At 45.8% G+C, this 138192-nt stretch overlaps 1 protein-coding gene across 2 annotated transcripts; it reads right to left on the reverse strand.

Annotated features, from left to right (window-relative positions):
- Positions 1–11381: 11381 nt before the first annotated feature.
- LOC141258818 (cytochrome P450 2C23-like) lies at positions 11382–94801 on the reverse strand. 2 transcript variants are annotated; one of them, XM_073673974.1, is made up of 10 exons: positions 94671–94801; positions 80723–80918; positions 70689–70851; positions 64134–64283; positions 59064–59224; positions 55924–56100; positions 14534–14675; positions 13923–14107; positions 12920–13061; positions 11382–11721 (listed from the first exon to the last, which is right to left on the reverse strand). In XM_073673974.1, the coding sequence occupies exons 2-10, from the start codon at positions 80894–80896 to the stop codon at positions 11543–11545; spliced, it is 1473 nt and encodes a 490-aa protein (XP_073530075.1). In that variant the 5' UTR covers positions 80897–80918; positions 94671–94801; the 3' UTR covers positions 11382–11542. The 2 variants fall into 2 exon arrangements, with proteins under 2 accessions (XP_073530075.1, XP_073530076.1); XM_073673975.1 differs by lacking the exon at positions 80723–80918 and having other exon boundaries at positions 94671–94777.
- Between the last annotated feature and the right edge of the window lie 43391 nt (positions 94802–138192).

The following is a 138192-nucleotide window of genomic DNA, read 5'->3' on the forward strand; positions in this document are numbered from 1 at the left end:
CGGGGAGACTGTTTGTTCCAGATCAGTTGCGACAAAAGGTGATCGAGGCACACCATAACTCAGTTTTTGCAGGACACCGGGGGAGTAGAGCAACTGTGGATCTCCTCTCGCGTCGGTTTTGGTGGCCTAACTTACATAAGGAGGTGGTAACTTTTGTCGCGTCCTGTGGGGTTTGTGCGCGCTCTAAGACCTCACATACCCGTCCGTCTGGGGCCCTCTTACCTTTGAAGATCCCGGAGCGTCCTTGGACTCATCTGTCTATGGACTTTATTACGGACCTCCCTCCGTCTTCGGGTAAAACGGTCATACTCGTTGTAGTGGACAGGTTCAGCAAGATGGCACATTTTATCGCTCTTCCGGCTCTCCCTAATGCTAAAACTCTTGCGCAGGTGTTCATTGGGGAGATTGTGAGGCTTCACGGGGTACCCTCCGAGGTGGTGTCTGATCGGGGGTCTCAGTTTGTGTCCAAGTTCTGGAAGGCGTTTTGTGCACGGCGGGGGATGCATTTGTCGTTCTCATCGGCTTTTCATCCTCAGACCAATGGTCAGACGGAACGTATGAACCAGAGCTTGGAGACATATCTCCGGTGTTTTGTGTCAGAGAACCAGGAGGACTGGGCTTCTTTCTTACCTCTGGCAGAGTTTGCTCTTTATAATAGGCGGAGCGAGTCCACTGGTAAGTCCCCGTTTTTTGGGGCATATGGTTTTCACCCCCAGTTTTGTACTTTCAGTAGGGGGGGCTCTTCGGGGGTTCCTGAGGAGGAACGATTATCCTCATCACTTGCTTCAGTATGGAGAGGGGTGCTGAAGAATCTGAATACTATGGGGAACCGATACAAACGTATGGCTGATAGGAGGAGAGTGTCTGGTCCGGACCTAAGTGTGAACGATCGGGTATGGTTGTCTACCAGGAATATAAAACTTAAGGTTCCCTCCTGGAAACTGGGTCCCAGGTTCATCGGGCCGTACAGAATCAGTTCTATTATTAATCCGGTGGCATTCCGTCTTGACCTCCCCCCTACGTTTAAAATTCACAACGTGTTCCACAGATCGTTGCTTAAGAGGTATGTGGCGCCGGTGGTACCGTCACCTTTACCTCCCCCTCCAGTGGTGGTCAATGGTAACTTGGAGTTCCAGGTATCGAGGGTCATCGATTCACGCTTTAATCGCCGGTCCCTTCAGTACCTGGTTCATTGGAAAGGGTATGGTCCTGAGGAGAGGATGTGGGTTCCTGCGTCGGATATTAACGCAGACCGATTAGTTCAGGCCTTCCACACGACTCACCCGGATAAACCTGGCCCTGAGGGTTCGGAGGCCCCTCGTAGAAGGGGGGGTACTGTCACGGGTGTGTCGCCACGAAGATCATCACGATTACACAGCCTGACTTCTCGCAGCTAACTTTTTGGTGCTTTGTGTTTTTCGGCAGTGAGGGAGTTAATATTCTCTCTCCCTGTGCTAGACGAGGTCCAGCCTCGCCCAGCTGCAATCAATGCTGCTGTAGTGAGACTCCTTCAAATGCCTGCTGGTCTGTTAGGGAAGTGTCGGTGAAAGCATTTCATGCAGACTAACAGAACGGATCGTGGTATTTGGAGTTTCAGAGATAAGTGTATTCGGAGAGTTTTTTCCCTTCCTCGCTTTATCATTTATCTCCTTTCCCGTTGGTGTTCCCTCTGTTGTAGTTGTGTAGTTTTTGTATGCAAGGTGGTTTTGGTTTTTCCCTTGTACTGTCTCGTTCGTCTAAGTACTGTGTGTGGGCATATTATTACTTGTCCCCTTTTGTTGTGATCGGGGTCCTTCTCAGGACTAGATTACTTAGGTGCAGGGATCCTCAGGAGGTAGGGGTTACGCTGGCGGCCTGGACCTCTGTACCTTTAACAGTACCTCCAGGTAGAGGGATTAGTCAGGGCCCCAGCTTAGGGTCAGCTTAGGCCCCCTACCTCCAGTATACAGAGACAGCGTGACAAGTAGAAGTTACCCAGCTCCTCGCTTCTTCTCGGCCTGCAACCTGCAACAGTGACCCCATTCCTTCACATCTCCTGCAGTCCCTCTCACCGGTGTTCACCACTCACCTGACTAAAATATTTAACCTCTCTCTTTCTTCAGTTATCTTTCCCTCCTCATTTAAACATGCCATCATAACCCCTTTACTTAAAAAGCCATCCCTGGACCAGAACTGCACTGCTAACTACAGACCTGTTTCTAATTTTCATTTCATCTCTAATCTCCTGGAACGCGTGGTTCACTCCCGTCTAATCTGCTATCTCTCAGATAACTCTCTCCTCGACCCTCTACAATCTGGTTTCCGCTCCTTACACTCCACTGAAACTGCCCTCACTAAAGTCTGTAATGATCTACTAACAGCCAAATACAAAGGTCACTGCTCCCTGCTGATTCTTCTGGATCTCTCTGCCGCATTTGACACTGTGGATCACCAGCTCCTCCTCACTATGCTCCGCTCTATAGGCCTCAAGGACAACGTTCTCTCCTGGTTCACCTCCTACCTCTCTGACCGCTCCTTCACTGTATCTTTTGCTGGCTCCTCTTCCTCTCCTCATCCTCTTACTATCGGGGTTCCTCAGTGCTCAGTCCTAGGCCCCCTCCTCTTCTCTCTATACACTGCCCCTATTGGACAAACAATCAGCAGATTTGGGTTCCAGTATCATCTCTATGCTGACGACACCCAATTATACACTTCTTCCCCTGACATCACCCCTACCCTAATACAAAATACCAAGGATTGTTTGTCTGCTGTGTCTAACATCATATCCTCCCTCTATCTTAAACTAAATCTCTCCAAAACTGAACTTCTTGTGTTTTCCCCTCTACTAACCTAACTCTACCTAACATCGAAATTACCTTGGAGGGTTCAACCATGACTCCCAAGCAGCACGCCCACTGCCTTGGGGTCATATTCGACACTAACCTTTCCTTTACTCCCTATATCCGATCACTCACTCGCTCTTGTCACCTGCACCTTAAAAACATCTCCAGAATCCGATCTTTTCTCACTTTTGAAACTGCTAATACTCTTACTGTCGCTCTTATTCACTCTCATCTGGACTACTGCAACTCTCTTATGATCGTTCTCCCTCTTACCAAAATTTCCCCTCTCCAATCCATCCTGAATGCTGCAGCCAGGGTCGTATTTCTGTCCAGCCGCTTCACCGATGCCTCCACCTTGTGCCAGTCATTACACTGGTTATCCATTCGCTACAGGGTCCAATATAAACTCATTGCTCTCACCCACAAAGCTCTCCACAGTTCTGCACCACCTTATATCTCCTCTCTCATCTCAGTCTATCGTCCTACACGTGCCCTCCATTCCACAAATGACCTAAGAAAAACATCCCCCATAATCCGTACCTCGCACCTCCGTCTCCAAGACTTCTCTCGTGCTGCACCAGTTCTCTGGAATGCTCTACCCCAGACGATCCGATTGATGCCTAGCCCCAATGTCTTCAAGTGCACTTTAAAAACCCATTTCTTTAAACAAGCCTACCACCTCAAATACCCAGTAAACTAACTTTCCCCTGTTCCCTCCTAAATATTATTCAGAATCTGCTCCCTACTGTTCATCTGTCTCTACACCCTCCATGCACACGATAACTGCACTCCGTAATTGAGTATTGCACTTGAACATACAGGCTGATGACCGGATCATACAGCTTTATATGATAATCCCGACTTATTACAATTGCCAGACCTGAAATAACAATTGTGTCCCCCCATTTCCTTGTAGAATGTAAGCTTGCAAGCAGGGACCTCACTCCTGATGTAACTGTTTAAACTGTCTCACTTTGTACTGAATTTATTGTTTGTACATGTCCCCGCTTAATTGTAAAGTGCTGCGGAATATGTTGGCGCTATATAAATAAAAATTATTATTATTGTAGTGAGTGAGCAAGAGCTGCTGGGTCATGGGACAGGAGGTTGCATTTCCCTTATAACTAGGGCTAATATACTAGCCCCAGTTACCAAGGGAAAATGGTCCGGTCCAAGGGTAAATGGTCCGGACATGAACAGGTTAAAAAAGGTAGAAAAAATGATTAACAACTTGAATAAAAAGCAGCCAATATACAACATACTACAAATTCTAATTCAACAACCAACTCTTTAGAGCACCTGAAATGACAAAACAACCAGGAGATTACCTCTTATCATATGTTTAGGAATCTCTGACAAACATGGAAAATATTACTTTTTCATCAAACACTGAAAAAACATTCAGGAAGAATATTTATTCACTACTCTCATCAACCCCAAAATATAGCCATAATCTAAGGTATTAAGACATTTAGAGCTAGCAATAAAAATCTGGAAAATCCGCAAACAGAACCAACACTGCAACAATAGTTTCCACATGTACATTTGGAATTAAAACTATGGACTTATAACCAAGGATGTTATGTCATTCCAAAAAACCTTCTTGATCAACAGTCTAGACTTCATTTTAAGAAAAAACTTTTGTGCATACAACAGGGAAATAACCCATCTGCGGGTACCGCAATGGGTACTAATATTGCCACAATGAATGCAAACCTTGTAATGGGTGACTTTAGTGATGTATAGATCTTATGCCACAAAAGTCCAACATACTGTAGTTTTAACAGAAGATACACATGTAGTCCAGTGATTAGCACTTTTGCTAAGTGGTGCTGGTGTCCTGGGTTCAATCCCACCAAGGACAACATCTGCAAGGAATTTGCACACTATCCCTGTGCACTTTGTGAGTACACTGATTTCCTTCCATACTCCAAAGACATACACATAGGAAATTTAGATTGTCAGCCCTAATGAGGACAGGGGTGACGATGATGATTAAAGCACTATGGAAAAATAATGGTGTTATATAAGCGAGTAGAATAATAATAATGACTAACCATGAACAAAAATTCACAAAAGCATTTCAAAAATTTGTTGATACCATCAGCTATTTAATACTACTTTAAAATAATTTAAAAAAGCTGCACGAAAAATAAAATATCCCATATAGCAAGAGTCCATTAATAAAACTTGATTTATGCTGGAGAACCATTTCTACTTTTTTAAACTTTTTTTATTTTTTTTAAACAATATGTTTATTGTGTTTATTACTATTGGTCACAATTACAATACTATTTAAAACGTATAACATCTAGTGATGAGCGAGTATGTTTTGTTAACCCTTTTGCCGAGTATACTCTGGCGAGCACCGAGTAGTTACAGCTGCTCGGTGATATGGTTTAACCCCTTAACAACATCTGACGTACTAATACGCGTCTGTGCCCTGGGACTTAAGACCCAGACCCGTATTAGTACGTCATCGCGATCGCGCGCGCACACAGGCTGTGCAGGCGTGATCGCCGCCGGGTGTCAGCTGATTGTCACAGCTGACACCCGGTACTATGTGCAGGGAGTGGTCCTGCACCGCTCTCAGCACATTAATACCTGCGATGCTGCGATCGAAGTCGATCGAAATCGATCGCGGCATTGCGGGGGCAAGGGGAGGTGATCGGCGATACTCACCTCCTCTTCCGGCTTCCAGCGCAGTCTGCAAAGGCTTCCCGGGTGTTGCCATGACGACCCGATGTCGTCCTGACAACATCCGGGTCACCAGAGAGCAGGAAGATTGCTTGGACATGCGCAGTGCATCTCCAAGCAATCTTCACACTGTGCACTTCTGACAGCCTTCATGGCATAGGGATGGTGCTCCATTCCTGTGCCATGCAGGCGATCAGAAAAAAAAAAGTGAAAGTCCCAGAGTGGGACAAAGTAATAAAGAGTATAAACTGTCTGAAAGTGAAAAAAAAAAAAAAATGTGCAAAAATATTATAAAAAAATAAAAAAAATAATACACCAAAAATAAAAATATAATGTACCCATCAATAAATATTATTATAAAAAAAATAAAAAAAAAACAATAAAAGTACACATATTTGGTATCGCCGCGTCCGGAACAACCTGACCTATAAAACTGTCCCACTAGTTAACCCCTTCAGTGAACACGGTAAAAAAAAAAAAAAAAAACGAAACAAAAAACAATGCTTTATCACCATACCGCCAAACAAAAAGTGGAATAACACGCGATCAAAAAGACACATATAAATAAAAATGATACGGCTGAAAACGACATCTCGTCCTTCAAAAAACAAGCTGCCACACAGCTCCATCAGCTGAAAAATAAAAAAGTTATAGCTCTCAGAATAAAGCGATGCTAAAAAATATTTTTTTCTATAAAATAGCTTTTATTGTGTATAAGCGCCAAAACATAGAAAAATGATACAAATGTGGTACCGCTGTAAACGTACTGACCCGAAGAATAAAGCTACCTCATCAATTTTACCACACGCGGAACAGAATAAAAAAAAAAAAAATTCCTGAATTGTTGGTTTTTGTTTATTCTGCCTCCCAAAAATCGGAATAGAAAGCGATCAAAAAATGTCACGTGCCTGAAAATGGCACCAATAACAACGTCAAGTCATCCCGCAAAAAACGAGCCTTCACATGACTGTCAGCCAAAATCTGGAAAAATTATAGCTCTCAAAATATGGCGATGCAAAAACTAGATTTTGCAAAAAATGCGTCTTTTAGTGTGTGACAACTGTCAGTCATAAAAACCCCATATGATTCTGGCATTGCTGTAATCACACCGACCCGAAGAATAAAGTCGTCTAATCACTTATACCGCACAAGGAACGGCGTCAAAAATAAACTCTTGGGTTAGGATTGGGCTACGGTTAGGGCTGGGTTTGGGGCTAGGGTTGTGCTGGGGCTAGGGTTGTGCTGGGGCTAGGGTTGTGCTGGGGCTAGGGTTGTGCTAGGGTTAGGGTTGTGCTAGGGTTAGGGTTGTGCTAGGGTTAGGGCTGTGGTTGGGATTTTTTTCAAAAGTAAGAAAAAAAGATGACGATATGGCGACTAGTGTTGAGAGCAAGTGCTCGCTACTTGAGTTTGCATCGGGTGCTCTGGTATGCATTTAGTATCGTGGGTATTTGAGTGACATGCTCGAGTCTCTGCCCCATATGCTTCGCGGCCAAAAAACTTTACGGGGATTGCCTGCCATGCACGAGCGATCCCCGCATGTTTTTTTTTGGGTGTCTAATAACCGTGAAACATGCGGAGCAGGGACTCGAGCATGTCACTCAAGCACACGCTGTACATGGTGCATACCTGAGTACCCGATGCAAACTCAAGTAGCGAGCACTTGCGCTCAAGAATAATGACAACTTATTCAATATGATGACCTAATGTAAACAAATTCTGTGCCGTACCTCTGGGTTCAAAATGTTCACTATACACCTTAATAAAATCCTTGAGGGGTATAGTTTCCAAAATGGGGACACTTGTGGGGGAGCTCCACTGTTTAGGCACATCACGGGCTCTCCAAACGCGACATGGTGTCCACTAACAAATTGAATGGAAAATCGGCTCAAATTGTTAGCGAACACCACATTGCGTTTGGAGAGCCCCTCTGTGCCCAAACTTTGGAGCTCCCTCACAAGTGACCCCATTTTGGAAACTAGACCCCCCAAGGCACCTTTCTAGATGCATAGTGAGCACTTGGAACCCCCAGGTGCTTCACAAATTGATTCGTAAAAATGAAAAAGTGAAAAAAAAAAACACTTTTTCATTTTTACGAATCAATTTGTGAAGCACCTAGGGGTTCCAAGTGCTCACTATGAATCTAGATAGGTGCCTTGGGGGGTCTAGTTTCCAAAATGGGGTCACTTGTGGGGGAGCTCCAATGTTTGGGCACACAGGGACTCTCCAAATGCAACATGATATTCGTTAACAAATTGTCGGCTCAAATTGTTAGCGGATATCATGTTGCATTTGGAGAGTCCCTGTGTGCCCAAACATTGGAGCTCCCCCACAAGTGACCCCATTTTGGAAACTAGACCCCAAAAGGCACCTATCTAGATGCATAGTGAGCACTTGGAACCCCTAGGTGCTTCACAAATTGATTCGTAAAAATGAAAAAGTGTTTTTTTTTTTCACTTTTTCATTTTTACGAATCAATTTGTGAAGCACCTGGGGGTTCCAAGTGCTCACTATGCATCTAGAAAGGTGCCTTGGGGGGTCTAGTATCCAAAATGGGGTCACTTGTGGGGGAGCTCCAAAGTTTGGGCACAGAGGGGCTCTCCAAACGCAATGTGGTGTCCGCTAACAATTTGAGCCGATTTTCCATTCAATTTGTTAGCTTATACCATGTTGCATTTAGAGAGTCCCTGTGTGCCCAAACATTGGAGCTCCCCCACAAGTGACCCCATTTTGGAAACTAGACCCCCCAAGGCACCTATCTAGATGCATAGTGAGCACTTGGAACCCCTAGGTGCTTCACAAATTGATTCGTAAAAGTGAAAAAGTGTTTTTTTTTTCACTTTTTCATTTTTACGAATCAATTTCTGAAGCACCTGGGGGTTCCAAGTGCTCACTATGCATCTAGAAAGGTGCCTTGGGGGGTCTAGTTTCCAAAATGGGGTCACTTGTGGGGGAGCTCCAAAGTTTGGGCACAGAGGGGCTCTCCAAACGCAATGTGGTGTCCGCTAACAATTCGAGCCGATTTTCCATTCAATTTGTTAGCGGATACCATGTTGTATTTAGAGAGTCCCTGTGTGCCCAAACATTGGAGCTCCCCCCAAGTGACCACATTTTGGAAACTAGACCCCCCAAGGCACCTATCTAGATGCATAGTGAGCACTTGGAACCCCTAGGTGCTTCACAAATTGATTCGTAAAAATGAAAAAGTTTTTTTTTTTCACTTTTTCATTTTTACGAATCAATTTGTGAAGCACCTGGGGGTTCCAAGTGCTCAGTATTCATCTATAAAGGTGCCTTGGGGGGTCTAGTTTCCAAAATGGGGTCATTTGTGGGGGAGCTCTAAAGTTTGGGCACACAGGGGCTCTCCAAACACAACATGGCGTCCGCTAATTATTCAAGCAAATTTTACAATCAAAAAGTCAAATGGCGCTCCTTCCTTTCCGATCCCTGCCGTGCGCCCAAACAGTGTTTCTTCCCCAAATATTGGGTATCTGCGTGCCCAGGGGAAATTGCACAACAAATTTTGGGGTCCATTTTTTCTTGTTACCCCTGTGAAAATAAAAAAAATTGGGTCCAAAGTAACATTTTTGTGAAAAAAGTTAAATGTTCATTTTTTTCTTCCACATTCAAAAAATTCCTGTGAAGCACCTGAAGGGTTAATAAAGTTCTTGAATGTGGTTTTGAGCACCTTGAGGGGTGCAGTTTTTAGAATGGTGTCACTTTTGGGTATTTTCTGTCATAAAGACCTCTCAAAGTGACTTCAAATGTGATGTGGTCCCTAAAAAAATGGTTTTGTAAATTTTGATGGAAAAATGAGAAATCGCTGGTCAATTTTTAACCCTTATAGCTCCCTAACAAAAAAAATGTTGTTTCCAAAATTGTGCTGATGTAAAGTAGACATGTGGGAAATGTTATTTATTAACTCTTTTGTGTGACATATCGCTCTGATTTCAGGGCTTAAAAATTCAAATTTTGAAAATTGCAAAATTTTCAAAATTTTCGCCAAATTTCCGTTTTTTCCACAAATAAACGCAAGTGATATTGAAGAAATTTTTCCACAATCATGAAGTACAATATGTCACGAAAAAACAGTCTCAGAATCAGGGGGATCCGTTGAAGCGTTCCAGAGTAATTACCTCATAAAGTGACAGTGGTCAGAATTGTAAAAATTGGCCCGGTCATTAACGTGCAAACCACCCGCGGGGCTTAAGGGGTTAATCACTCCCCTGTGCATGATTTGCAACTGTTTGACAGTTTTATTACATGTGAGGAATGTCTATTTCTTACACATTCCTCACATGTAATAAAGCTTCCAAACAGTTGCAAATCATGCACACGGGAGCGATTCAACCATATCACCGAGCAGCTGTAACTACTCGGTGCTCGCCTGAGCATACTCGTCGAAAGGGTTAACAAAACATACTCGCTCATCACTAATAACATCTAATATGGATACAACTGTTTCTTTGCAGGGCTGGGGTCTTGGGTTCAAATCCCACCAAGGACAACATCTGCAAGGATTTATATGCTCTCCCCGTGTTTGTGTGGATTTCCTTTCACACACGAAAGACATACTGATAAGGAGTTTAGATTGTAAAGTGATGTGGAAATTAATGGTGCTATATAAGTAAGTAAAATAAACAAATAACATAGGGTTCAACAGTGACACCAAATGGCCATAAAAATTTCTATATCCAACCACTGAAGCCTAATAAAAACACAGGGGACATCTAGTGGCAGCCGCATTAGTACTGCAATCTCAGAATAACCCAAAAAGTTCTGAAGTGAAATCTAATATGCAAATTGCCTCTTCAGAGAAAAAGAGGGCTTGAACTCTATAGCGCCACCTATTGGAAGCAGCAATCCTACAAGTCACAATTGACCCTTTAACGAGTCGTGCAATATGACTTAGATTAAAAGCCAAATGAGAATCTCAATTTGAAGTGAAATGTAGTGACTACAGAAGTAGTCATCGCTAATGGAGTAGATTAAAAACAATCCTGCTGAGGACCTCTAGTGGCAGCGACATTAGAACTGCACCTGAAAATACCCTATTAAATTGCATTTTTGACGTCTTTTAACTCATTGAGTCTTTGACCTGCTGTATCCCTTCTCTTCTTCTTTAAAGTTGAAATCCAACATACCCAGGTGCATTTTAGCTGATGGTTCAAAGTCGGAAACACGTCAATTTTACCACTTTTTACACGATACATTTTATTGGATTTTCATATTTTCCTTTTTGTAGCTAATACATAAGCTAACAAGGAAAGGAATGAAGCTCTACTTATTTTGGTAATACAAGTTGCAAGCATCTGATAGAACCTAACTTTTCTACTATTGAAATTCATCTGTAAAGTTCAAGGAGCAAAAAGATGTCCATAATACATTGCGCTGGGATGCACCCCATGCCTTCAAGTAGAGATGAGGGAAAGTTAACTTTGGTTACTATTAGTAAACAGCTGTCGATGAGTTGGAAGAGGATGAAGAGTTGAGTTGGTGCGGTGGTACCCAGCTATTTTTTCATGTAGAACTTTGTGATACTCATTGCCGTAGCCTTAACCCCTTTCAAAACCAGACAATTTTGGACTTTTTGGAGAATTTAGATTTTTTTTGTTTATTTCATTGTTGCATTGCAAGAACCATAACTTTTTGAAGGCATTTTTTTCCCGTAGCACCAATTTAGGGTACAGATACCTTATTATTAACTAACTTTTATTACCTCTTTATGGGAAGGAATAAGAAAAATTCTGACATTGTATTTTTTTCATTTCTCTTTTACAACGGCGTAAATAAAGCTATATGGCTCGATACAATTGTGACATCTTAACATTAATTTATTTACCACTATAAAATGAAAAGGCAACATTTGACATATTTTTTTATTAATTGTAAAATCTTAAAGTTTCATAAATTAATATTGCACAATATGTACAGTATTATGACATAATTCTCTAGGTGTATTAAAATAAGTAAAAAAGAATATGCTCTTTAAAGAAATACAACCCTGATATGGCTTTAGATCTGTCTTATCTGCGAGGAATCGCACATATTTTATGGGGTATAGGAGCGTTAGTGAACCCCGCGGCTGGATTGAGGTTGAGCTCAGCACCTGGCGGGGCCTGAAATGTGAAGTTCTGCAATAAGGTTGTGAAGAACAGGAAAAGCTCCGTTTTTGCCAAGTTCTCTCCGGCACAACTTCTTTTACCTGGATACAATAGAAAAAGACAATATAATAGCCATCCACAAAGTACAAGTAACAGAGACTTGGCATATGGGGTAGTAGGATTGTGGTAACTAGAGACTCATTTATGTGGGCCAATAGTCATCTGATCATTGACTTATCTAAACATATCACCGATCTGTTCATTCTTCAGCTAATTGGACTGTTTAAGGTATTAAAAGAAATAGGTCAGTAGGTTTTTGCTATGTAATCTGAGAGCAGCATGATGTAGGGACTGACAACAAAATCAGTGTATTATCAGCAGGAGATTATCATTACAGGACTTGAAGTCTCCTGCCTCCTAGTCCTTCTGCTCTGTGTAACTCTGCCCCCATCACTAATTAGCTGCTTTCCGTCAAGCAGAAAATTGGCCATCAGTGGTGTGGGTTGGGTTATAGAGGGCTCAGCATTCTAAGCATTGCTAGACGTGCAGCAGGGAAAACAATGATGCATGAAAATGACAGCATGCAGAACAGTAAGTTACATATTGCAGGTATCAGGGCCTCTGCCCCTTCATCATGCTGTGCTCAGATTACATAAAAAAAAATCTGATGATGAGAGTTTATATTGGTCAGTGTAAAAAAAAAGCATTAAACGAGCACCAATCAAAATTCACTATTGGAATAAATCTGCCCATGTAAATACAACTTAATCAGGTCAAAAATTCCTTATGTCACTTAATAAAGAAAATGTATTGCAGTATTTATAAATGTTATGAAAATAAATACTAAAAAATGGCAAAAGGTAGGTAGGTCCTGTTAATTCTCACTGTAGGGAAAATGCAGTATTAAAGTAAATAGCAACAAATTCTGCTGCAACACCATCGATATAACACACGGATGACTCCAGTATACCCAAGTTGGAGCCGTCTTACAGGGGAACTCATCATTATGTCTCATAGACGGGGGGCCCTAAGATAAATTTCAAGAGACCACCTCTTAATAATTACCAGAGATATTGTACAAACTTCCATTTTTTTTCAAGGGAACATATTAATTTTCCACAAATTCTGGTAACGTGCATGTATATCCTGACACTGGAAGTCCCATTACAGTACAATAATACTATAGTAAGAATGGATACTTTAGCTAATAGTTAACATATAGTAACATTTCATGTATTAAATTAACAAGACATTTTCTTCTCCATTGGTTAAACAGAAATGGTTGTCCATCCGTCTTACCTAGTGAAAATGGTATAAAGGCTTCATTCTTCTTAAAATTGCCTTCTGAATCAAGAAAGTGTTCTGGATAAAACTTTTCTGGCTTATCAAAGCAAGATCCATCTTTAAGCACAGAGTGCAGCAATGGGATAACAACTGTGCCCTAGTATAAAAATACAATGTAAGTGCCAATATAATTAAATTTATAACAATAAAATGGCAATAAAATATGTCTCTCACATAAGTGCATTACATTAGTGGTTCATTTATTTCAATAGGATCCATGTAATGATTTATTTTGCCTATTGTGACATTACACAACAATTGAACACTGGGTGCTAGGTTGTCTAATCAATTACAGCTGATTACTATGGTTTCAGTTGCTTTTTCATAGCCAATGGCTTTGAAGAGAAACAATGATAGCTATGAAATCTTCATCATATTATAAAGCCCAAACTGGATCGTAGCTCCCTGAACTGTCTTATTTGTACGCATTAAAAATGATATTATATTTTAGAATAATAATGTTTATTGCATATTTCTCAGTATGAACCTTCATTCCTTGCTGGTCTGGTGATGGACACATAGATAGATGGCTGCATTTTAGCAAGACTTGTATCTGTATTTCCATCATTAGACTGGGACAGATTGCTACTTATATCTTTTTTCATGTATTTTATCATTCAGTGACTTCAAGCAGAATCAGAAGACCCTAATACAAAACTGATCCAAAAAGCATATTGGACAATACAGTGCATAGCATTTGCTTGCTGATTCCTTTTAACAGAAAAAAAATCTTGATGTTTTAAAAATTAAGCGAATAATAGGCAAAATTAAACATTCTGCATTTTATGCCACGATTTAAAAAATCTTACAAAATTTAAAGCTTTCAGTAATTTAAAAAAAATCTGATCACGTCATCAAATTGTCAATAATAGAGGTCTTTGCACCAAAAATGTCCAGCCCACCTATTATTAAATACAAAAGGGCATGTTATATGAGAAAACATTGTATTTCAAATCACCTTTGGAATAAAATAACCTCTGAAGGTCATGTCTCTAATTGTTGAATGTGGAAGGTTTACAGGTACAATATCACCAAATCTTTGAATTTCATGAATCACAGCATCCGTATATGGCATTTGTTTCCTATGTTCTGTTTTCGGTTGAGCAGATCCGATTACATTTTTAATCTCATCTTGAACTTTTTCTGTTGAGTAAAAAAAAGATGTGTCATTTTAAATGAGAACAATTTAACTATAGTCTTTGTACAATTAAATAAGACATTACGACCATTATGAATGCATACTTCATTAAAAAATAGTTGTTTTGATGAATTCAGGAATTCAGATATTTCATATCATTTGCGTTATTATGGGGTAGCTGTATAGCCCATTATGGTACCACAAATTATATTTATATAGTTAGAATACTTAATTACTTACATAATACTAAAGTTTAGACTAATAGTACAAATATAAAAAAATCTATAACTTTATTCCATATTGCATATAATTGGCCTATCAGATAAGACAATCACATTTTCTCTAATTTTGTATATCACACTGCATTTCCTTATTAAGTTTGGGTAGTCTTAAATCATTTCATTTATAATGATGTGACATGAATCCCTTACTTTGGATTTCAGGATATTTCATCATTAATAGTAATCCCCATCGCAGAGTGGTTGAAGTCGTCTCCATACCAGCAGAAAACAGGTCTACCACCAGAGTTGACAGATTTTGGTCATGATAATATAACTTAGATTCTGGTTTTCCCTTAATTTTATTAAAAAATAAATGCTAGTGGTTAGTAAAATGTTATATAGACAATGACATAAAATTGCAGATAATTATTATAATTATGAGAAAAACTGAAGCATTACTCATATACTTTCTAGAAAAACAGTTAGCCAACATCTGCAATGTCTATTTCTCATTTAAACAATCGTTTCTACTCCCCCACCTTAGCTATTGACCAAAGCTCTATCATTATCCTAATGACAGCAGACTATGCAGTGGCTTGCGAAAGTATTCACCCCCTTTGGCTTTTTACATATCTTGTTATATTGAAACCTGTGTTTAAATATTTTTGTTATCCAATTTGTGCGATGCATCAGCAGTAAATAATCTATGTTGGTGAATTGAAATGAGAAAAATATAGGCATAAATTTAATTTATGGGATCAAATAGCTAAAAATTGGCATGTTCATATGTATTCACCCCTTTTGTGATGAAGCCCCTAAAAATTTATCATTCAAGTAATTACCTTCATAAGTCCCATGCTTAGTGAAAGGAAGTCCACCTGTATGAAATCTAAGTGTCACATGGTCTCTTAATATATACACACCCTTTCAGAAAGGTCACAGAGGCTGCAACACCATTAAGAAAGAGGTACCATTAACCTAACAACACTGTGAAGACCAAGGAGATCTCCAAACAAGTCAGGGATAAAGTTCTTGAGAATTACAAGTCAGGGTTGGGTTATAAAAAAATATCCCAATATTTGATGATCACCCGGAGCACCATCAAATCCATTATCAAATCGAAAGAGCATGGCACCACAACAAACCTGCCAAGAAAGGGCAAACCTCTAAAACTTTCAGCCCGGCAAGAAGGGCATTGATCTGAAAGGCAGTACAAAGACCAAAGGTAACCCTGAAGGAGCTATAGAGTTCCCAAGCTGAGACTAATGTATCTGTTCATACGACCACAATAAGCCTTTATTGAAGATTGGAAGAAAAAAGTGTTTATTTACACAATAATAATTGTAACGGGTCTGGGAGGCGGAACCTCTGAGCTACTATACAAGGGGGCGGCCCTTGTAAGGGAGCGGGTGGCAGTCTCTGGATGAACGGACAGGGAGATACGGCAAGTGATCAGGGCAGTCTCTGGGTAAAGGGTAGGTACGACCTGTGATGGCAGAGCCTCCGGGTAGGCTAGCAGGCAGATGGTAGATGTGTGCTCCCAGGTGAGCAAGCGAGAGTCTCTGGAATAGCAGGTGGTCACGGAACGTGACGGCGGAACCTCCGGGCTGGCAAGCAGGCAGGTAACGGAGAAGCGCTCCCAGGTGAGCGGACAAGAGTCTGAAGTAGCAGATGGTCACAGCACGTGACAACGGAGCCTCCGGGCAGGCAAGCAGGCAGGTAACGGAGAAGCGCTCCCAGGTGAGCGGGCAAGAGTCTGGAATAGCTGGTGGTCACAGCACGTGACGGCGGAGCCTCCAGGTAGGCAAGCAGGCAGGTAACGGAGAAGCGCTCCCAGGTGAGCGGGCAAGAGTCTGGAATAGCTGGTGGTCACAGCACGTGACAACGGAGCCTCCGGGCTGGCAAGCAGGCAGGTAACGGAGAAGCGCTCCCAGGTGAGCGGGCAAGCTGGTCCATAGACAGACTGACCGGAGTTGTAAGGCAGACCGTCGGACCTCAGGAAAGCAGGCAGGTAGCTGATGTGTGCTCCCAGGTGAGCGGACAGGCTGGTCCTTTAGACAGACTGACAGGAGTAGTAAGGCAGACCGTCGGACCTCAGACTGGCAGACAGGTAACAAGTATTCAGGCAGGAATCAGGCAGGTAACTGGCAGGAAACTGGCAGGTAACTGGCAGCGGGACCTGAGGGCTGAAGCACAGGTGAGACACAGGTGCAAACAACATTGCTCGGGCACCTCCATTTTGGAGGAGGTGCCTTATATATGATGAAGTCCTCCGGCCATTGGCCGGGGACTCCTTAGGACGGCGCGCGCGGCCCCTTTAAGAGGAGGGGAGCGCGCGCGCGCGCGCCCTAAGCACAGGGGCCGGGAAGGAGCGCGCGCTGAGAGCAGAGCGGGAGGAGGACGCCGGGAAGGAGCGCGCGCTGACAGCAGAGCGGGGAGAGGACGCCGGGCACGGAGCAGAGCGGTGAGGGGAGCAGCGTCCCTGCCTAGCAGAGGGCAGGGACGCCAGCGCTACAGTACCCCCCCCTTTAGGCCCCCCCTTTTTTAGGCCAGACAGAAATTTAGCTAGGATGAGAGGGGCATGGATGTTCTCCCGGGGCTCCCACGTTCTCTCCTCAGGACCAAACCCCTTCCAATCTACCAGAAAAAAGGTCTTTCCTCTTACCCTTTTGGTGGCAAGAATGTTCTCTACCTCAAACTCGTCCTCAGCAGAAACCGGAGCAGGAGGCGTACCTGTAGACTTGGAAAAAGAGTTAAGTACCACAGGTTTGAGGAGAGATACATGGAAGGAGTTAGGGATCCGTAAGTTGGCCGGGAGTTTCAATTTATAGGCCACCGGGTTGATCTGACTGATGACCTCCAGTGGGCCGATGAACCGAGGCCCTAACTTATAGGAAGGGATCTTGAGCCGGACATATTTGGACGAGAGCCAGACTTTATCCCCAGGACGGAATTGAGGAGGGTCCAGACGTTTTTTGTCAGCGTGTCTTTTCATACGCTCGGAAGACTGAAGGAGTGCGGATCGGGTACTCTCCCAAATGGAGGAAAATTTGCTAACGAGAGATTCCGCAGCCGGGTTGTCCACCGAGGTGGAGACAGGAAAGGGAATCCGAGGATGCTGACCAAAGACTACAAAAAATGGGGATTTGGAGGAGGATTCGCTCTCGTGATTATTGTAAGAGAACTCGGCCCATGGTAGGAGATCCACCCAGTCAGAATGGTGGGCATTAACGAAGTGCCGGAGGTAACTGGTCAGGTTCTGATTGATCCGCTCCACTTGACCATTGGACTGTGGGTGGTAAGCGGAAGAGAAGTCCAGGGTGACGTCTAGTAGTTTACAAGTGGCTCTCCAGAAGCGTGACGTGAACTGTACCCCACGATCCGACACGATGTGGAGGGGCAGGCCATGAAGACGGAAGATGTGACGAATAAAGTCTCTAGCTAGCTCGGGTGCAGACGGGAGGCCTGGCAGGGGAACGAAATGAGCCATCTTGGAGAAGCGGTCAGCGACCACCCAAATGACCGTACAACCGGCAGAGAGTGGGAGGTCAGTTATGAAGTCCATTGCAATATGCTGCCAGGGGGCAGCAGGTACTGGGAGCGGAAGGAGGCGACCGGCTGGCAGATGTCTCGGAACCTTGTTGCGGGCGCTGGACACACAGGCAGAAACAAAGTCTATTACATCCTTGTGCAGGGTAGGCCACCAGTAGTGCCGGGAAATAAGCTGGAGGGTCTTCTTCTGACCAGCGTGGCCAGCCAGTTTAGACGAGTGACCCCAGTGAAGGATCTTCTCCCGATCAGGTACTGATACGAACGTCTTTCCGGGAGGGAGACGATTTAGACTCACGGGAGCCACCTGCATTACTCTGGCGGGATCGATGATGTGTTTCGGATCTTCCTCGAGATCAGATACCAGAAAGGATCGAGACAAGGCGTCCGCCTTGACGTTTTTGTCAGCCGGGCGAAAATGAAGGACAAAATCAAAACGAGCAAAAAACAAGGACCACCGGGCTTGGCGTGGGTTAAGTCTCTGGGCATGCTGGAGGTAAGCCAAGTTCTTGTGGTCAGTGTAAATTATTACCGGGTGAAGAGCCCCCTCAAGCAGGTAACGCCACTCCTCCAATGCCAGTTTGATGGCCAATAACTCTCGATCTCCTATGGAATAATTGCGCTCTGAGGAGGAGAAGAGTTTAGAGAAGAAGCCGCAAGTTACCATCCTCCCAGAAGAAGATTTTTGAGTAAGTACCGCTCCAGCTCCAGAGGAGGAGGCGTCCACTTCCAGGAAGAACTGCTTGTTGCCGTCCGGGCGATGCAGCACCGGGGCGGAAGAGAAGGCCTGTTTTAAGGAAAGAAAGGCTTCTTCTGCTTCGGGCGGCCACTCTTTGGGATTAGTACCCTTACGGGTGAGCGCGGAAATTGGGGCAGTCCGGGAAGAGAAATGTGGTATGAAGAGGCGGTAGTAGTTGGCGAAGCCCAGGAACCGCTGAATGGCCTTCAGCCCCTCCGGTCGAGGCCATTTCTCGATGGCAGACAGTTTCTCTGGATCCATTCGTAGGCCGGTCTGAGAAATAATGTAGCCCAAAAACGGAAGCGAGGTCTGCTCAAAGAGGCACTTCTCGTATTTAGCGAAGAGGTGATTCTGCCTGAGCCTGAGCAGGACCTGACGAACGTCCCTCCGGTGAGTCTGGAGATCCGGAGAGAAGACCAAGATGTCGTCCAGGTACACCACTACGCAGGAGTAGAGAAGGTCCCGGAAGATGTCATTGACCAACTCTTGAAAGACGGCAGGAGCGTTACAGAGACCAAAGGGCATTACCAGGTATTCATAGTGGCCGTCCCGGGTGTTGAATGCCGTCTTCCATTCATCCCCTTGACGGATACGAACCAGGTTGTACGCCCCACGGAGGTCTAGTTTGGTGAAGATTCTAGCCCCCCTCAGACGATCAAATAATTCTGGAATGAGCGGAAGGGGATACTTATTCTTCACCGTGATCTGGTTTAGGCCTCTATAGTCTATACAGGGACGGAGAGAGCCGTCCTTATTTTTGACGAAAAAGAAGCCTGCTCCCGCCGGGGAGGTAGATTTCCGGATGAATCCCCTGGCCAGATTCTCCTCAATATATTCGGACATCGACCGGGTCTCAGCAGCGGATAAAGGATAAATACGCCCACGGGGAGGAGTAGTACCGGGTAACAGGTCGATGGGACAGTCGTATGGTCTATGAGGGGGTAATGTCTCTGCCTCCTTTTTATTAAAGACATCAGCATAAGACCAATAAGGAATTGGAAGTCCAGGTAGATTAGCTGGGGTAGGAGAGGAACGGACGGGATGGACGGGAACCAGGCAGGTCTTATGACAGTCTTGTCCCCAGCGAAGGACTTCTCCGGTTTGCCAGTCAAGCACGGGTGCATGTTTCTGGAGCCAAGGCAGACCTAGCAAGAGGGCGTGAGAGAGTCCAGGCAGAACATGAAAGGAGATACTCTCAGAATGCAGCATTCCCACCTGCAGAGTAATGGATTCGGTGATGAGTTGGATGGGGCGTGGTAAGAGACCCCCATCCACGGCAGCCACAGACAAGGGTACAGCCAGAGGTTTGGTGGGGATGTGGTATTTCTCTACCAGGGACTGTGAAATAAGATTCCCGGCTGCTCCAGAGTCCAGTTGGGCTAGTTCGAAATAACGGTTCTCCCCGTAGACGATTGAAACTGACAACAGCAGGGATGGAGAGGATTTATTCTTGTCTAGGTGGACCTCTCTGAGCGAACCTAGACACAGGCGTTTCCCGACCTCTCCGGGCAGGCACGGATCCGGTGCTCCTTACTGCCACAGTAGAAGCAGGTCCCCTCGGCACGGCGTAAGTCCTGATGGGTCTTGATCATCTTGGTCTGGTCGACCTGCATAGGCTCAGGAGGGTGTACCTGGTTAGAGACAGAAGGAGTGACGGGTTTCTGAAAAGTAGGAGCTAGACGTGGTAACCTCCTCTCACGGGTGACCTCTCTGGCACGCTCCTGGAACCGTAGGTCAATCCGGGTGGCAAGAGTTATTAAGTCATCGAGAGTGGTAGGAATGTCCCGACCGGCAAGTTCATCTTTAATACGGCCGGACAGACCCTCCCAGAAGACGGAAACCAGAGCGTCGTTATCCCAGGCCAACTCCGAGGCAAGGGTACGGAACCGTATGGCATATTGGCCCACGGTGAGACTCCCCTGACGGAGGCGTAGCAACGATGATGCAGATGAGGTCTTCCGTCCGGGTTCGTCGAAGACTTTCCGGAAAGCCGTGAGAAAAGCAGGCAAGTTGGACACCAGGGGGTCTCCTCTCTCCCATAGAGGATTTAGCCAGGCCAGGGCCTCCCCGGTGAGATGGGACATGATGAAGGCAATTTTGGCCCGGTCGGAGTTAAACTGGTAGGACAAAAGTTCGAAATGCAGGGTGCACTGATTTAAGAAGCCCCGAGCCTGGACGGAGTCGCCTCCGAAGCGAGGAGGTGCAGAAAGCCGGGGTCCGGGGTAGGATACCATGGTATTAGTGGGCAGCGGAGCTGCCGGATTGCAAGATATGGCACTGGCGGAGGTTGTTGGTGGATCAGACAGAGTGTTCAGGCGAGTATTAACATTCCGCAGGTGACCCAGGATGGACTCCTGTTGGGACCTCTGACGGGACAGTTCAAGACAGAGGTCCGAGAGCGAGGGAGCTTGGGTGCCACCGGGTTCCATGGCCCGAGCAAACTGTAACGGGTCTGGGAGGCGGAACCTCTGAGCTACTATACAAGGGGGCGGCCCTTGTAAGGGAGCGGGTGGCAGTCTCTGGATGAACGGACAGGGAGATACGGCAAGTGATCAGGGCAGTCTCTGGGTAAAGGGTAGGTACGACCTGTGATGGCAGAGCCTCCGGGTAGGCTAGCAGGCAGATGGTAGATGTGTGCTCCCAGGTGAGCAAGCGAGAGTCTCTGGAATAGCAGGTGGTCACGGCACGTGACGGCGGAACCTCCGGGCTGGCAAGCAGGCAGGTAACGGAGAAGCGCTCCCAGGTGAGCGGGCAAGAGTCTGGAATAGCTGGTGGTCACAGCACGTGACAACGGAGCCTCCGGGCTGGCAAGCAGGCAGGTAACGGAGAAGCGCTCCCAGGTGAGCGGGCAAGCTGGTCCATAGACAGACTGACCGGAGTTGTAAGGCAGACCGTCGGACCTCAGGAAAGCAGGCAGGTAGCTGATGTGTGCTCCCAGGTGAGCGGGCAGGCTGGTCCTTTAGACAGACTGACAGGAGTAGTAAGGCAGACCGTCGGACCTCAGACTGGCAGACAGGTAACAAGTATTCAGGCAGGAATCAGGCAGGTAACTGGCAGGAAACTGGCAGGTAACTGGCAGCGGGACCTGAGGGCTGAAGCACAGGTGAGACACAGGTGCAAACAACATTGCTCGGGCACCTCCATTTTGGAGGAGGTGCCTTATATATGATGAAGTCCTCCGGCCATTGGCCGGGGACTCCTTAGGACGGCGCGCGCGGCCCCTTTAAGAGGAGGGGAGCGCGCGCGCGCGCGCCCTAAGCACAGGGGCCGGGAAGGAGCGCGCGCTGAGAGCAGAGCGGGAGGAGGACGCCGGGAAGGAGCGCGCGCTGACAGCAGAGCGGGGAGAGGACGCCGGGCACGTAGCAGAGCGGTGAGGGGAGCAGCGTCCCTGCCTAGCAGAGGGCAGGGACGCCAGCGCTACAGTACCCCCCCCTTTAGGCCCCCCCTTTTTTAGGCCAGACAGAAATTTAGCTAGGATGAGAGGGGCATGGATGTTCTCCCGGGGCTCCCACGTTCTCTCCTCAGGACCAAACCCCTTCCAATCTACCAGAAAAAAGGTCTTTCCTCTTACCCTTTTGGTGGCAAGAATGTTCTCTACCTCAAACTCGTCCTCAGCAGAAACCGGAGCAGGAGGCGTACCTGTAGACTTGGAAAAAGAGTTAAGTACCACAGGTTTGAGGAGAGATACATGGAAGGAGTTAGGGATCCGTAAGTTGGCCGGGAGTTTCAATTTATAGGCCACCGGGTTGATCTGACTGATGACCTCCAGTGGGCCGATGAACCGAGGCCCTAACTTATAGGAAGGGATCTTGAGCCGGACATATTTGGACGAGAGCCAGACTTTATCCCCAGGACGGAATTGAGGAGGGTCCAGACGTTTTTTGTCAGCGTGTCTTTTCATACGCTCGGAAGACTGAAGGAGTGCGGATCGGGTACTCTCCCAAATGGAGGAAAATTTGCTAACGAGAGATTCCGCAGCCGGGTTGTCCACCGAGGTGGAGACAGGAAAAGGAATCCGAGGATGCTGACCAAAGACTACAAAAAACGGGGATTTGGAGGAGGATTCGCTCTCGTGATTATTGTAAGAGAACTCGGCCCATGGTAGGAGATCCACCCAGTCAGAATGGTGGGCATTAACGAAGTGCCGGAGGTAACTGGTCAGGTTCTGATTGATCCGCTCCACTTGACCATTGGACTGTGGGTGGTAAGCGGAAGAGAAGTCCAGGGTGACGTCTAGTAGTTTACAAGTGGCTCTCCAGAAGTGTGAGGTGAACTGTACCCCACGATCCGACACGATGTGGAGGGGCAGGCCATGAAGACGGAAGATGTGACGAATAAAGTCTCTAGCTAGCTCGGGTGCAGACGGGAGGCCTGGCAGGGGAACGAAATGAGCCATCTTGGAGAAGCGGTCAGCGACCACCCAAATGACCGTACAACCGGCAGAGAGTGGGAGGTCAGTTATGAAGTCCATTGCAATATGCTGCCAGGGTGCAGCAGGTACTGGGAGCGGAAGGAGGCGACCGGCTGGCAGATGTCTCGGAACCTTGTTGCGGGCGCAGGACACACAGGCAGAAACAAAGTCTATTACATCCTTGTGCAGGGTAGGCCACCAGTAGTGCCGGGAAATAAGCTGAAGGGTCTTCTTCTGACCAGCGTGGCCAGCCAGTTTAGACGAGTGACCCCAGTGAAGGATCTTCTCCCGATCAGGTACTGATACGAACGTCTTTCCGGGAGGGAGACGATTTAGACTCACGGGAGCCACCTGCATTACTCTGGCGGGATCGATGATGTGTTTCGGATCTTCCTCGAGATCAGATACCAGAAAGGATCGAGACAAGGCGTCCGCCTTGACGTTTTTGTCAGCCGGGCGAAAATGAAGGACAAAATCAAAACGAGCAAAAAACAAGGACCACCGGGCTTGGCGTGGGTTAAGTCTCTGGGCATGCTGGAGGTAAGCCAAGTTCTTGTGGTCAGTGTAAATTATTACCGGGTGAAGAGCCCCCTCAAGCAGGTAACGCCACTCCTCCAATGCCAGTTTGATGGCCAATAACTCTCGATCTCCTATGGAATAATTGCGCTCTGAGGAGGAGAAGAGTTTAGAGAAGAAGCCGCAAGTTACCATCCTCCCGGAAGAAGATTTTTGAGTAAGTACCGCTCCAGCTCCAGAGGAGGAGGCGTCCACTTCCAGGAAGAACTGCTTGTTGCCGTCCGGGCGATGCAGCACCGGGGCGGAAGAGAAGGCCTGTTTTAAGGAAAGAAAGGCTTCTTCTGCTTCGGGCGGCCACTCTTTGGGATTAGTACCCTTACGGGTGAGCGCGGAAATTGGGGCAGTCCGGGAAGAGAAATGTGGTATGAAGAGGCGGTAGTAGTTGGCGAAGCCCAGGAACCGCTGAATGGCCTTCAGCCCCTCCGGTCGAGGCCATTTCTCGATGGCAGACAGTTTCTCTGGATCCATTCGTAGGCCGGTCTGAGAAATAATGTAGCCCAAAAACGGAAGCGAGGTCTGCTCAAAGAGGCACTTCTCGTATTTAGCGAAGAGGTGATTCTGCCTGAGCCTGAGCAGGACCTGACGAACGTCCCTCCGGTGAGTCTGGAGATCCGGAGAGAAGACCAAGATGTCGTCCAGGTACACCACTACGCAGGAGTAGAGAAGGTCCCGGAAGATGTCATTGACCAACTCTTGAAAGACGGCAGGAGCGTTACAGAGACCAAAGGGCATTACCAGGTATTCATAGTGGCCGTCCCGGGTGTTGAATGCCGTCTTCCATTCATCCCCTTGACGGATACGAACCAGGTTGTACGCCCCACGGAGGTCTAGTTTGGTGAAGATTCTAGCCCCCCTCAGACGATCAAATAATTCTGGAATGAGCGGAAGGGGATACTTATTCTTCACCGTGATCTGGTTTAGGCCTCTATAGTCTATACAGGGACGGAGAGAGCCGTCCTTCTTTTTGACGAAAAAGAAGCCTGCTCCCGCCGGGGAGGTAGATTTCCGGATGAATCCCCTGGCCAGATTCTCCTCAATATATTCGGACATCGACCGGGTCTCAGCAGCGGATAAAGGATAAATACGCCCACGGGGAGGAGTAGTACCGGGTAACAGGTCGATGGGACAGTCGTATGGTCTATGAGGGGGTAATGTCTCTGCCTCCTTTTTATTAAAGACATCAGCATAAGACCAATAAGGAATTGGAAGTCCAGGTAGATTAGCTGGGGTAGGAGAGGGACGGACGGGATGGACGGGAACCAGGCAGGTCTTATGACAGTCTTGTCCCCAGCGAAGGACTTCTCCGGTTTGCCAGTCAAGCACGGGTGCATGTTTCTGGAGCCAAGGCAGACCTAGCAAGAGGGCGTGAGAGAGTCCAGGCAGAACATGAAAGGAGATACTCTCAGAATGCAGCATTCCCACCTGCAGAGTAATGGATTCGGTGATGAGTTGGATGGGGCGTGGTAAGAGACCCCCATCCACGGCAGCCACAGACAAGGGTACAGCCAGAGGTTTGGTGGGGATGCGGTATTTCTCTACCAGGGACTGTGAAATAAGATTCCCGGCTGCTCCAGAGTCCAGTTGGGCTAGTTCGAAATAACGGTTCTCCCCGTAGACGATTGAAACTGACAACAGCAGGGATGGAGAGGATTTATTCTTGTCTAGGTGGACCTCTCTGAGCGAACCTAGACACAGGCGTTTCCCGACCTCTCCGGGCAGGCACGGATCCGGTGCTCCTTACTGCCACAGTAGAAGCAGGTCCCCTCGGCACGGCGTAAGTCCTGATGGGTCTTGACCATCTTGGTCTGGTCGACCTGCATAGGCTCAGGAGGGTGTACCTGGTTAGAGACAGAAGGAGTGACGGGTTTCTGAAAAGTAGGAGCTAGACGTGGTAACCTCCTCTCACGGGTGACCTCTCTGGCACGCTCCTGGAACCGTAGGTCAATCCGGGTGGCAAGAGTTATTAAGTCATCGAGAGTGGTAGGAATGTCCCGACCGGCAAGTTCATCTTTAATACGGCCGGACAGACCCTCCCAGAAGACGGAAACCAGAGCGTCGTTATCCCAGGCCAACTCCGAGGCAAGGGTACGGAACCGTATGGCATATTGGCCCACGGTGAGACTCCCCTGACGGAGGCGTAGCAACGATGATGCAGATGAGGTCTTCCGTCCGGGTTCGTCGAAGACTTTCCGGAAAGCCGTGAGAAAAGCAGGCAAGTTGGACACCAGGGGGTCTCCTCTCTCCCATAGAGGATTTAGCCAGGCCAGGGCCTCCCCGGTGAGATGGGACATGATGAAGGCAATTTTGGCCCGGTCGGAGTTAAACTGGTAGGACAAAAGTTCGAAATGCAGGGTGCACTGATTTAAGAAGCCCCGAGCCTGGACGGAGTCGCCTCCGAAGCGAGGAGGTGCAGAAAGCCGGGGTCCGGGGTAGGATACCATGGTATTAGTGGGCAGCGGAGCTGCCGGATTGCAAGATATGGCACTGGCGGAGGTTGTTGGTGGATCAGACAGAGTGTTCAGGCGAGTATTAACATTCCGCAGGTGACCCAGGATGGACTCCTGTTGGGACCTCTGACGGGACAATTCAAGACAGAGGTCCGAGAGCGAGGGAGCTTGGGTGCCACCGGGTTCCATGGCCCGAGCAAACTGTAACGGGTCTGGGAGGCGGAACCTCTGAGCTACTATACAAGGGGGCGGCCCTTGTAAGGGAGCGGGTGGCAGTCTCTGGATGAACGGACAGGGAGATACGGCAAGTGATCAGGGCAGTCTCTGGGTAAAGGGTAGGTACGACCTGTGATGGCAGAGCCTCCGGGTAGGCTAGCAGGCAGATGGTAGATGTGTGCTCCCAGGTGAGCAAGCGAGAGTCTCTGGAATAGCAGGTGGTCACGGCACGTGACGGCGGAACCTCCGGGCTGGCAAGCAGGCAGGTAACGGAGAAGCGCTCCCAGGTGAGCGGACAAGAGTCTGAAGTAGCTGATGGTCACAGCACGTGACAACGGAGCCTCCGGGCAGGCAAGCAGGCAGGTAACGGAGAAGCGCTCCCAGGTGAGCGGGCAAGAGTCTGGAATAGCTGGTGGTCACAGCACGTGACGGCGGAGCCTCCAGGTAGGCAAGCAGGCAGGTAACGGAGAAGCGCTCCCAGGTGAGCGGGCAAGCTGGTCCATAGACAGACTGACCGGAGTTGTAAGGCAGACCGTCGGACCTCAGGAAAGCAGGCAGGTAGCTGATGTGTGCTCCCAGGTGAGCGGGCAGGCTGGTCCTTTAGACAGACTGACAGGAGTAGTAAGGCAGACCGTCGGACGTCAGACTGGCAGACAGGTAACAAGTATTCAGGCAGGAATCAGGCAGGTAACTGGCAGGAAACTGGCAGGTAACTGGCAGCGGGACCTGAGGGCTGAAGCACAGGTGAGACACAGGTGCAAACAACATTGCTCGGGCACCTCCATTTTGGAGGAGGTGCCTTATATATGATGAAGTCCTCCGGCCATTGGCCGGGGACTCCTTAGGACGGCGCGCGCGGCCCCTTTAAGAGGAGGGGAGCGCGCGCGCGCGCGCCCTAAGCACAGGGGCCGGGAAGGAGCGCGAGCTGAGAGCAGAGCGGGAGGAGGACGCCGGGAAGGAGCGCGCGCTGACAGCAGAGCGGGGAGAGGACGCCGGGCACGGAGCAGAGCGGTGAGGGGAGCAGCGTCCCTGCCTAGCAGAGGGCAGGGACGCCAGCACTACAATAATGGAAGGCTTATACTGAGTTTGCCAAAAGACACTCCCAAAATTTATGGAGATAGCTGTTGTGGTCAGATGAGACCAAAATTGAATTTTTTAGCCACCAAGGTAAATGCTATACCTTTAACATAGGGGTCTGCTGCATCCTGCTAGTGCATTGATAATTTTATCTGGGGTTGGTAAGGCTGTATTTTTTCTGTGCAGTATTTTTCCTAGTATCACCCTGTCTTCCACATGGTCCAGTCTCACTAGTCAAGAATCTGGACCACATAATTATCACCCTGATCCTCCTTCCTCCCACCATGGCACGTTTCAGGAGAGAAGTGATCCAACACTCGCACACTCCAAGGAGGCATTTACATTTCCACTTATTGATTCTGGCCTCTTGCCCTGAATATTTTAAGAGGAATATGAGGAGATGATGTACGTATAGTGATGCCCAAATATTTGATCAGCCATGTTCAGAATAAGTTGACGGTGGGGAACGGAAATTAGTGTCTCAAGAGGTAGATGATGTTGCCAACGAGTGATGTTGCTAAAACAACAAGTCAGGAGGATCAAAGCAAAGGATGAGGTGGTGGATGATGAAGTCACTGACCTGACCTGGGAAGATGCTATGCAGTGCCCAGGCCAAGGTTTAGGTGTTCCCCAGTCTGGCACTTCTTTAATCAAAGTGCAAACGATAAAAAAATGGTCATTGCAAACTGTGCAATACCAAGATCAGAAGAGGACTTGTTACGGATCCGGGTGGTGGAACCTCTGTGCTGCGGTGCAAGGAGGGACGAGAGGGGGTGACTAAGTATCTACTCGGCCTGACCAGGGTCGCACGGCGGCTCAATTGACTGCATGAACCAGGGAGGGACCGAGCAGAGGGACCAGGTGCCACTCTGGGACCGACTTTGTATGAGAGCAGGTGACTCCCACGAGACTGAAGGCAGGAACTGACCGGTACAGCGGAATAGCATGGCAGGTAGGCTGATGGGTGGTCCAGGTAGTCAGGCTGGCTGATTCAGCTGATAGCCAGACAGGTGCTCCGGGTAGGCAAGCTGGTGGGCACAACAGATAACATGCACGTGCTTCCAGGTAAGCAGGCAGGTGGGCATGGCAGGTAAAGGCAGGCAATCGGGCACAGCAGGTAACAGGCAGGTGCTTCCCGGCAAGCAGAGTCCATAAACAGACTGGCGGACTGGACTGAAGGCAGACTGTCGGCTGGAAAGTAGTCAGACTGGCGGACTGGACTGAAGATCAGACTGGCGGACAAGACTGACTTACAGAGGACCTGAGGGCTGAAGCAAAGTAAATATCACAAAGCAACAACCTTGCATGGGCACCTCCATATTGGAGGAGGTGCTTTAAATAGGGAGAGTCCTCCGGCCATTGGCCGGAGACTTTTTCGGATGGCGCACGTGGCCCCTTTAAGAGGAAGGGAGTGGCGCGCCCTAAACACACTGCCTGGGAAGCTGCATGCATCAGCAGCAGCAGCAGGGAGGCCGGAAGACACCAGAGCAGGAGCGCGGCGGTAAGGGAGATGGCGTCTCTGCCTAGCAGAGGGCAGAGACGCCGATGCTACAGTGCCACCCCTTTACTCCCCCTCTTATTTAGGCCTGCAAGAAATTCTTTAAGAAGAAGGGGGGCATGGATGTTCTCCCTGGGATCCCAAGACCTCTCCTCTGGGCCAAACCCCTTCCAATCCACCAGAAAAAAGGTTTTTCCTCTTACCCTTTTGGTGGCTAAAATGTTCTCTACCTCATAAACGTCCTCAGCGGAGATCGGAGCTGGGGTGGTACCTGAATTGTCAGAAAAAGAATTAAGAACAAATGGTTTGAGGAGAGATACATGGAAGGAGTTGGGAATCCGTAAGGTGGCCGGGAGTCTTAGCTTGTAAGCCACGGGATTGATTTGCTTGAGAACCTCAAACGGACCGATGTACCGTGGACCCAACTTATATGATGGTATTTTGAGCCAAACATGTTTGGAGGAGAACCAGACCCTGTCTCCCGGACGGAATTGAGGTTGATCCAGACGTCTCTTATTGGCATGTTTCTTCATCCGGTCAGAGGACAGAAGAAGTGTGGATCTAGTGTTCTCCCAAATGGTACAAAATTCGCTGACGAGAGACTCTGTGGCAGGATTGTCCACAGAAGCGGAGACGGGAAATGGAATCCGGGGGTGTTGGCCATAGACCACAAAGAACGGGGATTTGGAAGAAGACTCATACTCATGGTTGTTATAGGAGAACTCCGTCCAGGGCAGGAGCTCAACCTAATCATTATGGTGAGCATTGACGAAATGCCGGAGAAAGCTGGTGAGGACCTGGTTGATACGTTCCACTTTACCATTGGACTGGGGATGATAAGCAGAAGAGAAGTCCAGGGTGACATCCAGCAGCTTACACTCTCCAGAAGCGAGAAGTGAACTGAACCCCGTGATCAGACAAAATGTGGAGGGGAAGGCAGTGGAGACGAAAGATGTACTGGATGAAGTCCTTAGCCAGCTCAGATATGGACGGGAGACCAGGCAGAGGGATGAAGTGAGCCATTTTAGAAAAGCGGTCAGCGACCACCCAAATGACAGCACAACTGGCAGAAACAGGGAGATCTGAAATAAAGTCCATAGCTATGTGTTGCCACGGGGTGGAAGGTACAGGTAAGGGCAGGAGATGACCAGCGGGAAGATGCCTGGGAACTTTGTTACGGGCACAGGAGGAACAAGCCGTAACGAGATCCGCAACATCCTTGCATAGAGAGGGCCACCAGTAATGCCGGGCGATGAGCAGGGAGGTCTTCCTCTGGCCAGAATGGCCGGCTAATTTGGACGGATGACCCCTGAGAAGAACCTTCTTACGATCTGGAACAGCTACAAAAGTCTTACCAGGTGGAAGACGAGACAGGTCTAACGGGTCCACAGTCATTATTCTGGAGGGGTCGATGATATGCAGAGGCTCCTCCTCTTGATCAGAGGACAGGAATGAGTGGAACAGAGCGTCGGCTTTAACGTTCTTGTCTGCATGGCGGTAATATAGAGTAAAGCAGAATCGGGCAAAGAACAGAGACCACCGGGCCTGACGTGGATTGAGTCTCTGGGCGTTTTGTAAATAGACCAGGTTTTTGTGGTCTGTGTAGATGACTACCGGGTGCAGAGCACATTCCAGCAGGTAGCGCCACTCCTCCAGTGTCAATTTGATGGCCAGCAACTCATGACCTCCTATGGAGTACTTGCACTCGGATGAGAAGAGCTTGGAGAAGAAGCCGCAGGTTACCATTCTTCCGGATGGAGATTTCTGGGTGAACACCACTCCAGCTCCGGAGGAGGAAGCATCAACCTCCAGGAAGAACTGCTTGTTACAATCCAGATGGTGCAGCACAGGGGCAGAGGAGAAGGCTTGTTTTAGGGAGACGAAGGCCTCCTCTGCTTCGGGAGTCCACTCCTTGGGATTCGCTCCCATACAGGTGAGCGTGGAGTTGAGAGCGGTCCTGGAAGAGAAAAGAGGGATGAAGAGGCGGTAATAATTTGCGAAGCCCAGGAATCACTGAATCGCCTTCAACCCCTCAGGTCGGGGCCATTTTAAGACAGCAGAAACCTTCTCAGGATCCATCCAAAGACCAGTCTCATAGATAATATATCTCAGGAACGGAAGGGAAGTCTGTTCGAAAAGTCATTTCTCAAATTTTGCATAGAGACGATTCTGCCGGAGCCTAAGCAGAACATGACAAACATTCCTCCAGTGTGTGGGCAGATCCGGAGAGAAGACCAGGATATCATCCAGTTACACCATTATGCAAGAATACAAGAGATCTCGGAAGATGTCATTAACTAGCTCCTGGAAGATGGCTGGAGCATTACAGAGACCGTGGCATCATGCGGTATTCATAGTGACCATCTCGAGTGTTAAATGCCATCTTCCATTCATCTCCCTGGCGGATCCGGACCAAATTGTACGCCCCACGAAGATCGAGCTTGGTGAACATCTTCGCGCCATTTAGGTGGTCCAACAGCTCCGAGATAAGAGGCAGGGGGTACTTATTCTTGATGGTGATCAGGTTTAGGCCCCTGTAGTTGATACACGGCCGTAGTGGCCGTCTTTCTTTTCAACGAAGAATAATCCTGCTCCTGCCGGGGAAGTAGATTTCTGAATGAATCCCCTAGCAAGATTCTCCTCAATGTACTCAGACATGGCCCGGGTCACAGGTAGCGACAAGGGGTAGATTCGCCCACGGGGAGGAGAAGCACCGGGTACCAGGTCGATTGGGCAATCATATAGCCTATGAGGTGGAAGTGTCTCTGCCTCCTTCTTGTTAAAGACGTCTGCATAGGACCAGCAGGGTGCCGGCAGACCAGGCAGATTAGCCGGAGAAGACGGAGGTTGAGCCGGACGAACCTGAACCAGGCCGGTCTCATGGCAATCCTGCCCCCAACGGAGCACCTCACCGGAACGCCAATTCAGGATGGGTTCATAACTTTGTAGCCAGGGTAGACCTAGCAATAGGGAGTGAGAGAGTCTGGATAGAACATGAAAGGAGATTCTCTCCGAGTGCAGCATTACCACCTGCAGGGTCACTAGCTCTGTGATGAGCAAGATGGTCTTCGGAAGGAGTCTCCCATCCATTGAAGCAACTGCCAATGGTTCGGGCAGGCATTTGGTAGGAATCTGATACCACTCCACAAGGGCCTGAGAAATGAGATTCCCAGCGGCTCCAGAATCCAGGTAGGTGGTCTCAAAGAAGCGGGTCTCTCCACTGGAAACAGAAAGAGAAAGAGTCAAGGACGGAGAGAATATATTCATTGCCTAGCACGACCTCTCCGAGTGGTCATAGACACTGGAGTTTCCCGGCTTCACCGGATAGGAACGTATCAGATGCTCCTTACTGCCACAGTAGAAGCAGCTCCCCTCGGCTCGGCGAGTATCTTGGCGAGACTTGAATATCTTGGTCTGGTCAATCTGCATGGGTTCAGGTGAGCGTGACCGGGGAACTGCTCATTGGGAGGCAGGTTTCTGGAATACAGGAGCGAGACGAGGTTGTCTCCTTAATAGAGATGAGCGTTGTTCTACTCGAACTGTTCGCCAATCTCAAATTCGAGCTGTTTTGGGCGGTGTTCGAGCCGTTCGGCGAACACGAACAATTTGAGAAAAATTCGGCTGTTCGAGGTTATGTTCGATAACTGTTCGTGCACCAAAATCATAACTGGATTTTTTCTCAGTAATGATGAAAATTAATGTTAATACGCAGTTTGAGTGTACAGCGGGGTGGGGGGAGGGGCAGGGGATGGATCTCTGCAGGAACAATGAAGATCTCCATTTTTTTTTCTCTTTCCCGCATTTACAGTGGGGAGGTGCAATCTGTCAGCCTATCAGCAGCGCACACACGGAGCGAAGTGCTTTTTTTCACACAAGCAACGGCATGTGTCATTGGCAGTGTATGTCACATGTCCTTGCCCTATAAGACCAAGCCATTTTCCCCGTCGCCACCATTTTCTCACTGCTGCAGCTGCGTGTTAGACGGCACCGCTGTTGCTGTGTGCGCTATACCTTGTTAATTTCAAGCCAATTTTCACACAAATATACAGATAGCTTGGGAGTAGGGAATAGTTGTGATTGCAGTCCTTTTAAGGACTAGGTTACAGCATTTCCTACGACTTTTATCAGGCAGGTCTGTGCTCTTAAATAGATAGGTTGTGGGAGTAAAGACTAATTGTAATTGGAGTCCTTTTCAGGACTAGGTTACATCAGTTCCTATCAGTTTTTGCCAGGCAGGTCTGTGCCAGTGCTGTGCAAGTTTTTTTCACAGCATTTGGCTGAATCTAGCAAAGCTAATCCTTTTTGGCCTATTGCAGAGTGTGTTAGTCAGTGGAGTAGCCTATTTGTGTTGCAAGATATACCACCTGTGTATAGAATACCAATTTTTTTACTGCACCTAGTGAAGTAAAATCTTTTGGGCATAGCATCATTCTATTAGTCCATCTATACTGACCTCCATCAGGTTGCAAACTGAATCTAATTTTTTTCTGCATCTAGCTCTGAAAAAATATTTGGCCTTCTAGCAGTGTGTGGGACTTGTTTTATTACTCCACCTATACTGACCTCCATCAGGTTGCAAACTGAATATATTTTTTTCTGCATCTACCTCTGAAAAAATATTGGGCTTCTAGCTGTGTGTGGGACTTGTTGTATTAGTCCATCTATACTGACCTCCATCAGGTTGCAAACTGAATATATTTTTTTCTGCATCTACCTCTGAAAAAATATTGGGCTTCTAGCTGTGTGTGGGTCTTGTTCTATTAATCCATCTATACAGACCTCCATCAGGTTGCAAACTGAATATAATTTTTTTCTGCATCTAGCTCTGAAAAAATATTTGGCCTTCTAGTAGTGTGTGGGACTTTCTCTGTTAGTCCATCTATACTGACCTCCATCAGGTTGCAAACTGAATATATTTTTTTCTGCATCTACCTCTGAAAAAATATTGGGCTTCTAGCTGTGTGTGGGTCTTGTTCTATTAATCCATCTATACTGACCTCCATCAGGTTGCAAACTGAATCTAATTTTTTTCTGCATCTAGCTCTGAAAAAATATTTGGCCTTCTAGCAGTGTGTCGGACTTTCTCTATTAGTCCATCTATACTGACCTCCATCAGGTTGCAAATTAAAAATAATTTTTATCTGCATCTACAGTACCTCTGAAAAAATATTTGGGCTTCTAGCTGTGTGTGGGACTTGTTGTATTAGTCCATCTATACTGACCTCCATCAGGTTGCAAACTGAATCTAATTTTTTTCTGCATCTAGCTCTGAAAAAATATTTGGCCTTCTAGCAGTGTGTGGGACTTGTTTTATTACTCCACCTATACTGACCTCCATCAGGTTGCAAACTGAATATATTTTTTTCTGCATCTACCTCTGAAAAAATTTTGGGCTTCTAGCTGTGTGTGGGACTTGTTGTATTAGTCCATCTATACTGACCTCCATCAGGTTGCAAACTGAATATATTTTTTTCTGCATCTACCTCTGAAAAAATATTGGGCTTCTAGCTGTGTGTGGGTCTTGTTCTATTAATCCATCTATACAGACCTCCATCAGGTTGCAAACTGAATATAATTTTTTTCTGCATCTAGCTCTGAAAAAATATTTGGCCTTCTAGTAGTGTGTGGGACTTTCTCTGTTAGTCCATCTATACTGACCTCCATCAGGTTGCAAACTGAATATATTTTTTTCTGCATCTACCTCTGAAAAAATATTGGGCTTCTAGCTGTGTGTGGGTCTTGTTCTATTAATCCATCTATACAGACCTCCATCAGGTTGCAAACTGAATATAATTTTTTTCTGCATCTACCTCTGAAAAAATATTGTGCTTCTAGCTGTGTGTGGGACTTGTTGTATTAGTCCATCTATACTGACCTCCATCAGGTTGCAAACTGAATATATTTTTTTCTGCATCTACCTCTGAAAAAATATTGGGCTTCTAGCTGTGTGTGGGACTTGTTCTATTAATCCATCTATACAGACCTCCATCAGGTTGCAAACTGAATATTTTTTTTTCTGCATCTACCTCTGAAAAAATATTGGGCTTCTAGCTGTGTGTGGGACTTGTTGTATTAGTCCATCTATACTGACCTCCATCAGGTTGCAAACTGAATATATTTTTTTCTGCATCTACCTCTGAAAAAATATTGGGCTTCTAGCTGTGTGTGGGACTTGTTGTATTAGTCCATCTATACTGACCTCCATCAGGTTGCAAATTGAATATAATTTTTTTCTGCATCTAACCCAGCCAATAGTTTTGGCCTAATACCACAGTTTGGCCACTCAGCTCTGCTCGGTTACCATCCATTGTTTTTTTGTGCAAACAACTCCAGAGTTGTGAATTAGTTAACCACCAAAATGAGTGGAAAAAGGCCTGCTGCTGGTGGAAAGGGGAATAGGCGTGTTGGGAAGGGGAAAAAAGGTTGTGTCCGTGGGGTAGGTGTTAAAGCAACAGTAACATCTGCAGAAGAAAGACCATCTTCCAGCCAAACTAAAATGTCTACTTCTTTTAGCGGACAATATGATAAGATCCCTTTCTTACGGCCACGCCAATCGCTACAAATTCCAGATGAGGCACAAAAACAGCAGGTGCTTCAACGGATATCAAGTGCTCCTTTAAGTGGGCTCTCCTCCACATCAACTTCAACATCACAAATACTCCAGTCCTCAAAGGTGTCACCCAAATCGCACTTGCTTCCTCACAGCTCCCAAATCTCCAGCTGCCCGTCTGAGTATGAGGTAGAACAGATGGTTGAGTCTGCAGAGCTGTTTACTCATACTATAGCCTGGGAATCAGAGGTCGACTCCAGCGCTTCTGTGAATCCAGACGAGGAAATGATCTGCACTGATGCCCAGAATCTTTATGAGTCGGATCCAGGACCAGACGCAGAAGGTTCTGACCATAATGTAGACCCTCATTCCCAAACTGTAGCTCCTGTTGGTGGAGACAATGAGGAAGACGATGATAAGACTCAAATACCTGATTGGAGCGACAACTTTAGTTTTTTGTCAGGGCAGGAACAGGTTGGCTCTGAGGACGACGGGTGTGATAACACACAGGGTGATGATGATGAGGTTGGAGATCCCACTTACTGTCAACCCACAGTCAGCCAAGAGATGAGGTCAGCAGAGGAGGTGGAGGAAGATGCTAGTGACGACGAGGTCAGGTTGCGCCTTCCTGGACAGAGACGTAGTACTGGAAGCACGTCAACAACTGCATCCTCAAACACAACTCTGCCTCTCACCACAAGTCGTGGTGGCTCTTCAGGTCGCATGGGTGCTAAGCCTTGCATAGCCTGGGCATTTTTTCAGATCGATAAAGATGACCCAACTCGTGTTATCTGTAACATTTGTCAGCAAAAGCTAAGTAGAGGCCAAAAAATACATAGTTTGAGTACTTCATGCATGAACCGGCACATGGACATGAAGCATAAGTTGCAGTGGGAAGCTCAGTGTGCTACAATGCGGCCTAGCCGGCCGGGCCAACCACCGTCTGCCATATCTTGTGCATCCGCGGCCTCTTCATCCTCTGTGACTGGGGGGACAGCAGTCACACCTGTTTTGGGGCGCAGACCTGCCACCTCTTTACCCGCAACAGCCAGCGTGATTGGCAGGTCATCATTTTCTTTGGAGGTGGTAACACCAGCTGGTGTTGAGCGCTGTCCGACATCGATAGCACCACCTTTGGATCAAGGCAACCTAACATGTCCGCCTGCATCTTCCTCACAGACCGGCAGTTTGCCGGGGACACCCTTATCAACGCCGTCTAAGCACAATAGCCAGCCCTCGGTCCCTCAGATGTGGACAAGTAAAAGACCATTTCCTCCTAGCCATGAGAAAGCTAAGAGGTTGAATTTCACCATCTGCAAGCTCTTGGCTACAGAAATGCTGCCTTTCCGCCTGGTGGACACAGAGGATTTTCGAGACCTTATGTCTGTCGCAGTGCCCCAGTACCAGATGCCCAGTCGGCACTACTTCTCAAAGAAAGGTGTGCCTGCGCTCCACCAGCATGTCGCACACAACATCACCGCTTCTTTGAGAAACTCTGTGTGTGACAGGGTGCATTTCACCACAGACACTTGGACGAGTAGGCATGGACAGGGGCGTTACATGTCGCTGACTGGGCACTGGGTAACTATGGTGACAGCAGGACAAGGGGCTGCTGTCCAAGTCTTGCCGTCCCCACGAGTTGTGCGTCAATCCTCTTTATGTCAAAGTTCCTCCACTGCTTCTGCCTCCTCAACCTCCTCTCGGTCTTCCACCTGCACCCAAAGCCTGTCTGGTCATGCCACAAGCTTTCTAACTGCGCAGAAGAGATCCTGCACACCTCCTTAATATGCTGGCAGTAGGGCTCAACGTCATCAGGCGGTTTTTACTTTGAAATGTCTGGGAAATGTGAGTCACACAGCTGAGGAGTTGTGGTCAGCTCTGGAGAACCAATTTTATGAATGGCTGTCTCCACTGGACCTGAAACCAGGGAAGGCCGTGTGCGACAATGCTGCAAACCTGGGTGCGGCCCTTCGCCGGGGCAATGTCACACACGTGCCTTGTATGGCTCACGTGTTGAACCTGGTTGTCCAGCAATTTTTAGCCCACTATCCCAGACTAGATGGCCTTCTGCAGAGGGCACGGTCGCTGTGTGCTCACTTCCGCCGTTCGCATCCCGCAGCTCAGCGACTTACATCTCTACAGAAGTCGTTGGGCCTGCCACTTCACCGGCTAAAATGCGATGTGCCTACCCGGTGGAATTCAACTCTGCACATGTTGCAGCAACTGTGGCAGCACCGACAAGCCCTGGTGCAATACGTTCTGATGTATAGCCTGGGCCAACGAGATCCAGAGGTGGGGCAAATCACGCTGGAGGAGTGGTCTCAGATCAGGGACCTATGCACCCTTCTGCACAGTTTTGAAATGGCGACGAAGATGTTTAGTGCTGATGATGCCATTATCAGCATGACTATTCCGGTGATTTACATGCTGGAGCACATGTTAAACAGAATTCGGAGTCAGGTGGTGGCACAAGAGGAGGTGGAGGAAGTAGAGGAGGAGGAGTTGTATGCGGAAGGGCTAACATCTGCAAGGTCCAGACGGTCGGCAGCACCAAGGCGGCAGGCATGTGAGGGTGGGGGAGATGGTTTTACCAGGGCGCATGGTAGCAGCCAAACTAGTGAGGAAGGTGCAGGAGCCCAGGAAGAAGTGGAGGACGAACTGATGGAAGACTCATCAGATGAGGGAGACCTTGATCACATTTCTGTTGTGCGAGGTTGGGGGGAGAGGACAGAGGAAGGAAGCATGATTGTTACCTCGCCACCAACACAACAGGGACTTGGTGCTCCTGGATGCGCAACACTCATGAGTGCCTTCTTGCTGCACTACCTGCAACATGACCCTCGAATTGTGAGAATTAGAAATAATCCTGACTACTGGGTTGCCACACTGTTAGATCCCCGGTACAAAAGTAAATTTGCCGAAATTATTCCTGCCATAGAAAGGGATGCACGCATGCAGGAGTATCAGCAGAGACTGTTGCAGAATCTTACATGTGCTTTTCCACAAAACACCAGTGGTGCACGTAGTGAATCTCACAGTTCCAACTTGCCAACCGTGGGACCGTCAAGTGTTTTGCACTCAAACCGTAACAGAACCACAGTATCTGCTGGTAACATCAATTTTGCGGAATCATTTCACCACTTTTTTAGCCCATCCTTTGCAAGGCCACAGGAGACAAGAAGTCTGACACATAGTCAACGCCTAGAGACGATGGTACAGGAGTATCTCCAAGTAAACATTGAAGCCACGACTGTGTCACTGGACCCTTGCTCTTTTTGGGCTTCCAATCTGGATAAATGGCCGGAGCTAGCCACTTACGCCTTGGAGATCTTGTCATGCCCCGCAGCCAGCGTTCTGTCTGAACGTGTGTTCAGCGCTGCTGGTGGTGTGCTGACAGATAAGCGCACGCGGCTCTCCACTGATAATGTAGACAGACTCACGTTCATAAAGATGAACTAATCATGGATCCGAAACGACTTTTCTACCCCTGTGTCATCCTGGGGAGAGTAAAAGCTTGATGATTGGTTAAAATCACCCTACCAACCGTTTTAAGCTTTCAAATTACTAATCATGTTTATCTGTATCTTGACTGGAAAATAATTTGGGCTTTGTAGCAGTGTGCAGCACTGATCCTATTAGGCCATCTATAATAAGCTCCACCAGATTTAAAATTAAAAATAATTTTTAGCTGCATCTAGCCCGGAAAATAATTTTGGGGCTCCGAGATGCGCAAGACACATAAGTGCCTTCTTGCTGCACTACCTGCAGCATGACCCTCATATTGTCAGAATTCGAAGTAATCATGACTACTGGGTTGCCACACTCTTAGATCCCCCAAACTTTTCGATCAACCTTTTCATTTTAATAAAGACCAAAAAAATGGTCATTTTTGAAATTATAAGCATTAGCAGGTTGTTAGAAACTGAAATCAAACAGTTTTCAACTCAAAACTTTATTCTAGGTGATGTTACATTTTCACATAGGACCCCTTGTTCGAAAGGAGCTTCTGAACTCTCTCGTCCATTGAATTTGTCAGGTTTTGGATGGTTTCTGCTTCAATTGTTTTGCATGAGGACAGAATACCCTCCCAGAGCTGTTGCTTAGATGTGAACTGCCTCCCGCCATCATAGACACTCCTTTTAATGATGCTCCAAAGGTTCTGAATGGGGTAGAGGTCAGGGGAGCATGGGGGTCACACCATAAGTTTGTCCCCTTTTATGCCCATATCAGCCAGAGATGCAGATGTTTTATGTGCAGCATGAGATGGTGCATTATCATGCAGAAAAATGATCTTGCTGTGAAATACACGGTTCTTCTTCTTGAACCATGGCAGGAAGTGCTGTTTGAGAAAATCCACATACATTATGGAGTTCATCTTTAGCGCCTTCAGGGATCCTAAAGGGGCCGACAATCTCTTTCCCCATGATTCCAGCCCAAAACATTACTCCACCTCCTCCTTGTTGGCGCTGTAGCCGTGTTTGCGTGGGGTGTCCATCAACCAGCCATCCTCCACTCCATCCATCTGGACCATCGAGCGCTGCACGGCACTCATCCGTGAACAAAACAGTTTTGAAATCAGTCTTCATGTAATGTTTGGCCCACTGGAGCCGTTTCTGCTTGTGTGAAGTGGATAGAGGAGGTCGACAGGATGGCGTATGCACAGCTGCAAACCTCTGAAGGACCCTGCATCTTGTTGTTCGGGGGACGTTGGAGGCACAAGCAGCTTCAAAAACTTGTCTGCTGCTATGACAAGACTTTTTTGCCGCTGCTCTTTCAACCTGACGTAATTGCCTGTAGGAAAGAGTCCTCAATTTGCCCTTATCAGCACGCACACGTGTGTACTGTGAATCAGCTACATACTTCTTGATTGCCAAGACACTTCATCCTGATCATCGCACAATGTTGATTGTAGTCATGCCTTGACCTAAACACTCCACAATTTGTTGCTTCTCAGCAGCCGACACATCCTTTTTCTTTCCCATTTTGGCAGAAAATGTAGGCTGCTTAATAATGTGAGAGAGCCTTCTTAAGTAGTCTTGACTTTCATTGGACACACCTGCCAAACTAATTAGCACAGGTGTCTGCAATTGCTTACAGTGATATAAAGAGCCCTGACACACATCACCATCAATGAGTTTAACTGACAAACAAACAAATTCTTCCCTTATCACTCCTAAACACTTTTTGCATAATAATTTGGAATGCAGTGTACATGTGCTTTTCCACAAAACACCAGTGGTTCACGTAGTGAATCTTACAGTTCTAACTTGCCAACCGTGGTCTGTATGGAATTGTTCAATAAAGGGCCCAAAATTAAGATAACATAGATGGGAGAGGTCTCTATGAATAGGAATTCCTAAGTATTTGATACCCTGTGAGGGCCAGGCAAAGGGAAAGTTGGACTGGATGGAATCCTATATGGATTTGGGGAGGGAGACATCGAGGGCCTCAGACTTCACTGCATTGATTTTAAAATATTACCATGTAACAAAGTGATCTATTTCAGCCATAACAGCAGGGATGGATATATGTGATTGAGTGATATATACTAGGACATCATCAGCAAATAGAGAGCACTTGTACTCGGTGCCTCCCACCTCAATCCACCTAATATTGGGGTTATGGCGAATTGATGAGAGCAGGTGCTCCGTCACTAGGATGTATAAGAGAGGGGACAGAGGACTAGAGATGAGCGGTGTTCGACTAGAACTGTTCGCCAATCTCAAATTCGAGCTGTTTTGGTCGGTGTTCGAGTTGTTCGACGAACCCGAACGATTTGCAAAAAATTCGGCTGTTCGAGGTTATGTTCGATAACTGTTCGTGCACCAAAAGCGTGTCCTGCATGTCTGGTGCTATTTAGAGCACCAATCATGCAGGGATTGTCTGCCACTCACTGTAATGCCACAGCCATGGTGGTTGTGGCATTACAGTGATTGGCCAAATCGATGGGAACAGTGCCAACAGTGAAACATGAAAAGCCGGCAATTCAGCAGCGGCATACACCGGTACCCGACAATTTAGAACCGAAAGAATAGAGCTTCACACATAGATTAGATAGATATAAAGATGTCAGCCACATATATACGAAGTACAGTGAAAGTGTTGCTTACTGTACTTGTCATTTAGCGTAAAGGATTTATCAAAAAAAATAATAGTGTTTTCATGCACCGTCTCTTTAAAAAAGCCGGCCGGCAATTCAGCAGCGGTACCCGACAATTTAGAATAGAAGGAATAGAGAATCGCACATAGATTAGATAGATAGAAACATGTCAGTCACATATATATGAAGTACAGTGACAGTGTTGATTACTGTACTTGTCATTTAGTGTAAAGGATTTATCAAAAAAAATAATAGTGTTTTCATGCACCGTCTCTTTAAAAAAGCTGGCCGGCAATTCAGCATCTGTACCCAACAATTTAGAATAGAAGGAATAGAGAATCACTCATAGATTAGATAGATAGAAACATGTCAGTCACATATATATGAAGTACAGTGACAGTGTTGCTTACTGTACTTGTCATTTAGTGTAAAGGATTTATTAAAAAAAATAATAGTGTTTTCATGCACCGTCTCTTTAAGAAAGCCGGCCGGCAATTCAGCATCTGTACCCGACAATTTATAACAGACAGAATAGAGCTTCACACATAGATTAGATAGATAGAAACATGTCAGTCACATATATATGAAGTACAGTGATAGTGTTGGTTACTGTACTTGTCATTTAGTATTAAAATAAAGGATTTATTATTAAAAAAATTGGCGTGGGGTTCCCCTTAATTTTAGGCTCTAGCGGAGGTTAAGCAGACAGCTGGGGCAGATGTTTGAAGCCTGGGAAGGGGGTAATACCCACGGAGCTTCCCAGACTACTAATATCAGCCCCCAGCTGAATACCTAGCCTTTACTAGCTATTAAAATGGGGGACCCCCCCCAAAAAATGACGTGGGGTCCCCCCTAATTTAATAGCTAGCAAAGGCTAGGCAGACAGCTGGGGGCTGATATTAATAGCCCAGGAAGGGAGCCATGAATATTGGCCCCCTCCCAGGCTAGGAACACCAGCCGTCAGCCGCCCCAGAAATGGCGCATTCATAGGATGCGCCAATTCTGGCACTTAGCCTCGCTCTTCCACGCTGCCCTGGTGCGGTGGCAGGGGGTAATAGGGCTGGGGTTGATGTCAGCTTATAATGCCAGCTGACATCAAGCCCAGGTTAGTAATGGAGAGGCGTCTATAAGACACCCCCATTACTAACACCATAGTCAAAGTTAAAAAAAACACAAACACCCAGAATAAAGTCCTTTAATTGAAATAAAGACACAATTCTTTATTGTTCTAAATTAAACCATACTTACCGTCACGCCCATTCCAGCTGAAGCCAACGATCTCCTGTAATAAAAATAAAATAATAAAGCAACCTCATCCTTACCTTTCCATGGTTCCCACGACAGCTTCAGCTCTGCTACATCGAGATGACAGGCTGGACCGCAGCAGAACGCCGCCATCCAGCCTGTCATCCCGCAGACACTGAGAAGAGCAGGCTTGCTTGCGCTCCACATTGTCTCTCTGTGACGGCATAAAGATGAGCCGAGGTCATGTCCAATGAACTCGGCTCACCTCATGCACGTCACTGACAGCGTGGGAGAATTCTCACGCTGAAGCGCTGAGTGCAGGAGAATTCTCCCACGCTGTCAGTGACGTGCATGAGGTGAGCCGAGTTCACTGGACATGACCTCGGCTCATCTTTATGCCGTCACAGAGAGACAATGTGGAGCGCAAGCAAGCCTGCTCTTCTCAGTGTCTGCGGGATGACAGGCTGGATGGCGGCGTTCTGCTGCGGTCCAGCCTGTCATCTCGATGTAGCAGAGCTGAAGCTGTCGTGGGAACCATGGAAAGGTAAGGATGAGGTTGCTTTATTATTTTATTTTTATTACAGGAGATCGTTGGCTTCAGCTGGAATGGGCGTGATGGTAAGTATGGTTTAATTTAGAACAATAAAGAATTGTGTCTTTATTTCAATTAAAGGACTTTATTCTGGGTGTTGTGTTTTTTTTAAATACTTTACTAGAAATTCATGGCGGTCATGTCTAATACTGGCGTGACCCCATGAATTTTGGGCTTGGGGCCAGCTGATAATACCAAGCTGGCCCTAACCCCTTTATTACCCAGTGAGCCACCGCACCAGGGCCCTGGATGAGTTGGGTACAGCGCCAGAAGATGGCGCTTCTATGAACGCGCCATTTTCCGGGGTGGCTGCGGACTGCAATTTGCAGCGGGGGGGGGGCCCAGAAAGCTTGGGCCTCCCTGCGCTGCAGATTCCAGCCCCCAGCTGCCTAGTTGTACCTGGCTGGACACAAAAATAGGGCGAAGCCCCACGTATTTTTTTTTTAATTATTTCATGAAATTCATGAAATAATTAAGAAAAAAAGGCCTTACCTATATTGTTGTGTCCGGCCAGGTACAAATAGTCAGCTGGTGGTTGGGGGCAGCCCGTTCCTGCCTGCTGTACCTGGCTGGACACAAATATAGTGCGAAGCCCCACATCAATTTTTTTAAATTATTTCAGGAAATTCATGAAATAATTTTAAAAAAATTGACGTGGGGCTTCGCCCTGTTTTTGTGTCCAGCCAGGTACAACTATGCAGCTGGGGGCTGGAATCCGCAGCGCAGGGAGGCCCAAGCTTTCTGGGCCACCCCCGCTGCAAATTGCAGTCCGCAGCCACCCCGGAAAATGGCGCGTTCATAGAAGCGCCATCTTCTGGCGCTGTACCCAACTCATCCAGGGCCCTGATGCGGTGGCTCACTGGGTAATAAAGGGGTTAGGGCCAGCTTGGCATTATCAGCTGGCCCTAAGCCCAAAATTCATGGGGTCACGCCAATATTAGACATGACCACCATGAATTTCTAGTAAAGTATTTAAAAAAAACACAACACCCAGAAAAAAGTCCTTTAATTGAAATAAACACACAATTCTTTATTGTTCTAAATTAAACCATACTTACCGTCACGCCCATTCCAGCTGAAGCCAACGATCTCCTGAAATAAAAGAAAAATAATAAAGCAACATCATCCTTACCTTTCCATGGTTCCCATGACAGCTTCAGCTCTGCTACATCGAGATGACAGGCTGGACCGCAGCAGAACGCTGCCATCCAGCCTGTCATCCCGCGGACACTGAGAAGCGCAGGCTTGCTTGCGCTCCACAGTGTCTCTCTGTGAGGGCATCCAGATGAGCCGAGTTAATGTCCAATGAACTCGGCTCACCTCATGCACGTCACTGACAGCGTGGGAAAATTCTCCTGCACTCAGCGCTTCAGCGTGGGAGAATTCTCACACTGAAGCGCTGAGTGCAGGAGAATTCTCCCACGCTGTCAGTGACGTGCAGGAGGTGAGCTGAGTTCATTGGACATGAGCTCACCTTATGCACGTCACTGACAGCGTGGGAAAATTCTCCTGCACTCAGCGCTTCAGCGTGGGAGAATTCTCACGCTGAAGCGCTGAGTGCAGGAGAATTCTCCCACGCTGTCAGTGACGTGCAGGAGGTGAGCCGAGTTCATTGGACATGAGCTCACCTTATGCACGTCACTGACAGCGTGGGAGAATACTCCTGCACTCAGCGCTTCAGCGTGAGAATTTTCCCACGCTGTCAGTGACGTGCATGAGGTGCGCTGAGTTCATTGGACATGAACTCGTCTCATCTTTATGCCGTCACAGCCAGACACTGCAGAGCGCAAGCATGACTGCGCTTCTCAGTGTCTGCGGGATGACAGGCTGGATGGCAGCGTTCTGCTGCGGTCCAGCCTGTCATCTCGATGTAGCAGAGCTGAAGCTGTCGTGGGAACCATGGAAAGGTAAGGATGATGTTGCTTTATTATTTTTCTTTTATTGCAGGAGATCGTTGGCTTAAGCTGGAATGGGCGTGATGGTAAGTATGGTTTAATTTAGAACAATAAAGGATTGTGTGTTTATTTCAATCAAAGGACTTTATTCTGGGTGTTTGTGTTTTCTTTTAACTTTGACTATGGGGTTAGTAATGGGGGTGTCTTATAGACGCCTCTCCATTACTAACCTGGGCTTGATGTCAGCTGGCATTATAAGCTGACATCAACCCCAGCCCTATTACCCCCTGCCATCGCTACAGGGCAGCGTGGAAGAGCGAGGCTAAGTGCCAGAATTGGCGCATCCTATGAATGCGCCATTTCTGGGGCGGCTGACGGCTGGTGTTTCTAGCCTGTTAGGGGGCCAATATTCATGGCTCCCTTCCTGGGCTATTAATATCAGCCCCCAGCTGTCTGCCTAGCCTTTGCTAGCTATTAAATTAGGGGGGACCCCACATCATTTTTTTGGGGGGGTCCCCCATTTTAATAGCTAGTAAAGGCTATGTATTCAGCTGGGGGCTCATATTAGTAGCCTGGGAAGCTCCGTGGGTATTACCCCCTTCCCAGGCTTCAAACATCTGCCCCAGCCGTCTGCTTAACCTCCGCTAGAGCCTAAAATTAAGGGGAACCCCACGCCAATTTTTTTAATAATAAATCCTTTATTTTAATACTAAATGACAAGTACAGTAACCAACACTATCACTGTACTTCATATATATGTGACTGACATGTTTCTATCTATCTAATCTATGTGTGAAGCTCTATTCTGTCTGTTATAAATTGTCGGGTACAGATGCTGAATTGCCGGCCGGCTTTTTTAAAGAGACAGTGCATGAAAACACTATTATATTTTTTAATAAATCCTTTACACCAAATGACAAGTACAGTAAGCAACACTGTCACTGTACTTCATATATATGTGACTGACATGTTTCTATCTATCTAATCTATGTGTGAGGCTCTATTCCTTCTTGTCTAAATTGTCGGGTACCGGTGTATGCCGCTGCTGAATTGCCGGCCGGCTTTTTTAAAGAAAGCGTCTTCTGAGCAGTTTGTCAGCTTTTGGACACCTTTGAAGGTGTTTTCTATGTGTTTCTATGTGTTTTTGTTTGCCTGCCATTGGTTTTAACGGTGTTCGACGGTGTTCTAAGGTGTTCGACAAACAGTTCGACGAACAGTTCCTCAAACATCCCGGTGTTCGACGAACCGAACCGAACCCGAAAACTACGGGGGTGGCTCAACACTACAGAGGACATCCCTGCCTTGTCCCATTGGTGATTGTGAAAGGTGATGAAAATGTTCTGACGCACCCCCTGGGCCTTGGGACACCCGGAGCCGGACCCTTTTTGGTGGATGCTGGTGGTTGTAGTCTTCGTCGCGGCGACCCGGTTCCGTGGCTCAGGGCGGTCAAACCAGTGGCGGAACTATTTATGTGGTTTTGATGTTTAAATGTCCGTCTACGCCACCCGTGGATTGCGGTCAGAGTGATCCGCCACTACAGGTCAGACCGCTGAGGCTGGTGTTGTGGGTGCAGCAGAGCGTAGCATAACTCCCCACGGGAGGAGTATAGCCTCAGGGCAGTGTATGCGGAGGATGGGGGTGATGGTGCAGGGCAGCAGCAGTAACGACACGGAGTCATTGATGCAGTCCAGGGCCTTTACTCACAGTTCTTATTATCCAGACCACGTCTGCAGGTAACGGCTGCCCACGTCGTACTGTGCTCACCAGGTGAGGGGCTCAGACAACTCCCAGATAACTTTGGAGCACTTCACAGGACCCCCTTTGTGTGTCCTTTGTCTGGCCTTTCTTACCAACACTTCTGTCCGGCTGCCTCGGGCCTCCTCTATCTAAACTTGGCGCCAGTTTCCCTGACTCTATGTGGTGCCTTCCTAGCGGGTGTAGCGAGGGGCTGCGCCACATAAAATGTCAGAGCCTCCGGTTTCTAGCTGAGGGTCGTTTCCTGCCTCCACTAGTTCGGGGACCGGTCTCCCCCTTTGGCCTGACCCCTCCACGCAGGTGGATTCGGGCGTGCGGTGGCGACTCGCCCGTCCGCACCCCTGGGATCCCTTCATTCCTCGTTCCTGGAGCCTTCTCCGCTCCTCTTCCTTCCTTCTCCCTCTTCCAGGCCTGGGCCTCTGTTACTAGGCCCGCCTCCGGAGCAGAGCTCATGCAGAGCCCCTGCTCCCTGCCACTTCTGCTCAGACTTCTCTGCACTGAACTAAGATGTTGCCCACCTTTTATACTCCCTTCTCAATGCACCCAGGAACTGCTTCCTCCCTGCTCCTGCACTACAGGGTTCCCTTTCCTCAGTGTTCCCTCCCCCCACTCCAGCCAGGGACAGGGACTGTCGTGCCCATCTCAGGGGCATATTGGTCGCCCTGCCCCACGGCAATGTGGTGTAATGCATGCAGGTGTCGGGTCCTGATCCACACTCCATCCTTACCTGAAAGTGAGATATCACACCTCTGGGTGAGGTGCAATACGTCTGTAGCAACCGAGCCCTCAGGGTGCTACAGTTCCATTTATCTTCAGCCTAGGTGACGTATTGCGATACAGGGCCGTGATTTTGGCTATAAAAGGGTCCCCTAGACCCCTACCCCAAGCTTTTTAAGAGAATCATATATGGCGTGCCAGGAGACTCTATGGAATGCTTTCTCAGCATCCAACGAGAGTATCTAATTACAAATTTTTAACTGCATCTAGCCCAAGAAATACTTTGTGCCTAGTAGCAGTGTCTGCTAGTCAGCGGATTATCCCGGCTGTTAAGCAAGCTACACCACCTGTAGTTTAGACACTTAATTTTTTCAAAGGAAATGCTTCAGGACCATGGGATACTTAGTGAAGAGCATCAGTAGGCACCCCAATGCATAGGGGCTGGGACTGGCAGTAGGATGCCTTGCGGTGGACAGCCGAGCTCGATCCTTATAAAAGCTTTTTAACTGCAGCAGCTTTAGTGGACGCTACTGGAGCTGGAATTACCGCGGCTGCTGGCATGAGACTTGCCCTCCAATAGATCCTTGTAAATGGATTTAAAGTGTATTCATTCAAATTAGAGAGACAATTTAAATTAAAAAGCTTAGAGCTGCCTCCACCACAGGGGGGCTCGCTCGACCCACCAGCGGACAGGCACCAGTATTGGGAGAGGGGGGCTGGCCGTCAGGGTTCACCGCGGCTCTGGCACAAACCCGGCGACACGGAGGTGGCACGGGCAGGAGCGGACTGGCCGTGTCGGCTTCTCACTTTTTGGATTTTAGAAGGGCATGACATGCCTATATCTGTGTCTCCCCCTCCTTTTACTCCTCCACCTCTTTTATTTTCGCATGACTATATGTACTTGTCACTTTTCCATGTGTTAGTTATGTCTTCTGAGCAGTTTGTCAGCTTTTGGACACCTTTGAAGGTGTTTTCTATGTGTTTCTATGTGTTTTTGTTTGCCTGCCATTGGTTTTAACGGTGTTCGAAGGTGTTCGACGAACAGTTCGACGAACAGTTCGGCGAACACACGGGTGTTCGACGAACCGAACTCGAACACTACGGGGGTGGCTCAACACTACTCCTTAACTCCTTCCAGGAAACGGATGTCAATCAGGGTAGCTAGTGACACCAGGTCGTCAAGGGTGGAAGGGATGTCACGACCGGCTAGCTCATCCTTGATCCGTCCGGAAAGACCCTCCCAGAAGGTGGACACCAGGGCCTCATTGTTCCAGGCAAGCTCAGATGCGAAGGTATAGAACTGTATAGCATACTGGCCCACGGTGAGATTCCCTTGGCAGAGATGGAGAATAGAGGAGGCAGTAGAAGTCTTTTGTCCGGGCTCATCGAAGACCTTCCGGAAGGCAGTGAGAAAAGCTGAAAGATCGGACACCAGGGAATCCCCTCTCTCCCATAGAGGGTTTAGCCATGCGATGGCTTTCCCGTTGAGATGAGACATGATGAACACCACCTTGGCCCAGTCGGAGGGAAACTGATGTGCCAGGAGTTCAAAGTGCAGCGTGCATTGGTTTAGAAAACCCCGACATAAGACAGGGTCACCACCAAAACGTGGAGGCGCAGAGAGCCTGGGTCTAGAGCTGGATGCCATGGCACTAATAGGCTGAGTTGCCGCTGGAGCAGGTACCGCTTGGCTCGAGACGGACACAGGTGGGATGGACAGCGTGTCCTGGCGGGAGTTATCTACTCGGCCTGACCAGGGTTTGCACGGCGGCTCAGTTGACTCCGTGAACCAGGGAGGGACCGAGCAGAGGGACCAGGTGCCATTCTGGGACTGACCTTGTGTGAGAGCAGGTGACTCCCACGGGTCTGAAGGCAGTAACTGACCGGTACAGTGGAAGAGCACAGCAGGCAGGCTGATGGGTGGTCCAGGTAGTCAGGCTAGCTGATTCGGCTGATAGCCAGACAGGTTCTCTGGGTAGGCAAGCTGGCAGGCACAATAGATAACAGGTATGTGCTTCCAGGTAAGCAGGCAGGTGGGCACAGCAGGTAAAGGCAGGCAATCGGGCATGGCAGGTAACAGGCAGGTGCTTCCAGGTAAGCAGGCTAGCAGTCACAACAGGTAACAGGCAGGTGCTTCCAGGGAAGCAGGCAGGCAGAGCCCATAGACAGACTGGCGGACTGGACAGAAGGCAGACTGTCGGGCTGGAAAGTAGTCAGACTGGTGGACTGGACTGAAGATCAGACTGGCGGACAAGACTGACTTGCAGAGGACCTGAGGGCTGAAGCAAAGTAAATATCACAAAGCAACAACCTTGCACGGGCACCTCCATATTGGAGGAGGTGCTTTAACCCATTTACCCCCGAGGGTGGTTTGCACATTAATGACCAGGCCAATTTTTACAATTCTGACCACTGTCACTTTATGAAGTAATTACTCTGGAACGCTTCAACGGATCCCCTTGATTCTGAGATTGTTTTTTTCGTGACATATTGTGCTTCATGATTGTGGTAAAATTTATTCGATATCAATTGCGTTTATTTGTAAAAAAATGGAAATTTGGCGAATTTTTTGAATTTTTATGCCCTTAAATCAGAGAGATATGTCACACAAAAAAGTTAATAAATAACATTTTAAACATGTATACATTACATCAGCACAATTTTGGAACCAATTTTTTTTTTTTGTTAGGGAGTTATAAGGGTTAAAAGTTGACCAGCGATTTCTCATTTTTCCAACAAAATTTACAAAACCATCTTTTTAGGGACATTTGAATTCACTTTGAGAGGTCTTTATGACAGAAAATACCCAAAAGTGACACCATTCCAAAAACTGCACCCCTCAAGGTGCTCAAAACCACATTCAAGAACTTTTTTAACCCTTCAGGTGTTCACAGGAATTTTTGGAATGTGGAAGAAAAAAATGAACATTTAACTTTTTTCACAAAAATGTTATTTTAGACCCAATTTTTTTATTTTCGCAGGAGTAACAAGAAACAATGGACCCCAAAATTTGTTGTGCAATTTCACATGGGCACACAGATACCCCATATGTGGGGAAAAAACACTGTTTGGGTGCACGACTGGGCTCGGAAGGGAAAGAGCGCCATTTGACTTTTTGATTGTAAAATTTGCTTGAATAATTAGCGGACGCCATGTTGCGTTTGGAGAGCCCCTGTGTGCCTAAACATTGGAGCTCACCCACAAATGACCCCATTTTGGAAACTAGACCCCCCAAGGCACCTATCTAGATGCATAGTGAACACTTGGAACCCCCAGATGCTTCACAAATTGATTCGTTAAAATGAAAAAGTGGAAAAAAAAACACTTTTTTATTTTTACGGATTAATTTGTGAAGCACCTTGGGGCTCCAAGTGCTCACTATGCATCTAGATAGGTACTTTGGGGGGTCTAGTATCCAAAATGGGGTCACTTGTGGGGGATCTACAATGTTTAGGCTCACAGGGGCGCTCCAAATGCAAAATGGTGTCCGCTAACAAATTGAATTGGAAAATCGGCTCAAATTGTTAGCGGACACCATGTTGCGTTTGGAGAGTCCCTGTGTGCCTAAACTTTGGAGCTCCCCCACAAGTGACCCCATTTTGGAAACTATACCCCCCAAGGCACATATCTAGATGCATAGTGAGCACTTGAAACTCCCAGGTGCTTCACAAATTTGTTCGTAAAAATGAAAATGTGGAAAAAAAAACACTTTTTTATTTTTACAGATTAATTTGTGAAGCACCTGGGGATTCCAAATGCTCACTATGCATCTAGATAGGTGCCTTCGGGGGTCTAGTTTCCAAAATGGGGTCACTTGTGGGGGAGCTCCAATGTTTAGGCACACAGGGGCTCTCCAAACGCAAAATGGTGTCCGCTAACAAATTGAATTGGAAAATCGGCTCAAATTGTTAGCGGACACCGTGTCGCATTTGGAGAGCCCCTGTGTGCCTAAACAGTGTAAATCCCCCACAAGTGACCCCATTTTGGAAACTAGACCCCTCAAGGATTTTATCAAGGGGTATAGTGAACATTTTGAACCCAGAGGTACGACACAGAATTTGATAACATTATGTCATCATATTGAATAAGTTGTCATTAGTCTTCAGCTCAAGTGCTCGTCACTTGAGTTTGTATCGGGTACTCAGGTATGCACCATGTACTGCGTGTGCTCGAGTGACATGCTCGAGTCCCTGCACCGCATGTTTCACGGTTATTAGACACCCAAAAAAAACATGCGGGGATCGCTCGTGCAGGGCAGGCATTCCCCGCAAAGTTTTTTTGGCCGCGAAGCATATGGGGCGGAGACTCGAGCATGTCACTCGAGCACCCGCAATACTCAATGCATACCAGAGCACCCAATGCAAACTCAAGTAGCGAGCACTTGCGCTCAACACTAGTCGCCATATCGTCATCTTTTTTTCTTACTTTTGAAAAAAATCCCAACCCCATCACAACCCTAACCCCAACCCTAACCCCAACCCCAGCCCTAACCACAGCCCAACCCTAACCCTAGCACAACCCTAACCCGAGAGTTTATTTTTTTACACCGTTGCTCGTGCGGTATAAGTGATTTGATGACTTTATTGTTCGAGTCGATGCGATTACAGCGATACCAGAATCATATGGGGTTTTTATGATTGACAGCTGTCACACACTAAAAGACGCCTTTATTGTAAAATCTAGATTTTGCATCGCCATATTTTGAGAGCTATAATTTTTCCATATTTTGGCAGACAGAGTCTTGTTATGGCTTGTTTTTTGCAAGATGAGTTGACGTTTTTATTGTTGCCATTTTCAGGCACGTGACATTTTTTGATCGCTTTCTGTTCCAATTTTTGGGAGGCAGAATAAACAAAAAACAACAATTCAGGAACTGTTTTTTTTTTTTTATTAATTCTGTTCCACGTGTGATAAAATTGATAAGGCAGCTTTATTCTTTGGGTCAGTATGTTTACAGCGGTACCACATTTATATCATTTTTCTATGTTTTGCACTTTTACATAATAAAAGCAATTTTATAGCAAAAATTATTTTTTAGCATCGCTTTATTCTGAGAGCTATAACTTTTATATTTTTCGGCTGATGGAGCTGTATGGCAGCTTGTTTTTTGCGGGATAAGATGATGTTTTCAGCGGTACCATTTTTATTTATATTCGTCTTTTTGATCGCATGTTATTCCATTTTTTGTTTGGCGTTATGGTGATAAAGCATTGTTTTTTGCTTAGTTTTTTTTTTTTACTGTGTTCACTGAAGGGGTTAACTAGTGACACAGTTTTAAAGGCCAGGTCGTTCTAGGCGCGGAGATACCAAGTATGTGTACTTTTATTGTTTTTTTTTCATAATAATATTTATTGATGGGTACATTATATTTTTATTTTTGGTGGAATATTTTTTTTATTTTTTTTTAAATATTTTTACAATTTTTTTTTTTTTCCACTTTCTGACAGTTTTTTTAACTTTTTTACTTTGTCCCACTATGGGACTTTCACTTTTTTTACTCTGATCGCCTGCATAGCACAGGATTGGAGCACCATCCCTGTGCCATGCAGGCTGTCAGAGCTGGACAGGGAGAAGATAGTTTGGAGATGCACTGCGCATGTCCAAAAAATCTTCCTGCGTCTGGTGACCCGGATGTTGTCATGACGACATCGGGTCATCATGGCAACATCCTGGAAGCCGCGGCAGACAGCGCTGGAGGCCGGAAGAGGAGGTGAGTGCACCAATCACCTCCCCTTAGCCACCACAATGCTGCGATCGACTTCGATCACAGCATTGCAGGGGTTAATGTGCTGGGAGCGGTGCGGTACTGCTCCCTGCACATAGTACCGGGTGTCAGATGTGACAATCAGCTGACACCCGGCGGCGATCGCGCCCGCACAGCCTGTGTGCACGTGCGATCGTGATGACGTACTAATACGGGTCTGGCTCTTAAGTCCCAGGACACAGACGCATATTAGTATGTCTAATGTTGTTAAGGGGTTAAATAGGGAGAGTCCTCCGGCTATTGGCGGGGGATTTTTTAGGACGCCGCACACGGCCCCATTCACATGGAGGCAGTGCGCGCGCCCTAATCACAGTGCCCGGGAAGCTGCGTGCACCAGCAGCAGCAGCAGGGAGGCCGGAGGATGTCGGAGCAGGAGCACGGCAGTTAGGGGGATGGCGTCTCTGCATAGCACAGGGCAGAGATGCCGATTCTACAGGCCTAATGTCTACTAGCCTTACCACCACCAGCTTGCTCAGGCACATGTCATCAAAGCACCTGACTAGGTGGGCCAAAGGTCTGGGTCCACAATCACTGTCTCCAAGTGACACCCCTGTCTCTTCCCCTGTGCTACATGTTTGCCAAACCCCTGTCCAGGACACAGGAGCAGATGCCTCCAGCCCTGCACCTGTCATTGCACATTTACAACCACCATCAACAACCACCTCCAATTCTTTGTCCCAGTGCAGCATTCAGCTGTCCCTATCCCAAGCATTTGAATGCAAATGCAAATACTCAATCACCCACCTACAGGCCTAAACACTAAATGGGCACATCTCCAGATTGTTCACCCTGGAAATGTTGCCACTAAGGCTTTTGGACACTGAATATTTCCGCAAACTCATGGCGGAGGTCGTCCTTCGGTACCAGGTCCCCAACCACCACTATTTTTCCCAGTATGCCATCCGTACATTACACCAGCACGCGACCCATTGCATCACCCATGTCCTTACCGATGCAGTTACTGAGAAGGTCAGCTTAATGAACAACATGAAGACAAGTGCCAGGGACACTACATTTCCCTGACGGCACACTGGGTGACCTTGTGGAGGCTGGGACCAAGTTGGACTCTGGGACAGCACTATGCTACTGATGCCTAGGATTGTGGGCCCTAGTTCCATTAGGGTTTTCTCCACCTCCTACACTAGTTCCAGCACCCCTTTCTCCTCCCCATCACTGAATTGTCATCTCGGTACACATCGTCCATATCAGTGGCAAGCTGGAAGCACTGCCTTGATGAAGCAGCAACAGGTTCTACAGAAAATAATTTATGTAAGTGACAAACAGCACACTTCTGCAGAGTTGTGGAAAGGTAAAAGAGACCAGACAGATCTGTTGCTCTTGCAGCTGAACCTACAACCAAGCATGGTCGTGTGTGATAATGGCCATAACAGTAATTTTTGGCAGCCCTTGCACTTTGTGCATAGGCTTTACCAGTCTATAAATCCCCCTCCTTAAAAATGGGAAACATTTCTGAGGCCCTCCTCATCGTGTCTTCCATGTTTTATTGAAGTCACTCCTTCTTATTTTTGACGGCCTTTGCACTAATTACATAGGCATTATGAGTATAGGAGTTCCATTACCGAATAATTTTAACAGAATGTATATGAGGCTCTCCATTTCAGTGATTTTCCTGCCACCCTAGCCCTTCTGTTAGAGTCTCTCGAAAAAATGGTTGAGTTTCCCATTGACTTCCAATATACTTGGTACTTGAGTCGAGCCTCTCCGAACATCCGACTTGCTCTATTCGAGTGCTGAGCAGTCGAGCATTTCAGTGCTCGCTCATCACTACTTTTCATTTCCAACCAGTCATTAATTGCGACCACAAGATTGCGCTGTGGGATTGGTGTGGTGCCGATAAAAGGTGAAGACAGTGGACGGTAAGTATAAGACTACGGTCAGGGACCTTAGATTAGAAGCAGCGCTCCAGCGCAGAAAAAAAAAACAAGCTGAAGTGGTGCGTTAAAAACTTTAATCCGCTGTCTTCTAAGGCAAAATACACACTACCCTACTATAGTGCACTCCACAATATGAACTATCTGTTGCTTTATACTGTGCACATTTCAAGTCTCCCAACTTTTTTTGCTTGTGCATACCCAATAAATTGGAAAAATAAATCACATAACTATTTGATTCACCATTCAATTCTATTTACTGTTGGTGCATAAATGAGTTGTAGTTGTAATTTGAGTCAAAGTTTCAACAGAATGAAATTTCTTATGATGGATACATAGACAGGTAAAATAAATCAGTAAAAGAAAGCAGCACCATGCTTAGAGAGTTGGTGCAAATCCAAGGTTAACAGTAAGTTAAAGGCATTAAATTGCTGTGTTAAAAAGAAGGGCACTGTATGCAGACATATGGAAAATTGGATAAAAAGGCACAGTATAGAACACCAATACAAATAAAACTGTAGTTTTTACAACAATTTTAGGTCGATATGGCCCTTTAATAGCATAATGGAATATTTACCTCTTGTTTCTTTGCTAGGAAAGCGTCAATGAAGCTCCTCAGATTGTTCACATCAATTTCTCTTCCCTGATTGGTAAATGTGTCTGTGACAAACTTTTTCATTTCTCTGAAATTTTCACCTAGTCGTCGATGGCTCCCTGGCAGCCAGCTGATCAGAGTGGGGTAACTGTTAAAAAGCTTAATATAAAAAGATCACAAATGTCAGTTCCATTTAATAGAATACAACTATCACGAGGTGTCAGATCATCCTGCTCTGCCTGCTACATGGTGGAAACATTTTCAAAATTTATATTCTTCCTCTATATTCATTGCCATCCTTGTTGTCAAACATATAAGTTAAGGAGAGAAAAAAGAAGAGTAGAATCTATGTGAGTATATACCATGCATAGTATGAATAGTGGTCAGGACTGGCCAGATTTTTTTTGAAAATGTGGGGCTTTTTGAGCACAATTAAAATAAAGCTGGTTGGGGCAATTCATTCACTGTTTTGGAGTCAAAGTTCTTCTGTTGCAAAAATTATACACAGATTAATTCAAATGCTATTGTGCCCCTAGATCCATTAGTATGCTCACATCCCGCAGTGGATAGCTATAAGGCCGGGTTCACAAAAGCATGGTTTAGTGTCCTTATATGTATCGCAACGCCTGGACTGACCAGAACTTACAGCTTCATAGGTCAGGAGACACGTTGTCAGCCTGTTCATTGAGATCATCCAGTCATGTGAGCCGGGCCTAAGGCGTATGAAAGGAGAAGTAGCAACCAGGCCCTGACTCCTCTGTATGCTATAGACTTAAAATTTTCTGGACTAGGTTTGGTTCCTTGAATACAACAAAAGTCCTTTTCTTTCTTCCATCTGTGGTGGGCCACTGGGGAGGCGCCAGATGTTGCAGAAGGGCCAGCTGGGGTGTGTAGCCCCACTGGCAGCAGATAATGATGTCATGGTAGCTGAAGTGGGTCGCTGGACCCCTCAATGCTTTCCTTATGTCCACAAAAATTTCAGAAGCGGGAGGTGGCACTTGTGGATGTATAGGACCCCCCAGGGGCACTCCTGTAGCGGTGATGTCTGGGTGCAGGTTTTGGAGAGCCCGTGAGGTTTGTGCAATCTCAAGCAGTCAGACACGCAGGTGAACTTATAACCATAACAAATTACTGAAGCAGGTAACAGGGTCCAGTGTCTCATACAGGCACAGTATATTGTGCATATAAAGTAATGGTGTTCTCCTCATGAGTAAAGCATTGTTATGGCCTCTCGTGGTGGCTGGAGCAGAGTTCTCTTCACTTGCTTGTACAGGAATTGCTATGCACAGTCCAGGAAATATTACACTGATGGAGGGACCTTCACAGATTGGCTCTCTGTGGAAAAGACACTAAAGTGTGGATGTACTCACAGTTTTTATCCCACCGTTCCCTCTCGCAGGGGGTAGGTTTAATCAAAGTCAGTGGCGTGGCAGCCACGAGGATCTGGTCCTGGTTAGAAGCGATCAGGATAACCAGAGAGCTGGACAGTCCATGTACAGCTTTCTCTCTCCTGACTAGAAGACACTTCACTCTTTTTGTGAAGGAGATTATGTGAGGAAAAATGTCCCCTCACCGTAGACTGGCATTGAAAACTCTTCTCTGAGAGCATAATGTCTCTCCTCAATCTTTTTGAGGCAGCAGGAACCGCCCACAACTGGTCTGTAGCAGCGTTCAGTCAGTGTGGCCAGAGCTGGGAGACTCCCCTCAGCTATTGCTATGGCAGCTTGTTGTGTGGATATTAATCATTACTTCATATACACACATTGGCCAGCAGATGGCAGGAAAGTACAATTTACAATGCAATGTATTAAATCCCTTAACTCAGTACACACAATGGAACAAATCTACTACCACACTACGACTGTCTCATTTAGCAGCAGTAGAACGGGTACCGGGATGCCGCACATCCTTTAAGCCATCACTTTTTATAAGTAGCGTGCTATCTATTAATTTTACTAATAGGTCTATTAATTTTACTAATGTGCCTTTTCAGATGTCCTTTTTTATATGGATCGATTGTCTGAAAAACCCACCACCCCCAAAAAACCCCAGACATCCCACCTTGATCCATGTTGCGGATACAAGTCAATGTCCTAGTGAAAAAAATATGTATCTGAGATAAATATCAACAGTGTACTGCCCTTATTTTACTTTTTAATGTGCCGCAGAGATCAAGAATAGTTTTTTCTATTTATATGTGAAAAACAGATGCAACAAGGGTGGTAATATCTGAAAGACAGAGGAAAAATGGGTCCAGCACAACGAAATAAAATGGACCATTTTTCACGTGTGAAAAAATAATAATGATTGAAACCCCCTCCCAGCCCACTAGACACTTGGTCTGCCATAAATTTAATCTATTAGTTTCAGTCTACTTTGAGCCTTGAATCTAATCTCTACATAGGAGTGAATTTTCTATTTTACACAGTTGGTTGGCTCATAGCAATTTTTTGCTCTTTTAGTTTATGTACTATAGAGAACTTGTTTTCTTTAGTAATCTTTAGGGTAAAGTGTTTGGCTCATGTGTGTATATCTTTAGAATTGCAAAGTGTTTGCAAAAACCTCTGCAGCCACCAGTTTCCTAGGAGCGCATGCTTGCAAACTCTTTGTTATATTGCTTGCAAGAACTGATCTGAAGCTAGTAGGATCCCTGGATCAGGCCAGCCTCAGTGTCCCTATGCTTCTCTGTTGCTGGACAGTCAAAGCTGCCTCTACTAGTAAAATTAGAGAGTGTGAAGTTTGAACTAGAGGTTCATCCATTGTGCAGCCAACACAAACTCCATCATCAGGAGCGCACCGCCCCATGGCAAGCAGGAAACGGGAAGGCAGGGAAACAATGTCATCTTGGAGATATAAAAAATAAATAAAAAGTAATAATATATCACCCACAGGAAATTGATTCTAGTGGTGATTACCTCTAAAGTAATCTTCAATTTTGGTTTTCTTCAGGATTATTTTTGGCCTGGGCCCACTAGAGGGCTCTTAGTTACTTTGATGGACATGCCTAACTCTGTGTATAGATCTTTGTGATGAGTGTTATGGAATAAAGGGTACTGGCATTTTTTCACAGGAATTCAAGATCTTTACAATACAAAATGTAGCAATTGTGTAGAGAAACCTACCTTAACCATTGTAGTTTCAATGATCGTGATATTTTCATTAATTAAACCAATGAGCTTCAGTGCCGTTGGGTCATCATACTCAAATCTTTGGTCCAGAAGAATGGACACAATTATGTTGGCTACAGCAGTATTCATGATGAACTGGTTATCAAAGGGTTTTCCTGAAAGTAAGTCAAAGATGTGGTCAAGGTTTGACTTTTACGTTGAAAGATGTAAAGATGTTGCATACTAATCAACAGAAAGGACCTTGGCACGACCAGTACTCACTAGGAGTAGACATGCCATATGTGCCACTTATTCAACTGGATAAGTACCCAGTAGGTAAGGGGCCCTTTGTTAGCCTAGAAGCAGCTGGCAGATCTCTCATGTCTAGTAAATTGCATGTATGGGACTGATCTTATACACTTAACGTCTCAAAATCACTACTTTTGTTACGATTAATCAACAGGGTTGCAAACAATGCATTGAGAAAAGAAGACATTAATTGCCAAAGATTTGAGAAGAATCAGACGTGAAGTGACCAGGAGGCCATTATCCTTCATTTCTGCCATATTCAATAACTGCAGCCTCCCTGGAGGCCAGAAGTACAAGGTGTTCAGTTCTCAGACATATGGCCCTGGTGAGGAGGCTGAGGTTGACCACCACTGAGCAAGACACAGAAGTACAAGGTACTCAGTTAACAGAGACATGGCCAAGTAGAGGAGGCTGAGCCTGACCACCAGTCTGGAAGACACAGAAGTATAAGGTGTTCAGTGCTCAGAGACATGGCCGAGGTGAGGGGGCTGAGGCCAACCATCAGTCTGGAAGACACAGAAGTACAAGGTGATCAGTGCTCAGAGACATGGCCAAGGTGAGGAGTCTGAGGCCGACCACCATTGAGCAAGACACAGAAGTACAAGGTGTTCAGTGCTCAGAGACAAGGCCAAGTTGAGGAGGCTGAGCCCAGCCACAACTAAGCAAGACACAAAAGTACAAGGTGTTCAGTACTGAGAGACATGGCCAAGGTGAGGAGGCTGAGGCCGACCACCACTGAGGAAGACACAGAAGTACAAGGTGTTTAGTGTTCAGAGACACGGCCAAAAGGGAGGAGTCTGTGCCCGACCACCACTGAACATCTTGTACTTCTGGCCTCTAGGGAGATTGCAGTTCTGAAATATGACAACACTGAAGGATTATAGATTCCTGGTCACTTCACTTTTGATTTTTCACAAATCTTTAGATGTCCATGTGAGTCTTTTTCACAAATTTCAAGACTGTTGCTCCTTTGTATGATTTTTCAATTATTTGACTTTTCAATGCCAGTTAAATCTCTTTTTTTGACAGAGAAAAACTAGCTGCCTAATAATTCTGCACACCGAGATAAAAGGCGTTGTTCCTTTAGGCCTCACCGCCCCATTACACTAATACTTATCACCTGATCTGCTTCATCCAATAAGCATTCATATTTATACAGCTCAGAGGTGGAAAATCTGCATAAAAATAATGATATAGACAAAATACTCACTGCATAATAATTGTGCACACAGTATATTGCGTCTTTTTTTTTGTACCAAATTTTGAAGAGAACAATAGTGCCGCAATCGAAGAAGAATGGATTGGAGTTGTCCATTCTAATGACTGATCCTTCCACTTGACCCCCACTGAATAATTATCACTAGAGATGAGTGAATTAATTCAACCTAAAAAACTGACGATTTTGAACAAATTGTGATTTGCTTCACGTGACGTGAATAGCCTAAAAGGTCCACACAGTAATTTTACAGAACATTGCATTAGCTCACACAAAGAAATATGCATATAATGAGTTGTGTAACCCTTACAAACAGAAAGCACCTATAGAAACTACACAACTACTACTGAATAAAAGATAACAATTTTTATTAAGTACAATTTAAAAAGTAGAAAAAACAGACAAAAAACTCCAATAGGTGGGAAAACCAATGTACAGCACCAATCCTCATCAAAACCTCTAAGCGGTGAAACACACGTCGGACAGACCCTACTGGGAAATACTGCACCATCTTATTGGGATATACAGTGGTGGCCAAAAGTATTGGCACCCCTGCAATTCTATCAGATAATACTCAATTTCTTCCTGAAAATGATTGCAATCACAAATTCTTTGGTAATATTTTCTTCATTTAATTTGCTTGCAAGGAAAAAACACAAAAGAGAATGAAGCAAAAATCAAATCATTGATCATTTCACACAAAACTCCAAAAATGGGCCAGACAAAAGTATTGGCACCCTCAGCCTAATACTTGGTTGCACAACCTTTAGCCAAAATAACTGCGAACAACCGCTTCCGGTAACCATCACTGAGTTTCTTACAATGCTCTGCAGGAATTGTAGACCATTCTTCTTTGGCAAACTGCTCCAGGACCCTGATATTTGAAGGGTGCCTTCTCCAAACTGCCATTTTGAGATCTCTCCACAGGTGTTCTATGGGATTCAGGTCTGGACTCATTGCTGGCCACCTTAGAAGTCTCAAATGCTTTCCCTCAACCCATTTGATAGTGCTTTTGGAAGTGTGTTTTGAGTCATTGTCCTGCTGGAAGACCCATGACCTCTGAGGGAGACCCAGCTTTCTCACACTGGGCCCTACATTATGCTGCAAAATTTGTTGGTAGTCTTCAGACTTCATAATGCCATGCACACAGTCAAGCAGTCCAGTGCCCTTGGCAGCAAAGCAACCCCAAAACATCAGGGAACCTCCGCCATGATTGACTGTAGGGACCGTGTTCTTTTCTTTGAATGCCTCTTTTTTTTTCCTGTACACTCTATGTTGATGCTTTTTCCCAAAAAGCTCTACTTTTGTCTCATCTGACCAGAGAACATTCTTCCAAAAGGTTTTAGGCTTTCTCAGGTAAGTTTTGGCAAACTCCAGCCTGGCATTTTTATGTCTCGGTGTAAGAAGTGGGGTCTTCCTGGGTATCCTATCATACAGTCCCTTTTCATTCAGACACCGACGGATAGTACGGGTTGACACTGTGGTACTCTCGGATTGCAGGGCAGCTTGAAATTGTTTCGACTTTAGTCGAGGTTCTTTATCCACCATACGCACAATCTTGCGTTGAAATCTCTCGTCGATTTTTCTTTTCCGTCCACATCTAGGGAGGTTAGCCATAGTGCCATGGGCTTTAAACTTCTTGATGACACTGCGCACGGAAGACACAGGAACATTCAGGTCTATAGAGATGGACTTGTAGCCTTGAGATTGCTCATGCTTCCTCACAATTTGGTTTCTCAAGTCCTCAGACAGTTCTTTGGTTTTTTTTCTTTTCTCCATGCTCAATGTGGTACACACAAGGACACAAGACAGAGGTTGAGTCTACTTTAATCCATGTTAACTGGCTGCAAGTGTGATTTAGTTATTGCCAACACCTGTTAGGTGCCACAGGTAAGTTACAGGTGCTGTTAGTTACACGAATTAGAGAAGCATCACATGATATTTCAAACAGTGCCAATACTTTTGTCCACCCCCTTTTTTAGGTTTGGTGTGGAATTGTATCCAATTTGGCTTTAGGACAATTCTTTTTGTGTTTTTTCATTGAAAACAAATTAAATGAAGATAATAATACCAAAGAATTTGTGATTGCAATCATTTTCAGGAAGAAACTGAGTATTATCTGACAGAATTGCAGGGGTACAAATACTTTTGGCCATCACTGTATGTGTACTGTGTGGTTTCTGCTTAGTCTCAATGTCATAACATATGACGTTAGGTTTTCTCTCTCCCTGGGTTTTGTGATCTGTGTGTTCTGTCATCTTGTTCCACTTGGAATGATTTACTCTTGTGGAATGGCTAATGTATAGGTGATCACTTATTTATTGTGATCTTGTTGCACTGTCAATTTATCCACTTACATAATAATTATTTTACCTTTGCCCTCTTGTTTCTGTCATTTATATTATATGGACTGGCATACTGACTTATGTTCATGGATTTTAGTATGTTTATTTATATGCACAGTTACTTTACTTATATATAATCGTGGACACTTGTAACTAAGTAACTTGAACTGTCTGCCCGGTGGTTGCTATATATATAATTTAGTTAACCACATCAGTATACATTCAATGATCAAATAAATTTGACTGTTATATTTTAATTTTTTTTTTTTTGATTGGTGCTGTACCCCTCATTGATTTTCCGACCTATTCGAGTTTCTTTGCATGTTTTTTCTACTTTTTAAATTGTACTTAATAAAAATTGTTATCTTATTCAGTAGTAGAAGATTGCATTATCCAAAGAAGGCTCTCATGACTTTATTTGTTATGCGGTGCGCTTCCCCGTAATGCTTTGTCACTATGATTTCACCTGTTACCGCACAGCCAGGAGGGACTGTGATAGCCTGTATAAAAGCTGAGGCAGGGCAGCTGCCAGCTTGTGGTGATTCTGGATAGTAAGAAGACTTCACAGCTCAAAGCTTAGCAATAGAGATAGAGAGAGAAAAAAAATCATAAAAATCATAAACCACTGAAGAAACATTACAACTAGGGCTCATTCAGACGTCCGTGCACATCTGTTTGATCTTCGACTGCAATGCTCTCAACCGGAGCTTAATAGCTTCATATATTTTAATGAGGTCAGGAAAGCCGCAGTCTGTCCGAGCATTGCGGTCCAAGATCGTCCCAATGTGCAAGGACGTCTACATAAGCCCTTAGTGTGTGACAGCACAGCAGTTAAGACAATTAATGCGTGAGGGAAAAGAGAAGACTGTCATACACATCTTCTCAGAGCCACTGGAGGCTTTGCAGTACTTTTGATTCAGATAAAATTTGGTAAATTTGGCAAATTTCAATTTCGAAAGATTCACCCATCTCTACGTATCAGCTATACAGAGGGACAGCTATACATTAATTTCATTATAACTATAAACATCTGCCAGTCAATAACTTTACTGTTCTCAATGATTCTCAGAGCACTGGCGGTGGATAAACCAACTATCATCTTTACCCCATACAGCAACTTTTATCATCTCCGAAGTGTAAGCTTTTTTGTTAAAATCTCTTTCCTTTCTTTCTATGAATGCTACGCTGTACATTCTTATTATGAGCTGTACTTACCTTCATAAGAATGAAATGTCTGCATCAGGTTTTCACATTCCTCGCTGATCTTATTTTCTATGGTTTTCTTCCCCATGCCGAAATCTCTCAGTGTCGACAGAGTGAATTTTCTCATCATTTTCCAATTCTCTCCATGGGAAAAGAGAACACCTGAATAAAATAAGCACAGATTAATCCATAGAGGTCGGCATTTAATGAATAATTCTGTCCAAATAGACTTCTAGAACTGGTATAGACACGATGTAGAGACAGAGACCCTGATGCCAGCGCTGTGTAATGTAGTGGGCTACTTGTCGAATGTTTGATAATATGCTGCTTTTAAAAGAGTGATTTTATCACTGAATGACTTTTAAACCTACTTCCACATAGTCCTCCATATTCTTGAGCTCTGTATAACCCCGCCCCAACCACTGATTAGCAGCTTACTGCCTATGTACAGTGTACACAGAAAGCAGCCAATCAGTGTTCTGGGCGGGGTTACACATGGCGCAGCATTCAGAGAACTGATAAATTTGCAGCAGAGCAAAGAGCAGCAAGTAGCCCAGTAAATGATACATCACCAGAATAACTAAAGTTTTTGACAGATTCTGCTGAAGATCTAGTAAAATTCTTTGCTTTTTTTTGAGTCTGTAAAGAAGTTGCTTTGGTAATTTGAACAGATTGTTTCCAGGTTGAATTGAATCTGTTGGCTTATTAAAACAAATTTGCCCAAAAAACAATTTCTGGAGAGTCGCTCATCTCTACCTAGGTTTGTTCAACATCAATAAAAGAAATGTATTCTTGAAACGACCCAGTATTTTAGTTAGACTGTATCTGCATACAGATGCTTTCCTAAATAAAGCTACCATATCGTACAAATAAATATTGCTGCCATATAATGCACAGGCTATATACATATATGCTATATGCAGTTGGGACTCTCCTAGTGGCAGCGACAGCAGCAAAACAATACCTATATTGCACCATTAAAGCCACAACAGTCCTCCCCTACATTTTTTGTTGCAAATTGCCCCCTTAAAAGTCAATGCCAGCAGTGTAGCAATATAATCATTGCAGCCATGAGATTCAGAGCTCTTTCCAAATCTTAATTTTCCCTTACATATTTAGGGCTCTTTCACACGTCACTGTTCCTAGTACGTGTTGTGACAGTTTCAACACATACTGGAGACAGTGACACATGTAGACATATTCAAATGAATGCATCTGTGCACATGGCAATGTGTTTCCACGGACGGTGTGTCCATGGGAAAAACAAGCTGTCATCTTTTTTTACTCGCTGCACGGGCCGCAAAACGTCCCACACTGATGACACATGGATGACATCCCTATGTAATCAGTGTGACATATACCAGTGCCTGGGAATCAGTGTACAGTTTGTGCTGTTCCCAAGTGCTAGGTGCTGAACGCTGTTGTCATCATTGTCTCCTGCCGGCGCTGCGATCAGTGCTGGCAAGGGACAATGTTGATAGTTGTATTCTGCTTCCGATGTCTTCAAAAGCTGTACAAATAAGAATAAAATAAAGAAAAACTTATACTCACCTGTCTTGAAGTGACTGCACAAGCCGAGGAGCAGGGGAGAATAACTTGCTTCAGAGAGCAAGCCCTGGACTTCTGTGAGCTCACTGAGGGACAGGACACCGCTCATGAGCTCAGCAGAGGTCTGGGGCCCACTCACTCCTCGGCATGAGCAGTCACATGGATTACAGTGGAGGCCATCTTCGGACAGGTGAGTTTAAGGATTTTTAATTTTATTCATATTTTTACACCAGGACACAACGGGAGCAGACTACTACTCTGATCATTGTCCCCTGCTGGTGCTGATAGCTGCACAAGCAGGGGGCAATGATGAGTGATCGCTTCAGCACCCGGCACTAGGGAACAGCGCTAACTGTACGCTGAATTCCAGGTACCGGTACGTGTGATCCTGATGCGGCACACGTGCAGCACATGGTTGCCACAGTGTGCGACACAGGTGCACACGGACACAGATATCTCCAGTGCTGGTTTTTCCAGGACTGGAAATATCAGGATGTGTGAAACTGCTAAATGCTGCCTATAAACGGCAACCTCTGCATATTGATTTATTAAGTTACATGGAGGCTATATAATTGCCTTTGTATTGATTGCCTCCTAGTGGCTTCCACAAGCATAAATGCTATAAAAAAATAGTGCAAAAACTTAGCCTCTTAAGGACATAGCCAATTATAGTTTTTGCACTTTTATTTATTTCTTCTGTTTTTTTCATGATCTATACCTTTTTTATTTTTCATTCGACACAGCTGTATGAAAGCTTGTTTTACAATATTATATGCTGCACTATATACACTGTACATTATTGGGGGAAAAAAATGTAATTCCACTGTTTTCATTTTGGGTTTTGATTTTACAGCGTTTGTTGTGTGATAAAAATGATTCGGTATTATAATTCTTGAGATCTATCTGATTACCATGATACCGAAATTGTATTATTTTTACATTTTTCAGTTTTAGTTTAACTTAAAAATATTTTATCTGTGTAAAGAAATTTGGGGTTGTGTTGCCATTTTTTAATTATTATTTTTCTTGCATTGATTTAACTGGATGAAAGTTTTGTCCTTTGTGTGCTGAACTGTAATTTTGGGGTAAATAGGATATTTTGATGACTGTATTACAAGTTTTGGAAAAGCGCACCTACTGAAAAATATAATTTCTGACATTTTTCTTTTTTTTATTTACAATATTACCCTTTTGGGTGGAATAATTTGATATTTTGACAGATCATACTTTTGGCAATATCAAATATACTTTTTTTTCTTTATTTTTGAATTACATAAAGTGGGTGATTCAAAGTTCCCTATGTTTTTTGTATCTTTTTAATATTTAAAATAACAACAATTCTTCATTTTCATTAATTTTTTTTAGTCCCCCTTATGGGACTTTAACCTGTGACCATTTATCCTTTATACTGCAATATTTCAGTACAAGCATCATAACAACACAGAAGCTTCAAGACAGTGGGAAAAGGGACATATGCAGGCATCCATCTGCCATGACAACAATTGGCAGCATGTGATCTTGTTTTGGGGGGAAAGCATGTGTAACTGAACAGATGACCCAGTGGGATACACACCAGCATCTAAGAGGTTGATAGCAGCGATTGGAGCTAGCTACCATCGCTACTGTTAGAGGTGTGTGTGCCAGCTCTATTATACAGCTTGCACCTGTTCTGTGTGGAGAGGGTTCAGCTTCTTAGCCTGTAATGTACCTCCCTTTAGAACAGATTATGGAAACTAAAAGTATTAAGGAGGCCACTTACAAAAAATATAAATTGGCTTGTAAGGGGGAAGACCGGGGTGTAAGTACTTTCAGAGTAAGGGATCCGGAACTGCGGGGGCCGTACCTCTTGTTGCAGGGGGAAGACAGACTGCAAGCAGAGGAGTCATGTGACAGGGAAGCAGGGGGTGTGTCGAGAGAGAGAGCTGGGAGGTCAGGTGATAGAGGGACTCCTGGTGTGACGAGAGAGAGGGAGAGACGAGGACGTTTGCGTGGGAAAGTGGAGCTGGGTCCTGCGGAGCAGAGCAGTGTGAGAGGGTCCAGGTTTCTGGCTACAGGACTTGGAGCAAGGAATCCGAGTGCAGTGGACCGGAAGAGTCAAGCTGACTGTAGGGAGAAGAGACACAGGGCAAATTGAGTAGGCGGTGGGAATGGACCCTACACCGAGTGAAGCGCAGGATTGGCGCTGAAGGACCTGTGAATGAAGTTCAACCCGAGGGGGCTGAAGGAGCCCCTACCAGAATGGTTCTTCGTACTATGCTGCGACCCTGTCTGTCTAAAGATGACGAGGGTGGAGAAGAATCACCTGCTTCTAGAGAGGGACCTGTCACAATTGCCCCAAGCCACGATGTGGACGAATAAGAGTTGTTGATTCTACCTCCGAGCCCCAGGACTCGATTACCCGCAGTCCCCAGTGCAGTTGGCGAGGGAACAACATCGGTTGAAGCCACCGGGCAGGCAGAGATTGGAAAACTGAGTGACCTTGCACCCCCCATCGGTCAAACTGAGTTACGCCGGTCAGAACGGGCAACAGCAGGAGTGCCTCCTGACCGTTACGAACAAGATCAATTCATATAGTACCGTATCATCCAGGAAGTTCAAGAATGTGAACGTTTGATGAAGGAACTCTCGCCCGTGGAATGGCAAGTTAAAGGACAGCGAGAGTGTAAGGGGGAAGACGGGGGTGTAAGTACATTCAGAGTAAGGGGTCCGGAACTGCTGGGGCCGTACCTCTTGTTTCAGGGGAAGACAGACTGCAAGCAGAGGAGTCATGTGACAGGGAAGCAGGGGGTGTGTCGAGAGAGAGAGCTGGGAGGTCAGGTGACAGAGGAACTTCTGGTGTGACGAGAGAGAGGGAGAGACGAGGACATTTGCGCGGGAAAGAGGAGCTGGGTCCTGCGGAGCAGTGCAGTGTGAGAGGTTCCAGGCTCCTCGCTACAGGTACTTGGAGCAAGGGATCCGAGTGCAGTGGACCGGAGGAGTCAAGCTGACTGTAGGGAGAAGAGACGCAGGGTCCGTGGAGCTGAGCACGTGAGGTGCACTGTTATGGACTAGCGGCTCAGCGGGTAAAATAGGAGACCGCCCGCTGCTGCCAGAAGATGGAGCATTGTTTGGGCGGGGAAGCCTGAAGACAGCGTCACCAGCACCAGCTGGCAACTGCCTTGTAGAGGACACAAGTTAGCTCAGTGAAAAAACTGTCGTTTGTTACCTGTTTGACTCTGCTACATCTAGTTAAACTGTAAACTGTCAGTTATAGACTAATACCTGCTATTTCCCCATATTTTCCCCTGTTACTCCCTGCATGGAGATTCATCTTGTTATCATAAACTTTCACTGTTTATTAACCCTGTATTGGCTGCACTGTGCTTCTGTGTCACTGCATCTAAAGTACCTGTGTTACAGGCTGATGGTTGACAAACCACTGGATGAATAGTCCTCTGGTGGATGATGGATACGCCAAGAGGCTACACAAACTTTATTCCATGATGGATATTACCGATGTTCAAACTGGCCACACAATATCAAATAAAGTCAAAGTCAATATCGAATGAAACAAAGGCGAAGGACAAAAAATCTTTATTGAAATGTTCCAAGAACATTCTGGGAATATTCTATCAGGAAACATATTTTGTGGACTTTGACAAAAATTTGACAAATTTATAATCTGTTGGTAAGAACAATCATTACCCAGCAACTGATAGTTTTAGCTAAATTTGTCCACTTTAACGAACCTATGACTAATATTTTTGGCCAAATATTGGTGTGAAGGGAGGCTGACTCTATAATCCCACCTGTTGTTCACTGTCCAGCATAGCTTCTGGTCCTGCTCTAATATACCGATGTAGCCTAGTCTTTCTTAAAATGACATAGAAATCCTGATACAGAAAAATCTAACTTGAGACCTAGCTATACAAATTCAATGGGTTTTATGTGTTAAATATTAAAATGAAGCTGCCATCAGAACATATCCTATTGTTTAAATCATGGTTTTGTAATTTAAGTATATTATTTTGTGATTTTTCATGATCGTCATTATTAAAAATACAAAGCCTTGCAATTTTCACACTGGCCATTGGGGATTTTTTTAGACCCTTCCTGTCATTTCGAGCACTGATTACAACAGTTTACTTATCATCAGAGGCAGAATTATAATGACTGATAACTCCTCTATATACAGCTGATAACACAGGATCCACCAATCATTATAAGTGATGTCACAGCTCACCTCCCCCTCCTGTACAATGATTGATAACACCTCTATACGCAGTAGATAACACAGGATTCACCAGTCACAATAGGTGATGTCACAGCTCACCTCTTCCTCCTCCTGTACAATGACTGAAAACACCTCTATATACAGTAGATAACACAGGATCCACTATTTACAATAGGTCATGTCACAGCTCACCTCCTCCTGTACAATGACTGATAACACCTCTATATACAGTAGATAACACAGGATCCACATTCACAATAGGTGATGTCACAGCTCACCTCCTCCCCCTCCTGTACAATGACTGATAACACCTCTATATACAGTAGATAACACAGGATCCACCATTCACAATAGGTGATGTCACAGCTCACCTTGCTCCTCCCTTCACATTTAAAAGCTTATGCTGATTAGATGCTCCAATACAAAATATATAGATTTGGGGTCTGACCATTGTGACTAATATACAAGTGAAACAACAGGAAGTTAGAGTCTAAAAATGCCTCTGTGGCCAGTGTGAGAATTGCAAGATTTTTTATTTTTATTTTTAATACAGATTGTAATAGGAAAAAAAAATATTTGATACAAAAACCTGATTTAAACAGTAGTTTATTATCTGATGACAGCTTCCCATTAAGAGGTAAATAGAATCTGTTAGCAGGTTTTTGCTACCTCATCTGAGAACATTTGTACGTGAAGAGACCTTGAATCCAATGATGTATCACTTAGTTTACTGGGTGCAGCAGTTGTGAAACAATCAGGGCTTTTAGATGTAGCAATGCAGCAGAGCTAAGAAAGCTAATATTTACCGTATCCCTTTGATGTTACAGAGACTATTGGGGACTCTGGCCTTCCAGAAAATTCCTCTCCGTAGTTCATAAGTGCATCTTTCACTGTTTCATAACCAGTTAGGATAACAATCTTCTCCTGTCCAAGCTGGAGGCTAAATACTGTGCCGTACTCCTTTGATATCTAAAATCAAATAAAAAGGGAAAACAAAAAAAAAAAGAAAAAACTTAGAGCTGATAAAGTACATATATATTCTACCTGTAGAGGGCAAACTACATACTCCGGTGTTGTCATACCTAGCCCAGTATTGTCATACATACAGAACGTCATGTGTTATCACAATATAGACCAGTGATAACATGCTGCTATGTGCAATCCTCCTAGAGGGCTGAAGGGTAACACTTTTTTTCTCTTGGACTTGATTTTCATGACCAGAGAATAGTGACATCTCTGAATGACCAGTTGATCACTCATCCAAACTGATTGAGCAGCACACCATGTGGAAATATTTGGCACTGCAAGTAATTTAACTGTTCCTGTAAAGTTAAACTATTACCAAGTTTTGAAAGGGCTTAACTTGCTAAGAGAATTCCTTTCCATGTCCTTTTAAAGCACATGGGCATAGTAGACAGGTTCACCATTTGAGATACCCCTAGTGAAGCCAGTGAAGAATGTCCTTACTACATGGCTTGTTGCAATTTCAGAATTGGCTTTATTTTTCATGTTGAGATACCCTAATTTTTTTCTTATTAGGGTTAATAGAAGGTGATCTTCTGTTCAGAATCTTCACTTTTTGGCAACAGGGAATATCAAAAAATGCTTCTTGTGTAGTGTTGAGCGAGCACTAAAATGCTCGGGTGCTCAAAGCTCGGGCCGAGCTCGCCGTGATACTTGGGTGCTCGACCCGAGCAACGAGCCCAATGTTAGTCTATGGGAGACCCGAGCATTTTTGCGGCGGAACCCCCGGCAGTCTGTAGAATGCCTAAAAAGTGACCAAAACGATAGTTACAGTGCTCAAATGACATGGGCTCAACATGGGGATCGCCACAGGAAGCATTTCTGACCCCCAGGTCACTGCTGTCAACAACGTGGTCAGAGGTATTAAGCCACTTTTAAGGGCTCACAATAAAACTTTCAAAAACGAAACTGAAACGGTTTTCCTGTGAAATATGTTAAGGAATTTCCTTTCCAGGGTAAAGACTTGGGTAAAAGGTAAAATAAATAACCAAAAACAAAAATACTCCTCCACACCTTGGGATATGTTCACAAGTAGCATTTTTTATGCGTTTTTGCACTTTTGTATTGCTTTCAACCGTGACAAATGCATTCACCGGGAAATGTCATTTTAACATTTTACAATCTTATCTGGCCATGTGCTGTGTGACACATGCATAGAGTGCTGAAAAGACATGGGAACAGCAAGGGGAAGACCCCTGGAAGCATCTCTGACACCCAGGTCACTGCCTAAAAGTGTGCCCATCAGAAGTGATCCTTGCCGCATTAGAAGATGCTGACTTGAAACTATCCCTGTGCAAGTCCTTGTCCCAGGGCAGGTCTCAATTGTACCTCCCCCATTCCTTGCAATGCTAGCGAAAGTATGCAGCCTGCCACCCACCCACCCCCAGGCTGCAATACCATACTGCTAGCTTGCTTGCACTTGAAATTGGGCCTTTTAGGCATGTGGAGGCAGACACCGGCCACCATGTCATGGCTGCGTCGGCGACCTGGTATCCATACTCAGTCCCCAGCCGCCCCGCGGCCGGGTGTCCACGCTCGATCCCCAGCCATCAGGGGGCAGCCGGGAGTCCATACTTGGCCCCCAGCCGCCCCACGGCCGGGTGTCCATAAACGGTCCCCAGCAGCCCCTATTTCTCCTGTGAACTTCCCCCACACTTCTTAGCCTGGCCTGCTTTAGGGAAGCATTGGATGAGCCCACCTGAGAACCAGACTCCTCCGGTGGGCCCTGGCTTCTCCATCAGGGGAGTTGAGAGTGCCAAGGTGAGGAGCATGATGATGATGATAGAAGTTAGCATCTGCTTTGTTTTCTTGGAATGCAAGCGCATGTATTTAGTAGCGGCTAGGCCAGAGGTGGTCAGCGTTTTGGCGCATATCCTACCTCCTCCGAGGATTGCTGGATGTTTTCCTGCTACTATCCCTGTTCTATGACTCCCATTAAAACAAAGCTTCAGGTGATGAATGATGGATGAGGTGGTGGCAAAGGAGAAAGAGCAGGAGGAACAGGGACCATTCACATCAATATCAGGACAGTCAACCACACATGTCTTGTAGGATACGTTTCTGTACCAAAAGGAGCGGTTCGGCTACACAGTTATAGGTCATACAGTGAGTGCAATGCCTAGCAAAAATTTTGAGGCACTCCAATGCCCCTTGGAAGTGACATGGAGGTCAGAGGGCCTTAACTAAACTGTTTTTTCCATTTATAGCAACTGGGTCTCTTGTACACTATTGGCCTAAGCAGTGAATGGAAGGCTTTCCAAAAATTATGAGGAACTGCAATGCCCCTTGAAACAGACGTGGATTACATCATACTAAAAACCTTCTACCCACTTCTACTGGGGAGTGGGTCTCCCTTAGTGTTCGCCTATGCATTGAAAAGCAAAAGCTGACTAAAATTAGGAGGAAATGCAATGCCCGTTGGAAGAGTCGTGGAGGTTAGAGTTAATTAAAAGCAACATTTCAATGCCCCTTGGAAGAGCTCTGGAGTTCAGAGTGGTTTAACAAGACGATTTTAATGCCCCTTGGAACAGTCGTGGAGGTTGCAGTAGCTTAACAAGACGGTTTTAATGCCCCTTGGAAGAGATTTGGAGGTCGCAGTAGCTTAACAAGACGGTTTTAATGCCCCTTGGAAGAGACGTGGAGGTCGTAGTAGCTTAATAAGACAGTTTTAATGCCCCTAGGAAGAGATGTGGAGGTTGCAGTAGCTTAACAAGACAGTTATAATGCCCCTTGCAAGAGACGTGGAGGTAGCAGTAGCTTAACAAGATGGTTTTAATGCCCCTTGGAAGAGACGTGGAGGATGCAGTAGCTTAACAAGACGGTTTTAATGCCCCTAGGAAGAGACGTGGAGGATGCAGTAGCTTAAAAAGACAGTTTTAATGCCCCTTGGAATAGACGTGGAGATTGCAGTATCTTAAAAAGACGGTTTTAATGCCCCTCGGAAGAAACGTGGAGGTCGCAGTAGCTTAACAAGACGGTTTTAATGCCCCTTGGAAGAGACGTGGAGGTTGCAGTAGCTTAACAAGATGGTTTTAATGCCCCTTGGAAGAGACGTGGAGGTTGTCGTAGCTTATCAAGTCAGTTTTAATGCCCTTTGGAAGAATGGTGGAGGTCGCAGTGGAATAAAAAGACAATATCAATGCCCCTTGGAAAAGTGGTAGACCTCGCAGTAGCTTAACAAAACTGTTTTAATGCCCCTTGGAAGAGACGTGGAGGTCGCAGTAGCTTAACAAGACAGTTTTAATGCACCTTGGTAGAGACGTGGAGGTCGCAGTAGCTTTACAAGATGGTTTTAATGCCCCTTGGAAGAGACATGGAGGACGCAGTAGCTAAACAACATGATTTTAATGCCCCTTGGAAGAGATTTGGAGGTTTCAGTAGCTTAACAAGACTGTTTTAATGCCCCTTGGAAGAGATATGGAGGTCGCAGTAGCTCAACAAGGTCGTTTTAATGCTCCTTGGAAAAGTGGTGGAGGTCGCAGTAGCTTAACAAGATGGTTTTAATGCCCCTTGGAAGAGACGTGGAGTTCGCAGTAGCTTAACAAGACGGTTTTAATGCCCCTTGGAAGAGACGTTGAGGATGCAGAAGCTTAAAAAGGCGGTTTTAATGACCCTTGAAAAAGTGGTGGACGTCGCAGTAGCTTAACAAGACGGTTTTAATGCCCCCTGCAAGAGACGTGGAGGTCGCAGTAGCTTAAAAAGACGGTTTTAATGCCCCTTGGAAGAGACATGGAGGTCGCAGTAGCTTAACAAGACAGTTTTAATGCCCCTTGGAAGAATAGTGGAGGTCGCAGTGGAATAAAAAGACAATATCAATGCCCCTTGGAAAAGTGGCGGAGGTCGCAGTAGCTTAACAAGACAGTTTTAATGCCCCTTGGAAGAGACGTGGAGGTCACAGTAGCTTAACAAGATGATTTTAATGCCTCTTACAATAGCCATGTAGTACAGCATATTAAAAACATTATTCTCATTATTGGGGATTGGGTCTACCATTGTCTTTGCCTATGCCTTCCAAGCAAAAGCTGCCAAAAATTAGGACAGAGGAACTTGCAATGCTGGCAAGACAGACCACGGTCACCCTGGTGGTATAGTGGTGGTGGACGCTGAAGATAAGGAGAAGAGCAAAAAACAGCCGAAATGAGGAAGCGTATACCCATGTGTTGGTGTGAAGCGTTGCATGGGAATACACCTCCCGAAATAACACAGTGGATTTGACTTTATGTTACTCTGCTGTCATTTGGTGGTGATGATAAGTCTGGCCCAATCCAGCCCTTGTTCATTTTGATAAGGGTCAGCTTGTCAGCATTTTCAGTTGACAGGCAAGTGCTCTTATCAGTTATAATTCCCCCAGCGGCACTAAAAATATGCTCCGATAACACGCTAGCGGCAGGGCAGGCCAGGACCTCCAAGGCGTACAGAGCGATTTCATTCCAAGTGTCCAGCTTGGATACCCATTTATCAAAAGGCACAGTGGAATCACGGAGGACGCTGGTACGGTCAGCAAGATACTCCCTCACCATTTTTTGAAACTTTCCACTCCATGTGAGAGTACCCCATGCCTCAGGGCCTGTAAGCTGGGCGGGTCTCAGAAAACTGTCCCAGAATGTTGACAGTGTTCCCCTGCCTCTGCTGGATTGGAGTTGCGTCTCTCTCACCTGTATGCCTTGGTTGGTCAAAGAACTGTGACCTCTGCCGCTAGAGTGTTCAGATCGGAATTTTTTTAACAGTTATGCAGCAAGGGCCTTCTGGTACTGCCACGTTTTTGTACACCTCTCCACCTCAGGAATAAGAGAGTGAAAGTTCTCCTTGTAGCGGGGGTCTACATGTGTCATCAACCAGTAATGACTGTCACCCAACATTTTGACAACGCGAGGGTCACTGTTAAGGCAGCGTAACATAAAGTCAACCATGCGTGCCAGACTGGTAACTGGAAAGACTTCCGTGTCCTCACCAAGATGACGACTGACCATGCTCTCCTCCTCCTCCTCCACCTCCCCCCGGTCCTCAGGCCACCCACTCTGAACTGACTGTATGACAGTTGTACTGATACTACCATCTAAAGGGCAAGATACCAGCTCCTGTTCTTCCTCCTCCTCCTCCTCCTCTCCCCCATTGTCCCCCAATGCAAATTGGGATGAGATGAGGCTGGGCTGTGTGTAATCACCCATTATGGCTTCTTGATCCATCTCATCATACTCTGGCTGCAACTCCTCATCTTTAATTCTCTGCAGAAAGCATTGCAAAAGACAGACAAGTGGGATGCTGATGCTAATGATGGCGTCATCGCCACTCACCATCTTGGTGGACTCCTCAAAGTTTGTCAGGATGGTACATATGTCAGCCATCCAGGTCCACTCCTGAGGTCTTATGTGTGGAGACTGACCTGAATATCGACGGCCTTGTTGCAGCTGGTACTCCACAACTGCTCTCTTCTGCTCACAAATCCTTTGCAACATGTGGAGGGTAGAGTTACAACGTGTGGAGACATCATACACCAGTCAGTGTGCCGGAAGCTGCAAACGCTGCTGCAACACAGCAAGGCAATGGAAGCTGTAGCCGACTTTCGAAAATCAGCTGACAGGCGGCGTACTTTGACGAGAAGATCTGGCAACTCGGGGTACAATTTAAGAAACCGCCGAACCACGAGGTTAAGCTCATGAGCCATGCATGGTACGTGTATGATCTCGCCTCGCCTCAGAGCCACCACCAGGTTACGGCCATTGTCACACATGACCATGCCTGGATGTAGGTTCAGCGGTCTCAGCCACAGATCTGACTGCTCTTTCACAGCTGTCCACAACTCAAAAGCAGTGTGAGGTTTATCACCTAAGCTTATGAGTTTCAGCACAGCTTGTTGCCGCTTGGCTGGGGCAGTACTGCAGTGCTTCCAGCTTGTAGCTGATGTGGTGATATCTGAGATGGAGGCTGAACATGAGGAGGAGGAAGAGGATGATGCAGATGAGCTGTTCACTGTGGGGGCAACTCTGACTGACATAGGGCCTGCAATCCTCGGTGTGGGGAGGATGTGTTCCGTCCCAAGGTCCGACTGGGTCCAGGCTTCCTCTATGTTTACCCAGTGTGCCATCAGGGAGATGTATCGTCCCTGGCCACAAGCACTTGTCCACGTGTCCGTTGTCAGGTGGACTCTCCCAGTAACTGCGTTGTAGAGGGCACGGCAAATGTTTTGGGACACGTGCTTGTGTAGTGCGGGGATGGCACACCAGGCAAAATAGTGTCGGCTGGGGACCGAGTACCGAGGGACGGCCACCGCCATAAGGTTGCGGAAGGATTCCGATTCCACCAGCCTCAAAGGCAGCATTTCCAATGCAAGCAGTCGTGAAATGTGCAAATTTAGGACTGTGGCCTGTGGGGCATTGGCTGCGAATTTGCGCTTTCGGTCGAAGGTCTGGGATATGGACAATTGAACTCTGCGGTGGGACGTGGACGTTGATGCTGTTTCTTGAGAAACTGCCATAACAAGTGAATATTGAGAGGAGGGGGCATCTATGCATGCAGTATGGACAGGGGATTGCCTTGCACGCACAACAGGGGTTTCTATTACATGCACAACAGCGGAAGAAGCAGTGTTGACACCCGCTGACACTGTTAGTGGACCCTGGGGTTCGCCCCACAAAGTCGGGTACTTTGCTGACATGTGCCTGATCATGCTGGTGGTGGTCAGGCTGGTAATTTTGTCACCCCTGCTGATGCTGGCATGGCAGGTCGTACAAATGGCCTTTTTGGGGTTATCAGCAGAGTCTTTAAAAAAATTCCAGACTCTGGAAGACCTACCGGTTATACTGGCAACGTCCCTCGTGTTGGTGTTACGGGGAACTGTTGCCCGCCTTCTGTGTGCGGCTACCGCACTGCTTCTTCCTGCCTGTTGGGGTACTCTGCCTCCCTCCCCCTGTGTGCTGCTGGCCTCGCTCTGCATGTCCTCCTGCCACGTTGAGTCTGTTACTAGATTATCCACCACCTCCTCCTCTTCCACGTGCGCACCACGATCCTCCTCCTCACTTTGTGGCAATTGTGTCTCGTCATCGTCCACCTTTTGTGACAAATTGCCAGCATGGCCGGGGCTGTTCAAATATTTGGACATTGCTACATGGGATCTCCTCTTCCACCACTTCAAGCGGAGCAGGTGAGGGGCACAAATATGAAAATGGACCAGTGAACAGCTCTTCAGAGTGTCCAAGTGTGGGATCAGTTGCTGTCTGACGACACTCGGCATAGTGGGAGGAAGGAGCATCTGGGTGAGGCGGTGTATGCGGTCGAGACTCACGGCTACTAAAACTTGACCATGTGGAAGACAGACCGGGGATGGTGGTGTCGAGGTAACTGTTAGAACCCTCCTGTTTGTTTTTTCCATCTTGTGGTTTGCGATCATGTGACCATCTGCCTTTATATTCCAGCTCCGCCCTTCTGGCTGTGCTGGACTTCAGTGTTCTACTGTCTCTCTAGCCTGGTGCTTCTGTGCCTTTCTCTGTCAAGTTCGCTTGGTCCTCTGGGACCTCTAGTACTTTTTGTCAGTTTGTATTTCTGTGTTCTGCAACAACTACTGTTTAGGAGGTGTCCCATTTTTGTCCCAGTCCTTAGTTCTTTTAGGGACGCCTCCCATTAATTCTATAGGTCTTCGTTCAGACTAGCCGAGGACTAAGGCGGGTCTGTTCACAAGGAACAGGCAGCCCGCTACATCGTAGTGATTCAGCTTATTCTTACTGTAGGGACAGCTTTCCCCAATCTTTCCTTAGTACTTGTTGCAGATCATAACAGTAACTGGAAGTATTATCTGCTATCCAATTAATAACCTGTTCACACTGATCAGCTCGTAATACTGGTGTTGTAGTGTGCTTCCCTAGTAATTCAGTCAAGAAGTGGGAGCGAGAAGATGTGGCTGTTGGTTGTGGCACATTTTCACCTTGGCCACGACCCCATCCTCTACACGCACCATCACCACAATGTCCAGTTCCACGTCCCTTGCCACGCGCCTTGCCCATTGTAAATGAAGTAAAATAGATTACACTCGCACTATCAATGGAAAAAGGGTAATAAAAAGGAGATTAGAACCGTGGAAGAGGAAAACCACAGTTCTATTTGTCTGGCCTACACCAGACTCTTTTAAACAGATATATTGGTGTCTGAACAGTCAGAGAGACACTATTACAGTTTTTTTTTACGGCAAAAAATACCAAAAGCAGGATAATCCAGAGATTTAACCCGTGGAACTGCAAAACCACAGTTCTATTTCTCTGGCCCACACCAGACTCTTTTAAACAGATATATTTGTGTCTGAACAGTCAGGGAGACACTATTACAGTTTTATTTTACAGAAAAAATGCCAAAAGCAGGATAATACAGAGATTTTATCCGTGGAACTGCAAAACCACAGTTCTATTTCTCTGGCCTACACCAAACTATTATAAACAGATATATTGGTGTCTGAACAGTCAGGGAGACACTATTACAGTTTTTTTTTTACTGCAAAAAAATTCCAAAAGCAGGATAATACAGAGATTTTACCTGTGGAACTGCAAATCCACAGTTCTATTTCTCTGGCCTACACCAGACTCTTTTAAACAGATATATTGGTGTCTGAACAGTAACAGACACACTCAATTTTTTTTGGGTGTTAGGGGGAATACCAAAAGGTTAATAAGACGCATATTTGTATAGTCTGACTGAGGAAAAAAAAAATACAGGATTTTGATGAAAAAAAAGGATTTTTCCTGGCCCCTGAGACCGGTGGATAAGTCTAGCAATTTGACCAACAGGAGCACACAGGACTGTAATGCAGCATTTGCTGGTATAACCACTGCATCTCCTATACAGCCTGCCTGCCTGCCTGATATCTGGGTTGGATATTAGTCCTGAGAAGGACTGTTTGTTTGATTTGGCAGGCTTTAGAGACCCTACATTACCTATTTCGCACTATACATCTCTCCCTAACTCAGCAGAACTCTCCCTACACTGTCTGAACAGAGCTACTGAGTCCAAGATGGTGGCGCCCGGTTTTAAATACTCGCGGTGACGATGTGCGGCCAGCCAATCACTGTAATGCCCACAAACAACATGGCTGCGGCATTACAGTGACTGGCTGGCAATCCCTGCATGTTCATTGGCTCTGTAAAGAGCGCCAAATGTGCAGGGCGGAGACCCGAGCTCCCGCCCGAGCAACCCGGAAATGCTCGGTGCTCGCCGAACATCCCGAGTAGTGAGATGCTCGGGCGAGTACCGAACAGTGTCGAGCATGCTCATTCAACACTATTCTGGTGCTCTGGATGATCTGTCCTAGGAAAAATTTTCCGAGGACCCACGAGTAAAATTGACTTTTGGAGTCCACTCTGTAACTACATGTGGAGGAGTAATGTTGATGAAATATGGGCAATGAAGAAGGAAGATTGGACATGGTGTGGTACATATAAAGCGTCTGTGGTTAGTGCAAGGTATTTGAGAGTAAAGGAAATCAAAAAGCTCACTTCTTGTTTCAGGGGCTCAATGACGAACTCACTCGCTATCTGATGGGTCCATCCAAGCATAGATCTGTCCTGTTCTGCACTATGCAATCTAATGATTGAATGGGCATTGTGTAATACCCAATTGTCCCTGTGATGGCGTTGCAGAGAAAATGAACACTTAACTCCAGGTTCTCTCACAGATTATACTTGAACTTCCAAGTGGAAGACACTTTATGACCAATCCACACCCTGGGATTGTCCAAGCAGAGAACCAGAAACTTAAAGGGGGACTACAACTGAAAGCCTTGTGGTTGGAGATTGTATGATTTGAAGTGGAAATGCTTCTGATGATTTGTTATTACCTCTAAAAAGGATTTGTGAGGTTTTGTTGAGTTGACTATATGCATATTCCCAATGATTGGTAAGGGTTTAGGTCCTGGAGGAAAATTTCGGTATTTGTCGTTTTTCTTGTTGTTGAACACAATGACTAAGATTAAGAAGACAATGGCAAACAGAAGAATTGAGACCGCGTCCATGGTGAACTTCGGGTCTGTTAACCTAGGAAAATGTAATAAAAGACTATCAAAAACACACAGTTACATCCATATTCCAAATCACAGCATCCTCCATCCATGTATAAATAGTGAATTTAATAATCAAATTTGAAGGAAGAATGCAAGAAAACTGACTCCAACAAGGTAATATTTCAGTCCTCCCAGACTCTACTCAAACTCTCAATGAAATGAAGAATGGAGACGTGGAATGTGCATACAGTATAATGTTTGCAGCAGTAAGACCTTGCCATTCTCATAGACTTTAGGAGCCCCTTTCAAGATATTCCTATATATGTTATCCTACTCAACTAGTGTTTCCATTGTACTATTGTACTTTACAGTTGGTGCTCTATATAGCAGTATGCAACACATTTTTCCTAGTGGCTGCAGCATACTTCTTGGTCATGCTAGGGATCCTTAAGATCTACGCTTGTAATCAATAGTGTGAGTACTATTTGAGTGCCGGAGCACAGTTGAACGCAGTGTGCACCCTAGATGGGTCATGGCTAGTGCGCATATTGTCTTTACAAGACCCCAATATTAACTCCTGATGAACTTTCTACTGCTAAGGGGACATGCATCAACAGAGGTGTAATTATAGTAAGTGATTCTGTGCTTGCATTGAGAGTTAACTTCATGACTTTGAAGTACACTGTCATTAGGGGTATTTTTTGTTTTGGGATGACATACCTTTATAACTATATTCATTAATTGGAGTATTTTTAATTCCTGGCCCTACATCTATTGCTAACTTGTGTTATGGGTTTTAAGTTTATGTAGGGCATATCAGGACATATTCGGGCCAGCCAATGGTAAGCAAGATCACCATTTTTTTTATTTTGTAGGAAACCAACCTCCATGGAATGGCAGTGGTGTTCATAGGAGTACTACAAAGTGACTATTATTTTTTTTTCATGACACTATTGATAAATATATGCTGTCTTTGTCCTTACACCTGTTATGATATTTTATAGTCTCAAACTGTATTTATGGGGTTTGCACCTTTATTGGATGCCCTTAACTCTCTATAAATGCCGCACTTGATTTCAATGCTTGCAATCTGATACCTTTGCCACATACTTTTTTGTTTTCCCTGAGACTTTTTTCTGCTTTTTTCTTCTTTCCCTTCCAGCATAGAACATCATCTTTTTAATTGACTTACATTATACACAGATGCCATTACTAATATGGGTACAGACGCATTTAACCCCATACCACCATCCATCGCACATGTACAGTGTAAGTCGGTAGCGTTTCATCCCCTGATAAAGAAAGGGTAAAACGTGTGTTGGGGCAGCAGGGACTGCACAAAACCAGTGGCATCACATGTAAGTGCTCATAAAGACTATGTAAATATGTATTACTAAATGTAACATACTGCAAACAACCACTGTGTTATATACCTTCAAATTAGGTCTTACTTAAATAAGGACTACTGCTTTCTTAGCTGCGCAAATACACTTAGAAAAATCCACATCAAGAAATGGGGATATGTCATAGAGACACGTCTGTCAATATGAACGGCCCAACAACAGTAAGAAGAATTGTATATATTATGTGGACAAAAGATGAATGGCAGACCATTCGGTTGAAAACACAGAAGATAGGAGAACCACCGAATGTCCAGTCCAGAATGCAAAAAACATAAACAAATGTGAATATAAAAGGACCTTTATTGAACAATGGTCAAAGTGGTGCTGCAAACACATGCAATCCCACCATAGCATAAACCATAAAATGCAACGTACTAGTAGAAATAAAATACATAGAACCATACAATGAGTAAGGTATATTACAGATCCATGCATAAATAATCGAGAAGTATGTCAGAGAAAATCACAGCATGAAGGACACATGTTTATATATTTCTAAGAAAAAATCACAAATTCATGTGCCAATGTGACTATACCATAGTAATGGTACATCTGTACAAATTAAATGTGCCCAATATGAGGCAAAAGGCCTGACATACCTGTGTATGGGAGATGGAGGGATCACAGAGGAAGAGCCCCGACGCGCGTTTCGGACTGTAGTGTCCTTCGTCAGGACCATACTCATTGTATGGTTCTATGTATTTTATTTCTACTAGTACGTTGCATTTTATGGTTTATGCTATGGTGGGATTGCATGTGTTTGCAGCACCACTTTGACCATTGTTCAATAAAGGTCCTTTTATATTCACATTTGTTTATGTTTTTTGCATTCTGGACTGGACATTCGGTGGTTCTCCTATCTTCTGTGCTTTCTTAGCTGGTATAGTGTATGGTCTGCCCCTGCTTTTTGAATAGCAGCACCTGATTTTATAGGGATAATTTTATATTTGTCATGTTATGTAGATTAATTAATAAACTCTGTGCTTGGGTTTTTCATACCCTTTTCCATAAGTATAAATAAAAATAAAAGAGTTATGGCTCTAGGAAGAAGGGGAGGTTATTTTTAACATTGAGAGATAGAATATCCAAAAGAAAATCACATTGTATAAATTATATAATTTTTTTTACATTTTGCAGTGAGAAATAAGTACAGTATTTGATCCCCTACAACCATTATGAGTTCTGGCTCCTACAGACCAGTTAGACGCTCCTAATCAACTCGTTACCTGCATTAAAGACAGCTGTCTTACATAGTCATCTGTATAAAAGACTCCTGTCCACAGACTAAATTAATCAGTCAGACTCTAACCTCTACAACATGGGCAAGCCCAAAGAGCTTTCTAAGAATGTCAGGGACAAGATCATAGACCTGCACAAAGCTTGAATGGGCTACAAAATCAATAGTAAGAAACTGGATGAGAACGAGACAACTGGTGCAATAGTAAGAAAATGGAAGAAATACAAAATGACTGTCAATCGACATCGATATTGGGCACCATGCAAAATCTCAACTCGTGGGGTATCCTTGATCATGAGGAAGGTGAAAGATCAGCCTAAAACTACACGGGGGGAACTTGTTAATAATCTCAAGGCAGCTGGGACCACAGTCACCAAGAAACCATTGGTAACACATTACGCCTTAAAGGTTTAAAATACTGCAATGCCCGCAAGGTCCCCCTGCTCAAGAAGGCACATGTACAGGCTCGCCTGAAGTTTGCCAAAGAACACCTGGATGATTCTGTAAGTTATTGGGAGAAAGTGTTGTGGTCAGATGAGCCCAAAATGAGCTCTTTGGCATTAACTCAACTTGCCGTGTTTGGAGGAAGAAGAATGATCAGTGCAACCCTAAGAACATCGTCCCAACTGTGAAGCATGGTGGGGGAAACATTATACTTTTGGGGTGCTTTTCTGCAAAGGCGACATGATGACTGCACCATACTGAAGGGAAGATGGATGGGGTCTAGTGATGGGAGAGCACTAAAATGCTCGGGTGACCAGTGCTCGGGTCGAGCAAATTGAAATGCTCGGGTGCTTGACTCGAGCAACAAGCCCAATGTAAGTCTATGGGAAACTCGAGCATTTTTCAGGCAGCTCCCCCTGGCGGTCTGGAGAGGAACTAAAAATTGCCCAAATCTATGGGAACAGTGTTTAAATGACAGGGGAACAGCAGTTAAAGATACAAAAACTAAACCAAAATGGATTTTCCTGGGAAATATGCTAAGGAACATCCTTTCCGGGGTAATGACTTGTATATAAGGCTAAATAAATAACCAAAAACAAAAATACTCCTCCACACCTTGGGCTATGTTCACACGTAGCGTTTTTGATGCGTTTTGCACTTTTGCATTGCTTTCAACCATGACAAATGCATTCACCGGGAAATGTCATTTTAACATTTTACAACCTTATCTGGCCATGTGGTGTGTGGGTGTGTCAGACATGCTCAGACATGTCCTGTTTCATTTATGAAGGAGGGACTCTGAAAGTCACAAAGCCTATTTTTATAGGGCCATCAGGCGGTCTTTACTATTCTAAAAGGGCCAGCAGTCGGCCCTCACTATTCTTAGAGAGCCATCAGCCGGCTATGCTTTGTTGTTCCCATTACTAAAGAGTGGGTCTCCTATACTGTTATTGCATATGCAGTGAGTGGCAGGTCTGCCCAAAATTTGGACGCACCCCAATACCTCTTTGAAAATTTGGACACACCTCAATACCCCTTTGAAGAGACTTAGAGGAGGGCCTCCTGAAAAAAAATGTTCCCATTATTAGGAAGTGGGTCTCCCAATGTGATTGCCTATGCAGTGAATGCAAGGGTTACCAATAATTTGGAGGCACTCCAATACCCCTTGGAAGAGACGTGGAGGTCAGAGGGCCTCCTAAAAACAATGTTCCCATTATTAGGAAGTGGATCTCCCATAGTGTCGGCCTATGCAGTGAATGCAAGGGCTGACAAAAATTGGGAGGCACTCCAATGCCCCTTGGAAGAGACATAGAGGGCCTCATGAAAAAAATTCCCTTTATTAAGAAGTGGGTCTTCCATAGTGTTGGCCTATGAAGTGAATGCAAGGGCTGCCAAAAATTGCGGGGCACTCCAATGCACCTTGGAAAAGACGTGGAGGAGGGCCTCATAAAAAAATGTTCCTATTAGAAAGGAGGGGATCTCCTGTACTTGTAATGCCCATGCACTAAGTTTATGGGCTGACAAACATTTACCCTTGGGGGGTATACATGAACATACTGTATATTTTTTTTTTTACGGGCATCATAAACACCCTTTAAAAAATTTTTGCTGGTGTTGCATCACGGACCACGGTCATCCTGGTGATATGGTGGTGGAGGATGAGGATGAGGAGAAGGAGGAGGACAAGAGCAAATTGCCAAAATCAGGAAGCGTATACCCATGTGTGGGTGTGAAAAGGTGCATGGGAATACACCTCACAAAAAAAGAGACTGGATTTTAGTTTATGTTACGCTGCTGGTGTTGAGAAGTCTTGCCCAATCCAGCCCTTGTTCATTTTTATAAGAGGCAGCCTGTCAGCATTTTCAGTTGACAGGTGGATGCGCTTATCAGTTATAATTACACCAACAACATTTTTCAACAGGACAATGACCCCAAACACACCTCCAGGCTATGTAAGGGCTATTTGACCAAGAAGGAGAGTGATGGGGTGCTACGCCAGATGACCTGGCCTCCACAGTCACCAGACCTGAACCCAATCGAGATGGTTTGGGTGAGCTATACCACAGAGTGAAGGCAAAAGGGCCAACAAGTGCTAAGCATCTCTGGGAACTCCTTCAAGATTGTTGGAAGACCATTTCCGGTGACTACTTCTTGAAGCTCATCAAGAGAATGCCAAGAGTGTGCAAAGCGGTCATCAAAGCAAAAGGTGGCTACTGTGAAGAGCCTAGAATATAAGACATATTTTCAGTTGTTTCACACTTTTTTGTTAAGTATATAATTCCACATGTGTTAATTCATAGTTTTGATGCCTTCAGTGTGAATGTACAATTTTCAAAGTCATGAAAATACAGAAAAATCTTTAAATGAGAAGGTGTGACCAAACTTTTGGTCTGTATTGTATACTGAACCAAATTGTATAATATACTACCTTTTGCTAATAATATAGTGGTGGACCGCACCACCCCGGTGGTTTTATGGGAATTTTCAGGGGCTGTTTTTTAATCTTATTCTGTTTGCTGTGCTGAATAATTGTAATAAAATATTGCTATGAAATAACTGATGACTCTTTTGTTTAAATTGATTACTATACTGTAAGGAGGTAGTGCATATGGACTTTACTAATCTGGGTTACTCCTTATGAATTATTTATGGATCTATATATCCTTTATGTAGTTATGAAGGGGAGAAGGAGGCTGAGGAGGATGAGGTGCAGGATCTGTAGACTGTGGGGCAACCCTGATTGACCTAGGGCCCGCAATCCTCGTCATCAGGAGGATGTGATCCGTCCTAAGGTCCGACTGGGTCCTTGCATCCACTATGTTAACCCTGTGAGCTGTCCGCGAGATATACCGTCCCTGCCCACAAGCACTTGTCCACGTGTCCGTGGTTAGGTGGACTTTCCCAATAACTGAATCATTGAGGGAACGGCTAATGTTGTGGGACACGTGCTTGTGTAATGTGGGGACGGCACACCGGGAGAAATAATGGTGGCTGGGCACCGAGTACCGAGGGATGGCTGCCGCCATCAGGTTGCGGAGAGCTTCCATCTCCACGAGCTTAAAAGGCAACATTTCGAGCTCAAGCATTTGCGAAATGTGTGAATTTAGTAGTGTGGCCTGTGGGGCATTCGCTGCGTATTTGCGCTTACATTCCAAGGACTGGGGGTAAGGACAATTGAACGCTTTACCGGGACAAGGATGTGCTTCCTGATGGTGCTAGTTGAGAGTGTGCAATGAGAGGTGCAGGGCAGGAGGCATCTTCACATGCACCATGGACAGGGGATTGGCTTGCACGCACAACAGCGGAAGAAGCAGTGATGTCACCCGCAGACACTGCTCCTGGACCCTGGGGTGAAAATGGCCTTTTTGGGGTTATCAACAGAGTCTTTAAAAAACAAGCAGACTCGGGAAGACCTAACAGTTGTACTGGCAACTTCCGTCATGTTGGTATTAAGGAGAACGGTTGCCCGCCTTCTGTCTGCGGCCACCACACTGCTACTTCCTGCCTGTTGGGGTGCTCTGCCTCTCTCCCCCTGTGTACTGCTGTCCTCGCTCTGCATGTCCTCCTGCCAGGTTAAGTAAGTTACTATATCATCCTCCATCTCGTGTTCCACTTCCACACTCTGTTCCTCCTCCTGACTTTCTGGCAATTGTGTTTCATCATCGTTCACGTCTTGTAACACTTTCCCTTCATCGCCTTCGTATGACCGTGGAGCTCAAATATTTGGGCATCGCTACATGTGATCTCTTCTTGCAAAGCTTCAAGTGGACCAGGTGAGAGATCTGAATCTATAAATGGAAAAGTGAACAGCTCTTCGGCGTGTCCAAGTGTGGGATCAGTTGTCTCTGGGCACTCGGCACAATTTCAGCTTGCTCAAGGCCTTGGCCTCTGCATGCACCATTACCAGCACCATCACGTCTAGTTCCCCGTCCCTTGCCACGTGCCTTGCCCATTTTAAATGGAGGACAATATCTTCCAAGCTCGCTACAAATGGCTGAATTTGGAGCGAACTTATATGTGATCCGTGTCATGGACAAACCACAGTTTTAAATACCTGGCCTGTAGGTAACTATTTTTAACAGCTACCTCGTGTCAATAACTTCGCTGACACACTGAAACAAAATTTCAATGGAGGCCAGAAATGGCAATATTTTCAGTGCAATTATATGTGATCCTTGTGATGGACAAACCACAGTTTTAAATAGAACTGTCCCTGCAGCTGATTAGTCCTCAGAAGGATTGTTAGTTGAGATGGATATGTAGAGAATCTTGTAGAATACCTACACTAACTAATAAACAACAAAATCTCTCCCTAGCTCAGCAGCACCTCTCCCCACACTGCCTGATTATGGAGTAGACTGTGACGAGCATGGCAGCGCCAGGTCTGATATAGACCTGATGACGCTGTGTGGCCAGCCAATCACTGTAATGCCACAACCAACATGGCTGCGACATTACAGTGTGTGGCAGGCATTCCCTGCATGTTCATTGGCTCTCTAAAGAGTGCCAAACATGCAGAGAGGGGACCCGAGCTCCCGCCGAGCAACCCCGGAAATAATCAGCGAGCTCCGAGCATCTCGAGCAGTGAGATGATCTGGCGAGCACCGGGCAGTACCGAGCATGCTCGCTCAACATTAATGGGGTCATGTATCGTGAGATTTTGGCCAACAACCTCTTTCCCTCAGTAGGAGCATTGAAGATGGGTCGTGGCTGGGTCTTCCAGAAAGACAATGACCCAAACATACAGCAAAGGCAACAAAGGAGTGGCTCAAAAAGAAGCACAGTAAGGTCATGGAGTGGCCTAGCCAGTCTCCAGAACTTAATCCCATAGAAAACTTATGGAGGGAGTTGAAGCTCTGAGTTGCCAAGCCACAACCTCAAAATCTTAATGATTTAGAGATGATCTGCAAAGAGGAGTGGACCAAAATTCCACTTGACATGCGCGCAACCCTCATCATCAACTACAAAAAACGTCTGACTGCTGTGCTGCCAACAAGGGTTTTGCCACAAAGTATTGTAAGGCAGCACTAGTCATCATACTAGGGGATACTCGCTGCACCGGGTAAATTAAGCACACGTGCAATGTCCTTCCGGTATTTTCTCAATACAGCAGTTTATTATGTTTTCATAAACCGCTGTTCACACACATAATGTCCATCTTAGTTTGTCACCGGCATGTTTACACACTTAACATCCGGGAGTCTCTCAAATAGCAGACAGGCCCAATTGGCCCAGGACACAACCTTCAGCAAGGTAATACTATAGCAATGTCCATAACACAGTCCATGTAACAAAGTGTATTACCTTTGCCGGGTTTAGTTGCTGCAGTCCCTTTAATCCGCCACCACTGTGGCTTTGTGGCTTCCCAGGTAGGGGTCTCTAGCCGTCGTCCCGTCTAAGGCTACTGGAATGTTTCACTCACACACATCCAGTCTGCGTCTTTCCGGACTCTTCACCAAGCCTCTGCCTTCCAAGGCCACTAGCATCCACTCACAGGATCCAGTCTCAGCCTTTCAGGCTGCCAGGCTTCACTCAGCCTCACTAGGCAGAACGGTGTCCCACACACATGGGGAACAGGCCTCATGTCTCTCACACCGAACACACCTGTCTCCAATTACCGGGGTTTATATATCCTGTGCACACATACACCCATACTGACAGGACCTTGCTGATGTCACAGTCATGTGATCAGTCAGCTGTGTGTATAGGTCCTGTGTGCTGTCCCAGTCATGTGTACAGTCCTTTACTGTGCATACAGGACCTGTGTGATGTCACAGTCATGTGACCAGTCAGTTAAAGGGGAAGGTACATGGTCAGGTAAAACACATCCTGGACCATTAACAGTAATGCTAGCAAGCTGCTGCATTACATATCCCCCCCCTCTGTTTAAACTTGTGGGGTTGAACACATAATATACACAATAACATTATAACCCCCAGCTCACATAGAGACAATGTACTTTACAATTGTGCTACTCAGCCCCTGGAACCTTAGTCAATGACATTAGCCCATTCCTTAGGGACCTACCATTTGTCATTGTCACTGACTTCGTCAGCTCACCTTTCCGGGTCGTAACCTTGTCTGGTCTTCCCTGCTCCCAGCGGTCAGTCATAATCTTGTCAGACCTCCCTTGCTCCCAGCGGTCAGTCGTAACCTTGTCAGGTCTTCCCCGCTCCCAGCTGTCAGTCATACCGCGGTGTGACTCACATGCCCTGGTATCTAAGGTCCGGTTCAACTCCGTAATGTCCCGTCCTCTATTGGGTCGTTTGTATGGGCTGCTCAAACCTGAGTTACTGGAGGTCTCACTACCTCTAAACCCACGCCCACTACTCTCAGGACATCTTGAAAGGTCCCTAACTCCAGCTATAGCTGTTCTGTTATTTAGGGGGCCCTTTCTCTGTCTGGTCTCGTAATTTCTAGACGGCTGCCATCTTCTGTTACTCAGATGATGCTGTCTATCCACTCGCAGTCTAGCGAGATTCAACTGTTCTACCTCTCGCAGGTAGGTCACTCGGTACTCCAACAGCATGCGTATATATTCTAGGCTTTCTTCTGTTCCTACAGCGGAGAATGATACCATGCCGTCTTCATCTGGTATCCAGTCCTGACGATCACGTGGACTGCTTACTTTCACCACACCAGACTTCTTGACCATCATCTGCATGGCTCGACCGCTTCTCCCAATGAGCTTTCTCACCAAAACATGAGGCACCCGGATGACCTCTTCACGCATACTGTGAGCTTTCCTCATCAGTTCCAGTTGTCTAACGGCTTGTTCCGTCTTCAACCGGAGAAACCGCTTCGTGCGAATACATCGCCAATGCATATCACTTAGGATCGCCACCCTCTTCACAGTGACTTCGGTCATGGACAGAAGCACAAGCTGTTTAGCTTCGGAGGTCAAGTACACCTTACAGGCTCCCACAGCCTTCTTAAACTCTTCATGCACGGACTCACGGGTGCATTCTTCCCTCAAATCCTCGGGTACATCTACGAGGCATTTGTACCAAGACGTTTCGGTCTCACCAGTGGTTTCCAGATGATCAACCAGCTCAGGGTTCAGGGACAACTGACTTTCAGCTTCTTCCCCCTGTATGCTTACCCTGAGCTGACTCACAGCTACAAATTCACGAATTTTCGTCTTGACCACTTCCACTTCATATTTATCTTCTGTTATCATGCTCTTAGCTCTCCTCAGGTCCACCTTCTCATGGTATAAGGGAGTGATTACAATGTGTTTGCCCTTTTCCTTCTCCAAGGAGGCCTCGCTCACCGAGTGATACCTTGTCAGGCGACTTCCGAGCCCGGAAACCTCTTCCTCCAGCTCCGTCACTCGGCTCTCAGCGGCCCGTCTCCGAAGCTCTTCCTGCTTCAACTGCTCCTTTAACAGTATAGTTCTCTCAGACCTCTCTTGCTTCAAATGGGCCTGAAGCAATTCCTTGAGCTCCCTGATCTCGGCTATTACTTCCACTGAATCATCCAAGCTCGCATCACTCGAGGAGGTATCTGCTTCATACCTCCCCTCACCAGCGGCCAACTCCTGGCCCTGGTCTGTGGCTTCTCCGATGGACTCCTCCATCTTTTTCCGCTCAGCTTCCATCTTGCTGACTGTTTCTTTAAGGCACGTCTCCGCCCTCTGGAGAGTTTCACAGGACATCTGTAGCTCCTTCACCTGAGCTTCCAGACCTAGGGTCTTTCCACGGAGATCATCATTCTCCTCACGGGTCTCTTGCAGAGTGGTCTCACCCACTTGGCGCACTTGCTCTGCACCCACCTTATCCTCCTCTAGTTTTTCTTTTACCTTGAGGAGATCCTCATAATCTCTCTTAAGTTGTTGCAGTTCCATACCGAACTTTTCATCACACTCCTTCTTGGAGTCACACAGCTCCTGGTTGAACTGTTCGCGCAATCGTTCTAGGCTTTGTTCACGCCCAGCAACTTCATGCTGCAGCGCCTCTTTGAGGGCAGACAGCTCTAACTGTACCAGGGAGAAGAGATCTTTCACCTCGCATAACTCATCCTCACACACCGCTTTGTCAATCTGTAATTGAAAAACCTCCTCCTTGATTTTGCGACGGTCCTCCTTAATTCCGTAGAACATTTCCTTCCAATGGTTAATTTCCGCGTTGCTTCCCTCCATGTCTCGCTGCCAGTTCCTCATAACCTGGTATATTTTCTGCTGCTCAGACTCCAGGTTCAGCTGGCCTGAGGACACGTTCCCCAGGTTTTCACATAACTGCTGCACGTCAATCTGACACTGCGGCCTGATAGGCTCCAGCTCTTGGTCATGACTGGCCGCCTCCCCTTTCAGGGCTGTCGTATCCTAATCCGTCAGTCTCAGTACCGTACCGGAGGTTGCTACTGGCAACGTCATCTCCTCTTCTACCTCTAAAGGAGGATCCACACTTGAAGCATAGGCACACAGTACTACATTCTCTTTATTTTCATTTTCAGGGAGTACTACCGGAGCAACCTTTTTGTGGCCCTTGCGCCGTCGACGACGAGAGGGGGACTCTCTCCCCTCGTCTAGCCCTTCCTGACTGAACTTTCTTTTTACTTTCATAGTGTCACAGTCAGCTACGGGGTCTGTGTCACTCCCCATGGTGTTGTGGACTAACAGGTCACCTCCCACTTTGACGTCACCCCCTTCTACTGGAATTACCCCGTTATCAACGGTCACATTGTCATTTTTAGGAGGTACCAACCCACAACCAGTAACAATTTTCTGTTTTCTACACTCCACACTCTTGTAAAAATCCGCCCCTTTTTTAGACTCCGCCCCCTTTTTAACAACCACACCGGCAGGGCAATTTTTACACAAAAAATCAGCAGTAGTCTTAGGACTCAGTTCACAACATCTCTTACCACCTCCCCGTGCACTCTGGGACAACACTGGCGCCCCCGGAGAGTTCATAGAATGGTCCACTGCCGCCATTCCACAAGGTGCCCACAGCTCCCGCACCATGTCCAGTTTCATGTCCAGTAGACGTTTCTCATATATGCGGTCCGACTCGTCAGACCCATTTGCTGCTCCGTTCACAGCCATCGCGGTACGCTGTTCACACTAGAACTTCACCGCTCTCCCAGAAGAAATATTCGTGGCCCCGCCGAGCCACCGCAAACCAGGTTTGAGTGCGACGATAATCTTCGCAACCCCGTCGAGTTGCCGCAAGATGCTTTAAACTTCCTGACCCCCGCCGAGCCACAGCAAACCAGGTTTGAGTGCGACGCCAATCTTCGCAACCCCGCCGAGCTGCCGCAAGATGCTTTATCCACACTCGTCGTCCTGTGCCGTTGACGCTAGCAACCGGGCTGTCGTTGCCGCTAGCAACCGGACTGCAGTTGCACGCATCCTCAAACCATATGTAAGGCAGCGCTAGTCATCATACTGGGGGATACTCGCTGCACCGGGTAAATTAAGCACACGTGCAATGTCCTTCCGGTATTTTCTCAATACAGCAGTTTATTATGTTATCATAAACCGCTGTTCACACACATAATGTCCATCTTAGTTTGTCACCGGCATGTTTACACACTTAACATCCGGGAGTCTCTCAAATAGCAGACAGGCCCAATTGGCCCAGGACACAGCCTTCAGCAAGGTAATACTATAGCAATGTCCATAACACAGTCTATGTAACAAAGTGTATTACCTTTGCCGGGTTTAGTTGCTGCAGTCCCTTTAATCCGCCACCACTGTGGCTTTGTGGCTTCCCAGGTAGGGGTCTCTAGCCGTCGTCCCGTCTAAGGCTACTGGAATGTTTCACTCACACACATCCAGTCTGCGCCTTTCTGGACTCTTCACCAAGCCTCTGCCTTCCAAGGCCACTAGCATCCACTCACAGAATCCAGTCTCAGCCTTTCAGGCTGCCAGGCTTCACTCAGCCTCACTAGGCAGAACGGTGTCCCACACACATGGGGAACAGGCCTCATGTCTCTCACACCGAACACACCTGTCTCCAATTACCGGGGTTTATATATCCTGTGCACACATACACCCAAACTGACAGGACCTTGCTGATGTCACAGTCATGTGATCAGTCAGCTGTGTGTATAGGTCCTGTGTGCTGTCCCAGTTATGTGTACAGACCTTTACTGTGCATACAGGACCTGTGTGATGTCACAGTCATGTGACCAGTCAGTTAAAGGGGAAGGTACATGGTCAGGTAAAACACATCCTGGACCATTTACAGTAATGCTAGCAAGCTGCTGCATTACAGTATTAAGTGTTGTTTGCCAGAGGGATCAAATACTCATTTCTCACTGAGAAATGCAAAAAAACTTATCTAATTTATACAATGTGATTTTCTTGATTTTTTTTTATATTCTATCTCTCAATGTTAAAATTAACCTACCCTTAAAATTATAGACTGTTCATGTCTTTTTCAGTGGTCAAACTTACAAAAAAAGCAAGGGATCAAATACTTATTTTCCCCACTGTTTGTCATTAGCATATTCCTTTTTTTTAAAGGGTACATTTAAAATTGTAACAAACTAACAGTATCAATAGTAACAAACTAAAAAACATTTCAATACGAGATCAATAGACATTGTTTCCTAAGTCCTGACCCATTTAAACAAGACAAGGCAGTTGCTTCTCAAGTGAAGTCTATGGGTGGTCAAGTCTATTGGAGGAAAAAAAATCATCCGAATTAAAAGACTGCATGCAATGGGGGGTGCGTCTAAGAACATAATTGCTTACCTGTCTGTTCACTCTTCTTTCTCTCGATCTATGAATGAACTAGGTGTTGTCAATGCTGAGAGAATATTTATACCTTTTGCTTACTTGCTGAATCTATGAAATTTGAGATGGGCAGGTCCATAAACATTATGTGTAACTATATGGATATGATAACAATCTCTCTGATTTACTTTGGACTTTTTATTGTGTTTGCACAGTCATCGGCCTTTCCCAGTTGTTGCATCACTCTCTGCTTCTGTCTCTTTTAGTATTATCATTTTTTAAGCTAATGTTGTCATTACTCATTATGAGAGAATACTTTCTCTGAATATTTTGAGAATGCAATGTTAAGTCTCCCTGCACTTCTCCTTTTTTTCCGCTCCCACCCATCTTCTTTTTTTTTTATTGATTTATTTCGGTGTTGTATACTTTATGTGAACTTTTAACATTGATACTGATCATTCCTAGGAATTTATGCTCATATATGTCTCCTACTAAAGTCAGAGTTGCAACCATAGGTATATTCCTCGACAGTTTGTAAAAATAGGGCAATTTGTTTCCTCTGTTTGTAAAAAGAATTTGATGGCTTCATGACTTACTGTATTTTGAAGCTAGAGTAGCCTGTCTAGGTTACTTATTAACATTGAAATGATAATTATATAGGTCATATAAAATGCTGCTTATTTCTTCGTGTTAATATTTTGTGCTATAAGAGTTTCCAATTTGTTTTTATGTTTTATTTTAATTAGTTGAAAAAATGAAAACAAAATTCATTACTGTTGAATGCAATTGAATAATGTACATGACCTGTACCTCCTCATACGATGGTAGAACACAAGAGACCACCATCATTTAGCAGAAGACAACCAAGATAGGCAATAGAAGTTGATTTGGAGCCTTTTTCTTAGCTGGGACATTTATAAATGTTTGTAGTTCTTGGCAAAAAATGTAGCTGGGATTGACTTTTGCAGTGGAGTATGCCAAAAGGAGTTAGATTCATTTATTTTCAAGAATATCACAGATTCTGCAGCCTGAACCTTTATAAATGACAATTTTATAACATATCCTAGTGGGTAAATCATGAGAAAATAAAACTTTTAATAATATTGTTCCATGAATTAACTCTGGGGTGAATAAGTATCCCATCACGGTCCCTTTTTTATTCTTTATATCTTGAATACATATGTCTTTTCAGTGAGTTTAAACATTGAACAATATTATTGTAAGTTTACAATACGTATATATATATATATATATATATATGTACAGGATAGACCAAAAGTTTGGACACACCTTCTCATTTAAAGATTTTTCTGCATTTTCCTGACTATGACAATTGTACACTTACACTGAAGGCATCAAAACTATGAATTACCACATGTGGAATTATATACTTAACAAAAAAGTGTGAAACAACTGAAAATATGTCTTATATTCTAGGTTCTTAAAGTAGCCACCTTTTGCTTTGATGACTGCTTTGCACACTCTTGGCATTCTCTTGATGAGCTTCAAGAGGTAGTCACCGGAAATGGTCTTCACTTCACAGGTGTGCCCTGTCAGGTTTAATAAGTGCGATTTCTTGCCTTATAAATGGGGTTGGGACCATCAGTTGTGTTGTTCAGAATTCTGGTGGATACACAGCTGATAGTTCTACTGAATAGACTGTTAGAATTTGTATTGTGGCAAGAAAAAAAGCAGCTATGTAAAGAAAAACGAGTCGCCATCATTACTTTAAGAAATGAAGGTCAGTCAGTCCCAAAAATTGGGAAAACTTTGAAAGTGTCTCCAAGTGCAGGTGTAAACACCATCAAGCGCTACAAAGAAACTGGCTCACATGAGGACCGCCCCAGGAAAGGAAGACCAAGAGTCACCTCTGCTTCTGAGGATAAGTTTATCCGAGTCACCAGCCTCAGAAATCACAGGTTAACAGCAGCTCAGATTAGAGATCAGGTCAATGCCACACAGAGTTCTAGCAGCAGACGCATCTCTACAACAACTGTTAAGAGGAGACTTTGTGCAGCAGGCCTTCATGGTAAAAAAGCTGCTAGGAAACCACTGCTAAGGACAGGCAACAAGCAGAAGAGACTTGTTTGGGCTAAAGAACACAAGGAATGGACATTAGACCAGTGGAAATCTGTGCTTTGGTCTGATGAGTCCAAATTTGAGATCTTTGGTTCCTACCACCGTGTCTTGGTGCGACGCAGAAAAGGTGAACGGATGGACTCTACATGCCTGGTTCCCACCGTGAAGCATGGAGGAGGAGGTGTGATGGTGTGGGGTTGCTTTGCTTGTTACACTGTTGGGGATTTATTCAAAATTGAAGGCATACTGAACCAGCATGGCTACCACAGCATCTTGCAGCGGCATGCTATTCCATCCGGTTTGCGTTTAGTTGGACCATCATTTATTTTTCAATAGGACAATGACCCCAAACACACCTCCAGGCTGTGTAAGGGCTATTTGACCAAGAAGGAGAGTGATGGGGTGCTACGCCAGATGACCTGGCCTGCACAGTCACCAGGCCTGAACCCAATTGAGATGGTTTGGGGTGAGCTGGACCGCAGAGTGAAGGCAAAAGGGCCAACAAGTGCTAAGTATCTCTGGGAACTCCTTCAAGATTGTTGGAAGACCATTTCCGGTGACTACCTCTTGAAGCTCATCAAGAGAATGCCAAGAGTGTGCAAAGCAGTCATCAAAGCAAAAGGTGGCTACTTTGAAGAACCTAGAATATAAGACATATTTTCAGTTGTTTCACACTTTTTTGTTAAGTATATAATTCCACATGTGTTAATTCATAGTTTTGATGCCTTCAGTGTGAATGTACAATTTTCAAAGTCATGAAATTACAGAAAAATCTTTAAATGAGAAGGTGTGTCCAAACTTTTGGTCTGTACTGTATACTGAACCAAATTGTATAATATACTACCTTTTGCTAATAATATAGTGGTGGACTGTACTGTATATATATATATATATATATATGTATATATATGTATATATATATACAGTATATTGAGGTTCATTAGTCTTAATAGTATATGTCTCAATGTTATTCACAGTTGTCATGCAAATCTAGAGACTCAGCATTGCCTAGCTCTTTAGAAATGTGGTAAAGTTCTTGAACAAGGACCATGTAGTTCCATAGAAGAATCATTAGTTTCTGCAAGGGATACCTGCCAATTTCTTTTACCATTTATATAATTATATTTCAATTATATATTGTGGATTTAAATTGACCATATTTGATTCCAGAGGGTCTATAAATAGTATGCAATGTAGGAGATACACTCTATCAGACCCTCATAACCATTACAGAAAAAAAAGTTTGATAGCAGTCTCTAACAAATCTAGTGTTTATGGATCCTCGTGATTTTTTCCTAACAGATAATGCTGCTGGAAAAATGGAAGTATTGCACTAGTTGTGATAATTGTCATATTGCTTGTGGTTTTCATCATTTTACAAGATGCCATTTACTGGTTCTAGTGTAACACTCATAATTACCATAAACACAAGTGTTAAGCGATGGCAATTATTCCTACACTCGCATGACCTTATTTGCTGTAATACTTGTCTCGCTACCTTTTCTCTAGATTCTCACCTCTCCCCTTATTACATCCTCGCACACATAACTCACTTTCCCACAATTTACTACATAGTAAAAAAAAAAAAAGACTTCGGTCCTTAAAGTTCAATCTTTCTCTTTTAATCATAAACAACTACATGGATAATAACTTGAGATGAGTGGATCATTTGAAAACTAGAAATCATTGGCTTCACAAATTATTCCCCAAAAAATTTATTCAAATTACAATTCTAGAAACTTAACAATGAGAGAGAGCAAGAGATAAATTCACTGAATGGTTTAGTATTTTTCTCATTTACAGTGTGTGAAGATTAAAAAAAATGCTGTTATTAAGATGCTATTAGTGTTGAGCGAGCACTAAAATGCTCGGGTGCTCGAAGCTCGGGCCGAGCTCGCTATGATACTCGGGTGCTCGACCAGAGCAATGAGTCCAATGTTAGTCTATGGGAGACCTGAGCATTTTTGTGGCGGCACCCCCGGCAGTCTTTTAAAAGCCTAACAAGTGCCCAAAGCGATAGTGACAGTGCTCAAATGACATGGGGACAGCATGGGGATCACCCCAGGAAGCATTTCTGACCCCCAGGTCACTGCTGCCAACTACGTGGTCAGAGGTATTAAGCCACTTTTAAGGGTTCACAATAAAACGTTCAAAAATGAAACTGAAACTGCTTTCCTGTGAAATATGTTAAGGAAGTTCCATTCAATGGTAAAGACTTGTGTATAAGGTAAAATAAATAACCCCCCCAAAAAAATCCTCCTCCACACCTTGGGCTATGTTCACAAGTAGCATTTTTTATGCGTTTTTGCACTTTTGTATTGCGTTCAACCGTGACAAATGCATTCACCGGGAAAAGTAATTTTAACATTTTACAACCTTATCAGGCCATGTGCTGTGTGACACATGCATACAGTGCTGAAAAGACATGGGAACAGCATGGGGAAGACCTCTGGAAGCATCTCTGACACTCAGGTCACTGCCTAAAAGTGATGCCCATCAGAAGTCATCCTTGCCGAAACAGAAGATGCAGACTTGCAACTATCCCCGTGCAAGTTCTTGTCCCAGGGCAGTGTTCAATTGTACCTCCCCCATTCCTAGCAATGCAAGCGAAAATATGCAGCCAACCACCCACCCACCCCTAGGCTGCAATACCATACTGCTAGCTTGCTTGCACTTGAAATTGGGCCTTTTAGGCATTTGGAGGCGGAATCTGGCCACCACGTCATGGCTGCGTTGGCGGCCTGGAATCCATACTTAATCCCCAGCCGCCTGGCGACCGGGTGTCCACACTTGGTCCCCAGCCCTCAGGGGGCGGCCGGGTGTCCATACTCTGTCCCCAGCCGCCCCGAGGCCTGGTGTCCACACACGGTCTCCAGCTGCCTGTGGGAAGCCGGGTGTCCATAAACGGTCCCCAGCCGCCCTTATTTCTCCTGGGAACTTCCCCCCACACACTTTTCTTAGCCCGGCCTGCTTTAGGGCAGCATTGGACGAGCCCATCAGAGAACCAGACTCCTGCGGTGGGCCCTGGCTTCTCCATCAGGGGAGATGAGAGTTCCAAGGTGAGGACCATGATGATGATGATACAAGTTAGCATTTGCTTTGTTTTCTTGGAATGCAAGTGTAAGTGTGCAGCCTGCCACCCACCCACCCCCAGGCTGCAATACCATACTGCTTGCTTGCTTGCACTTGAAATTGGGCCTTTTAGACATGTGGAGGAGGAATCTGGCCACCACGTCATGGCTGCGTTGGCGGCCTGGAATCCATACTCAGTCCCCAGCCGCACGGCGGCCGGGTGTCCACACTCGGTCCCCAGCTGCAGGGGGCGGCTGGGTGTCCATGCTCGGTCCCCAGTTGCCAGGATGCAGCCGGGTGTCCACACTCGCTCCCCAGCCACCAGGGGGCGGCCGGGTGTCCATACTCAGTCCCCAGCCGCCCCGCGGCCGGGTGTCCACACACGTTCCCCAGCCGCCTGCGGGCAGCCGGGTGTCCATAAATGGTCCCCAGCCTCCCCTATTTCTCCTTGGAACTTCCCCCCACACACTTTTCTTAGCCCGGCCTGCTTTAGGGCAGCATTGGACGAGCCCACCAGAAAACCAGACTCCTCCGGTGGGCCCTGGCTTCTCCATCAGTGGAGTTGAGAGTGCCAAGGTGAGGACCATGATGATGATGATAGAAGTTAGCATCTGCTTTGTTTTCTTGGAATGCAAGCGTAAGTGTGCAGCCTGCCACCCACCCACCCCCAGGTTGCAATACCATACTGCTTGCTTGCTTGCACTTGAAATTGGGCCTTTTAGGAATGTGGAGGCGGAATCTGGCCACCACGTCATGGCTGCGTTGGCGACCTGGAATCCATACTCAGTCCCCAGCCGCCCGGCGGCCGGGTGTCCACACTCAGTCCCCAGCCGCCCGGCGGCTGGGTGTCCACACTTGGTCCCCAGCACCCAGGGGGCATCCGGGTGTAAATACTCGGTCCCCAGCTGCCCCGCGGCCGGGTGTCCACACACGGTCCCCAGCCGCCTGGGGGCAGCCGGGTGTCCATAAACGGTCCCCAGCCGCCTCTATTTCTCCTTGGAACTTCCTCACATACTTTTCTTAGCCCGGCCTGCTTTAGGGCAGTATTGGACGAGCCCACCAGAGAACCAGACTCCTCCGGTGGGCGCTGGCTTCTCCATCAGGGGAGTTGAGAGTGCCAAGGTGAGGAGCATGATGATGATGATAGAAGTTAGCATCTGCTTAGTTGTCTTGGAATGCAAGCGCATGTATGTAGTAGCGGCTAGGCCTGAGGTAGTCAGCGTTTTGGCGCATATCCTACCTCCTCCGAGGATTGCTGGATGTTTTACTGCTACTATCCAATAGTCTTTGCTTATGGCTTCCAAGCAAAAGCTGCTAAAAAATAGGAGGAAATGCAATGCCCGTTCGAAGAGTCGTCGAGGTTAGAGTTAATTAAAAACAACATTTCAATGCCTCTTGGAAGAGCTGTGGAGCTCAGAGTGGTTTAACAAGACGCTTTTAATGCCCCTCGGAAAAGTGGTAGAGTTCACAGTAGCTTAACAAGACGCTTTTTATGCCCTTCGGAAAAGTGGTGGAGGTCCCAGTAGCTTAACAAGATGATTTTAATGCCCCTCGGAAAAGTGGTAGAGGTCACAGTAGCTTAACAAGACGCTTTTAATGCCCCTCAGAAGAGACGTGGAGGTCCCAGTAGCTTAACAAGATGCTTTTAATGCCCCTCGGAAAAGTGGTGGAGGTCCCAGTAGCTTAACAAGATGCTTTTTATGCCCCTCGGAAAAGTGATGGAGGTCCCAGTAGCTTAACAAGACGCTTTTAATGCCCCTCGGAAAAGTGGTGGAGGTCCCAGTAGATTAACAAGACGCTTTTAATGCCCCTCGGAAAAGTGGTGTAGGTCGCAGTAGCTTAACAAGACGCTTTTAAGGCCCCTTACAAGAGCCATACAGTACAGCATCTTAAAAATATTATTCCCATTATTGGGGAGTGGGTCTCCCATAGTCTTTGCTTATGCCTTCCAAGCAAAAGCTGACAAAAAAAAGGACGGAGGAACTTTCAATAATGGCAACACGGACCACGGTCAACCTGGTGTTATAGTGGTGGAGGAGGCTGAGGATAAGGAGAAGAACATAAAATAGCCGAAATGAGGAAGCGTATACCCATGTGTGGGTGTGAAGCGGTGCATGTGAATACACCACCCGAAATAACACAGTGGATTTGACTTTATGTTACTCTGCTGTCATTTAGTGGTGATGAGAAGTCTGGCACAACCAAGCCATTGTTCAGTTTGATAAGGGTCAGCTTGTCAGCATTGTCAGTTGGCAGGCGAGTGCGCTTATCAGTTATAATTCCCCCAGTGGCACTAAAAACACGCTCCGATAACACGCTAGTGGCAGGGCAGGCCAGGACCTCAAAGGCGTACAGAGCGAGTTCATTCCAAGTGTCCAGCTTGGATATCCAATAAGTAAAAGGCACAAAGGAATCACGGAGGACGCTGGTACGGTCGGCAAGGTACTCCCTCACCATCTTTTGAAACTTCCACTCCTTGTGAGAGTACACTGCGCCTCAGGGCCTGTAAGCTGGACGGGTCTCAGAAAACTGTCCCAGAACGTTGACAGTGTTTCCCTGCCTCTGCTGGATTGGAGTTGCCTTTCTCTCGCTTGTACGCCTTGGTTGGTCAACGAACTGTGACCTCTGCCGCTAGCGTGTTCAGATGGGAATTTTTTTAACAGTTCTGCAGCAAGGGCCTTCTGGTACTGCCCCATTTTTATAGACCTCTCCACCTCAGGAATAAGAGAGTGAAAGTTCTCCTTGTAGCGGGGGTCTAAAAGTGTCACCAACCAGTAATGACTGTCATCCAACATTTTGACAACGCGAGGGTCACGGTTAAGGCAGCATAACATAAAGTCAGCCATGCGTGCCAGACTGGTAATGGGCAAGACTTCCGTGTCCTCACCAAGATGATGACTGACCATGCTCCCCTCCTCCTCCTCCTCCCCCCCTGTCCTCAGGCCACCCACGCTGAACCGACGGTATGACAGTTGTACAGGTAATACCGTCTACAGCGCATGATACAAGCTCCTGTTCTTCCTCCTCCTTCTCTTCCTCTCCCTCATTGTCCCCCAATGCACGTTGGGATGAGATGAGGCTGGGCTGTGTGTAATCGACCGCTACGGCTTCTTGATCCATCTCATCATACTCTGGCTGCAATGCCTCCTCTTTAATTCTCTGCAGAGAGCGTTGCAAAAGACAGACAAGTGGAATGCTGACGCTAATGATGGCGTCATCACCACTCACCATCTGGGTGGACTCCTCAAAGTTTGTCAAGATTATACAGATGTCAGACATCCAGGTCCACTCCTGAGGTCTTATGTGTGGAGTCTGACCTGAATATCGACGGCCTTGTTGCAGCTGATACTCCACAACTGCTCTCTTCTGCTCACAAATCTTTTGCAAAATGTGGAGGGTAGAGTTCCAATGTGTAGGGACATCGCACACCAGTCGGTGTGACGGAAGCTGCAAACACTGCTGCAACACAGCAAGGGAGGCGTAAGCTGTAGCGGACGTGTGAAAAAGAGCAGACAGGCGGTGTACTTTGACGAGCAGATCTGGCAACTCGTGGTACGATTTAAGAAACCGCTGAACAACGAGGTTAAGCACATGAGCCAGTCATGGTACGTTTGTGATCTCGCTTCACCTCAGAGCCGCCACCAGGTTACGGCCATTGTCACACACAACCATGCCTGGATGTAGGTTCAACGGTCTCAGCCACAGATCTGCCTGCTTTTTCACAGCTGTCCACAACTCACAAGCAGTGTGAGGTTTCTCACCTAAGCTTAGGAATTTCAGCACAGCCTGTTGCCGCTTGGCGGAGGCAGTACTGCAGTGCTTCCAGCTTGTAACTGATGTGGTGATATCTGAGAGGGAGGCTGAACATGAGGAGGAGGAGGAGGATGATGCACAGGAGCTGTACACTGTGGGGGCAACTATGACTGACATAGGGCCTGCAAACCTCGGTGTGGGGAGGATGTGTGCCGTCCCAAGGTCCAACTGGGTCCCGGCTTCCACTATGTTTACCCAGTGTGCCGTCAGGGAGATGTACCATCCCTGCCCACAAGCACTTGTCCACTTGTCAGTTGTCAGGTGGACTCTCCCAGTAACTGCGTTGTTGAGGGCATGGCAGATGTTTTGGAACATGTGCTTGTGTAGTGCGGGGATGGCACATCGGGCAAAATAGTGTCAGCTGGGGATCGAGTACCAAGGGATGGCCACCGCCATAAGGTTGCGGAAGGATTCCGTCTCCACCAGCCTAAAAGGCAGCATTTCCAATGCAAGCAGTCAAGAAATGTGCGAATTTAGGACTGTGGCCTGTGGGGCGTTAGCTGCGAATTTCCGCTTTCGGTCAAAGGTCTTGGATATGGACAATTGAACGCTGCGGTGGGACGTGGACGTGGACGTTGATTCTGTTTCTTAAGAAACTGCCATAACAAGTGAAGACTGAGAGGAGGGGGCATCTTTGCATGCAGAATGGACAGGGAATTGCCTTGCACACACAATAGGGGGTTCTATTGCATGCACAACAGTGGAAGAAGCAGTGGTGACACCCGCTGACATTGGTCGTGGACCCTGGGGTTCGCCCCACAAAGTCGGGGGCTTTGCTGCCATGTGCCTGATCATGCTGGTGGTGGTCAGGCTGGTAGTTTTGTCACCCCTGCTGATGCTGGCATGGCAGGTGGTACAAATGCCCTTTTTGGGGTTATTAGCAGAGTCTTTAAAAAAATTCCAGACTCTGGAAGACCTACCGGTTGGACTGGCAACGTCCCTCGTGTTAGTATTACGGGGAACAGTTGCCCACATTCTGTCTGCGGCCACCACACTGCTTCTTCCTGCCTGTTGGGGTACTCTGCCTCCCTCCCCCTGTGTGCTCCTGGCCTCACTCTGCATGTCCTCCTGCCACGTTGGGTCAGTTACTAGATCATCCACCACCTCCTCCTCTTCCACTTGCACACCACGATCCTCCTCCTCACTTCCTGGCAATTGTGTCTCGTCATCGTCCACCTCTTGTGACAAATTGCCAGCGTCGACTTCCTGTGGCCGTGGCTGTTCAAATATTTGGGCATCGATACCTGGGATCTCCTCTTCCACCACTTCAAGCGGAGCAGGCAAGGGGCACAAATCTGGAAATGGACCAGTGAACAGCTCTTCAGAGTGTCCAAATGTGGGATCAGTTGCTGTCTGATGACACTCAGCATGGTGGGAGGAAGGAGCATCTGGGTGAGGAGGAGTATGCGGTAGAGACTTACGGCTACTAAGAGTTGACCGTGTGGAGGACAGGCCGGAGGTGGTGATGCCCAGGTAACTGGAAGTATTATCTGCTATCCAATTAATAACCTGTTCACACTGATCAGTTCGCAATACTAGTGTTGTTCTGTGCTTCCCTAGTAATTCGGACAAGAAGTGGGAGCGAGAAGATGTGGCTGTTGGTTGTGGCACATTTTCACCTTGGCCACGGCCCTGTCCTCTGCACGCACCATCACCAGAACGTCCACTTCCACGTCCCTTGCCACGCGCCTTGCTCATTGTAAAGTAAGTAAAATAGCTTACACTCGCACTATCAACGGAAAAAGGGTAATAAGAAGTACATTAGAACCGTGGAAGAGGAAAACCACAGTTCTATTTCTCTGGCCTACACCCGACTCTTTTACACAATCTGAACAATCAGGGAGAAAATATTACTGTTTTTCTTTACGGAAAAATTACCAAAAGCTGAATAATAGAGATTTTTTACCGTGGAACAGCAAAACCACAGTTATAATTTACTGGTGTATACCAGACTTTTTAAAATATATATATATTTGCGGCTTAACAGTGAGTGACACACTCAAACTGTTTTTTTTAGATACAAATGGCCTAAAAGTGGATAATACAGAGGTTTGAACCGTGGAACTGCAAAACCACACTTGTATTTCTTGGGCTTACACCAGACTATTTTCAACAGATATATTTGTGTCTGAATAATCAGGAGACACTATTATTTATTTTTTCCGGCCAAAAATTGTGAAAAGCAGGATAATACAGAGATTTGACCCGTGGAACTGCAAAACGACACTTGTATTTCTTGGGCCTACACCAGACTATTTTCAACAGATATATTTGTGTCTGAGCAATCCGGAGACACTATTTATTTTTTACGGTAAAAAATGCTAAAAGCTGGATAATAGAGATTTTTTACCGTGGAACAGCAAAACCACAGTTATAATTTACTGGTGTATACCAGACTTTTTTAAATATATATATATATATATATATATATTTGCGGCTGAACAATGAGCGACACACTCAAACTGTTTTTTTTAGATACAAATGGCCCAAAAGTGGATAATAAAGAGGTTTGAACCGTGGAACTGCAAAACCACACTTCTATTTCTTGGGCCTACACCAGACTATTTTCAACAGATATATTTGTGTCTGAACAATCAGAGACACACTTTTCTTTTTGGGGGGGGGGGGGGGACACCAAAATGTTAATAAGATGGGTATTTGTACAGTGTGAAGGAGGAAAAAAAAAGTATTTTTCCTGGCCCCCGAGACCTGGAGCTTAGTCCAGCAATTTCAACAACAGGAGCACACAGGACTGTAATGCAGCGTTTGCTGGTATAACCACTGTGTCTCCTATACCGCCTGCCTGCCTGCCTGCCTGATATATGGGATGGATATTAGTCCTGAGAAGGACTGTTTGATCTGGCAGCCTTTACAGACCCTACACTAGCTATTTCGCAGTATATATCACTCCCTAAATCAGCAGTGCTGTCCCTACACTGTCTGATCCGGAGCGACTGTGTCCAAGATGGCGGCGCCTGGTTTTAAATACTCGAGGTGACGCTGTGCGGCCAGTCAATCACTGTAATGCCCACAACCAACATGGCTTCCGCATTACAGTGACTGGCTGGCAATCCCTGCATGTTCATTGGCTCTGTAAAGAGCGACAAACAAGCAGGGCGGAGACCCGAGCTCCCGCCCGAGTAACCCGGAAATGCTTGGTGCTCGCCGAAAATCCCAAGTAGCGTGATGCTCGGGCGAGTACCGAGCAGTGTCGAGAATGCTCGCTCAACACTAGTCATTAACTTTCCAAATCCCCTATAAATATCCCCCCTTTTCACTGACCGCCCTGGGTCACAGACCGGGCCAGCCACCGTGATATCCCCCAGGGACCAGAGGCCTGGCTGCCGAGTACCCCACGGCCCAGGGGGCGCTTCAGCCTTGCCGTCACGTACAGGATTTCGTGTCCGTTGCAACGAAAAGGATCCCGTGCCCGTTGCCACCGGGTACTGTGTGCCTTAAAAGACTATAATACTCACTGTGGTGAAGTTTTCCCGCCATTCCCGAGATTTCCCACCATTGTCTGCCATCTTTCTTCCTGTCGCCGCGCGGGAAGAAGAGGGGTGCAACCGCTGGAAGTGCGCGAAGCCTAGGACACGCCCCACCCCTGACGTCAGACCAGGAAGCCTCAGGTCCTGGCAGGAGCCCAGAGGACGCTCTGACGTGAGACGCAAGCGACGCAAGGTCCTGGAAGAAGACCGTCACCCACGGAGCTAAGCCTACCTGATAAAGAAAGTGAAGAAGGTAGGCTCCGGTTCACTAGGGGGGCACAACCATGGCCGACAACCAGCAAGCCGCCGGAGCACCGGTTAATGCTTATGATGCTCAACTCGCACCCAGCGCTGCTCAGGCAGGAGCAGTCGCCGCAGCATCAGGAACTGTGGCACGGATGGTGCCCATGGCTCTACAGCATGCCCTAAATATTCAGAGCGTGAGGGAACTGTTGGAACAGGACACCGTGACTGAACGGGAGGATGACCAGGATGGGTCACCTACCTCCCATCCCCAGGCACATCCCAGGAGGAGGCGCCCTTGAGCTACTTATTCTCCGGTAGCTCCCATGTTAAGTATAAGCTAACCTGAACTTGGGGTCCGTGAACGGTGAACGACCCGCATTGTACATAGTTTGCACCTCCTAAGGTGCCCCCTGGTGGTTTTCACAAGGCCACCACCACTAAAACCTGCTTGGCGTGGCCGAACCAGTGGTCCTACACCAGTCCTGCAGCCCGGCCAGGACCTTCGTTGGGGGTTTGGAGCAGGTCCCCCACAAGCCAGCTTACCCGGATGAGAGGGACACACCCGAGGAGGGATCTCATCAAAACTGGTTGCTACAGTAAAGCATACATTATGTTTATTAAACCTGTTATTGCAACGTTCAAGCTACGTGCCTCCCATAAAGGAAGAAAATTGTAATGTTTAAAAATATGTTAACCTTGTGAAAATTTGTTTCAGTCCGGGAGTACTGACTTTTACTAGGGGGGAAAGTGATGCCCTTACACCCGCTCACTGGGAAGCAACACCAGAAGTGCACACCACCTACAAGTACCCCGGACCATACCTGAATACCAGCTGCAGTAAAAGTACTGAAACTTGCCCCGGTGTGTGTGTCTGCTCTTATTCTGACCCGGCTGGGTCCCCTCTCACCAGCATCCACCATCTACCCCTACACTCCCCTGGAGCTAGCTCTACCTGTGGAGAGCCACACCATCCCTGCTGCCATAACAGCAGCTCCAGAGGACAGCTCCGCAGCGGCGGCTCCTTTTGGCCGCATTCCACAGGTTGCGTCACAAACTTTCCAAATCCAATATAAATATCCCCCCCTTTTCACTGACCACCCTGGGTCACGGACCGGGCCAGCCACCGTGATATCCCCCAGCGACCAGAGGCCCGGCTGCGGAGTACCCCACGGCCCAGAGGGCGCGTGACGAAGATGCGCTCTCCTCTCAGTCTTCACTTGTTATGTCAGTTTCTCAAGAAGCAGCATCAACGTCCATGTCCACGTCCCACCGTAGCGTTCATTTGTCCATATCCCAGACCTTTGAACAAAAGCGCAAATTTGCAGCCAATGCCCCACAGGCCACAGTCCTAAATTCGCACATTTCACGACTGCTTGCATAGGAAATGCTGCCTTTTAGGCTGGTGGAGACAGAATCCTACCCAAACCTTATGGCGGTGGCCGGCCCTCGGTACTCGGTCCCCAGCCGACACTATTTTACCCAGTGTGCCATCCCCGCACTACACAAGCACGTGTCCCAAAACAACTGCTGTGCCCTCAACAACGCAGATACTGGGAGAGTCTACCTGACAACGGACACGTGAACAGGTGCTTGTGTCCAGGGACGGTACATCTCCCTGACGGCACACTGGGTAAACATAGTGGAAGCCGGGACCCAGTCAGACCTTGGGACCGAACACATCCTCCCCACACTGAGGATTGCGGGCCCTATGTCAGTCAGAGTTGCCCCCACAGTGTACAGCTCCTGCACATCATCCTCCTCCTCCTGCTCAAGTTTAGACTCCATCTCAGGTATCACCACATCAGTTACAAGCTGGAAGCACTGCAGTACTGCCCCAGCCAAGTGGCAACAGGCTGTGCTGAAACTCATAAGCTTAGGTGATAATCCTCACACTGCTCGTGAGTTGTGGACAGCTGTGAAAGAGCAGGCAGATCTGTGGCTGAGACCGCTGAACCTACATCCAGGCATGGTCGTGTGTGACAACGGCCGTAACCTGGTGGCGGCTCTGAGGCAAGGCGAGCTCACACATGTACCATGCCTGGCTCATGTGCTTTACCTCGAGGTTCAGTGGTTTCTTAAATCGTACCCTGAGTTGCCAGATCTGCTCGTCAAAGTAGACCGCCTGTCAGCTCATTTTCGCAAGTTGGCTACAGCTTCCCCCGCTGTTGCTGTGTTGCAGCAGCATTTGCAGCTTCTGGCACACCAACTGGTGTGTGATGTCCCCACAAGTAGGAACTCCACCCTCCAAATGTTGCAAAGTATTTGTGAGCAGAAGAGAGCAGTTGTGGAGTACCAGTTGCAACAAGGCCGTCGATATTCAGGTCAGACTCCACACATAAGACCTCAGGAGTGGACCTGGGTGTCTGACATATGTACCATCCTGACAAACTTTGAGGAGTCCACCAAGATGATGAGTGGCGATGACGCCATCATTAGCGTCAGCATCCCACTTGTCTGTCTTTTGCAACGCTCTCTGCAGAGAATTAAAGAGGAGGCATTGCAGCCAGAGTATGATGAGATGGATCAAGAAGCCGTAGCGGGCGATTACACATAGCCCAGCCTCATGTCATCCCAACGTCCATTGGGGGACAAGGAGGGAGAGGAAGAGGAGGAGGAAGTACAGCAGGTATCATGCACTGTAGACGGTAGTACCTGTACAACTGTCATACCGTCGGTTCAGCGTGGGTGGCCTGATGACAGGGGGGAGGAGGAGGAGGAGGAGAGCATGGTCAGTCGTCATCTTGGCGAGGACATGGAAGTTTTGCCCGTGACCAGTCCGGCACGCATGGCTGACTTTATGTTGCGCTGCCTTAACCGTGACCCTCTTGTTGCCAAAATGTTGGGTGACAGTCATTACTGGTTGGTGACACTTTTAGACCCCTGCTACAATGAGAACTTTCACTCTCTTATTCCTGAGGTGGAGAGGTCTACAAAAATGTGGCAGTACCAGAAGGCCCTTGCTGTAGAACGGTTAAAAAAAATTCCCATCTGAACACGCTAGCGGCAGAGGTCACAGTTCGTTGACCAATCAAGGCGTACAGGCAAGAGAGATGCAACTCCAATCCAGCAGAGGCAGGGAAACACTGTCAACTTTCTGGGACAGTTTTCTGAAACCCGCCCAGGTTACAGGCCCTTAGGCGTGGGGTACTCTCACAAGTAGTGGAAAGTTTCAAAAGATGGTGAGGGAGTACCTTGCCGACTGTACCAGCATCCTCCGTGATTCCTCTGTGCCTTTTAATTATTAAGTATCCAAGCTGGACAATTTGAATGAACTTGCTCTGTACGCCTTGGAGGTCCTGGCCTGCCCTGCCACTAGCATGTTATCGGACCGTGTTTTTAGTGCCGCTAGGGGAATTATAACTGATAAACGCACTCGCCTGTCAAATGACAATGCTGACAAGCTGACCCTTATCAAAATGAAAAAGGGCTGGGTTGGGCCAGACTTCTCAACACCACCAAATGACAGCAGAGTAACATAAAGTCAAATCCACTGTGTTATTTCGGGAGGTGTATTCCAATGCACCGCTTCACACCCACACATGGGTATACGCTTTCTCATTTCGGCTGTTTTTTACTATTCTCCTTATTCTCAGATTCCACGACCGCTATACCACCAGGGTGACCATGTTCCGTGTTGCCAGTATTGCAAGTTCCTCCGTCCTAATTTTTGGCAGCTTTTGCTTGGAAGGCATAGGCAAAGACAATGGGAGACCCACTCCCCAATAATGGAAATAATGTTTTTAATATGCTGTAATGCATAGCTTTTGTAAGAGGCATTAAAACCGTCTTATTAAGCTACTGTGACCTCCACCACTCTTCCATGTGGCATTAAAACCATCTTGTTAAGCTACTGTGACCTTCACGTCTCTTCCTCGGGGCATTGATATTGTCTTTTAATTAAACTGCGACCTCCACCACTCTTCCAAGGGGCATTAAAACCATCTTGTTAAGCGACTGTGACCTCCATGTCTCTTCCAAGGGGCATTAAAACCGTCTTGCTAAGCTACTGTGACCTCCACGTCTCTTCCACGGGGCATTGATAGTCTTTTTATTCCACTGTAACCTCCACCACTATTCCAAGGGGCATTAAAACCGTCTTAATAAGCTACTGTGACCTCCAGGTCTCTTCAAAGGGGCATTAAAACCGTCTTGTTAAGCTACTGTGACCTCCACGTCCCTTCCATGGGGCATTGATATTGTCTTTTTATTCCACTGCGTCCTCCACCACTCTTCCAAGGGGCATTGATATTTTCTTTTTATTCCACTGCGACCTCCACCACTCTTCCAAGGGGCATTGATATTGTATTTTTATTCCACTTCGACCTCCACGTCTCTTCCAAGGGGCATTAAAACCGTCTTGCTAAGCTACTGTGACCTCCACGTCTATTCCAAGGAGCATTTAAACTATCTTGTTAGCTACTGTGTCCTCCACGTCTCTTCCACGGGGCATTAATATTGTCCTTTTATTCCACTGCGACCTCCACCTTTCGTCCAAGGGGCATTGATATTGTCTTTTTTATTAAACTGCGACCTCCACCACTCTTCCAAGGAGCATTAAAACCTTCTTGTTAAGCAACTGTGACCTCCATGTCTCTTCCAAGGGGCATTAAAACCATCTTGTTAAGCTACTATGACCTCCACGCCTCTTCCACGGGGCATTGATATTGTCTTTTTATTCCACTGCGACCTCCACCACACATACAAGGGGCATTGATATTGTCTTTTTATTCCACTGCGACCTCCACCACTCTTCCAAGGGGCATTGATATTGTCTTTTTATTCCACTGTAACCTCCATTACACTTCCAAGGGGCATTAATACTGTCTTGATAAGCTACTGTGACCTCCATGTCCCTTTCAAGGGGCATTAAAACCATCTTCTTAAACTACTGTGACCTCCACGTCTCTTACAAGGGGCATTAAAACCGTCTTGTTAAGCTACTGTGACCTTCACGTCTCTTCCACGGGGCATTGATATTGTCTTTTAATTAAACTGCAACCTCCACCACTCTTCCAAGGGGCATTAAAACCATCTTGTTAAGCGACTGTGACCTCCACGTCTCTTCCAAGAGGCATTAAAACCGTCTTGTTAAGCTACTGTAAACTCCACGTCTTTTCCAAGGGGCATTAAAACAGTCTTGTTAAGCTACTATGACCTCCATCCCTCTTCCACGGGGCATTGATATTGTCTTTTTATTCCACTGCGACCTCCACCACTCTTCCAAGGGGCCTTGATATTGTCTTTTTATTCCACTGCGACCTCCACCACTCTTCCACGGGGCATTGGTATTGTTTTTTTATTCCACTGTAACCTCCATTACTCTTCCAAGGGGATTAATACTGTCTTGTTAAGCTACTGTGACCTCCATGTCCCTTCCAATGGGCATTAAAACCATCTTCTTAAGCTACTGTGACCTCCACTTCTCTTACAAGGGGCATTAAAACCGTCTTGTTAAGCTACTGTGTCCTTCACGTCTCTTCCACTGGGCACTGATATTGTCTTTTTATTAAACTGCGACCTCCACCACTCTTCCAAGGGGCATTAAAACCATCTTGTTAAGCGACTGTGACCTCCACGTCTCTTCTAATTGGCATTAAAACCGTCTTGTTAAGCTACTGTGACCTCCACGTCTCTTCCACTGGGCATTGATAGTCTTTTTATTCCGCTGTAACCTCCACCACTATTCCAAGGGGCATTAAAACCGTCTTAATAAGCTACTGTGACCTCCATGTCTCTTCAAAGGTGCATTAAAGCCATCTTGTTAAGCTACTGTGACCTCCATGTCTCTTCAATGAGGCATTGATATTGTCTTTTTATTACATTGCTTCCTCCACCACTCTTCCAAGGGGCACTGATATTGTCTTTTTACTCCCCTGCGACCTCCACCACTCTTCCAAGGGGCATTGATATTGTATTTTTATTCCACTTTGACCTCCACGTCTCTTCCAAGGGGCATTAAAAGCGTCTTGTTAAGCTACTGTGACCTTTATGTCTCTTCCAAGGAGCATTAAAACTATCTTGTTAAGCTACTGTGACCTCCACGTCTTTTCCACGGGGCATTAATATTGTCTTTTTATTCCACTGCGACCTCCACCTTTCATCTAAGGGGCATTGATATTATCTTTTTATTCCACTGCGACCTCCACCACTCTTCCAAGGAGCATTAAAACCATCTTGTTAAGCAACTGTGACCTCCATGTCTCTTCCACGGTTCATTGATATTGTCTTTTTATTCCACTGCGACCTCCACCACTCTTCCAAGGGGCATTGATATTGTCTTTTTATTCCACTGCGACCTCCACCACTCTTCCAAGGGGTATTGATATTGTCTTTTTATTCCACTGTAACCTCCATTACTCTTCCAAGGGGCATTAATACTGTCTTGTTAAGCTACTGTGACCTCCATGTCCCTTCCAAGGGGCATTAAAACCATCTTCTTAAGCTACTGTGACCTCCACGTCTCTTACAAGGGGCATTAAAACCGTCTTGTTAAGCTACTGTGACCTCCACGTCTCTTCCAAGGGGCATTAAAACAGTCTTGTTAAGCTACTGTAACCTCCACGTCTTTTCCAAGGGGCATTAAAACAGTCTTATTAAGCTACTGTGACATCCACTTCTCTTCTACGGGGCATTCATATTGTCTATTTGTTCCACTTCGACCTCCACCACTCTTCCAAGGGGCATTGATATTGTCTTTTTATTCCACTGCGACCTCCACCACTCTTCCAAGGGGCATTAAAACCGTCTTATTAAGCTACTGTGACCTCCACTTCTCTTCCAAGGGGCATTAAAACTGTATTGTTAAGCTACTACGACCTCCACCACTCTTCCAAGGGGCTTTGATATTGTCTTTTCATTCCACTGCGACCTCCACCACTCTTCCAAGGGGCATGAAAACCGTCTTATTAAGCTACTGTGACCTACACGTCTCTTCGAAGGGGCATTAAAACTGTCTTTTTAAACTACTGCGACCTCCACAACTCTTCCAAGGGGCATTGATATTGTCTTTTTATTCCTCTGCGACCTCCACCACTCTTCCAAGGGGTATTGATATTGTCTTTTTATTCCACTACAACCTCCACGTCTCTTCCAAGGGGCATTAAAACCGTCTTGTTAAGCTACTGTGATCTGCATGTCTCTTCCAAGGAGCATTAAAACCGTCTTACTAAGCTACTGTGACTTCCACATCTCTTCCACCGGGCATTGATATTGTCTTTTTATTCCTCTACGACCTCCACCTTTCTTCCAAGGGGCATTGATATTGTCTTTTTATTCCACTGCGACCTCCAGCACTCCTCCAAGGGGCATTAAAACCATCTTATTAAGCTAATGTGACCTACACGTCTCTTCCAAGGGGCATTAAAACTGTCTTATTTAGCTACTGCGACCTCCACAACTCTTCCAAGGGGCATTGATATTGTCTTTTTATTCCACTGAGACCTCCACCACTCTTTCAAGGGGTATTGATATTGTCTTTTTATTCCACTGCAACCTCCACGTCTCTTCCAAGGGGCATTAAAACCGTCTTGTTAAGCTACTATGATCTCCACGTCTCTTCCAAAGAGCATTAAAACCATCTTGTTAAGCTACTGTGACTTCCACGTCTCTTCCACGGGGCATTGATATTGTCTTTTTATTCCTCTGCGACCTCCACCTTTCTTACCAGGGGCATTGATATTGTCTTTTTATTCCACTGTGACCTCCACCACTCTACCAAGGAGAATTAAAACCGTCTTTTTAAGCAACAGTGACCTCCATGTCTCTTCCAAGGGGCATTAAAACCATCTTGTTAAGCTACTGTTACCTCCACGCCTCTTCCACGGGGCATTAATATTGTCATTTTATTCCACTGTGACCTCCACCACTCTTCCAACGGGCATTGATATTGTCTTTTTTTTCCACTGCGACCTCCACCACTCGGGGCATTGATATTGTCTTTTTATTCCACTGTAACCTCCATTACTCTTCCAAGGGGCATTAATACTGTCTTGTTAAGCTACTGTGACCTCCATGTCCCTTCCTAGGGGCATTAAAACCGTCTTGTTAAGCTAATGTGACCTCCATGTCTCTTCCAAGGGGCATTAAAACCATCTTGTTAAGCTACTGTATCGTCACTTCCAAGGGGCATTAAAACAGTTTTGTTAAGCTACTGTGACCTCCACTTCTCTTCCACGGGGCATTGATATTGTCTATTTGTTCCACTGCGACATCCACCACTCTTCCAAGGGGCTTTGATATTGTCTCTTTATTCCACTGCGACCTCCACCACTCTTCCAAGGAGCATTAAAACTGTCTTATTAAGCTACTGTGACCTCCACGTATCTTGAAAGGGGCATGAAAACTGTATTGTTAAGCTACTGCGACCTCCACGTCTCTTCCAAGGGGCTTTGATATTGTCTTTTCATTCCACTGCGACCTCCACCACTCTTCCAAGGGGCATTAAAACCGTCTTATTAAGCTACTGTTACCTACACGTCTCTTCCAAGGGGCATTAAAACTGTCTTGTTAAGCTACTTCGACCTCCACAACTCTTATAAGGGGCATTAATATTGTCTTTTTATTGCACTTCGACCTCCACCACTCTTCCAAGGGGTATTGATATTGTCTATTTATTCCACTGCAACCGCCACGTCTCTTCCAAGGGGCATTAAAACCGTCTTGTTAAGCTACTGTGACTTCCACGTCTCTTCCATGGAGCATTAAAACCGTCTTGTTAAGCTACTGTGACTTCCACGTCTCTTCCAAGGAGCATTAAAACCGTCTTGTTATGCTACTGTGACCTCCACGTCTCTTCCAAGGAGCATTAAAACCGTCTTGTTAAGCTACTGTGACCTCCACGTCTCTTCCAAGGGGCATTAAAACTGTCTTGTTAAGCTACTGTCACTTCCACGTCTCTTCCAAGGGGCATTAAAACTGTCTTGTTAAGCTACTGTGATCTCCACGTCTCTTCCAAGGAGCAATAAAACCGTCTTGTAAAGCTACTGTGACTTCCACGTTTCCTCCACTGGGCATTGATATTGTCTTTTTATTCCTCAGTGACCTCCACCTTTCTTCCAAGGGGCATTGATATTGTCTTTTTATTCCACTGCGACCTCCACCACTCTTCCAAGGGGCATTAAAACCATCTTGTTAAGCTACTGTGACCTCCACGCCTTTTCCATGGGGTATTGATATTGTCTTTTTATGCCACTGCGACCTCCACCATTCTTCCAAGGGGCATTAAAACCATCTTGTTAAGCAACTGTGACTTCCATGTTTCTACCAAGGGGCATTAAAACTGTCTTGTTAAGCTACTGCGACCTCCACCACTCTGTCACGGGGCATTGATATTTTCTTTTTATTCCACTGTAACCTTCATTACTCTTCCAAGGGGCATTAAAACTGTCTTGTTAAGCTACTGTGACCTCCACGTCTCTTCCAAGGGGCCATAAAACCATCTTGATAAGCTACTGTGACCTCCACGTCTCTTCCAAGGGTCATTAAAACCGTCTTGTTAAGCTACTGTAACCTCCGCGTCTCTTCCAAGGTGCATTAAAACCATCTTGATAAGCTACTGTGACCTCCACTTTTCTTCCACTGGGCATTGATATTGATTTTTGTTCCTCTGCGACTTCCACCACTCTTCCAAGTGTCATTGATATTGTCTTTTTATTCCACTGCGACCTACATCACTCTTCCAAGTGGCATTAAAACCGTCTTATTAAGCTACTGTGACCTCCAGGTCTGTTCTAAGAGGCATTTAAACTGTCTTGGTAAGCTACTGAGACCTCCACCACTCTTCCAAGGGGCATTGATATTGTATTTTTATTCCACTGTAACCTCCACCACTCTTCCAAGGGTCATTAAAACGATCTTTTTAAGCTACTGTGACCTCCACGTCTATTCCAAGGAGCATTAAAACCATCTTGTTAAGCAACTGTGACCTCCACGTCTCTTCCAAGGGGCATTAAAACCGTCTTGTTAAGCTACTGTGACCTCCATGTCTCTTCTACCGGGCATTGATATTGTCTTTTTATTCAACTGCGACCTCCACCACTCTTCCAAGTGGCATTAAAACTGTCTTGTTAAGCTACTTTGACCTCCACGTCTCTTCCACGGGGTATAGATATTGTCTTTTTATTCCACTGTAACCTCCACCACTCTTCCAAGGTGCATTAAAACCGTCTTATTAAGCTACTGTGACCTCCAGGTCTCTTCTAAAGAGCATTAAAACTGTCTTGTTAAGCTATTGCGTCCTCCACCACTCTTCCAAGGGGCATTGATATTGTCTTTTTATTCCACTGTATCCTCCACCACTCTTCCAAGGGGCATTAAAACGATCTTGTTAAGCTACTGCGACCTCCACCACACTTCCACGGAGCATTGATATTGTCTTTTTATTAAATTTTAACCTCCATTACTCTTCCAAGGGGCAATAAAACTGTCTTGTTAAGCTACTGTGACCTCCACGTCTCTTCCAAAGGGCATTAGAACCGTCTTGTTAAGCTACTGTGACCTCCACGTCTATTCCAAGGGGCATAAAAACCATCTTGTTAAGCTACTGTGACCTCCACGTCTCTTCCAAGGGGCATTAAAACCATCTTGTTAAGCTACTGTGACCTCAATGTCTCTTCCACGTTGCATTGATATTGTCTTTTTATTCAACTGCGACCTCCACCACTCTTCCAAGGGGCATTGATATTGTCTTTTTATTCTACTGCAACCTCCACCGCTCTTCCAAGTGGCATTAAAACTGTCTTGTTAAGCAACTTTGACCTCCACGTCTCTTCCACGGGGCATAGATATTGTATTTTTTTTCCAGTGTAACCTCCACCACTCTTCCAAGGGGCATTAAAACCATCTTGCTAAGCTACTGTGACCTCCACGTCTCTTCTACAGGTCATTGATATTGTCTTTTTATTCCACTGCGATACTCCACCACTCTTACAAGGGGCATTGATATTGTCTTTTTATTCCACTGTGACCTCCACCACTCTTCCAAGGGGCATTTAAACTGTCTTGTTAAGCTACTGTGACCTTCATGTCTCTTCCAAGGGGCATTAAAACCATCTTGTTAAGCTACTGTGACCTCCAAATCTCTTCCAAGGGGCATTAAAACGGTCTTGTTAAACCACTCTGACTTCCACGTCTCTTCCAAGGTGCATTAAAACCATCTTGTTAAACCACTCTGAACTACACAGCTCTTCCAAGGGGCATTGAAATGTTGTTTTTAATTACCTCTAACCTCCACGACTCTTCCAATGGGCATTGCATTTCCTCCTAATTTTAGTCAGCTTTTGCTTTTCAATGCATAGGCGAACCCACTCCCCAATAATTGGTAGAAGATTTTTAGTACGCTGTAATCCACGTCTGTTTCAAGGGGCATTGCAGTTCCTCATAATTTTTGGAAAGCCTTCCATTCACTGCTTAGGCCAACAGTGTACAGGAGACCCAGTTGCTATAAATGGAAAAAACTGTTTAGTTAAGGCCCTCTGACCTCCATGTCACTTCCAAGGGGCATTGGAGTGCCTCTAAATTTTTGGTAGGCATTGCACTCACTGTATGCCCTATAACTGTGTAGCCGAACGGCTACTTTTGGTAGAGAAACATATCCTACAAGACATGTGTGGTGGACTGGCCTGATATTGATGTTAATGGTCTCTGTTCCTCCTGCTCTTTCTCGTTTGCCACCACCTTATCCATCATTCATCACCTGAAGCTTTGTTTTAACGGGAGTCATAGAACTGGGATAGTAGCAGGAAAACATCCAGCAATCCTCGGAAGGGGTAGGATATGCGCTAAAACGCTGACCACCTCAGGCCTAGCCGCTACTACATACATGCGCTTGCATTCCAAGGAATAGAAAGCTAAGGAGATGGATGGCCTCTTGATCATGAATAATTTACTCGTTGTGTAGGAGGCCAACCACTGCTGCTGTCTACCTTCTGAACTTTGTGTTGAAGCCTGATTGACCCAGGACCCACAATCCTCTATGTGTGGAGGATGTGTTGCATCCCAGTGTCCACCTGTGTCCCGGCTTCCACAATATTAACCCAGTGTGAAGGCATCAGTGAGATGGACCATCCCTGGCCACATTCACTTGTCAATGTGTTTGTGGTTAGGCTGCCCTTCCCACTAAATGCACTGGGGAGGGCACAGGTAATTTTTTGGTATGCGCCCTTGTGTATAAGGCGCACCGGGACAAATAAGGGCGGCTGGGGACCATTTATGGACACCCGACCGACCCCAGGCGGCTGGGGACTGTGTGTAAGCACCCGGCCGCGGGGCGCCTGGGGACCGAGTATGGACACCCAGCCGCCCCCTGGCAGCTGGGGACCAAGCGTGGACACCCGGCCGCCGGGCAGCTGGGGTCTAAGTATGGATACCAGGCCGCCGACGCAGCCATAACGTGGTGGCCAGATTCCGCCTCCACATGCCTAAAAGGCCCATTTTCAAGTGCAAGCAAGCAAGCAGTATGGTATTGCAGCCTGGGGGTGGGTGGGTGGCAGGCTGCATACTTGCACTTGCATTGCAAGGAATGGGGGAGGTACAATTGACAAGGACTTGCACGGGGATAGTTGCAAGTCTGCATCATCTGATGTGGCAAGGATCACTTCTGATGGGCACACTTTTAGGCAGTGACTTGGGTGTTAGAGATGCTTCCAGGGGTCTTCCCCATGCTGTTCCCATGTCTTTTAAGCACTGTATGCATGTGTCACACAACACATGGCCAGATAAGGTTGTAAAATGTTAAAATGACATTTCCCGGTGAATGCATTTGTCACTGTTGAACGCAATACAAAAGTGCAAAAACGCATAAAAAATGCTACTTGTAACCATGACCCAATATGTGGAGGAGTATTATTGTTTTTGGTTATTTATTTTACCTTATACACAAGTCTTTACCCTGAAAAGGAAGTTCCTTAATATATTTCACAGGAAAACCGTTTCAGTTTCGTTTTTGAACATTTTATTGTGAGCCCGTAAAAGTGGCTTAATACCTCTGACCACGTTGTTGACAGCAGTGACCTGGGGGTCAGGAATGCTTCCTGGGGCGATCCCCATTCTGTCCCCATGTCATTTGAGCACTGTCACTATCGTTTTTGGCAATTTTTAGGCTTTCTACAGACTTCTGGGGGTGCCGCCGCAAAAATGCTCGGGTCTCCCATAGACTAACATTGGGCTCGTTGCTCGGGTCGAGCACCCGAGTATCACGGTGAGCTCGGCCCAAGCTTCGAGCACCCGAGCATTTTAGTGCTCGCTCATCACTAATAATCACCTGTCCGACATGAAGATAATCCATATTGTCTAACGACAATCCTGATGAATTGAAGAGCAGTCACTCATGTGACTCCACTCCAAGACAGCCGTAACACACTGACACAGGAGCATAATTGCGCTCCTGCAGTGTGTAGCAGTGCCGTTTAAAAGTTCTCATGCAATGAGCGGTGCCATAAGAGAGGTCCCTGGGCTCATCAGCTATGAACTCAGGTGACATTTTTTACAGCACCGCTACACACTACAGGAGCGTGAGAACGACAATAAAGGTTTCTGTGTCTTTATTTCAAATTAAGGATTTTATACTTGCGGTGTTTTTTTTTTACAATACGACTTTGGGGTTAGTAATGGGTGTATCTTATAGATGCCTCTCAATTACTATCCCTTGGGCTTGATGTCAGCCACAATAAAACAGCTGCGCATTTTCTGGGGCGGCTGTGGGGGGTCAATATTAATGGCCCCTTATCAGTCTGAGAATATCAGCCCTCAGATGTCTGCTTTAACTTGGCTGGGTGTCATAAATGTGGAGGACCCTGAAGTCGTTTTTTTAATTATTTATTTATTTATTATTGCCAAATCAATAATTGGTCCAACTATGATAATGTCACTCAGATCAAACTGTCTCCGAGTTGGATCCGAGTGTCACCTTAGTGTGATCCGATTCTCTCACATGAGAAAATCGGAGCATAAGTGTGGAAAAGACGGAGAACTTAATTTCTCTATTTTCTCCATTCTCTGTGTTTCCGGTAATCGTACTGCACTCGGATGACATCCGTTTGCAGTCCAATGTTTTGCATGTGTAGGGATGTGAACTGTCCTACCTTGTTCCTGCCCCTGAAGACAACAAATGCGCTATTTTATATGTGAAAGTAACGTGTGTACAATGTAATGTCTTATGGTGATGTATAGTATGTAAAGTGTTAATGCATAATCTGAGTACAGAATAGGATAAGCTTAGGATAGCATAACATATAGAATAAGGATAATAGGTTTAGCATTTACTATAGGAAATGGTTAAGGATAGAACTAGCCCATACGTGCACTTCCTGGTCAGTGTTAGTTAGTGAAATGCCTAGTGAAGGCCAAGTTCAGGTACGGTGGGTTGCTAGAAGCAGCTTGAGCCAACCGTTCAAGGCAGTGGGAGGTGGAATAGAGTTTCCTGATGGACATTTCTGCAATGTCTGGAGCCTTGGGCTCGGACCAGGTACCATGGAGTAGGCCTTGTCTTCTTTCATCATGAGATTGGTGGACATTGAATTACGTGGGGGGCAGCTGGCCGGTCCAGGGTGCACTGATGGAGTCTCTCTCTCTCGCGCTTGTGCTCGCTCTCTCTCTCGCGTTTGCGCTGTCTCTCTCTCGCGCGTTTATGGACAGCGGGGTCCTCTCTCTCTCTCCTGTAGAGTGTTAAATTTTATCGTCAGCAGGGTCATCTCTCTTTCATCTCCTCCACGTGTATTTTACAAGGAATTACAAGCTTTCCAGTATTGAAATCCCCATGAATTTATTCACTTCAAGCTGATTTTTTTTAGGGGAAAACGTGGCAAAGTCGACGAAATTGAGTTTCAAAAGATCCGCATATTTCTATTTTGTCTGATACTGATAAATGTAATGCAAAGGTCTCAGTAGAAGCATAGCTACTCTAGTAAATGGAATGTGTCTGTATTTAACTGAATGGGTAGCAGGTGCAATACCAGACACAAACTGCAAACAAGGGTGGCGCTATTTCTAGAACAAAAAATAAAAAGTTTCCTTTTGCACTCAGAATTGCTTAAATGATTGATGCTGACTTAGTTTTCTTTTAGGCCTAATTCACACAACAGTTTTCTGGTCAGTGTTTCAATGGTACTTTAAATTGAAAACCAGCAGTGGCTCCAAATCACAGACGAGGTCATTTTCTTTCAACTATTGTGTTTTTTTATCTTGATTTTAGCTTACCAACACTGATGAAACACTAGCTGCCGAAAAAAACTGATGTGTGAATGAAGCCTTATCTTGTGTATCAAAGGTCATTTTACATTGCCTTTTGTTTTACATCATTTTACAAGGTGACGTCTCCTTTCCTGTTTCTGGTATTTTACGTTCCTTATTGCTACATACAGTACTCAGCACGTGGCCCTTATTTCAGCTAGATTCACTCGCGTGACCTTATTTGCTGTAATACTTGTCTCGTTACCTCTCCTCTATATACACACCCTTCCCTTATTACATAATTTATTCTCCCACACACAGAACACATTGTTTTACTGTTTGTTACATAGTTTTCAAGTCTGCAAAACTGCAAAGGTCCATCAAGTTTAATCTTTGTCTATCAATTGTTCTTGATTCCTCACTAGATTACTATGCTATGTCCACATGTTGAATATTTGCAGTAGATTTTAAGTGCACCAAAACCAGTGTTGGAAGGAAAAACGCTGCATAAAATATTCAAGTTTTGATACGTTTTTTATGAGTGTTTTTGATGTATTTTTTTTTTTTGTTATTTATTTGGGTGAAAAATGATGCAAGAAAGAAAAAAAATGCTTTTATGGTTCAAATCTGCCAGTAAAAAGTAACATTTGCATGATATTTCAAAAATCTTTCACTTTGCCAGTATTGTAAAAGACAATATTTTTTACCCATAAAAAATGCTACAAGAATGGTGCATGTGATCAAGACCTTGGAGTATGTTCACACTTCACTTTTTTTTATATTTTTCTTTCTCTATGAAAAAGCCAGGCTTAGGCTGTGTGCCAACGTAGCGTTTTTCAAGCGTATATGCTGCGGAATTTCCGCAGCGTAAACGCTTGAAAAACGCATGTATATCCGCACCCCATGGTCCCCAATGGCATTCCGCAATGTCAATGCCCATGCTGCGGATTTTTCCGCAGCGTATATGCTGCAGTCAAAAATCCGCAGCATGTTCATTAATTTTGCGGAAGCGCAGCGGAATCAATGTGCGGATGGTACCCAAGTCTGGATGAGAGGAGACTCTCATCCAGACCTGGGTACCAAATAACCTGTAAAAAAAAGAATAAAATAAAGTTTATACTTATCTTCTGATGTTTTCCCTCCGTCGCGCTGTTGTCTGAAGGACCTGCCACGTCATTGAGTCATGTGACCCACCACATGACTCAATGACGTCACCGCAGGTCCTGCACACAACAGCGTGAGCCGCTCAAGACTCCGGACGGGGCAGAGGATGCATCAGAAGGTGAGTATAAAGTTTATTTTTTTATTTTACCATTCTGAACAAGTTGTCAAGCACTTTTCCAAGTGATGCTTGGAGAAGTGCTTGATAACCCGCATGCGGAAATGCATGCAAAGACGCCTCACAAACTCTTCTACCTGCCGGGAAAACCGCATGTAATATCCGCATGCGATTTTCCCGCCAGGGAGAAGCGTAAAAAATATGCTTCAGGTCCGCAACGTGGGCACATAGCCTTAAGCCAGAAAACCACAGCAGAATTTACATACATTTTTTTGCACCTTTTCATGTGTTTTCTTTTTACAACTTCTGATGTTTTCTTAGTACATTTTTTGGTATCAGTGTGAAAAACTGCAGTAAAAACTTTAAAAGAATTGAAATTTTCATACAGGTGCACCACAGGTCAAAAAGCGTAAGTAATACAAATGTGTGAATGAAATTCCAGATTGTAAATTTTCAGAGTGGGTAAAAAAACATTGAAATGCTAAGTGTGAACAAGTCCTTAGCAGATTCCATGGACAAACACCATAGATTTGCGATGTGACATTATGGATATGGGGTGAACTTCACTGTCTGGCAAAATGACGCAAGCTACAGTAAATATATGATCCAAATGAATGCGCTAAAAATTATTTGGGTGGTAAATTACCACATCTTTATTAAAAATGTCATGAATACAACAATCAAAATAAGGCTATGTGTACACGTTGAATATTTGCTTGCAGAAATTTCTGAAGCATTTCTGCTCCTCTTGGCAGCAAAAACGCTGTGGAAATTCCGCATGGATTTGGTGCATTTTTCGGTGCGTTTTTGCCCTGCGTATTTACCACGCACAAAAAATTGACATGCTGAAAGTTTAAACCCTCACCAAATCTTTAAGTAAAATTACTCACCATGTGCACAGCACTTCAGAATAGTCATAAACTTTGCTGGCATAAGGATTCCTTTGCATTTTTGGCCCAATTCCAAACGGAGAAAAAAACGCAGCAAAAATGCACAGCCTAAAAATATTTTTAGAAGAACTTTACCATTTTCTGACCATTCATAGCTGTAAACTGCAGATGTGACTAGGTCTATGTGTAGCTTCACCTGTTCTCCTGTTTCGTGAATGGGTGCAGGACCTGCCATAACACGCATTGGTCTGGCACTAGGACTTTGGCTTACATCAGTCAGTATGCTGCCCACTGTTCGCACATACAGCACACTGACTGATGATGAGTGCAAGTGCTTGTTACTCGAGTTTGCCTAGGGTGCTTGGGTATGCACGGAGTATCGTGGGTGCTTGAGTAAGATGTTCGCATCCCCGCCGCCACATTTCGCTGCTGTGACACAGCCACAAAACAGGCAGCAATTGCCCGTGTTTGTCAGGGAATCCCCGCATTTTTTTTGGATGTCTAACAGCAGCGAAACATGTGGCCGCGGACACTCGAGCATGTCACTTGAGCACCGGTGATACTCAGTGCATACCCGAGCACCCTGGGAAAACTCGAGTAACGAGCACTTGTGCTCATCAATAGATCTAACCCATGCTTAAGAGTCAGGCGCTATGTTTGGGAAGCACAGTATATTTAGGGATTAACTGATCCTATGACATCATCAATAGCCTGATATACTACAATGGACAAAATTGTTGGTGCCTACTTTTAGAGTAAGAAAAACCCACAATGGTCACTGAATAACTTTGAAACTGACAAAAGTAATTTCCGATTTAAAATTTACTGAATATCATCTAATGAAATTAAACATTGCTTTTAAAAGGAACCTGTCACCAGGTTTTTCCCATATAACCTACTTCCAGCTCCTTTCAGCTCAATGTGACATTAGAATGCTGTATATGCGACTCCAATTCTCTCCAATTCTGTGCTCTTTGGCCTCTCCCCACTCATGCGCAGAACAGTACTTTGCTCTGGTGGCCGTAGGTTATATGGAAAAAACCTGGTGACAGGTTCCCTTTAAATTTTGGTTCAACAAAAAATAAAAAAAAAGCAAACTAATGAATATAGCCTGGCAGAAATGATGGTACAGCTATAAAAGATTGAAAATAATTTTACCATAGGGACATATTGAACTAAGATGTGTCCTGTAATTAGCATCACAGGTGTCTGAAAACTTGTAATTAGTCAGTGCTTATTTGAAAGGTAAAAAGTAGTTACTGTGCTGTTTGATATCATGGTGTGTACCACACTGAACATGGAGCAAAGGAGAGAGTTGTATCACAAGAGTAGAAAGAAAATGATACAGAAACATATTAAAGACGTAGGCTAAGACCAGCTTCAAACAGCTCAATTTTCTTGTATCAACAGTTGCACATATTATTTAGAAATTTAAGGTCTATGGCTCCCCGGACATGGTGGCAAAATCGATGACAAATTGAAGAGGCAATTAATAAAAATCGTAACTAAAGAATCCGCAACAACTTCCAAAGAGATTAGAGGTGAACTCCAAGCTCAAGGTACATCAGGGCCAGATCACGCCATTCGTTACTGTCTTAGCCAAAGTGGACATCATGGAAGACAACAAAGGAGGAAACCACTGTTTAAAGAAAATCATAAAAAAGAAAAACTTTAATTTGCCAAAATGCATATTGATAAGCCACAAAGCTTCTAGGAAAATGTACTTTGATCAGATGAGACAAAACTGAAGCTTTTTGGCATCACATCAGTTCTATCTTCACAGATAATGAAGCATAAAAAGAAAAGAAGATTGTACCTACTGTGACACATGGAGGAGACTGAGTTATGTTTTGGGGTTGCTTTGTTGCATCTGGCACGGGGTGTCTTGTATTTGTGCATGGTACAATGAAATCTCAAGATTGTCAAGACATTCTGGAGCAAAATGTGCTGCCCAGTGTTAGAAAGCTTGGTCTGAGTACAATTGATTTCAGGTAGCAAGCATTTCATACCTTTTCTAAGCCGTATGTCACTTTGACAGCCGCTGAGGTGTCGAAGGGTGCATTCAGACAGCTGTATAAATCGGACTGAGATTGGAATGCTCTGACTTGCTGGTGGGTCTCCTGACCAAAGCGTGACACCCTCATATATTTCTATGCAGCTGTCACTCTCGGGTTGGGACATTGGCCGGCCAGTCCGAACATTGCATTCTGATCTCAATCTAATTTATACAACCATCTGACTGTGCCCTAACAGCTACTTATTTCACTCTCCCTATCAAAAACATTGGCAAGTATGTGTATGTGAAGTCAAAACAGGTAGCTGTTGGTCAAACGTGCTTTTCCAAAACCTATCTAACATGTATGCTCATCATAAAAGTCTTAAAGGTAAAGAGCTCAAGTCAACGTCACTCCTGGCTCACCTACAGTAATGTCAACAGCTGAGCTACCTGGTAAGTACAAACTATGTGGAACAGTAAAACCTCCCTAATGTTTATGAGCTGGGTAGCATTTTTATATTTTTCTGGGGAATGTATTGGAGCTAGTGATGAGCGAACGTGCTCGCCACTACTCGGTACTCGCCCAAGCATGGTGCTCGACAAGCTCGGCGAGTATTTCCCGGTTGCTCGGGCGGGAACTCGGGTCCCCTCCCTGCATATCTGGCGCTCTTTAGAGAGCTAATCAACATGCAAGGATTGCCTGCCATGCACTGTAATGCCGTAGCCATGTTGATTGTGGGCATTACAGTGATTGGTTGGCTGTACAGCTTCATCAGGTCTATATCAGACCTGGCGCCGCCATGCTCGTCACAGTCCCTCCAGATCAGAGAGTGTAGGGAGAGCGGCTGCTGTGTCAGGGAGAGATTTGCTTGTGTATTAGGTAGTGTAGGGATAAAAAATGTACATTACACATATCCAACTTAACAAACAGTCCTTCTGAGGTCTAAATAATCCATCTGCAGAGATATCAGGCAGGCAGTGTATATAGGCAGGCAGGCAGTGTATATAGCAGACTGCAGTGCATATAGCACAGGAGGCTCCATTCCAATTCTGCCTTCTGCTGCTGTTAGATATTTCTATACAAAGGCCCAAGTCTCAGGTGCCAGGAATACATTTTTTTGGATCTTAATGTTCATTATTTTCTTAAAAAGCAATCCAGAGAACACCGTTTTTCTGCGCTATTTGCTTGTTGGCACTGCAGAATACAGCCAGGTCCTTTCCATATTACAGCGCTAAAAATCCAGCTATTTAAAACTGTGTTTTCTCTGTCACACAGATTACATATACGTTTTCAGAAAATACTGCCATTTCTGGCCTCCATTAAAAAAAAAATGTCAGTGTCTCAGTGAAGCAATTGACACCAGATTGCTGTTCAAAATAGATACCTACAGGCCAGGTATTTAAAACTCTGTTTTCTCAGTCACACGGATCACATATACGTTGTCAAAAAATACTGCCATTTCTGTTTCCATTAAAAAAAATTTCAGTGTGTCTGCAAAGTTTTTGACACTGGTTTGCTAGTAAAACTACTTACCTACAGTGCTGGCCAAAAGTATTGGCACCCCTGCAATTCTGTCAGATAATACTCAGTTTCTTCCTGAAAATGATTGCTATCACAAATTCTTTGGTCTTATTCTCTTCATTTAATTTGCTTGCAAGGAAAAAACACAAAAGAGAATGAAGCAAAAATCAAATCATTGATCATTTCACACAAAACTCCAAAAAAGGGCCGGACAAAAGTATTGGCACCCTCAGCCTAATACTTGGTTGCACAACCTTTAGCCAAAATAACTGCGAACAACCGCTTCCGGGATCCATCAATGAGTTTCTTACAATGCTCTGCTGGAATTGTAGATCATTCTTCCTTGGCAAACTGCTCCAGGTCCCTGATATTTGAAGGGAGCCTTCTCCAAACTGCCATTTTGAGATCTCTCCACAGGTGTTCTATGGGATTCAGGTCTGGACTCATTGCTGGCCACCTTAGAAGTCTCCAGTGCTTTCTCTCAAACCATTTTATAGTGCTTTTGGAAGTGTGTTTTGGGTCATTGTCCTGCTGGAAGACCCATGACCTCTGAGGGAGACCCAGCTTTCTCACACTGGGTCCTACATTATGCTGCAAAATTTGTTGGTAGTCTTCAGACTTCATAATGCCATGCACACGGTCAAGCAGTCCAGTGCCAGAGGCAGCAAAGCAACCCCAAAACATCAGGGAACCTCCACCATGTTTGACTGTAGGGACCGTGTTCTTTTCTTTGAATGCCTCTTTTTTTTTCCTGTACACTCTATATTGATGCTTTTTCCCAAAAAGCTCTACTTTTGTCTCATCTGACCAGAGAACATTCTTAAAAAACTTTTTAGGCTTTCTCAGGTAAGTTCTGGCAAACTCCAGCCTGGCTTTTTTATGTCTCGGGGTAAGAAGTGGGGTCTTCCTGCGTATCCTACCATACAGTCCCTTTTCATTCAGACGCCGACGGATAGTACGGGTTGACACTGTTGTACCCTCGGACTGCAGGGAAGCTTGAACTTGTTTGGATGTTAGTCGAGGTTCTTTATCCACCATCCGCACAATCTTGCGTTGAAATCTCTTGTCAATTTTTCTTTTCCGTCCACATCTAGGGAGGTTAGCCACAGTGCCATGGGCTTTAAACTTCTTGAAGACACTGCGCACGGAAGACACAGGAATATTCAGGTCTTTGGAGATGGACTTGTAGCCTTGAGATTGCTCATGCTTCCTCACAATTTGGTTTCTCAAGTCCTCAGACAGTTCTTTGGTCTTCTTTCTTTTCTCCATGCTCAATGTGGTACACACAAGGACACAGGACAGAGGTTGAGTCAACTTTAATCCATGTTAACTGGCTGCAAGTGTGATTTAGTTATTGCCAACACCTGTTAGGTGCCACAGGTAAGTTGCAGGTGCTGTTAATTACACGAATTAGAGAAGCATCACATGATTTTTCAAAGGGTGCCAATACTTTTGTCCACCCCCCTTTTTTAGGTTTGGTGTGGAATTATATCCAATTTGGCTTTAGGACAATTCTTTTTGTGTTTTTTCATTGAAGACAAATTAAATGAAGATAATAATACCAAAGAATTTGTGATTGCAATCATTTTCAGGAAGAAACTGAGTATTATCTGACAGAATTGCAGGGGTGCCAATACTTTTGGCCAGCACTGTACAGGCCAGGTATTTAAAACTCTGTTTTCTCAGTCACACGAATCACATATAAATTCGCTCCAAACTCAGTCATTTGTAGTGAGTGTGGAAGATACTGTCCTCCATTTAGAATGGGCAAGGTACGTGGCAAGGGACGGGGAACTGGACGTGATGGTGATGGTGCATGCAGAGGCCAAGGACAAGGCCATGGGCAAGTTGAAATTTTGCCACTTACAAACACCCACATCTTCTCGCCTGTCTTCCTGTCCCAATTCCTAGTGGACCGCAGCACACCACTATTGAAACCAGAGCAGTGTCAAAAGCTTGTTGGTTGGATAGTGGATAATGCTTCCAGTCACTTAGCCAACACCACCACCACCACCCTGTCTTCCCCACAGGCAAGTCTCAGTAGCCGTGAGTCTGGGCCGCATATTCCTCACCCTGATCCTCCTTCCTCCTACCATGCAGAGTGCCCGGAGACAACTGATCCCACACTTGGACACTCTGAAGAGCTGTTCACTTTTCCATTTATAGATTCAGGCCTCTCGCCCGGTCCACTTGAAGCGGGGCAAGAGGAGATCGCATGTAGCGATGCCCAAATATTTGAGCAGCACATGAAGGCGACGGTGGGAAAGTGTCACAAGAGGTGGACGATGATGAGACACAATTGCCAGAAAGTCAGGAGGAGGACCAGGGTGCGGAAGTGGAAGACGAGGTGGTGGATGATATAGTAACTGATTCAACCTGGCAGGAGGACATGCAGAGCGAGGACAGCAGCACACAGGGGGAGGGAGGCAGAGCACCCCAACAGGCAGGAAGAAGCAGTGTGCTGGCTGCAGACAGAAGGCAGGCAACTGTTCTCCATAACACCAACACGAAGGAAGTTGCCAGAACAACTGTTAGGTCTTCCCGAGTCTGGTTGTTTTTAAAAGACTCTGCTGATAACCCCAAAAAGGCCATTTGCACCACCTGCCAGGCCAGCATCAACAGGGGTGGCAAAACGACCAGCCTGACCACTACCAGCATGATCAGGCACATGGCAGCAAAGCACCCGACTTTGTGGGCCAAATGCTAGGGTCCAGGAACAGTGTCTGTGGGTGGCACCATTGCTTCTTCCGCTGTTGTGCTTGCAAGCCAATCCCCTGTCCATGGTGCATGCGAAGATGCCTCCTGCCTTGCAAGTGTCATTGCATACTATCAAGTATCAGCATCAGGAAGCGCGTCCATGTCCTTGTCCCAGTGCAGCGTTCAGTTGTCCATACCCCAGTCCTTGGAACGCAAGCGCAAATATGCAGCCAACGCCCCACAGGCCAAACTACTAAATTCTCAAATTTTACGACTGCTTGCACTGGAAATGTTGCCTACTAAGCTCGTGGAGACAGAAGCATTCCGCAACCTGATCGCGGCGGCTTCCCTTCGGTACTCGGTCCCCAGCCGCCACTATTTCTCCCGGTGTGCCATCCCCGCATTACACAAGCACGTGTCCCGAAACATTAGCCATGTCCTCAACAAAGCAGTTACCAGTAAAGTGCACCTAACCACGGACATGTGGACAAGTGCTTGTGGGCCGGACGGTACATCTCGAAGATGGCACACTGGGTTAACATAGTGGGAGCCGGGACCCAGTCGGACCTTGGAACGGAACACTTCCTCCCGACTCCAAGGATTGCGGGCCCTGGGTCAGTCACGGCTGCCCCCACGGTCTACAGCTCCTGCACCTCATCTTCCTCAGCCTCATCCTCCTCTTCAGCCTCCATCTCCGAAATGACCACATCAGTCACAAGCTGGAAGCACTGCAGCACTGCCTCGGCCAAGCAGCAAAAGGCTGTGCTGAAGCTAATATGCTTAGGTGACAAACCGCGCATTGCTAAAGAGTTGTGGACAGCTCTGAAAAAGCAGGCAGATCTGTGGCTCACACCACTGAACCTACAGCCCGGCATGGTCATATGTGACAATCGCTGGAGCCTGGTGGCGGCTCTGAGGCGAGGCGAGCTCATACACGTACCATGCCTTGCCCATGTGCTTAAACTCGTGGTTAAGAGGTTTCTCAAATCCTACCCGGATCTGCTTGTTAAAGTACGCCTCCTGTGTGCCCATTTTAGAAAGTCACCTACCGCTTCGGCAGCCCTTGCAGTGTTTCAGCAGCGTTTGCAGCTACCAGCTCACGGACTGGTGTGTGATGTCCCGACGCGTTGGAACTCTACACTGCAGATGTTGGGAAGGATTTGCGAGCAGAAGAGGGCTGTTGTTGAGTACCAGCAATCAACAAGGCTATCGGTATTCAGTTCAGACTCCACACATAAGACCTCAGTAGTGGACATGGATGTTAGACATATGTACCATCCTCCATCACCATCCCGCTTCTCTGTCTTCTGAAATGCTCTCTGCTCACAATCAAAGAGGATGCATTGCAGGCGGAGCACGATGAGATGGAGCAAGGAACCATACAGGTTGATTACACACAGCCCAGCCTCATCTCATCCCAATGTGGATTGGGTGACAATGGGGAAGAGGAAGAGGAGGAGGAAGGACAGGAGCTAGTTTCATGCGCTATAGACGGTACTACCTGCACAGCTGTCATAGCGTCTGTTCAACGTGGATGGCCAGAGGACAGAGAGGAGGAGGAGGAGAGCAAGGTCAGTCATCCTCTTGGTGAGGACACGGAAGTCTTGCCTGTTAGTAGTCTGGCATGCATGGCTGAGTTTATGTTACACTGCCTTTCCCATGACCCTTGCGTTCTCAAAATTTTGGGTGACAGTCATTACTGGTTGGTGACACTTCTAGCCCATGCTATAGGGAGAGCTTTATATCTCTTGTTCATGAGGTGGACAGGTGTACAAAAATGGGGCAGTACTAGAAGGCCCTTGTTGCGGAACTATTAAAAAAATTCCCATCTAACACTGGCAGCAGAGGGCACACTTCGCTGGACAACCAAGGAGTACATGCGAGAAAGACACAACTTCAATCCAGCAGAGTCAGGGTAACACTGTCAAAGTTCTGGGAGAGATTTCTCAGACCCTCCCATCGCACAGACCCTGAGGCGCGGGGTACTCTGACAAGGAGTGCAAAGTTTGGGAAGATGCTGAGGGAGTACCTTGCCGACCGTACCAACGTTCTCCGTGATTCCGCTGTGCCTTATAATTATTGGGTATCCAAGCTGGATGCGTGGAATGAACTGGCTCTCTATGCCTTGGAGGTCCTGGTCTGCCCTGCCGCCAGCGTTTTATCAGAGCAGGTTTTTAGTGCTGCTTATGGAATTATAGCTGATAAGCGCATCCGCCTGTCAACTGAAAATGTTGACAGGCTGAATCTTATAAAAATGAACAAGGGCTGGATTGGGTCAGACTTCTCAACACCACCGAATGATAGCAGTGTATCAAAAACTCATATCCAGTGTCTTTTCTTGGGAAGTGTATTCCCATGCACCTTTTCACACCCACACATGGGTATACGTTTCCTGATTTTGGCTGTTTGCTCTTGTCCTCCTCCGTGGTCCGTGATGCAACACCCACATAATTTTTTAAAGGGTGTTTATGATGACCGTAAAAAATTTTTTTTATACAGTATGTTCATGTATACCCCCCAGGGGTAAATGTTTGTCAGCCTATACACTTAGTGCATGGCCATTACAAGTATACGAGGCCCACTCCTTTCTAATGGGAACATTTTTTTATGAGGCCCTCCTCCACGTCTCTTCCAAGGGTCATTGAACAGCCTCCAAATTTTTGGCAGCCCTTGCATTCACTGCATAGGCCAACACTATGGGAGACGCTCTCCTTTCTAATGGGAATTTGTCAATACTGTGGCCCTGCTCTATGTGTCTTTAAGTTCTTAGTGGTTTTTTTTTCTAAAATTGGTCAGCCGTTGGACTCACTGCATACCCTATAACTGTAGAGCAGACTCTCTCCTTTCTAATGGGAACATGTCGTACTTGTTACTGTGGCCCAGCTCTGTGTGTCTTTAAATTCTTAGTGGGGTTTTTCCTAAAATTGGTCAGCCGTTGGACTCGCTGCATACCCTATAACTGTATACCAGACTCTCTCCTTTCTAATGGGAACATGATGTACCTTGTTACTTTGGCCCTGCTCTGTGTGTCTTTAAATTCTTAGTGGGGTTTTTCCTAAAATTGGTCAGCCGTTGGACACACTGCATACCCTATAACTGTATAGCAGACTCTCTCCTTTCTAATGGGAACATGTCGTACTTGTTACTGTGGCCCTGCGCTATGTGTCTTTAAATTCTTAGTGGGGTTTTTCCTAAAATTGGTCAGCTGTTGGAATCACTGCATACCCTATAACTGTATAGCAGACCGTCTCCTTTCTAATGGGAACATGTCGTACCTTGTTTCTGTGGCCCTGCTCTATGTGTCTTTGAATTCTTAGCGGGGTTTTTCCCATATTTTGGCAGCTCTTGCAGTCACAGCATGGGCATTACCACTATAGGAGACCCGGTCATTTATAATGGGAACATTTTTTTTACTCCTCTATGTCTCTTCAAAGGGGTATTGGGTTGCGTCCAAATTTTTGGCAGCCCTTGCAGTTACTGGATATGCAATAACAGTATAGGAACCCACTTTTTAATAATGGGAACAGCAAAGCATAGCCGGCTGATGGCTCTCTTACAATAGCTAGGTCTGACTGCTGGCCTTTAAAGAATAGTAAGGGCCGTCTGATGTCTCTATAAAAATAGGCTTATGATTTTCAGAGTCCCTCCTTCATAAATAAAACAGGATGTGTCTGATGATGTGTCACACATCACATTGCCAGATAAGGTTGTAAAATGTTAAAATGACATTTCCCGGTGAATGCATTTGTCTTAAAAAATAACTTAAACAAAACAATAGGATCTTTCTTTAGTATAAAAAACAGCGTCACCAATTTAACCTCAATGTAATCACATTGTTTAGCTCATGCAACTCCTCCTCCATCTCCGAAATGACCACATCAGTCACAAGCTGAAAGCACTGCAGCACTGCCTTGGCCAAGCGGCAACAGGCTGTGGTGAAGATAACATGCTTAATGCTTAATTGACAAACCGCCCAGCACTGCAGAGATGTTGAAAGCTGTAACACAGAAGCCCAATCTGTGGCTTTCACCGCTGAATATACAGCCAGGCATGGTCATGTGTGACAATGGGCGGAACTTGGTGATGGAGAAATGACAGCCAGGGTAGATACGGTTTCCCTCTATGCCAGTTCTTTCACAGAGCTAAAGAATGTGGCTGTGATGAAATACAACTCTGACTGAGAAGCTGTTTCAGATTGAAAAACATTGTGCCCACAAGAGGATTTGATTCTGAGGGCTAACCTTTCTCACCTGCTCAAGAGCCCCATAGCAGCTGCAAAGTTAGCGCTATCATGAATTCTCCTGAGAAAGAAGCCAAGGCACACCAGAGGATTCTCTGGTGGGACCATCCTACCCTGCCGAGAAGCAGTCCTGGATAAGAAAAGTGTGTGGTAAGGTTCCCGGACACTCTATGGCTGCTTTTTTACTGAGTAGGAAACACATGCAAACATGGGGAGAATATACAAAGTCCTTGCGGATGTTGTCCTTGCTGGTATTTTAACCCAAGATCCCAGCGCTGCAAGGCTTCAGTGCTAACGACTGATGCAATGTGCTGCCGTTCACCCTCTGATATCTAACAGGCTGGAGAAACTTGCACCTACTGCCACTCTACCTTCAGCTCCGTTGTGAGAAAATGTATTTGGGTAGCCACTCAGTCTACCAAATAAAATTCCTGAGAAGGAAATTGGGAATGGCTTTGCTACTGGGGGCAGAGCTAATGCCATGGCGTTGTACCATAGTTTGCTGGATATATTCCAGGCTGGTAGGAGGCAAGCAAATTTCCACTTAAAAGTACCAGCAGTAATGTTCAGGCCATATTTCAAGTGCAAGCAGCTTTAGAGGACTTCCTGGGAGAAATAACACACAGGGTAGATACGGTTTCCCTCTATGCCAGTCCTTTCACCTAAATACAACTCAGTAAAAAAAGTTGAGGACTGGCACCGTACAGTCCCTGGCCTCATTCACCAGTCCACGTGTTTGTGGTTAGGCGGTCCTTCCCAGTAAGTGCACTGGGGAGGGCACGGGTAATGTTTTGGGACCTGTGCTTGTGGAAGGCGGAGGCGATACCGGGAAATATAGTGGCGGCTGGGGACCGAGTATGGACACCCGGCCGCAGCGAGCATGAGGTTATGAAAAGCTTCAGCCTCCATGAGCCTAAAAGGCCACATTTCAAGTGCAAGCAGCTGTCAAATATTTGGCAGTATAGTATTGCATCCTGTGGGTGGCTGCCTGCATACTAGCGCTTGCATTCCAAGGAATGGGGTAGGGACAACTGAACGCTGAGGTGGGACAAGGACATGGACTGTGATTGTTGCAAGTCTGCAATGACAGGTGCATGGCGGGAGGCATCTTCACATGTGCCAAGGCTCACTTATGATGGGCACACTTTTAGGCAGTGACCTGGGAGTCAGAGATGCTTCCCGAGGTCTTCCCCATGCTGTGCTTTTCCCATGTCTTTTCAGCACTATATGCATGTGTTTGATGATATCTCACACACCACATGGCCAGATAAGGTTTTAAAACGTTAAAATGACATTTTCTGGTGAATCCGTTTGTCTTGGTTGAAAGCAATGCAAAAGTGTAAAAACGTATCAAAAACGCTACGTGTGAACATAGCCCAAGTTGTGGAGGAGTATTTTTGTTTTTGGTTATTTATTTTGCCTTATATACAAGTCATTGCAAGAGAAAGGATGTTCCTTAACATACAGTACATAACAAAAGTTTGGACACACCTTCTCATTTAAAGATTTTTCTGTATTTTCATGACTATGAAAATTGTACACTCACACTGAAGGCATCAAAACTATGAATTAACACATGTGGAATTATATACTTAACAAAAAAGTGTGAAACAACTGAAAATATGTCTTATATTCTAGGTTATTCAAAGTAGCCACCTTTTGCTTTGATGACTGCTTTGCACACTCTTGGCATTCTCTTGATGAGCTTCAAGAAGTAGTCACCGGAAATGGTCTTCCAACAATCTTGAAGGAGTTCCCAGAGATGCTTAGCACTTGTTGGCCCTTTTGCCTTCACTCTGCGGTCCAGCTCACCCCAAACCATCTTGATTGGGTTCAGGTCTGGTGACTGTGGAGGCCAGGTCATCTGGCATAGCACCCCATCACTCTCGTTCTTGGTCAAATAGCCCTTACACAGCGTGGAGGTGTGTCATTGTCCTGTTGAAAAATAAATGATGGTCCAACTAAACGCAAACCGGATGGAATAGCATGCTGCTGCAAGATGCTGTGGTAGCCATGCTGGTTCAGTATGCCTTCAATTTTGAATAAATCCCCAACAGTGTCACCAGCAAAGCACCCCCACACCATCACACCTCCTCCTCCATGCTTCACGGTGGGAACCAGGCATGTAGAATCCATCCGTTCACCTTTTCTGCATCGCACAAAGACACGGTGGTTGTAACCAAAGATCTCAAATTTGGACTCATCAGACCAAAGCACAGATTTCCACTGGTCTAATGTCCATTCCTTGTGTTCTGTAGCCCAAACTAGTCTCTTCTGCTTGTTGCCTGTCCTTAGCAGTGGTTTCCTAGCAGCTATTTTACCATGAAGGCCTGCTGCACAAAGTTTCCTCTTAGCAGTTGTTGAAGAGTTGTGTCTGCTGCTAGAACTCTGTGTGGCATTGACCTGGTCTCTAATCTGAGCTGCTGCTATCCTGCGATTTCTGAGGCTGGTGACTCGGATAAACTTATCCTCAGAAGCAGAGGTGACTCTTGGTCTTCCTTTCCTGGGGCGGTCCTCATGTGAGCCAGTTTCTTTGTAGCGCTTGATGGTTTTTGCAACTGCACTTGGGGACACTTTCAAAGTTTTCCCAATTTTTCAGACTGACTGACCTTCATTTCTTAAAGTAATGATGGCCACTCATTTTTCTTTACTTAGCTGCTTTTTTTCTTGCCATAATACAAATTCTAATAGTCTATTCAGTAGGACTATCAGCTGTGTATCCACCTGACTTCTGCACAACACAACTGATGGTCCCAACCCCATTTATAAGGCAAGAAATCGCACTTATTAAACCTGACAGAGCACACCTGTGAAGTGAAAACCATTTCCGGTGACTACCTCTTGAAGCTCATCAAGAGAATGCCAAGAGTGTGCAAAGCAGTCATCAAAGCAAAAGGTGGCTACTTTGAAGAACCTGGAATATAAGACATATTTTCAGTTGTTTCACACTTTTTTTTAAGTATATAATTCCACTTGTGTTAATTCATAGTTTTAATGTCTTCAGTGTGAAAGTACAATTTTCAAAGTCATGAAAATACATAAAAATCTTTAAA

Source organism: Phyllobates terribilis, unplaced genomic scaffold (assembly GCF_046119375.1).
Source record: "Phyllobates terribilis strain yellow unplaced genomic scaffold, ASM4611937v1 Scaffold_3__8_contigs__length_932513732, whole genome shotgun sequence".
Lineage (NCBI taxonomy): Eukaryota > Metazoa > Chordata > Amphibia > Anura > Dendrobatidae > Phyllobates > Phyllobates terribilis.

Bases quoted from the DNA above. Each gene is read 5' to 3' on its own strand.
- LOC141258818 (XM_073673974.1), bottom strand. From the start codon at position 80,896: ATGGACGCGGTCTCAATTCTTCTGTTTGCCATTGTCTTCTTAATCTTA. The intron at 59,225-64,133 runs GTAAGTACAGCT...ACTTACTTTCAG, and splicing joins GACATTTCATTCTTATGAAG to GAAAACCCTTTGATAACCAG. The intron at 56,101-59,063 runs GTAGGTTTCTCT...TTTTATATTAAG, and splicing joins TTGAAACTACAATGGTTAAG to CTTTTTAACAGTTACCCCAC.